The 121,896-nt window shown below is 50.6% G+C and overlaps 3 protein-coding genes across 4 annotated transcripts; 1 reads left to right on the forward strand and 2 right to left on the reverse strand.

Annotated features, from left to right (window-relative positions):
• Window positions 1-52,120: 52,120 nt before the first annotated feature.
• On the reverse strand, window positions 52,121-99,748 carry PRR14 (proline rich 14). 2 transcript variants are annotated; one of them, XM_073546305.1, is made up of 9 exons: window positions 99,610-99,748; window positions 87,894-88,056; window positions 86,765-86,802; window positions 78,541-78,599; window positions 77,763-78,453; window positions 77,464-77,557; window positions 77,271-77,386; window positions 52,671-52,742; window positions 52,121-52,586 (listed from the first exon to the last, which is right to left on the reverse strand). In XM_073546305.1, the coding sequence occupies exons 1-9, from the start codon at window positions 99,666-99,668 to the stop codon at window positions 52,325-52,327; spliced, it is 1,554 nt and encodes a 517-aa protein (XP_073402406.1). In that variant the 5' UTR covers window positions 99,669-99,748; the 3' UTR covers window positions 52,121-52,324. The 2 variants fall into 2 exon arrangements, with proteins under 2 accessions (XP_073402406.1, XP_073402407.1); XM_073546306.1 differs by lacking the exons at window positions 86,765-86,802; window positions 87,894-88,056 and having other exon boundaries at window positions 99,610-99,746.
• Window positions 95,772-98,879, reverse strand: LOC141049650 (uncharacterized; the record flags this gene model as incomplete). The annotated part of the gene is made up of 1 exon (XM_073546278.1): window positions 95,772-98,879. A coding segment is annotated over one exon (858 nt), but the record flags the coding sequence as incomplete, so codon positions are not given.
• A 24-nt stretch (window positions 99,749-99,772) lies between the features above and the next one.
• Window positions 99,773-118,612, forward strand: RUSF1 (RUS family member 1). The gene is made up of 15 exons (XM_073546310.1): window positions 99,773-99,910; window positions 108,940-109,092; window positions 110,710-110,787; window positions 110,915-111,029; window positions 111,104-111,149; window positions 111,218-111,250; window positions 111,387-111,492; window positions 112,024-112,125; window positions 112,211-112,281; window positions 116,735-116,919; window positions 117,009-117,066; window positions 117,143-117,213; window positions 117,305-117,403; window positions 117,499-117,570; window positions 117,912-118,612. Exons 2-15 carry the CDS (start codon window positions 108,946-108,948, stop codon window positions 117,998-118,000), a joined length of 1,272 nt encoding a protein of 423 aa, XP_073402411.1. The 5' UTR covers window positions 99,773-99,910; window positions 108,940-108,945; the 3' UTR covers window positions 118,001-118,612.
• The last annotated feature ends 3,284 nt before the right edge of the window (window positions 118,613-121,896 follow it).

Here is a 121,896-nt window from a genome sequence, read left to right on the forward strand (position 1 = left end):
TCCATCCTCTGTGCGGGGTGACACCGGTCATTCTCCGCCATCCTCTGTACGGGGTGACACCGGTCATTCTCCGCCATCCTCTGTACAGGGTGACACCGGTCATTCTCTGCCGTCCTCTGTACGGGGTGACACTGGTCATTCTCCGTCCTCTGTGCGGGGTGACACCGGTCATTCTCCGCCATCCTCTGTACGGGGTGACACCGGTCATTCTCCTCCATCCTCTGTACGGGGTGACACCGGTCAATCTCCTCCATCCTCTGTGCGGGGTGACACCGGTCATTCTCCGCCATCCTCTGTACGGGGTGACACCGGTCATTCTCCGCCATCCTCTGTACAGGGTGACACCGGTCATTCTCTGCCGTCCTCTGTACGGGGTGACACTGGTCATTCTCCATCCTCTGTGCGGGGTGACACCGGTCATTCTCCTCCATCCTCTGTGCGGGGTGACTGTGATGTCACGGGTGACTGGATACACCGTCTCCAGCAGGGTGAATTTCTATGACACCCGTGACCCTGGATACACCGCCTTGAGCAGGGCGAATTTGCACAATGAAACGTGCAGCCGGATAGACTGCCTCCAGCAGGCGAATTTCAATAGTTACACGTGTAAATTCCAGCAGGGCGAATTTACAGAGATAAGGGAAACACCAGGGTAACCAATACAGTGGAGGGCCCTGCAATAAGATACAGGGACGTGGAGACCTCCTGCACTCCTCTGAGTCAGTGTCTCTACACTCCTGACGGTCCCTAGGCAGGTTCCGCACCTGGCGACGACCAGGATACCTAAAAACCCTAGCTCACCCTGCACCTATCCCTTTCTAATGGATTGGACGGTGCAGAAACTAATCCCACCACTGCACTAAAACACACATAAGGAAAGTTACAAACAGGGAAAAAACACTTAGCGTTGCTCTGTTGCTATTGCTCCCAGCAACAGAGTCCAGCACCTGAGTGCAGCTTTCCTCCTGAATAGCTGCTACTTCACCAAATCTTTGTCAGAGCTGCAAGGAACTCCTTTCTGTGGCTCCTTCCACACCAGGATTCTGACTGAGCTGCAAGGAACTCTTCTCTAGCTCCTTCCTCCATCAAGGATGGTTGGAAATGAGCAATATCACCCACAGCCAGTAAGACCACCTGACTCTCCTTTATAGGCAAGAGCCAGAGCCATCACACCTGCTAGTGATTCCCGTGTAATAATACTAGCCACCACCGGGGGCAAAACTAGAAGTAAAGACACCACTGTGTAATGACCCTAATGGCCCCCGGGGGCAAAACTAACTTTAAGCAAACAGCTTAAAGGAAAAAAAAGGTTACATGTGCTTTTATTTGTCACAATCCAGCACGGATCGTGACAGTACCCTCCCTCAATGAGGGGCCTCTGGACCCTCAAGACCGCTCCTCATCAGGGAACCACCTACAGAGGGGACGCCCAGATCCAGAGTTCACCCCAGCCACTACCTGAACTTCAGGTTCATGACAAACGATCACCGCTGGTATTGGCAATGTATGTTCTGGAGGCACCACACCTCTCCAAAGTGCCGAGCTGGGGGACGAGTTGTGTATGTGCATGTTTGGGGCTAACTCGATCTGGCAAGACTCTGCAACACACTTCCACTGCATGTTTTTTTTGTGGCCACCCATACATGCTCGTTCACACACAGGTCCGGACCTGAACATTTATTGCCACACATTAGTTTGTCACAATACGGTGAACTCTTACTGGAACTGACAACAGAGGCATCCCCCTGTGTCACCACACTCACACCCCTGCAATTCATCAAGGGGCTCACCACCCTCCAACCCCTTCCACCACGAGGTCTGCGCCTCCCAGGGTTGGCTAATGGCGAGGGTTGAGACTTGCCCCTACTATCCTGCAGCACATCTGCTGCTCAAACGGGAGAGGAAGGGGCCAGTTGCAGAGAGATGGCAGAGACAGTAGCCCCTAGGCAGCAGCCCTCACACGACTGCCCCCAGCTGACTACTTCCCTAGTCCGCCAATCTATTACCGGGTTGTGTTTTTTCAGCCAAGGGAGGCCTAAAACTATAGGCACCGGCATTCCTTCCAAAACGTAGCGTGCCAAGGACTCCTCATGATGTTCTGTCCGCAGATGGATACCTTCTACGACTTGAGTCAAGCTCCCTTGGCTCAGTGGAACAGAGTTAATGGCCTGGACGCTTATAGGTTGGACTAGTGTCCTACACCTCAGGCCATGAGTCTGGACAAAGCGAGCATCCACGAGTCTGACTCCTGCTCTGTGCTCCTCTGTCCACAAGCACCGGTATCACCTCCGGTACCCCGCCAGCCAACACCTCCGCTGACATAGTACCTTGGGAGGGTAAAATGGAGGAAATATACACTCCCTGGTCGCCTCCCTCCAAGCGACCAGGGGAATGCGGCTTCTGAGATGGCATAGATAATTTGGTGCCCGTAGGGCAAGCCTTAAGGACATGACCAGTCTGCCTGCAGTAGGAACATGCCGACACCACTCCCCGAACCGTAGGCAGCCCAGTACACAAACTAGCTCCTCCTTGCATGGGTTCATCTGGAGACTTGGCATGCACTGGGCAGGCTCCCATGAAATGGCCCAGCTTCCCACAAGAAAAGCATTCCCCCCCACCATGGCGAGCTGCAGACAACCCCTTTTTTGGTACCAAAGACACCGGGCTGCCTGGGTTCCTCCGTCCGCACTGGTGGGTCCTCCTCCCTAGCGAGGACAACAGGGGGCACATTTTGTGTATGTCTCTCCCTAAGGCGTCTATCCACCCAGATGGCAAGGGACATGGCGGCCTCCAGCGACCTGGGGGCGGCATACTGCACCAGAGTATCCTGCAACTTTGGAGATAGACCCTGCACAAATTGACTCCTAAGTGCAGGGTCATTCCACTGAGTGTCAGTGGCCCACCTCCTAAACTCTGAGCAGTACTCCTCAGCAACCCAGGCTCCCTGTTTACACCTACGGAGTTGGGATTCCGCCAGGGAGACGCCATCAGGATCCCCATACACTAGCGCCAAAGCCACAAAAAACTCGTCCATGGACTCTAATGATGGTGAATCGTCCGGCAGGGAGAAGGCCCAAGATTGGGGATCCCCCTTAAGAAGGGACATAATGATTCCCACACATTGCTCTTCACTCCCTGATGAACGAGGGCACAGCCTGAAGTATAATTTGCAGGCTTGCTGGAATACCAACAATTGATCTCTCCCTCCAGAAAACCTGTCAGTGAGGGATATCTTGGGTTCTGGATGAGCCTGTTCCTGAACCAAGCCCCCAAATCCCACCAACAGCTGCAGTTGCTGCACCAACTCACCGCGCATCCCCCTAATCTCATCAGTAAAGATCTGCAGCATTTGGGCAAAGGTCTGCATTGGGTCCATGGCTCAGCAGAAAAAATGTACGGTTGGTGATAATGTGATGTCACGGGTGACTGGATACACCGCCTCCAGCAGGGCAAATTTCTAAGACACCTGTGACCCTGGATACACCGCCTCCAGCAGGGAGAATTTACACAATGAAACTTGCAGCCGGATACACCACCTCCAGCAGGTGAATTTCAATAGTTACACGTGTATCTGGATACACCGCCTCCAGGGTGAATTTACAGAGATAAGGGAAACACCAGGGAAACCGATACAATGGAGGGCCCTGCAATAGGGAACGGGGACGTGGAGACCTCCTGCACTCCCCTGAGTCTGTGTCTCTACACTCCTGACAGTCCCTAGGCAGGTTCCGCACCTGGCAATGAGCAGGATACCTAAAAACCCTAGCTCGCCCTGCACCTATCCCGTTCTAATGAATTGGACGGTGCAGAAACTAATCCCACCACTGCACTAAAACACACATAAGGAAAGTTACAAACAGGGAAAAAACACTTAGCTTTGCTCTGTTGCTATTGTCCCAGCAACAGAGTCCAGCACCTGAGTGCAGCTTTCCTCCTGAATAGCTGCTACTTCACCAAAGCTTTGTCAGAGCTGCAAGGAACTCCTCTCTGTGGCTCCTTCCACACCAGGACTCTCACTGAGCTGAAAGGAACTCTTCTCTAGCTCCTTCCCTTCCTCCACCAAGGATAGTTGGACATGACCAATATCACCAACAGTGAGTGAGACCACCTGACTCTCCTTCTTTTTTTTTTTTTTGAAACATCATTTTTATTGATTTTGTAATGAAGTTGCATATTACAAGTTATAAACGTTGCATTGAATTGTTACAAAGAACATATTTAAACCTGTTTATCACCTAAGCCTGAATAGAAGCAAAAATAAACTTAACAAATATAAAATTATCAAACCCCCTTACGTCCACATTTTCATAGATTACATTGACTGAAATCGGACACGTTATCTCCAGCTCCACCTTATCCTCCATACAGCTCATATAACACATTTCAGTTTACCCAGATTACCACTCAAATCCTCTAACAGATACCAATCCGAATCCACAAAGGCGCTCATTAAGGCTTGAATTCCTCTGGTGGTCACTGACGTTTCTATAAACACTCTCCATTTTTTTAAAAAAATTTCATCATTTTATCTTTATTTCTTTCTGTTTCTCTTTTTTCCAAAAATAAGACTGATGTTAAACCTTCCTTGATCTCTTTTACCCCTGGGAGTGTTTTAGCTAGCCAGTGTTGCAGAATTAGACGTTTTGTCACCATTGCAATGGTGTGAAACGGTTAGGCGTCAGATTTCTGCGTTTACTCCGCAGGGATCCAGACCCTCACATTCTGCAGTCTCCTGCTGTTTATCTACTGCGGAGATTGCCTGGCAGCAAATCTCTCCTGAGGCTAAGTCCTTCTGTCCTCTTACTGGGCATGCTCATGGGACGATCTCCCATTGGAGATCGGGAGTCATGTGCTCAGGTCCTGCTCCAGATCTCATTGGTCCATCTCGGAGATCTGGAAGCTTCTGGAAGCTTCTTGCGTTTTAGCTTTGTCGTTTAGCAGCAGTGTCCACGCCGCGCTGCAGTAGCAGCCCCTTTTGCGTCCGCAGTTGCGACGCTCCGCACACGGTAGGTCTAGACAGACGTAGTGCTGCCGTCTTGGGCTACCCCTGTGACCTGATACCGTGTGTGTATACTGACCACTGTGACCTCAACAGGCTCAGTCTTTTGTGTTTGTACTTATTTGGCATCTCTGTGAATTAACTGAGATTGCTCTGCGCACCTGGGTGAAATTTAACCCTGTGCGTATTTCCGCCATATTGCTCCTGCCACCACTTTGCAGCGGTTATACCACCTACTGCACGGTGGACCCCGAGCGGCGAACGCACTTTATTATTATTTTTATTTAGTGCGTTCCGCCGTTCCTAACAGAAACAAGTCATGTAGCCGTCCCCCTCTTGTTTTACCCGTCGTACACAATAGATCCACTTCTACCCATATCCCACAGATCTTCAGATACATATCCTGGACTGTTAACCAGAGTTCTTGTGTCCTGGGACATGACCACAATCCATGTTCTGTGTCTGTTTTGGACATTGCACATTTTGGGCAGCTCGTCTGCCTATCAGGATTCTGCGGAGTCTTAGGTATATTGAAGCCACCTATTGTTTTAGGCATTATTCTAAACTGACTATCTCTCCATTGTTCATTGATGACATGCTTTCTTACCAATTCCCAGCCCCGCAGAATCTTATGCTCAAGTTCTTCATCATGTTTATGTTTTTCCCATGTGTGAAATATTTTGCCCTTCCCTGAAGGGCGTAATATGTCCCTCAGCATCCCATATATTGAGGTGACAGATATTTCTCCAACGTCTTTGGTAACCAAGTCCTCCCATATTTCTGAATCGATTTCCTTCCTCACATCTTGAAGGACGTCTAATACATAATGCTTTAATTGACTGTATAACATCAGATGAAATCTCGGCAGCTCAGATTTGTCTATCACTTCCAATCCCGTCAACCAGCGGCCTTCTTGTAGATGTAGTAAGTCCCCTAACATCTGTACAGTTGTGGCCAAAAGTATTGACACCCCTGCAATTCTGTCAGATAATACTCAGTTTCTTCCTGAAAATGATTGCAAACACAAATTCTTTGGTATTATTATCTTCATTTAATTTGTCTTAAATGAAAAAACACAAAAGAGAATGAAGCAAAAAGCAAAACATTGATCATTTCACACAAAACTCCAAAAATGGGCCAGACAAAAGTTTTGGCACCCTCAGCCTAATACTTGGTTGCACAACCTTTAGCCAAAATAACTGCGACCAACCGCTTCCGGTAACCATCAATGAGTTTCTTACAATGCTCTGCTGGAATTTTAGACCATTCTTCTTTGGCAAACTGCTCCAGGTCCCTGATATTAGAAGGGTGCCTTCTCCAAACTGCCATTTTTAGATCTCTCCACAGGTGTTCTATGGGATTCAGGTCTGGACTCATTGCTGGCCACCTTAGAAGTCTCCAGTGCTTTCTCTCAAACCATTTTCTAGTGCTTTTTGAAGTGTGTTTTGGGTTATTGTCCTGCTGGAAGACCCATGACCTCTGAGGGAGACCCAGCTTTCTCACACTGGGCCCTACATTATGCTGCAAAATTTGTTGGTAGTCTTCTGACTTCATAAAGCCATGCACACGGTCAAGCAGTCCAGTGCCAGAGGCAGCAAAGCAACCCCAAAACATCAGGGAACCTCCGCCATGTTTGACTGTAGGGACCGTGTTCTTTTCTTTGATTGCCTCTTTTTTTCTCCTGTAAACTCTATGTTGATACCTTTGCCCAAAAAGCTCTACTTTTGTCTCATCTGACCAGAGAACACTCTTCCAAAACGTTTTAGGCTTTTTCAGGTAAGTTTTGGCAAACTCCAGCCTGGCTTTTTTATGTCTCGGGGTAAGAAGTGGGGTCTTCCTGGGTCTCCTACCATACAGTCTCTTTTCATTCAGATGTCGACGGATAGTACGGGTTGACACTGTTGTACCCTCGGACTGCAGGGCAGCTTGAACTTGTTTGGATGTTAGTCGAGGTTCTTTATCCAACATCCGCACAATCTTGCGTTGAAATCTCTTGTCAATTTTTCTTTTCCGTCCACATCTAGGGAGGTTAGCCACAGTGCCATGGGCTTTACACTTCTTGATGACACTGCGCACGGTAGACACAGGAACATTCAGGTCTTTGGAGATGGACTTGTAGCCTTGAGATTGCTCATGCTTCCTCACAATTTGGTTTCTCAAGTCCTCAGACAGTTCTTTGGTCTTCTTTCTTTTCTCCATGCTCAATGTGGTACACACAAGGACACAGGACAGAGGTTGAGTCAACTTTAATCCATGTCAGCTGGCTGCAAGTGTGATTTAGTTATTGCCAACACCTGTTAGGTGCCACAGGTAAGTTACAGGTGCTGTTAATTACACAAATTAGAGAAGCATCACAGGATTTTTCCAACAGTGCCAATACTTTTGTCCACCCTCTTTTTTATGTTTGGTGTGGAATTATATCCAATTTGGCTTTAGGACAATTCTTTTTGTTTTTTCATTTAAGACAAATTAAATGAAGATAATAATAACAAAGAATTTGTGTTTGCAATCATTTTCAGGAAGAAACTGAGTATTATCTGACAGAATTGCAGGGGTGTCAATACTTTTGGCCACAACTGTATACCTTTCCCCAACCACTCTGTGTAGAATTTATTTTCTCTTCCTAATCTAAAGGCAGGAGACGCCCAAGGATTCAGGTGTTTCGACACTCTCCACGACATGTTTAGTTTTTTCTTACTGCCTTCCATGTGGCAATGGTATCTTTACATATTACCGAATGTTTAATGTTTGGCGGTATGTGTGACAGCGGCATATGTAGCAGCGCCGTCAGGTCCCACAAACCACAAAATTCCGTTTCCAATTTGTAGTCAGTATATCGCCCCGTTTTTTTAATCCAGTCTTTTACATTCCCATTAAACATGATAAATTATATCCCCTAATATTTGGCAATCCCGCGCCCCCTCCCTCCTTTGTGTGCATTAGAGTTCTTATAGCCAGTCTCGCCCTTTTACCCCTCCAGATGAATTTAGAAAAGGCCCTGTTTAATCTGAGAACATCTGCGTGACTAACATTGGGATAGTTTGCATTGGGTACAGTGATCCCGCAGAGCTTGTCCTCTTGATTAGGTGGCAGCGGCCCAGCAGCGAGGGGGGCAGATTTCCCACCTCTCCAACTCCTTCTCTGCTTTGTCTATGATGGGCTTATAATTGAGATCATAAATCTGTTTCGGCGTTCTCCCCAAATACATTCCCAAGTACTTTATAGATGATGTCGCTTTCGGGATACCCCATTATTTTACTCTCCTGGCCACGTTTTACTTCACTCCTCATGAACAGAATCTCACACTTAGACTTAAAGGAAAGCCCGAGAATTTTCCAAACTTTTCAATTTCAAGCAGCAACATAGGGAGATCTTCCTCTGGGTTGTTCATGAACAGAATTATGTCATCTGCAAATAGGGCATTTTTGACTGTCTCATTTCCCACCTTTATCCCTTTGTAGGAACTGCAAGCACTTAAATATCTCGACATAGGTTCTATCGCCAAATTAAACAGTAAGGGGGACAGCGGCCACCCCTGCCTCGTTCCCTTTTTCAGCTCGAAGGCATCTGAGAGAAACCCTGGCGTGTATACCCTTGCTTTGGGATTCTGATATAGTGCCGCCAAAAATTGTCTAGACGGACCTACCAGATTTATTTTATCCAACACTTGACCCAGCCATGGCCACCTCACATTATCGATCGCTTTTTCTGCGTCCAGTGTGACCATCGCTGGATCCTCTCCCGTATCCAGATGCTTCCCTCTAATCTTGTCTAGCAGTAACATGGCGTTCCTTATATTAGTAGCGGCTGATCTTCCCTTCACACAGCCTGCTTGTTGCTTTGATACCAATCTAGGTAGTATCCTAGCCAGCCTGTCTGCCATTATCTTTGAGAGAAGTTTAACATCTTGATTTATTAATGATATCGGTCTATATCCCGAAGGGTCTTCCAAATCCTTCCCTCCCTTCAGGAGGAGCTTTATGTAGGCCGTATTCATCCCTTCTGACATAGCTTCCACTTGCAAAATGTGATTATATAAATCTTTAAGGGTGGGAACTATTTTCTTACTCAGCGCCTTATAAAATGAACCATTAAATTCATTGGGCCCTGGAGCCTTATTGGCCCCCAGTCCTTTTATTGCCATACTAATTTCTTCCTCCGTGATGCAACCATTTAAATCCTGTAATTCCTCCTCCGTCAGTTTAGGGATATCAACTCTACCCAGCCATGTCTCCCCCGCTACATCTTGATGATCCTCCTGACTCTCCTTTATAGGCAAGAGCCAGAGCCATCACACCTGCTAGTGATTCCCGTGTAATAATACTAGCCACTACCGGGGGCAAAACTAGAACTAAAGACACCACTGTGTAATGACCCTAATGGCGACCGGGGGCAAAACTAAGCAAACAGCTTAAAGGAAAAAAAAAGGTTACATGTGCTTTTATCTGTCACAATCCAGCATGGATCGTGACAGTGACACCGGTCATTCTCCTCCATCCTCTGTGCGGGGTGACGCCGGTCATTCTCCGTCCTCTGTACGGGGTGACACCAGTCATTCTCCGCCATCCTCTGTACACGGTGACACCGGTCATTCTCCTCCTGTCGAGGTAGCTATTTAGGGAGGGCTAAATTAACCCTTCACGGTTGATCCAGTGATTTCCAAATTAATCCACAGGGCATTGCTAGCAACTGGGAATGACCACACAGAGATGGGGGTCTCTGTACGGGAGGATCGAGGCAGATCACTAGCCCCCTTTATTTTAGTCACTTCTTTTATAATATTTTGCTTAATTATGCAAAGTTCTCAACTACCAATAGCATAATTTCACTTTATAAGCCAATAATATCGCAAGAAAACCGGAAACTGCATATATGTCCGTATCCAAATAGCATAGAAAGTAGTATAATGGCATATTCTTCAGAGTTCTACACCCCCGGTTCCCTTATCTTGCACCTGATGGGAACAGTCTAGTTTCATGACAGCCTGAACTTTTTCATCCTAATTACAAAAATGTATCTTACAGCAACAAAAATGGAGAAAAGAAACCTTCAGAGAATGGAGAAAAGCTTCAGCTCTGATTTTAGTTTTAACCCTTCACAATCCCCCCTAGATAAAAAATTTTTTAACACATATGCATCATCAGGGGTGCTATCTGAAGCTAACAGCTTGAGGGGTACTGGTCTTAACATGACTGATGCTGTGTTACCAGTCATGGCTGTCGCGGTGCACCCGTCCCCCCTGTATACTGCAATTAACGAATAACAATTTTTGATGACGGTGGTGATCTTTTGAAGGAAGCCTTTTGAGATCGGTGCAGAGAAGAGCAGGGGCAACGACGCCTTTGGTATCATCATTAGCTGTCTTAGTGCAGAATTTCCTAATAGAAACAGAAATACACCAAAGAACAAGTTTTAGTATCACATATACAACAAGGCTACAGGCAGCAATGTGTAACAAGCTCTGTAAGATCCCAGCTATCCAGCCCCCAATTCCCTTAAACCAATTGGCTGGATTGAGAAAGGAGAAGGTGTCTGACCACTAACTGTACTTAGTACGATCATTGTCTTTATCGTATTGATCTCTGAGTCATTGAATATCTTCTAACTTTAACTTTTAACTTCTACCAATAATAATATGGAAAATGCGAAAAACCAAAACATTATGCCCCTTCATTTGCTATTGGCTTGTTGGGTGATGAGGAGGACTTGATAGGGACCGTCATACAAGGGTTCTAGTCCGTGCTTCCTGACATGCCTCTTCACGACTACCAAATCACCAGGCTTCAGGTTATGACAGGTGTCGGTTTCTGCTGAATCTGGAAGAAAAGAAGAAACTAGAACATGGGTGTTAGCAAGATTTTTACTAAGCTGAATAACACATTGAACAGCACGGTCAGTCTCTTCTGATAACTGCTGAGGCTGGAAATTTGCAACTGGGGGCCTAGCACCAAACAATATCTCATATGGGGACAGGCCATGTTTTGCAATAGGGGTAGTACGAATGTGGTATAGTACAATGGGTAGGAGCTCCGGCCATGGAGCCGTAGTCTCCTGCATCATTTTGGTCAATTGTCCCTTCAGTGTGCCGTTCAGCCTCTCAACTTTCCCACTGGATTGTGGATCGTACAGAGTATGGAGGGTTACAGTGGATCCAAGCATTGTCAGAACTTCTTGGTACACATGAGAAGAAAAGGCCGGGCCTTGGTCACTTTCAACAACTTCTGGAACCCCATATCTGCATATAACTTCCATCACCAGTTTCTTCGCTGTGGTCTTTGCAGTCATGATGGTAACAGCGAATGCTTCCGGCCAACTGGAGAACCGGGGCCCAGTAGAATTTTTGCACCAGTGCGAGGGCCTGATTCTTTCCTCGACGTGTAGGTCCATGTGCCCATGTGGCAATAGCAGGGTACATCCGCTTAGGGAGACACACGAGTTGGTCCTTTTTCCAGAGACCATTATCCATTCGTGCCCCATCAGTCTTCCATTGCTTCACCTCTTCCTTTGGAGACATTCTCTGCATCGTCATTAAGCGGTCTCGCGGGGTCCGACAGAAAACTTCAGTCTGTTGTAGATCATCAGGTTCTTGTAGGGTCAATGCTTCTTGTAACTGTTTACGCTGAGAGCGTGTGGTCACCATAGTTGGTATGGTTGGTTCAACGGGTAAGAGAGCGGCGGCTTTTGCTTGCATATCCGCAAATGTGTTGCCAACAGTCTGTGGACTGGTCCTAGGACCGTGCGCCTTAACTTTGATAATAGCCACCTGAGTAGGTAATTTGAGTCCATGAGGGCTTTAACAGCTTCAGCATTTTTCACTGGAGTTCCGGCAGTAGTAATAAACCCTCGATTGGCCCATAGAGCCCCATAATTGTGAGCAATACCAAATGCATACCGTGAGTCCGTGTATATATTAGCCCGTCTGTTCTTAGCCAAAGTACATGCAGTAGACAGAGCCTGGAGTCCTGCTTCTTGTGCTGACTGTGAGGGCGGGAGCGCAGCTGTGTGCACTACAGTGTCCTCTGTGGTAACAGCGTATCCCGTGTGGAATCTACAAAACTCGTCAGCATATCTTGAACCGTCCGTGTATAACACCAGATCAGGATTTGGGAGTGGATTCTCACTGACATTTGGTGGAGTAGCTGTTTCTTCAGTCAGAAGTTGGGAACAATCATGTTGGAGGTAATCCTCATCACTGCCATCTTTCCTTATAGTTCATTATACCGTCTTTCAAGGCGTTGTAAAGGGGATGCATTATGCGGGATGCATCCGGTATCCACTGACAACAATAAGTGCATAGGAAAACGCTGGAGTTCAGCTTCATCTTTTGGGAAAGGAAGGGAGCTGACAGCTATTTTTCTTCTGTGAGGTGTCTAACACCCTGAAGGAGACAGTGACCCAAGAACATCACTTGACCAAGGCAGAACTGAAGTCTCGAGGCCGAAACCCGACAGTTCAGTGCTGCCAGATACTTGAGGAGGCTAACAATGGCAGCAATGGCAAAAGACACCTGCTCATTTTTTTTTTTCTTTTGCAAACTGGTTGGGACTCTTTGGGGCCCCTTGTGGCATCTGTGGGAAAGGCATGAAAAATACAGATTTCCTCACTGTCTTCTTCTGCATAGGGATTATATAACGTAAGAGCCATCTGACCATCAGCATTGTAGACAAGAATTAGCAGGGAGGGGCTGAGGAGCAGGGTTCCCAGTCATAGGATTAGGAGCTGAAGTCTGAGGGGGGGGGCAGAGCTCGCTGTGCGCTCGCAGCCGCGCTGGGCGCGATGGTGGGGGCTGCTGCTGTTAGAGCAGGGGCGGCTGTCACAGCTGCCGCTGTTGATTTCTTTTTCTGTTTCCTTGCTGCTGCAGAGTGGGTTAAATTCTTCTGAAAACTTTTTATCACTTTCAATGCATAATCCGGAGTGGAATTCTCAACGTCAGGTCTAACAGACATTATCACCTCTTGCAATTCGGGTTTAAAGCCGGACATCAAAGCTGCCACAAAAAGATGTGTATGGGCTTTATTATACAGTGAGAATCCCAGATCTCTAAATACTACCATAAGACCCCCATAGAACTTCTCAGCAGTCTCCCCCTTGTCCTGTGTGACATCTGTGAGAGAGGTAGCTTGATCCGCTAGTCTATCTTGTGCCCAAACCTTTAAAGCATTGCAGAAATCAACACCACTCTCATGGGTTCCCCCATCCAGATTCATATTATATATTATGCCACCCTCACTAATTGGAAAATACCCCTCCCCAACTTTTACTCGAAGTATGTGTAATAGATCTCTTCGGGGAGTGGAATAAATCTCTCGATCTGATGCCATTTGCCTGTAGAAGGCCATGGGGGAAGTCTCTGGATCGGGTAATTGATTGCAAAGGGTGTCTATTTGGGATGGGGTGAAGGGAGTATACTCATAACCATTAGCAATATTAGACATAGCGGGGACTGAGGCTGGCGGCGGATGATAATAGGTACCGTCAGCGTCTCCCGGTCTCCTGGTACAATTGTCATCTAGCAGGGAGACCTCTTCTTTTAAATCATTCTTAACTATTTGTCTGCCTGACACATCAGTCTCGATATCAGTTTCTTCTTTAATCACTTCCTCAATTCTCACACCACAGTCACTTTCTTGAACCACAATACATCCAGTCCTTGCCATAATAATAGACAATTTTTCCTTCTTCAACATAGCAGTAACAGAAACAATCAGAATTCACTTCCTTTGTTCTTCCTAACACCTTCGTCACACAATTCATGTGCCAAGCCACAAAATTCTTCTTTTCCTTCCATGGATTCTCTCATTTAGAGCTAAATATCCTTACTTCAGTTGTGCACAGTACTGGCGGCCGTTTCAGTCTCTGTTCCACTGGGTCAATAATCCCCCTCTGGGACACCCAAAATTCAACGCGGTACTCAGTGAAAGGAGGAGGGCGTCTCAGACTATCCCTCCGGACACCTCTGGTTATGTATATATATATCTATATATGGTGGCAGATAGCACACTTAATTTGCCAGGTGTGCCAGCAGCATATCCATTGACTGTGCATTTGCAGCGCCGGTGTGTTTTTTGTCTTTTTTGCAACTTTTATATATCTATATATACCTGAGTTACTTATCCTACCCATCTTCGATCACATCACCACGCCTAACAGTGATCAGGATTTCAGGATATTTTGACTATAAAGAGAGCCACAATCACTGGTCAATCCGGGTTGTCCATCCCTTATGAGGTACGGTTCGAGCACTGGGCCACCAACGGGACTACACCTCTATATGATTCCACCCATGAATCACCCCACCATGGGGACAAACCTCAGATCCTCTTTGCAGCAACAAGCACAGGAAAACCACACCAACGGTCAGTCTGCAGTATAACTGCCAACTTACCGTGGTTGTTGTGGGGGATGATCAGTCCCAATTTTCCAGCACCTGTGTCCGCTCCGAGGGTCCTTTGTCTTGTTGTCCTCCGGGGGCAAAGGCGTCCCTATTCGGGGGCCCCCACGTTGGGCAGCCAGCTGTCGAGGTAGCTATTTAGGGAGGGCTAAATTAACCCTTCACGGTTGATCCAGTGATTTCCAAATTAATCCACAGGGCATTGCTAGCAACTGGGAATGACCAGTTGACCAACTGGGAATGACCACACGGAGACGGGGGGGGGGTCTCTGTACGGGAGGATCGAGACAGATGACTAGTCCCCTTTATTTTAGTCACTTTTATATTTTGCTTAATTATGCAAAGTTCTCAACTACCAATAACATCATTTCACTTTATAAGCTAATAATATTGCAAGAAAACCGAAAACTGTATATATGTCCGTATCCAAATAGCATAGAAAGTAGTATAATGGCATATTCTTCAGAGTTCTACACCCCCCGGTTCCCTTATCTTGCACCTGATGGGAACAGTCTGGTTTCATGACATACTGAACTTTTTCATCCTAGTTACAAAAATTTATCTTACAGCAGCAAAAATGGAGAAACGAAACTTCAGCTGATTTTAGTTTTAACCCTTCACACTCCGTCCTCTGTACGGGGTGACACCGGTAATTCTCCTCCATCCTCTGTGCAGGGTGACACCGGTCATTCTCCGTCCTCTGTATGGGGTGACACCGGTCATTCTCCGCCATCCTCTGTACAGGGTGACACTGGTCATTCTCCGCCATCCTCTGTGTGGGGTGACGCCGGTCATTCTCCGTCCTCTGTGTGGGGTGACGCCGGTCATTCTCCACCGTCCTCTGTACGGGGTGACACCGGTCATTCTCCTCCATCCTCTGACCGGTGTCACCCCGCACATTCTCCTCCATCCTCTGTACGGGGTTACACCGGTCATTCTCCGCCACCCTCTGTGCGGGGTGACACCGGTCATTCTCCTCCGTCCTCTGTACGGAGTGACACCGGTCATTCTCCTCCGTCCTCTGTACGGGGTGACACCGGTCATTCTCCTCCGTCCTCTGTACAGGGTGACACCGGTCATTCTCCTCCGTCCTCTGTACGGGGTTACATCGGTCATTCTCTGCCACCCTCTGTATGGGGTGACACTGGTCATTCTCCGCCATCCTCTGTACGTGGTGACACTGGTCATTCTCCTCCGTCCTCTGTACGGGGTGACACCGGTCATTCTCCGTCCTCTGTACGGGGTGACACCGGTCATTCTCCGTCCTCTGTACGGGGTGACACCGGTCATTCTCCTCCGTACGGGGTGACACCGGTCATTCTCCGTCCTCTGTACGGGGTGACACCGGTCATTCTCCGTCCTCTGTACGGGGTGACACCGGTCATTCTCCTCCGTCCTCTGTACGGGGTGACACCGGTCATTCTCCGTCCTCTGTACGGGGTGACACCGGTCATTCTCCTCCGTCCTCTGTACGGGGTGACACCGGTCATTCTCCGTCCTCTGTACGGGGTGACACCGGTCATTCTCCGTCCTCTGTACGGGGTGCATATTTTGATGCGGGCGTAAGAAATAATAGGGTGTGACGGAAACATCGTGTATGTATGCAAACAAAATCAAGGGGGCACCTGATAGGAGCGGGATCAGAAAAATCATTGCAACCACAATAGAGAAAGTACAAGCTCAGACTAAGGAGGATCACCACAAAATACATGAAAAATACCGTTTTTATTTTCAGACCAGAAAAAACACACACGGTTAAAAAAGTCCACAAGGACATAGATGATTGACCCAAAATCAAGAATATAATATTCAGAAAAGTCTCCACTGGCTGCAGAACCTCTGCCTCTACAGGGTTAATGCATAATATCATATAGAGAAACCCTGCTGGACATATCGCAGGATACCACTCACACCTGAGCAGCCGGAGAGAAAAACTTCATCTGAAAAGGACATAGTTAATAGGGCTTAGCCCAAAATGCCTCTGACCCCGCACAATAACACTGAGCCTAAAGACCTCACCCAACAATGAGTAAACTGACTGAGAGCAGAGTAAGGTGTGAATTGAGTCAAGCGGATCCTTCACCCTAGACAGGAAGGTTGCCCCATGAATAGAGGCAAGCGGATCCTTCACCCTAGACAGTCAGGAAGGTCGCCCCATGAATAGAGGTAAGCGGATCCTTCACCCTAGACAGTAAGGTGGCCCCCATGAATAGAGGTAAGCGGATCCTTTACCCTAGACAGTCAGGGAGGTTGCCCCATGAATAGAGGTAAGCGGATCCTTCACCCTAGACAGTCAGGAAGGTCGCCCCATGAATAGAGGTAAGTGGATCCTTTACCCTAGACAGGGAGGTCGCCCCATGAATAGAGGTAAGCGGATCCTTCACCCTAGACAGTCAGGAAGGTCGCCCCATGAATAGAGGTAAGCGGATCCTTCACCCTAGACAGTCAGGAAGGTCGCCCCATGAATAGAGGAAAGCGGATTCTTCACCCTAGACAGTCAGGAAGGTGGCCCCATGAATAGAGGTAAGCGGATCCTTCATCCTAGACAGTCGGGAAGGTCGCCCCATGAATAGAGGTAAGCGGATCCTTCACCCTAGACAGGAAGGTCGCCCCATGAATAAAGCTAAGCGGATCCTTCACCCTAGAAAGTCAGGAAGGTCGCCCCAAGAATAGAGGTAAGCGGATCCTTCACCCTAGACAATCAGGAAGGTCACCCCATGAATAGAGGTAAGCGGATCCTTCACCCTAGACAGGAAGGTCGCCCCATGAATAAAGCTAAGCGGATCCTTCACCCTAGAAAGTCAGGAAGGTCGCCCCATGAATAGAGGTAAGCGGATCCTTCACCCTAGACAGTCAGGAAGGTCACCCCATGAATAGAGGTAAGCGGATCCTTGACCCTAGACAGTCAGAAAGGTCACCCTATGAATAGAGGCAAGCGGATCCTTCACCCTAGACAGGAAAGACGCCCCATGAATAGAGGCAAGCGGATCCTTCACCCTAGACAGTCAGGAAGGTCGCCCCATGAATAGAGGTAAGCGGATCCTTCACCCTAGACAGGAAGGTCGCCCCATGAATAGAGGCAAGTGGATCCTTCACCCTAGACAGTCAGGAAGGTCGCCCCATGAATAGAGGTAAGCGGATCCTTCACCCTAGAAAGTCAGGAAGGTCGCCCCATGAATAGAGGCAAGCGGATCCTTCACCCTAGACAGTCAGGAAGGTGGCCCCATGAATAGAGGTAAGCTGATCCTTCACCCTAGACAGTCGGGAAGGTCGCCCCATGAATAGAGGCAAGCGGATCCTTCACCCTAGACAGTCGGGAAGGTCGCCCCATGAATAGAGGCAAGCGGATCCTTCACCCTAGACAGTCAGGAAGGTCGCCCCATGAATAGAGGCAAGCGGATCCTTCACCCTAGACAGTCAGGAAGGTCGCCCCATGAATAGAGGCAAGCGGATCCTTCACCCTAGACAATCAGGAAGGTGGCCCCATGAATAGAGGCAAGCGGATCCTTCACCCTAGACAGTCAGGAAGGTGGCCCCATGAATAGAGGCAAGTGGATCCTTCACCCTAGACCATCAGGAAGGTCGCCCCATAACCCCGAGAGCAGTGATATCCCCAAGAGGAGACCATGGACCAAAGCAGACGCACGCGTTACCACACTCAACGGTGTCTTTCTCAAGCCGACACTCACACCTTACTCTGCTCTCACTCATTGTTGGGTGAGGTCTTTAGGCTCAGTGTTAGGCCGGGGTCACACTGGCGAGGAATACGGCCGAGTGAGAGGCGCTAAAAGCACGCATTAGACACGGACCAATGATTCTCTATGGGGTCCCTCGCACCAGCAGTATATTTCTTATCCGTATCCTACGCTCCGTGCCAATCGCAGCATGCTGCGATTGTCAGCGTACTACAGCCGTAGTACGCCAATGCAAGTCTATGGGTGGGCAAAAAGTACGGATTACACACGGAACACACGTGTGACCTGCGAGCAATACACAGGTCTTTTGGCTGGTGACAGGAAATGGGCCAATCCATCATCAGGAAGCCTAGATATGCAAATGAGCTCAAAAACCGCTCCAGACATCCAGGAAGTACGCCTCCACGGAGTACAGCAGCAGCATGGCGTCCACGTACATAAATGTGGAGATGCTCATTGTCCTGGTGCAGGAGCGTCCCGAAATCTGGGACCAACGCGATGCAAATTATGCAAACCGGGCAAGAAAGGAGGCATCATGGAGGCGCATCTGTCGCCAGATGTACCATGACTTTTGTGACCGACCACGTGAGGAGCAGCATAAAATTTGTAAGTACAACGCAAAACATGAGTAACCTTAGTGCACAAGAAAAAAGGAATCTAGAATCAGCCCCCCCTTCCTGTGCTTGTACTTTTAGCCTCATGAGGCCGTTACATTAGGATGTGACACGTGGCTTCACACAGCCATAATTTGGGGTTAGGCCACAAGCTCCTCATCCTCCTAGACAAAACAATTATTAAGTGTAGCTAAAGAGACCCTGTGCATCTGCCCAATTACATATGCCACCATGGGTATAAAGCACACCCCAGAAGGCCCCATGCCTAGACTACTGGTAGAAAGTGTGACCTCTCAAATATGTGAATTTGACAATATTTCCTGTCACATTGCAGTGGAAGATGTGATGAAAAGCTGGCGAAGCATCCGGGACCAGTTCCGCCAGGAACGCCAGCAGCGGTCCAGGAGTGGGGATGCTGGATATGTCAAAAGAAAGTACATATACTATGACCGTCTGTCCTTCCTCGCCCCAATTCTGGATCTGAGACCGTAAGTAGATACCTCACACCACATTACACGATACTTTACAGGGCCAAAAATATTGATGTATTTTTGCCTCTGTTCTATTTCATAACAGAACTCAATCCAACCTTACGGATCCAGGAACGGCCTCAGAGGCAGAGCCCATAATAGATCCTGTAGGGGATGAGGTGGCTGGCCCATCTTCTCCCCCTACAAGAAGGATGGCAGAAAATAAGGCATCACAAGACCACACAATGGCTGCCCTACACACCACACCACCAGGACGGTCTGCTGCTGCCCCATCACCCATCCTGGAAGAGCCGGGCAACTTGAGCAGCAGCCCAACTGCCCAGATCAGGTCCTCCCCACAGGCTGCTGTTACATCACGGCGAACACGAAGAAGGCGCCAGGGCACTATTCAAGAGAGGACCAATATGGCCACAGGGGTGCTAAATTATTTGTCGAGAGTAACTACAGATGATGGGGAGGAGGCCTATGCACGTAGCCTCACCCTTTATCTCCGTGCCCTTACCCGTAAGGTCCGGCTCCGTATTAGGGGATGTATTCAGATCCTCCTTGATGCAAGCACCCCCCCCAATACTCCATATGAGCTATTCTAATATCTGGAGAGGTGGCAGCTCTCCCCCCGAAATCTAATGCGCATGAGACCATCCACACAGATGCTTGCTCAAGCAGGGTCCGAACAGCCCCTAATACGTGGGCCAACACCTCAACCCCTTCCTCCCACTACCCAACCTTCTATTCAGCAGCCACAAATGTCAGCCTCTAGCCAACCCCACCAATATGGCCACTTGTACCCACCCAGTGTTGGAGGCTGGTCCCAACCTGGTTGGGGACGATCTGGCTATCTTGGTGGGTATGAGCCACGTGCCTACCACAGCCAACAAGATGCCCCTCACCATCATCATTACTCTGGCCAGTATCCCCAACAGTCCGAGGAGGCAGGACAATTCCAGCATCATGGGCACCAGTATGGCCCCACACAGGGCGATGTTGGCCACAGTGTCCAGCAGCACCCACAGGCTGTTCTTCCACGTTCCCCTTCCCCAACCTATGAGGATTTATAAGTCTGATGGCCGGAGATGTCCAGTGCGGTTTAACTGGTGCTCCAAATAGAAAGGAAAAAACAGGTGTTCTCCATCACCAAACTTTGTTACCTAATTTAGCATTCTAATTTTTTCACAATGTTTTCCAATCATATGAAAGATTCCATCATGACAGGCAACGCTACCTCACGCCTTTCAGACAGATATTACATGTGTGTCCTAAAGAAAATATTTCAGCGCGCTATACTGTAAAGTCAAAGGATGAAAATACACTACTCCCTTGCTAACGCCTAGGAAAGGCGTGCTGGCCTTAGTGAAGTAGTCACCTTTTTTGCTAGCAATCTCTAGTAAAACAATTCAAGGCGACCAGCCTTCAGAATATCACGCTCTCTCTATGTCTTAACAAGTGAGTTTTGTATTTTCATCCTTTCCAGTATAGCATGGTTAAATATTGTCTGTTCTACAGACAGGTAATATCTGTGTGAAAGCTGTGAGGTAGCCTTGCCTGTCATGGTGGAATCTTTCTATGATTGGAAAACATTATGAGGAAATGTGAGTGTTATCTTGTAGCCTTTATTTTGGTGATGGAGCTCACCTATTTTTTTTCTTTCTAGTTTAATCTTGTCATGCAGCAATGTTGTTATTGCCTAATCTTTGTTGGTGTTTTGTTATGTAATGTTACTTTTCAAAAAAGTTAAAGAAGGCACAAAGGGTCGTTTTGCCCATTGCCAAAATGTTCTTATGGCAATATTATGTTTGCCTTTAAGCAACCAAACAAAAAAAGGCAAAACTAAAAATTTGTCGACTCTAGTTAACGTCTCTGTGATTTTTCACAATCCCTCACAACATACTAACAGACACCAACCAATGCAATGAAACACTCATAGAATCATAAGGGGTGGAGTAATATATATTTAGACACACTTAAAGAAACAAATTATAACATAGACACAGCATTCTCTTGCCAAGAAGTTTCCCCCTCAGGTGAGATAAAGTAATTAGTGAAAATATCACGCACTTTGAGGCCAGAGAGAGGTCTACGTTGAGGGTTGATAGGTGGTCTCACCCTGCGCACATTGTCCGGCCTACACACAACACCATCAGAGGAGGAACAATCATGGATCCTGGTGAAGTTATGAAGAACCACACAGGCTTTCACAACTTCATTCACATTTTGTTCACTCAGCTGAATGGCAGACTGGAGTACCCGCCATTTGGCACAAAGAATCCCAAAGGAACACTCCACCAGTCGCCGAGCACGTGATAGGCGCAAGTTAAAAATTCTGCGCCTGTGGTCAAGGTTGCGCCGGGGATATGGCCTCATGACATTGCGCGATAACTGAAACGCCTCATCTGCCACAAGGACATAAGGGACTGATTGTTCGGGGGAGCCTGGTAGCTGGCGTGGTGGTGGTAGATCCAACTGGTTGGTGCGTAGCCGCCGACCCATTATGGAAGTATTGAAGACTCTAGAGTCTCCCGTCCTTCCATAGGCCCCAATGTCGACAATTATAAACTTGTATTGAGGGTCGGCCAGAGCCAACAATACAACAGAAAAGTATTGTTTATAATTGAAGAATTGGGAGCCTGAGTTCGGCGGCTTACGCACCCGGATATGTTTGCCATCCAGGGCCCCAATACAATTAGGAAACTGGCAGTCCTCCTCAAAGTCCCTTGAAATCCTTAACCAGTCTTCCATCCTGGGCTCGGGTAGGACCACCTGATGGAGTCTTGTGCAGATTTGTGCACATGTAGACCTCACTATGAATGAAATGGTTGACTTTCCAATGAGAAACTCATGGTGGAGGGCGGCATAAGACAGGCCAGTGGACAGGAAGCTGTAGAACAACAGAAATTGATAAATTTAGAATGCAGAAAGTCCAAAAACATCAGTTACATGCCGACCAAACTTGGGAGGAATTGAGAGAGAACACACACATATATGGTGGCACAATGACTAAGTGATATGCAGGACATATTAGATGTAACATTCTGCTGTGTCCGGTGAAACATATTTTGAGGAAGATGAGGGCATAAAACTTAGTCCAAGAAGGCAAAATACATACTTTAGCCCACACATCATGAACATAGAGAATGTGGTTGTGTAGTACATACCGTATTGTGAGTAGAAGTCGCTCCTCTGCAGATATGGCTTTGCGCATCCTTGTGTCCTGAAAGGTGATCCCAGGGCGCACTGTCTCCAAGAGGCGATCAAATGTTGCAAGGCTCATGTGACAGTATTGGTAAAATTTCTCCGGATGCTCCCGCAGAGAAGAATAGAGGCGGTGAAAATGACCTCTTGTGAGTCGTTGCCTCAAAAGTGGATGGACCCACATGCGTCTCCTCCTCCGCGGATCCACTATCACTGGGTATGGTTGCCCAAAGCGGCGTGACAAAAGCCAGGTAAAGAGAACCTGCTCAGTTGTATTGAATCGCAGACCCTCTGCCATGCTGCACATACAACAGCAACACCCCTCGTGAAGGCAAGGTGACAAATGGACAGAATGGAGGCAGCCACCTGTTTCTGAGTGTCTAAATAGGCTGCAGGCTAATGATTTAAATTGTTTGCAGGCCTCAAAACCGTTAAATGTCCATTTTGCAAGGCTGCGAGAAAATCTCAGCATACGGATTACATACGGATTACATACGGATGCTGACATGCGCAAAATACACGACCTCACCTTGCTTACGGATGACCTACGGAGCACTGTTTAGGGGTCATTCATCCGTATTACGCCTGTAATCTACGTGACTCCGGCCTTATTGTGCGGGGTCAGAGGCATTTTGGGCTAAGCCCTATTAACTATGTCCTTGCCAGATGCAGTTTTTCTCTCCGGCTGCTCAGGTGTGAGTGGTATCCTGCGATATGTCCAGCAGGGTTTCTCTATATGATATTATGCATTAACCCTGTAGAGGCAGAGGTTCTGCAGCCAGTGGAGACTTTCCTGAATATTATATTCTTGATTTTGGATCAATCACCTATGTCCTTGTGGACTTTTTTTTAAATGTTTTTAAACGTGTTTTTTCTGGTCTGAAAATAAAAACGTTGGTATAGTTTCCTATATTTTGTGGTGATCTCTGCATGCACTATCTCTATTGTGGAATGGTGTATGTAAGCGGGAGGGTGCAAGAGCGCAGGTGTCACAGAAACCATCGGAGGAGAAGAGAGCAGAATGTGGCAATGTAATATGCACAGGAGAAGGAAAAACCCGATCTCCAGGCACCTGGGGCCAAGAACTCGCGCTCCATGTCAGCACCTACATTCCCATACAACAGTAAGTGCTGCCTGAATCCAATCCTCATAATCTGCACTGACACCGCAAGCGCTCGCACACTGTCAGCAGAGAAGCAATCTCAGCCTCCTTTACTGCATGCAGCGAACACTCACAACTGCCTGATCCCGATAATGGACTTGCTGCACTCACTATTCTGCTGGTGCAGTCACTATGTACATACATTACATTACTGATCCTGAGTTACATCCTGTATTATACCCCAGAGCTGCACTCACTATTCTGCTGGTGCAGTCACTGTGTATATACATTACATTACTGATCCTGAGTTACCTCCTGTATTATACCCCAGAGCTGCACTCACTATTCTGCTGGTGCAGTCACTGTGTACATACATTACATTACTGATCCTGAGTTACCTCCTGTATTATACCCCAGAGCTGCACTCACTATTCTGCTGGTGCAGTCACTGTGTATATACATTACATTACTGATCCTGAGTTACCTCCTGTATTATACCCCAGAGTTGCACTCACTATTCTGCTGGTGCAGTCACTGTGTACATACATTACATTACTGATCCTGAGTTACCTCCTGTATTATACCCCAGAGCTGCACTCACTATTCTGCTGGTGCAGTCACTGTGTACATACATTACTGATCCTGAGTTACCTCCTGTATTATACCCCAGAGCTGCACTCACTATTCTGCTGGTGCAGTCACTGTGTACATACATTACTGATCCTGAGTTACCTCCTGTATTATACCCCAGAGCTGCACTCATTATTCTGCTGGTGCAGTCACTATGTACATACATTACATTACTGATCCTGAGTTACCTCCTGTATTATACCCCAGAGCTGCACTCACTATTCTGCTGGTGCAGTCACTGTGTACATACATTACATTACTGATCCTGAGTTACATCCTGTATTATACCCCAGAGTTGCACTCACTATTCTGCTGGTGCAGTCACTATGTACATACATTACATTACTGATCCTGAGTTACCTCCTGTATTATACCCCAGAGCTGCACTCATTATTCTGCTGGTGCAGTCACTATGTACATACATTACATTACTGATCCTGAGTTACCTCCTGTATTATACCCCAGAGCTGCACTCATTATTCTGCTGGTGCAGTCACTGTGTACATACATTACATTACTGATCCTGAGTTACCTCCTGTATTATACCCCAGAGCTGCACTCACTATTCTGCTGGTGCAGTCACTATGTACATACATTACATTACTGATCCTGAGTTACATCCTGTATTATACCCCAGAGTTGCACTCACTATTCTGCTGGTGCAGTCACTATGTACATACATTACATTACTGATCCTGAGTTACCTCCTGTATTATACCCCAGAGCTGCACTCATTATTCTGCTGGTGCAGTCACTATGTACATACATTACATTACTGATCCTGAGTTACCTCCTGTATTATACCCCAGAGCTGCACTCACTATTCTGCTGGTGCAGTCACTATGTACATACATTACATTACTGATCCTGAGTTACCTCCTGTATTATACCCCAGAGCTGCACTCACTATTCTGCTGGTGCAGTCACTGTGTACATACATTACATTACTGATCCTGAGTTACATCCTGTATTATACCCCAGAGTTGCACTCACTATTCTGCTGGTGCAGTCACTGTGTATATACATTACATTACTGATCCTGAGTTACATCCTGTATTATACCCCAGAGTTGCACTCACTATTCTGCTGGTGCAGTCACTGTGTATATACATTACTGATCCTGAGTTACATCCTGTATTATACCCCAGAGCTGCACTCACTAGTCTGCTGGTGCAGTCACTGTGTGCATACATTACATTACTGATCCTGAGTTACATCCTGTATTATACCCCAGAGCTGCACTCACTATTCTGCTGGTGCAGTCACTATGTACATACATTACATTACTGATCCTGAGTTACATCCTGTATTATACCCCAGAGTTGCACTCACTATTCTGCTGGTGCAGTCACTGTGTACATACATTACATTACTGATCCTGAGTTACCTCCTGTATTATACCCCAGAGCTGCACTCACTATTCTGCTGGTGCAGTCACTGTGTACATACATTACATTACTGATCCTGAGTTACCTCCTGTATTATACCCCAGAGCTGCACTCACTATTCTGCTGGTGCAGTCACTGTGTATATACATTACATTACTGATCCTGAGTTACCTCCTGTATTATACCCCAGAGTTGCACTCACTATTCTGCTGGTGCAGTCACTGTGTACATACATTACATTACTGATCCTGAGTTACCTCCTGTATTATACCCCAGAGCTGCACTCACTATTCTGCTGGTGCAGTCACTGTGTACATACATTACTGATCCTGAGTTACCTCCTGTATTATACCCCAGAGCTGCACTCACTATTCTGCTGGTGCAGTCACTGTGTACATACATTACTGATCCTGAGTTACCTCCTGTATTATACCCCAGAGCTGCACTCATTATTCTGCTGGTGCAGTCACTATGTACATACATTACATTACTGATCCTGAGTTACCTCCTGTATTATACCCCAGAGCTGCACTCACTATTCTGCTGGTGCAGTCACTGTGTACATACATTACATTACTGATCCTGAGTTACATCCTGTATTATACCCCAGAGTTGCACTCACTATTCTGCTGGTGCAGTCACTATGTACATACATTACATTACTGATCCTGAGTTACCTCCTGTATTATACCCCAGAGCTGCACTCATTATTCTGCTGGTGCAGTCACTATGTACATACATTACATTACTGATCCTGAGTTACCTCCTGTATTATACCCCAGAGCTGCACTCATTATTCTGCTGGTGCAGTCACTATGTACATACATTACATTACTGATCCTGAGTTACCTCCTGTATTATACCCCAGAGCTGCACTCACTATTCTGCTGGTGCAGTCACTGTGTACATACATTACATTACTGATCCTGAGTTACATCCTGTATTATACCCCAGAGTTGCACTCACTATTCTGCTGGTGCAGTCACTGTGTATATACATTACATTACTGATCCTGAGTTACATCCTGTATTATACCCCAGAGTTGCACTCACTATTCTGCTGGTGCAGTCACTGTGTATATACATTACATTACTGATCCTGAGTTACATCCTGTATTATACCCCAGAGTTGCACTCACTATTCTGCTGGTGCAGTCACTGTGTACATACATTACATTACTGATCCTGAGTTACATCCTGTATTATACCCCAGAGCTGCACTCACTAGTCTGCTGGTGCAGTCACTGTGTGCATACATTACATTACTGATCCTGAGTTACATCCTGTATTATACCCCAGAGCTGCACTCACTATTCTGCTGGTGCAGTCACTATGTACATACATTACATTACTGATCCTGAGTTACATCCTGTATTATACCCCAGAGCTGCACTCACTATTCTGCTGGTGCAGTCACTGTGTACATACATTACATTACTGATCCTGAGTTACATCCTGTATTATACCCCAGAGTTGCACTCACTATTCTGCTGGTGCAGTCACTATGTACATACATTACATTACTGATCCTGAGTTACATCCTGTATTATACCCCAGAGCTGCACTCACTATTCTGCTGGTGCAGTCACTATGTACATACATTACATTACTGATCCTGAGTTACATCCTGTATTATACCCCAGAGTTGCACTCACTATTCTGCTGGTGCAGTCACTGTGTATATACATTACATTACTGATCCTGAGTTACATCCTGTATTATACTCCAGAGCTGCACTCACTATTCTGCTGGTGCAGTCACTGTGTATATACATTACATTACTGATCCTGAGTTACATCCTGTATTATACCCCAGAGTTGCACTCACTATTCTGCTGGTGCAGTCACTGTGTACATACATTACATTACTGATCCTGAATTACATCCTGTATTATACCCCAGAGCTGCACTCACTATTCTGCTGGTGCAGTCACTGTGTATATACATTACATTACTGATCCTGAGTTACATCCTGTATTATACCCCAGAGTTGCACTCACTATTCTGCTGGTGCAGTCACTATGTACATACATTACATTACTGATCCTGAGTTACATCCTGTATTATACCCCAGAGCTGCACTCACTATTCTGCTGGTGCAGTCACTATGTACATACATTACATTACTGATCCTGAGTTACATCCTGTATTATACCCCAGAGTTGCACTCACTATTCTGCTGGTGCAGTCACTGTGTATATACATTACATTACTGATCCTGAGTTACATCCTGTATTATACTCCAGAGCTGCACTCACTATTCTGCTGGTGCAGTCACTGTGTATATACATTACATTACTGATCCTGAGTTACATCCTGTATTATACCCCAGAGCTGCACTCACTATTCTGCTGGTGCAGTCACTATGTACATACATTACATTACTGATCCTGAGTTACATCCTGTATTATACCCCAGAGCTGCACTCACTATTCTGCTGGTGCAGTCACTGTGTACATACATTACATTACTGATCCTGAGTTACCTCCTGTATTATACCCCAGAGCTGCATTCACTATTCTGCTGGTGCAGTCACTGTGTACATACATTACTGATCCTGAGTTACATCCTGTATTATACCCCAGAGCTGCACTCACTATTCTGCTGGCGCAGTCACTGTGTACATTACATTACTGATCCTGAGTTACATCCTGTATTATACTCCAGAGCTGCACTCACTATTCTGCTGGTGCAGTCACTGTGTATATACATTACATTACTGATCCTGAGTTACCTCCTGTATTATACCCCAGAGCTGCACTCACTATTCTGCTGGTGCAGTCACTGTGTACATACATTACATTACTGATCCTGAGTTACCTCCTGTATTATACCCCAGAGCTGCACTCACTATTCTGCTGGTGCAGTCACTGTGTACATACATTACTGATCCTGAGTTACCTCCTGTATTATACCCCAGAGCTGCACTCATTATTCTGCTGGTGCAGTCACTATGTACATACATTACATTACTGATCCTGAGTTACCTCCTGTATTATACCCCAGAGCTGCACTCACTATTCTGCTGGTGCAGTCACTGTGTACATACATTACATTACTGATCCTGAGTTACATCCTGTATTATACCCCAGAGTTGCACTCACTATTCTGCTGGTGCAGTCACTATGTACATACATTACATTACTGATCCTGAGTTACATCCTGTATTATACCCCAGAGTTGCACTCACTATTCTGCTGGTGCAGTCACTGTGTATATACATTACATTACTGATCCTGAGTTACATCCTGTATTATACCCCAGAGCTGCACTCACTATTCTGCTGGTGCAGTCACTATGTACATACATTACATTACTGATCCTGAGTTACATCCTGTATTATACCCCAGAGTTGCACTCACTATTCTGCTGGTGCAGTCACTATGTACATACATTACATTACTGATCCTGAGTTACATCCTGTATTATACCCCAGAGCTGCACTCACTATTCTGCTGGTGCAGTCACTGTGTACATACATTACATTACTGATCCTGAGTTACCTCCTGTATTATACCCCAGAGCTGCACTCACTATTCTGCTGGTGCAGTCACTGTGTATATACATTACATTACTGATCCTGAGTTACATCCTGTATTATACCCCAGAGTTGCACTCACTATTCTGCTGGTGCAGTCACTATGTACATACATTACATTACTGATCCTGAGTTACATCCTGTATTATACCCCAGAGTTGCACTCACTATTCTGCTGGTGCAGTCACTGTGTATATACATTACATTACTGATCCTGAGTTACATCCTGTATTATACTCCAGAGCTGCACTCACTATTCTGCTGGTGCAGTCACTGTGTATATACATTACATTACTGATCCTGAGTTACATCCTGTATTATACCCCAGAGCTGCACTCACTATTCTGCTGGTGCAGTCACTATGTACATACATTACATTACTGATCCTGAGTTACATCCTGTATTATACCCCAGAGCTGCACTCACTATTCTGCTGGTGCAGTCACTGTGTACATACATTACATTACTGATCCTGAGTTACCTCCTGTATTATACCCCAGAGCTGCATTCACTATTCTGCTGGTGCAGTCACTGTGTACATACATTACTGATCCTGAGTTACATCCTGTATTATACCCCAGAGCTGCACTCACTATTCTGCTGGAGCAGTCACTGTGTACATACATTACATTACTGATCCTGAGTTACCTCCTGTATTATACTCCAGAGCTGCACTCACTATTCTGCTGGTGCAGTCACTGTGTACATACATTACATTACTGATCCTGAGTTACATCCTGTATTATACCCCAGAGCTGCACTCACTATTCTGCTGGTGCAGTCACTATGTACATACATTACATTACTGATCCTGAGTTACATCCTGTATTATACCCCAGAGCTGCACTCACTATTCTGCTGGTGCAGTCACTATGTACATACATTACATTACTGATCCTGAGTTACATCCTGTATTATACCCCAGAGCTGCACTCACTATTCTGCTGGTGCAGTCACTGTGTACATACATTACATTACTGATCCTGAGTTACCTCCTGTATTATACCCCAGAGCTGCATTCACTATTCTGCTGGTGCAGTCACTGTGTACATACATTACATTACTGATCCTGAGTTACATCCTGTATTATACCCCAGAGCTGCACTCACTATTCTGCTGGAGCAGTCACTGTGTACATACATTACATTACTGATCCTGAGTTACCTCCGGTATTATACTCCAGAGCTGCACTCACTATTCTGCTGGTGCAGTCACTGTGTATATACATTACATTACTGATCCTGAGTTACCTCCTGTATTATACCCCAGAGCTGCATTCACTATTCTGCTGGTGCAGTCACTGTGTACATACATTACATTACTGATCCTGAGTTACATCCTGTATTATACCCCAGAGCTGCACTCACTATTCTGCTGGAGCAGTCACTGTGTACATACATTACATTACTGATCCTGAGTTACATCCTGTATTATACCCCAGAGTTGCACTCACTATTCTGCTGGTGCAGTCACTATGTACATACATTACATTACTGATCCTGAGTTACATCCTGTATTATACCCCAGAGCTGCACTCACTATTCTGCTGGTGCAGTCACTATGTACATACATTACATTACTGATCCTGAGTTACATCCTGTATTATACCCCAGAGCTGCACTCACTATTCTGCTGGTGCAGTCACTGTGTACATACATTACATTACTGATCCTGAGTTACCTCCTGTATTATACCCCAGAGCTGCATTCACTATTCTGCTGGTGCAGTCACTGTGTACATACATTACATTACTGATCCTGAGTTACATCCTGTATTATACCCCAGAGCTGCACTCACTATTCTGCTGGAGCAGTCACTGTGTACATACATTACATTACTGATCCTGAGTTACCTCCTGTATTATACTCCAGAGCTGCACTCACTATTCTGCTGGTGCAGTCACTGTGTACATACATTACATTACTGATCCTGAGTTACCTCCTGTATTATACCCCAGAGCTGCATTCACTATTCTGCTGGTGGAGTCACTGTGTACATACATTACATTACTGATCCTGAGTTACATCCTGTATTATACCCCAGAGCTGCACTCACTATTCTGCTGGAGCAGTCACTGTGTACATACATTACATTACTGATCCTGAGTTACATCCTGTATTATACCCCAGAGCTGCACTCACTATTCTGCTGGTGCAGTCACTGTGTACATACATTACATTACTGATCCTGAGTTACCTCCTGTATTATACCCCAGAGCTGCATTCACTATTCTGCTGGTGCAGTCACTGTGTACATACATTACTGATCCTGAGTTACATCCTGTATTATACTCCAGAGCTGTACTCACTATTCTGCTGGTGCAGTCACTGTGTACATACATTACTGATCCTGAGTTACCTCCTGTATTATACCCCAGAGCTGCATTCACTATTCTGCTGGAGCAGTCACTGTGTACATACATTACATTACTGATCCTGAGTTACATCCTGTATTATACCCCAGAGCTGCACTCACTATTCTGCTGGTGCAGTCACTGTGTACATACATTACATTACTGATCCTGAGTTACATCCTGTATTATACCCCAGAGCTGCACTCACTATTCTGCTGGTGCAGTCACTGTGTACATACATTACATTACTGATCCTGAGTTACCTCCTGTATTATACTCCAGAGCTGCACTCACTATTCTGCTGGTGCAGTCACTGTGTACATACATTACATTACTGATCCTGAGTTACCTCCTGTATTATACTCCAGAGCTGCACTCACTATTCTGCTGGTGCAGTCACTGTGTACATACATTACATTACTGATCCTGAGTTACCTCCTGTATTATACCCCAGAGCTGCACTCACTATTCTGCTGGTGCAGTCACTGTGTACATACATTACATTACTGATCCTGAGTTACCTCCTGTATTATACTCCAGAGCTGCACTCACTATTCTGCTGGTGCAGTCACCGTGTACATACATTACATTACTGATCCTGAGTTACATCCTGTATTATACTCCAGAGCTGCACTCACTATTCTGCTGGTGCAGTCACTGTGTATATACATTACATTACTGATCCTGAGTTACCTCCTGTATTATACCCCAGAGCTGCACTCACTATTCTGCTGGTGCAGTCACTGTGTACATACATTACATTACTGATCCTAAGTTACCTCCTGTATTATACCCCAGAGCTGCACTCACTATTCTGCTGGTGCAGTCACTGTGTACATACATTACATTACTGATCCTGAGTTACCTCCTGTATTATACTCCAGAGCTGCACTCACTATTCTGCTGGTGCAGTCACTGTGTACATACATTACATTACTGATCCTGAGTTACCTCCTGTATTATACCCCAGAGCTGCACTCACTATTCTGCTGGTGCAGTCACTGTGTACATACATTACATTACTGATCCTGAGTTACCTCCTGTATTATACTCCAGAGCTGCACTCACTATTCTGCTGGTGCAGTCACCGTGTACATACATTACATTACTGATCCTGAGTTACATCCTGTATTATACTCCAGAGCTGCACTCACTATTCTGCTGGTGCAGTCACTGTGTATATACATTACATTACTGATCCTGAGTTACCTCCTGTATTATACCCCAGAGCTGCACTCACTATTCTGCTGGTGCAGTCACTGTGTACATACATTACATTACTGATCCTAAGTTACCTCCTGTATTATACCCCAGAGCTGCACTCACTATTCTGCTGGTGCAGTCACTGTGTACATACATTACATTACTGATCCTGAGTTACCTCCTGTATTATACTCCAGAGCTGCACTCACTATTCTGCTGGTGCAGTCACTGTGTACATACATTACATTACTGATCCTGAGTTACATCCTGTATTATACTCCAGAGCTGCACTCACTATTCTGCTGGTGCAGTCACTGTGTACATACATTACATTACTGATCCTGAGTTACATCCTGTATTATACCCCAGAGCTGCACTCACTATTCTGCTGGTGCAGTCACTGTGTACATACATTACATTACTGATCCTGAGTTACCTCCTGTATTATACCCCAGAGCTGCATTCACTATTCTGCTGGTGCAGTCACTGTGTACATACATTACTGATCCTGAGTTACATCCTGTATTATACCCCAGAGCTGCACTCACTATTCTGCTGGAGCAGTCACTGTGTACATACATTACATTACTGATCCTGAGTTACCTCCTGTATTATACTCCAGAGCTGCACTCACTATTCTGCTGGTGCAGTCACTGTGTACATACATTACATTACTGATCCTGAGTTACATCCTGTATTATACCCCAGAGCTGCACTCACTATTCTGCTGGTGCAGTCACTATGTACATACATTACATTACTGATCCTGAGTTACATCCTGTATTATACCCCAGAGCTGCACTCACTATTCTGCTGGTGCAGTCACTATGTACATACATTACATTACTGATCCTGAGTTACATCCTGTATTATACCCCAGAGCTGCACTCACTATTCTGCTGGTGCAGTCACTGTGTACATACATTACATTACTGATCCTGAGTTACCTCCTGTATTATACCCCAGAGCTGCATTCACTATTCTGCTGGTGCAGTCACTGTGTACATACATTACATTACTGATCCTGAGTTACATCCTGTATTATACCCCAGAGCTGCACTCACTATTCTGCTGGAGCAGTCACTGTGTACATACATTACATTACTGATCCTGAGTTACCTCCGGTATTATACTCCAGAGCTGCACTCACTATTCTGCTGGTGCAGTCACTGTGTATATACATTACATTACTGATCCTGAGTTACCTCCTGTATTATACCCCAGAGCTGCATTCACTATTCTGCTGGTGCAGTCACTGTGTACATACATTACATTACTGATCCTGAGTTACATCCTGTATTATACCCCAGAGCTGCACTCACTATTCTGCTGGAGCAGTCACTGTGTACATACATTACATTACTGATCCTGAGTTACATCCTGTATTATACCCCAGAGTTGCACTCACTATTCTGCTGGTGCAGTCACTATGTACATACATTACATTACTGATCCTGAGTTACATCCTGTATTATACCCCAGAGCTGCACTCACTATTCTGCTGGTGCAGTCACTATGTACATACATTACATTACTGATCCTGAGTTACATCCTGTATTATACCCCAGAGCTGCACTCACTATTCTGCTGGTGCAGTCACTGTGTACATACATTACATTACTGATCCTGAGTTACCTCCTGTATTATACCCCAGAGCTGCATTCACTATTCTGCTGGTGCAGTCACTGTGTACATACATTACATTACTGATCCTGAGTTACATCCTGTATTATACCCCAGAGCTGCACTCACTATTCTGCTGGAGCAGTCACTGTGTACATACATTACATTACTGATCCTGAGTTACCTCCTGTATTATACTCCAGAGCTGCACTCACTATTCTGCTGGTGCAGTCACTGTGTACATACATTACATTACTGATCCTGAGTTACCTCCTGTATTATACCCCAGAGCTGCATTCACTATTCTGCTGGTGGAGTCACTGTGTACATACATTACATTACTGATCCTGAGTTACATCCTGTATTATACCCCAGAGCTGCACTCACTATTCTGCTGGAGCAGTCACTGTGTACATACATTACATTACTGATCCTGAGTTACATCCTGTATTATACCCCAGAGCTGCACTCACTATTCTGCTGGTGCAGTCACTGTGTACATACATTACATTAGTGATCCTGAGTTACCTCCTGTATTATACCCCAGAGCTGCATTCACTATTCTGCTGGTGCAGTCACTGTGTACATACATTACTGATCCTGAGTTACATCCTGTATTATACTCCAGAGCTGTACTCACTATTCTGCTGGTGCAGTCACTGTGTACATACATTACTGATCCTGAGTTACCTCCTGTATTATACCCCAGAGCTGCATTCACTATTCTGCTGGAGCAGTCACTGTGTACATACATTACATTACTGATCCTGAGTTACATCCTGTATTATACCCCAGAGCTGCACTCACTATTCTGCTGGTGCAGTCACTGTGTACATACATTACATTACTGATCCTGAGTTACATCCTGTATTATACCCCAGAGCTGCACTCACTATTCTGCTGGTGCAGTCACTGTGTACATACATTACATTACTGATCCTGAGTTACCTCCTGTATTATACTCCAGAGCTGCACTCACTATTCTGCTGGTGCAGTCACTGTGTACATACATTACATTACTGATCCTGAGTTACCTCCTGTATTATACTCCAGAGCTGCACTCACTATTCTGCTGGTGCAGTCACTGTGTACATACATTACATTACTGATCCTGAGTTACCTCCTGTATTATACCCCAGAGCTGCACTCACTATTCTGCTGGTGCAGTCACTGTGTACATACATTACATTACTGATCCTGAGTTACCTCCTGTATTATACTCCAGAGCTGCACTCACTATTCTGCTGGTGCAGTCACCGTGTACATACATTACATTACTGATCCTGAGTTACATCCTGTATTATACTCCAGAGCTGCACTCACTATTCTGCTGGTGCAGTCACTGTGTATATACATTACATTACTGATCCTGAGTTACCTCCTGTATTATACCCCAGAGCTGCACTCACTATTCTGCTGGTGCAGTCACTGTGTACATACATTACATTACTGATCCTAAGTTACCTCCTGTATTATACCCCAGAGCTGCACTCACTATTCTGCTGGTGCAGTCACTGTGTACATACATTACATTACTGATCCTGAGTTACCTCCTGTATTATACTCCAGAGCTGCACTCACTATTCTGCTGGTGCAGTCACTGTGTACATACATTACATTACTGATCCTGAGTTACCTCCTGTATTATACCCCAGAGCTGCACTCACTATTCTGCTGGTGCAGTCACTGTGTACATACATTACATTACTGATCCTGAGTTACCTCCTGTATTATACTCCAGAGCTGCACTCACTATTCTGCTGGTGCAGTCACCGTGTACATACATTACATTACTGATCCTGAGTTACATCCTGTATTATACTCCAGAGCTGCACTCACTATTCTGCTGGTGCAGTCACTGTGTATATACATTACATTACTGATCCTGAGTTACCTCCTGTATTATACCCCAGAGCTGCACTCACTATTCTGCTGGTGCAGTCACTGTGTACATACATTACATTACTGATCCTAAGTTACCTCCTGTATTATACCCCAGAGCTGCACTCACTATTCTGCTGGTGCAGTCACTGTGTACATACATTACATTACTGATCCTGAGTTACCTCCTGTATTATACTCCAGAGCTGCACTCACTATTCTGCTGGTGCAGTCACTGTGTACATACATTACATTACTGATCCTGAGTTACATCCTGTATTATACTCCAGAGCTGCACTCACTATTCTGCTGGTGCAGTCACTGTGTACATACATTACATTACTGATCCTGAGTTACCTCCTGTATTATACTCCAGAGCTGCACTCACTATTCTGCTGGTGCAGTCACTGTGTACATACATTACATTACTGATCCTGAGTTACATCCGGTATTATACTCCAGAGCTGCACTCACTATTCTGCTGGTGCAGTCACTGTGTATATACATTACATTTCTGATCCTGAGTTACCTCCTGTATTATACTCCAGAGCTGCACTCACTATTCTGCTGGTGCAGTCACTGTGTATATACATTACATTACTGATCCTGAGTTACCTCCAGTATTATACCCCAGAGCTGCACTCACTATTCTGCTGGTGCAGTCACTGTGTATATACATTACATTACTGATCCTGAGTTACCTCCTGTATTATACTCCAGAGCTGCACTCACTATTCTGCTGGTGCAGTCACTGTGTATATACATTACATTACTGATCCTGAGTTACATCCTGTATTATACTCCAGAGCTGCACTCACTATTCTGCTGGTGCAGTCACTGTGTATATACATTACATTTCTGATCCTGAGTTACCTCCTGTATTATACTCCAGAGCTGCACTCACTATTCTGCTGGTGCAGTCACTGTGTATATACATTACATTACTGATCCTGAGTTACCTCCTGTATTATACACCAGAGCTGCACTCACTATTCTGCTGGTGCAGTCACTGTGTACATACATTACATTACTGATCCTGAGTTACCTCCTGTATTATACACCAGAGCTGCACTCACTATTCTGCTGGTGCAGTCACTGTGTATATACATTACATTACTGATCCTGAGTTACCTCCTGTATTATACCCCAGAGCTGCACTCACTATTCTGCTGGTGCAGTCACTGTGTATATACATTACATTACTGATCCTGAGTTACATCCTGTATTATACTCCAGAGCTGCACTCACTATTCTGCTGGTGCAGTCACTGTGTACATACATTACATTACTGATCCTGAGTTACATCCCGTATTATACTCCAGAGCTGCACTCACTATTCTGCTGGTGCAGTCACTGTGTACATACATTACATTACTGATCCTGAGTTACATCCTGTATTATACTCCAGAGCTGCACTCACTATTCTGCTGGTGCAGTCACTGTATACATACATTACATTACTGATCCTGAGTTACCTCCTGTATTATACTCCAGAGCTGCACTCACTATTCTGCTGGTGCAGTCACTGTGTACATACATTACATTACTAATTCTGAGTTACATCCTGTATTATACTCCAGAGCTGCACTCACTATTCTGCTGGTGCAGTCACTGTGTACATACATTACTGATCCTGAGTTACATCCTGTATTATACTCCAGAGCTGCACTCACTATTCTGCTGGTGCAGTCACTGTACATACATTACATTACTGATCCTGAGTTACATCCTGTATTATACTCCAGAGCTGCACTCACTATTCTGCTGGTGCAGTCACTGTGTATATACATTACATTACTGATCCTGAGTTACATCCTGTATTATACTCCAGAGCTGCACTCACTATTCTGCTGGTGCAGTCACTGTACATACATTACATTACTGATCCTGAGTTACATCCTGTATTATACTCCAGAGCTGCACTCACTATTCTGCTGGTGCAGTCACTGTGTATATACATTACATTACTGATCCTGAGTTACCTCCTGTATTATACCCCAGAGCTGCACTCACTATTCTGCTGGTGCAGTCACTGTGTATATACATTACATTACTGATCCTGAGTTACCTCCTGTATTATACACCACAGCTACACTCACTATTCTGCTGGTGCAGTCACTGTGTACATACATTACATTACTGATCCTGAGTTACCTCCTGTATTATACCCCAGAGCTGCATTCACTATTCTGCTGGTGCAGTCACTGTGTACATACATTACTGATCCTGAGTTACATCCTGTATTATACCCCAGAGCTGCACTCACTATTCTGCTGGTGCAGTCACTATGTACATACATTACATTACTGATCCTGAGTTACCTCCTGTATTATACTCCAGAGCTGTACTCACTATTCTGCTGGTGCAGTCACTGTGCACATACATTACTGATCCTGAGTTACATCCTGTATTATACCCCAGAGCTGCACTCACTATTCTGCTGCTGCAGTCACTGTGTACATACATTACATTACTGATCCTGAGTTACATCCTGTATTATACTCCAGAGCTGCACTCACTATTCTGCTGGTGCAGTCACTATGTACATACATTACATTACTGATCCTGAGTTACCTCCTGTATTATACTCCAGAGCTGTACTCACTATTCTGCTGGTGCAGTCACTGTGCACATACATTACTGATCCTGAGTTACATCCTGTATTATACCCCAGAGCTGCACTCACTATTCTGCTGCTGCAGTCACTGTGCACATACATTACTGATCCTGAGTTACATCCTGTATTATACTCCAGAGCTGCACTCACTATTCTGCTGGTGCAGTCACTGTGTACATACATTACTGATCCTGAGTTACATCCTGTATTATACTCCAGAGCTGCACTCACTATTCTGCTGGTGCAGTCACTGTACATACATTACATTACTGATCCTGAGTTACATCCTGTATTATACTCCAGAGCTGCACTCACTATTCTGCTGGTGCAGTCACTGTGTATATACATTACATTACTGATCCTGAGTTACCTCCTGTATTATACCCCAGAGCTGCACTCACTATTCTGCTGGTGCAGTCACTGTGTACATACATTACTGATCCTGAGTTACCTCCTGTATTATACACCACAGCTACACTCACTATTCTGCTGGTGCAGTCACTGTGTACATACATTACATTACTGATCCTGAGTTACATTCTGTATAATACTCCAGATCTGCACTCACTATTCTGCTGGTGCAGTCACTGTGTATATACATTACATTACTGATCCTGAGTTACCTCCTGTATTATACCCCAGAGCTGCACTCACTATTCTGCTGGTGCAGTCACTGTGTATATACATTACATTACTGATCCTGAGTTACATCCTGTATTATACTCCAGAGCTGCACTCACTATTCTGCTGGTGCAGTCACTGTGTACATACATTACATTACTGATCCTGAGTTACATCCCGTATTATACTCCAGAGCTGCACTCACTATTCTGCTGGTGCAGTCACTGTGTACATACATTACATTACTGATCCTGAGTTACATCCTGTATTATACTCCAGAGCTGCACTCACTATTCTGCTGGTGCAGTCACTGTATACATACATTACATTACTGATCCTGAGTTACCTCCTGTATTATACTCCAGAGCTGCACTCACTATTCTGCTGGTGCAGTCACTGTGTACATACATTACATTACTAATTCTGAGTTACATCCTGTATTATACTCCAGAGCTGCACTCACTATTCTGCTGGTGCAGTCACTGTGTACATACATTACTGATCCTGAGTTACATCCTGTATTATACTCCAGAGCTGCACTCACTATTCTGCTGGTGCAGTCACTGTACATACATTACATTACTGATCCTGAGTTACATCCTGTATTATACTCCAGAGCTGCACTCACTATTCTGCTGGTGCAGTCACTGTGTATATACATTACATTACTGATCCTGAGTTACATCCTGTATTATACTCCAGAGCTGCACTCACTATTCTGCTGGTGCAGTCACTGTACATACATTACATTACTGATCCTGAGTTACATCCTGTATTATACTCCAGAGCTGCACTCACTATTCTGCTGGTGCAGTCACTGTGTATATACATTACATTACTGATCCTGAGTTACCTCCTGTATTATACCCCAGAGCTGCACTCACTATTCTGCTGGTGCAGTCACTGTGTATATACATTACATTACTGATCCTGAGTTACCTCCTGTATTATACACCACAGCTACACTCACTATTCTGCTGGTGCAGTCACTGTGTACATACATTACATTACTGATCCTGAGTTACCTCCTGTATTATACCCCAGAGCTGCATTCACTATTCTGCTGGTGCAGTCACTGTGTACATACATTACTGATCCTGAGTTACATCCTGTATTATACCCCAGAGCTGCACTCACTATTCTGCTGGTGCAGTCACTATGTACATACATTACATTACTGATCCTGAGTTACCTCCTGTATTATACTCCAGAGCTGTACTCACTATTCTGCTGGTGCAGTCACTGTGCACATACATTACTGATCCTGAGTTACATCCTGTATTATACCCCAGAGCTGCACTCACTATTCTGCTGCTGCAGTCACTGTGTACATACATTACATTACTGATCCTGAGTTACATCCTGTATTATACTCCAGAGCTGCACTCACTATTCTGCTGGTGCAGTCACTATGTACATACATTACATTACTGATCCTGAGTTACCTCCTGTATTATACTCCAGAGCTGTACTCACTATTCTGCTGGTGCAGTCACTGTGCACATACATTACTGATCCTGAGTTACATCCTGTATTATACCCCAGAGCTGCACTCACTATTCTGCTGCTGCAGTCACTGTGCACATACATTACTGATCCTGAGTTACATCCTGTATTATACTCCAGAGCTGCACTCACTATTCTGCTGGTGCAGTCACTGTGTACATACATTACTGATCCTGAGTTACATCCTGTATTATACTCCAGAGCTGCACTCACTATTCTGCTGGTGCAGTCACTGTACATACATTACATTACTGATCCTGAGTTACATCCTGTATTATACTCCAGAGCTGCACTCACTATTCTGCTGGTGCAGTCACTGTGTATATACATTACATTACTGATCCTGAGTTACCTCCTGTATTATACCCCAGAGCTGCACTCACTATTCTGCTGGTGCAGTCACTGTGTACATACATTACTGATCCTGAGTTACCTCCTGTATTATACACCACAGCTACACTCACTATTCTGCTGGTGCAGTCACTGTGTACATACATTACATTACTGATCCTGAGTTACATTCTGTATAATACTCCAGATCTGCACTCACTATTCTGCTGGTGCAGTCACTGTGTACATACATTACATTACTGATCCTGAGTTACCTCCTGTATTATACCCCAGAGCTGCATTCACTATTCTGCTGGTGCAGTCACTGTGTACATACATTACTGATCCTGAGTTACATCCTGTATTATACCCCAGAGCTGCACTCACTATTCTGCTGGTGCAGTCACTATGTACATACATTACATTACTGATCCTGAGTTACCTCCTGTATTATACTCCAGAGCTGTACTCACTATTCTGCTGGTGCAGTCACTGTGCACATACATTACTGATCCTGAGTTACATCCTGTATTATACCCCAGAGCTGCACTCACTATTCTGCTGCTGCAGTCACTGTGTACATACATTACATTACTGATCCTGAGTTACATCCTGTATTATACTCCAGAGCTGCACTCACTATTCTGCTGGTGCAGTCACTATGTACATACATTACATTACTGATCCTGAGTTACCTCCTGTATTATACTCCAGAGCTGTACTCACTATTCTGCTGGTGCAGTCACTGTGCACATACATTACTGATCCTGAGTTACATCCTGTATTATACCCCAGAGCTGCACTCACTATTCTGCTGCTGCAGTCACTGTGCACATACATTACTGATCCTGAGTTACATCCTGTATTATACTCCAGAGCTGCACTCACTATTCTGCTGGTGCAGTCACTGTGTACATACATTACTGATCCTGAGTTACATCCTGTATTATACTCCAGAGCTGCACTCACTATTCTGCTGGTGCAGTCACTGTGTACATACATTACATTACTGATCCTGAGTTACCTCCTGTATTATACTCCAGAGCTGCACTCACTATTCTGCTGGTGCAGTCACTGTGTATATACATTACATTACTGATCCTGAGTTACATCCTGTATTATACTCCAGAGCTGCACTCACTATTCTGCTGGTGCAGTCACTGTACATACATTACATTACTGATCCTGAGTTACCTCCTGTATTATACCCCAGAGCTGCACTCACTATTCTGCTGGTGCAGTCACTGTGTACATACATTACTGATCCTGAGTTACCTCCTGTATTATACACCACAGCTACACTCACTATTCTGCTGGTGCAGTCACTGTGTACATACATTACATTACTGATCCTGAGTTACATCCTGTATTATACACCACAGCTGCACTCACTATTCTGCTGGTGCAGTCACTGTGTACATACATTACATTACTGATCCTGAGTTACCTCCTGTATTATACCCCAGAGCTGCATTCACTATTCTGCTGGTGCAGTCACTGTGTACATACATTACTGATCCTGAGTTACATCCTGTATTATACCCCAGAGCTGCTCTCACTATTCTGCTGGTGCAGTCACTATGTACATACATTACATTACTGATCCTGAGTTACATCCTGTATTATACCCCAGAGCTGCACTCACTATTCTGCTGGTGCAGTCACTGTGTACATACATTACATTACTGATCCTGAGTTACCTCCTGTATTATACTCCAGAGCTGTACTCACTATTCTGCTGGTGCAGTCACTGTGCACATACATTACTGATCCTGAGTTACATCCTGTATTATACCCCAGAGCTGCACTCACTATTCTGCTGGTGCAGTCACTATGTACATACATTACATTACTGATCCTGAGTTACATCCTGTATTATACCCCAGAGCTGCACTCACTATTCTGCTGGTACAGTCACTGTGTACATACATTACATTACTGATCCTGAGTTACATCCTGTATTATACTCCAGATCTGCACTCACTATTCTGCTGGTGCAGTCACTGTGTACATACATTACATTACTGATCCTGAGTTACCTCCTGTATTATACCCCAGAGCTGCATTCACTATTCTGCTGGTGCAGTCACTGTGTACATACATTACTGATCCTGAGTTACATCCTGTATTATACCCCAGAGCTGCACTCACTATTCTGATGGTGCAGTCACTATGTACATACATTACATTACTGATCCTGAGTTACATCCTGTATTATACCCCAGAGCTGCACTCACTATTCTGCTGGTGCAGTCACTGTGTACATACATTACATTACTGATCCTGAGTTACCTCCTGTATTATACTCCAGAGCTGTACTCACTATTCTGCTGGTGCAGTCACTGTGCACATACATTACTGATCCTGAGTTACATCCTGTATTATACCCCAGAGCTGCACTCACTATTCTGCTGCTGCAGTCACTGTGTACATACATTACATTACTGATCCTGAGTTACATCCTGTATTATACTCCAGAGCTGCACTCACTATTCTGCTGGTGCAGTCACTATGTACATACATTACATTACTGATCCTGAGTTACCTCCTGTATTATACTCCAGAGCTGTACTCACTATTCTGCTGGTGCAGTCACTGTGCACATACATTACTGATCCTGAGTTACATCCTGTATTATACCCCAGAGCTGCACTCACTATTCTGCTGCTGCAGTCACTGTGCACATACATTACTGATCCTGAGTTACATCCTGTATTATACCCCAGAGCTGCACTCACTATTCTGCTGCTGCAGTCACTGTGCACATACATTACTGATCCTGAGTTACATCCTGTATTATACCCCAGAGCTGCACTCACTATTCTGCTGGTGCAGTCACTATGTTCATACATTACATTACTGATCCTGAGTTACCTCCTGTATTATACTCCAGAGCTGCACTCACTATTCTGATGGTGCAGTCAATGTGTGCATACATTACATTACTGATCCTGAGTTACCTCCTGTATTATACCCCAGAGCTGCACTCACTATTCTGCTGGTACAGTCACTGTGTACATACATTACATTACTGATCCTGAGTTACCTCCTGTATTATACCCCAGAGCTGCACTCACTATTCTGCTGGTGCAGTCACTGTGCACATACATTACTGATCCTGAGTTACATCCTGTATTATACCCCAGAGCTGCACTCACTATTCTGCTGCTGCAGTCACTGTGCACATACATTACTGATCCTGAGTTACATCCTGTATTATACCCCAGAGCTGCACTCACTATTCTGCTGCTGCAGTCACTGTGCACATACATTACTGATCCTGAGTTACATCCTGTATTATACCCCAGAGCTGCACTCATTATTCTGCTGGTGCAGTCACTATGTACATACATTACATTACTGATCCTGAGTTACCTCCTGTATTATACTCCAGAGCTGCACTCACTATTCTGATGGTGCAGTCACTGTGTGCATACATTACATTACTGATCCTGAGTTACCTCCTGTATTATACCCCAGAGCTGCACTCACTATTCTGCTGGTGCAGTCACTGTGTACATACATTACTGATCCTGAGTTACATCCTGTATTATAGCCCAGAGCTGCACTCACTATTCTGCTGGTGCAGTCACTGTTTACATACATTACATTACTGATCCTGAGTTACATCCTGTATTATACCCCAGAGCTGCACTCACTATTCTGATGGTGCAGTCACTGTGTGCATACATTACATTACTGATCCTGAGTTACCTCCTGTATTATACTCCAGAGCTGTACTCACTATTCTGCTGGTGCAGTCACTGTGCACATACATTACTGATCCTGAGTTACATCCTGTATTATACTCCAGAGCTGCACTCACTATTCTGCTGGTTCAGTCGCTGTGTGCATACATTACTGATCCTGAGTTACATCCTGTATTATACCCCAGAGCTGCACTCACTATTCTGCTGGTGCAGTCACTGTGTACATACATTACTGATCCTGAGTTACATCCTGTATTATACCCCAGAGCTGCACTCACTATTCTGCTGGTGCAGTCACTGTTTACATACATTACTGATCCTGAGTTACATCCTGTATTATACCCCAGAGCTGCACTCACTATTCTGCTGATGCAGTCGCTGTGTGCATACATTACTGATCCTGAGTTACATCCTGTATTATACCCCAGAGCTGCACTCACTATTCTGCTGGTGCAGTCACTGTGTACATACATTACATTACTGATCCTGAGTTACATCCTGTATTATACCCCAGAGCTGCACTCACTATTCTGCTGGTGCAGTCGCTGAGTGCATACATTACTGATCCTGAGTTACATCCTGTATTATACCCCAGAGCTGCACTCACTATTCTGCTGGTGCAGTCGCTGAGTGCATACATTACTGATCCTGAGTTACATCCTGTATTATACCCCAGAGCTGCACTCACTATTCTGCTGCTGCAGTCACTGTGTACATACATTACAATACTGATCCTGAGTTACATCCTGTATTATACTCCAGAGCTGCACTCACTATTCTGCTGGTGTAGTCACTGTGTACATACATTACTGATCCTGAGTTACCTCCTGTATTATACCCCAGAGCTGCACTCACTATTCTGCTGGTGCAGTCACTATGTACATACATTACATTACTGATCCTGAGTTACCTCCTGTATTATACTCCAGAGCTGTACTCACTATTCTGCTGGTGCAGTCACTGTGCACATACATTACTGATCCTGAGTTACATCCTGTATTATACCCCAGAGCTGCACTCACTATTCTGCTGGTGCAGTCACTGTGTACATACATTACTGATCCTGAGTTACATCCTGTATTATACCCCAGAGCTGCACTCACTATTCTGCTGCTGCAGTCACTGTGCACATACATTACTGATTCTGAGTTACATCCTGTATTATACCCCAGAGCTGCACTCACTATTCTGCTGGTGCAGTCACTATGTACATACATTACATTACTGATCCTGAGTTACCTCCTGTATTATACTCCAGAGCTGTACTCACTTTTCTGCTGGTGCAGTCACTGTGTGCATACATTACTGATCCTGAGTTACATCCTGTATTATACCCCAGAGCTGCATTCACTATTCTGCTGCTGCAGTCACTGTGCACATACATTACTGATCCTGAGTTACATCCTGTATTATACCCCAGAGCATACCCCAGAGCTGCACTCACTATTCTGCTGCTGCAGTCACTGTGCACATACATTACTGATCCTGAGTTACATCCTGTATTATACCCCAGAGCTGCACTCACTATTCTGCTGGTGCAGTCAGTATGTACATACATTACATTACTGATCCTGAGTTACCTCCTGTATTATACTCCAGAGCTGTACTCACTATTCTGCTGGTGCAGTCACTGTGTGCATACATTACTGATCCTGAGTTACCTCCTGTATTATACTCCAGAGCTGCACTCTCTATTCTGCTGGCGCACTCACTGTGTATATACATTACTGATCCTGAGTTACATCCTGTATTATACCCCAGAGCTGCACTCACTATTCTGCTGGTGCAGTCACTGTGTACATACATTACTGATCCTGAGTTACATCCTGTATTATACCCCAGAGCTGCACTCACTATTCTGCTGGTGCAGTCACTGTGTACATACATTACATTACTGATCCTGAGTTACATCCTGTATTATACCCCAGAGCTGCACTCACTATTCTGCTGCTGCAGTCACTGTGCACATACATTACTGATTCTGAGTTACATCCTGTATTATACCCCAGAGCTGCACTCACTATTCTGCTGGTGCAGTCACTATGTACATACATTACATTACTGATCCTGAGTTACATCCTGTATTATACCCCAGAGCTGTACTCACTATTCTGCTGGTGCAGTCACTGTGTGCATACATTGCATTACTGATCCTGAGTTACCTCCTGTGTTATACTCCAGAACTGTACTCACTATTCTGCTGGTGCAGTCACTGTGCACATACATTACTGATCCTGAGTTACATCCTGTATTATACCCCAGAGCTGCACTCACTAATCTGCTGCTGCAGTCACTGTGCACATACATTACTGATCCTGAGTTACATCCTGTATTATACCCCAGAGCTGCACTCACTATTCTGCTGCTGCAGTCACTATGCACATACATTACTGATCCTGAGTTACATCCTGTATTATACCCCAGAGCTGCACTCACTATTCTGCTGGTGCAGTCACTATGTACATACATTACATTACTGATCCTGAGTTACCTCCTGTATTATACTCCAGAGCTGTACTCACTATTCTGCTGGTGCAGTCACTGTGTGCATACATTGCATTACTGATCCTGAGTTACCTCCTGTATTATACTCCAGAGCTGCACTCTCTATTCTGCTGGTGCAGTCACTGTGTACATACATTACTGATCCTGAGTTACATCCTGTATTATACCCCAGAGCTGCACTCACTATTCTGCTGGTGCAGTCACTGTTTACATACTTTACGTTACTGATCCTGAGTTACATCCTGTATTTTACCCCAGAGCTGCACTCACTATTCTGCTGCTGCAGTCACTGTGCACATACATTACTGATCCTGAGTTACATCCTGTATTATACCCCAGAGCTGCACTCACTATTCTGCTGCTGCAGTCACTATGCACATACATTACTGATCCTGAGTTACATCCTGTATTATACCCCAGAGCTGCACTCACTATTCTGCAGGTGCAGTCACTATGTACATACATTACATTACTGATCCTGAGTTACCTCCTGTATTATACTCCAGAGCTGTACTCACTATTCTGCTGGTGCAGTCACTGTGTGCATACATTACATTACTGATCCTGAGTTACCTCCTGTATTATACTCCAGAGCTGCACTCTCTATTCTGCTGGCGCACTCACTGTGTACATACATTACATTACTGATCCTGAGTTACATCCTGTATTATACCCCAGAGCTGCACTCACTATTCTGCTGGTGCAGTCATTGTGTACATACATTACTGATCCTGAGTTACCTCCTGTATTATACTCCAGAGCTACACTCACTATTCTGCTGGTGCAGTCACTGTGTACATACATTACTGATCCTGAGTTACATCCTGTATTATACTCCAGAGCTACACTCACTATTCTGCTGGTGCAGTCACTGTGTACATACATTACTGATCCTGAGTTACATCCTGTATTATACCCCAGAGCTGCACTCACTATTCTGCTGGTGCAGTCATTGTGTACATACATTACTGATCCTGAGTTACATCCTGTATTATACCCCAGAGCTGCACTCACTATTCTGCTGGTGCAGTCACTGTGTACATACATTAATGATCCTGAGTTACCTCCTGTATTATACCCCAGAGCTGCACTCACTATTCTGCTGGTGCAGTCACTGTGTGCATACATTACATTACTGATCCTGAGTTACATCCTGTATTATACCCCAGAGCTGCACTCACTATTCTGCTGGTGCAGTCACTGTGTACATACATTACATCACTGATCCTGAGTTACATCCTGTATTATACCCCAGAGCTGCACTCACTATTCTGCTGGTGCAGTCACTGTGTACATACATTACTGATCCTGAGTTACCTCCTGTATTATACTCCAGAGCTGCACTCACTATTCTCCTGGTGCAGTCACTGTGTACATACATTACTGATCCTGAGTTACATCCTGTATTATACCCCAGAGCTGCACTCACTATTCTGCTGGTGCAGTCACTGTGTGCATACATTACATTACTGATCCTGAGTTACATCCTGTATTATACCCCAGAGCTGCACTCACTATTCTGCTGGTGCAGTCACTGTGTACATACATTACATTACTGATCCTGAGTTACATCCTGTATTATACCCCAGAGCTGCACTCACTATTCTGCTGGTGCAGTCACTGTGTACATACATTACATTACTGATCCTGAGTTACATCCTGTATTATACCCCAGAGCTGCACTCACTATTCTGCTGGTGCAGTCACTGTGTACAAACATTACATTACTGATCCTGAGTTACATCCTGTATTATACCCCAGAGCTGCACTCACTATTCTGCTGGTGCAGTCACTGTGTACATACATTACATTACTGATCCTGAGTTACATCCTGTATTATACCCCAGAGCTGCACTCACTATTCTGCTGGTGCAGTCAATGTGTACATACATTACTGATCCTGAGTTACATCCTGTATTATACCCCAGAGCTGCACTCACTATTCTGCTGGTGCAGTCACTGTGTACATACATTACATTACTGATCCTGAGTTACATCCTATATTATACTCCAGAGCTGCACTCACTATTCTGCTGGTGCAGTCACTGTGTACATACATTACTGATCCTGAGCTACATCCTGTATTATACCCCAGAGCTGCACTCACTATTCTGCTGGTGCAGTCACTGTGTACATACATTACTGATCCTGAGCTACATCCTGTATTATACCCCAGAGCTGCACTCACTATTCTGCTGGTGCAGTCACTGTGTACATTACATTACTGATCCTGAGTTACATCCTGTATTATACCCCAGAGCTGCGCTCACTATTCTGCTGGTGCAGTCACTGTGTACATACATTACTGATCCTGAGTTACATCCTGTATTATACCCCAGAGCTGCACTCACTATTCTGCTGGTGCAGTCACTGTGTACATACATTACATTACTGATCCTGAGTTACATCCTGTATTATACTCCAGAGCTGCACTCACTATTCTGCTGGTGCAGTCACTGTGTACATACATCACATTACTGATCCTGAGTTACATCCTGTATTATACCCCAGAGCTGCACTCACTATTCTGCTGGTGCAGTCACTGTGTACATACATTACATTACTGATCCTGAGTTACCTCCTGTATTATACCCCAGAGCTGCACTCACTATTCTGCTGGTGCAGTCACTGTGTACATACATTACATTACTGATCCTGAGTTACATCCTGTATTATACCCCAGAGCTGCACTCACTATTCTGCTGGTGCAGTCACTGTGTACATACATTACTGATCCTGAGCTACATCCTGTATTATACCCCAGAGCTGCACTCACTATTCTGCTGGTGCAGTCACTGTGTACATACATTACTGATCCTGAGTTACCTCCTGTATTATACCCTAGAGCTGCACTCACTATTCTGCTGGTGCAGTCACTGTATACATACATTACTGATCCTGAGTTACATCCTGTATTATACCCCAGAGCTGCACTCACTATTCTGCTGGTGCAGTCACTGTGTACATACATTCCATTACTGATCCTGAGCTACATCCTGTATTATACCCCAGAGCTGCACTCACTATTCTGCTGGTGTAGTCACTGTGTACATACATTACATTACTGATCCTGAGTTACATCCTGTATTATACCCCAGAGCTGCACTCACTATTCTGCTGGTGCAGTCACTGTGTACATACATTACATTACTGATCCTGAGTTACATCCTGTATTATACCCCAGAGCTGCACTCACTATTCTGCTGGTGTAGTCACTGTGTACATACATTACATTACTGATCCTGAGTTACATCCTGTATTATACCCCAGAGCTGCACTCACTATTCTGCTGGTGCAGTCACTGTGTACATACATTACTGATACTGAGTTACCTCCTCTATTATACCCCAGAGCTGCACTCACTATTCTGCTGGTGCAGTCACTGTGTATATACATTACATTACTGATCCTGAGTTACATCCTGTATTATACCCCAGAGCTGCACTCACTATTCTGCTGGTGCAGTCACTGTGTACATACATTACTGATCCTGAGTTACCTCCTGTATTATACCCCAGAGCTGCACTCTCTATTCTGCTGGTGCAGTCACTGTGTACATACATTACTGATCCTGAGTTACATCCTGTATTATACCCCAGAGCTGCACTCACTATTCTGCTGGTGCAGTCACTGTGTACATACAGTACATTACTGATCCTGAGTTACATCCTGTATTATACCCCAGAGCTGCACTCACTATTCTGCTGGTGCAGTCACTGTGTACATACATTACTGATCCTGAGTTACCTCCTGTATTATACCCCAGAGCTGCACTCACTATTCTGCTGGTGCAGTCACTGTGTATATACATTACATTACTGATCCTGAGTTACATCCTGTATTATACCCCAGAGCAGCACTCACTATTCTGCTGGTGCAGTCACTGTGTACATACATTACTGATCCTGAGTTACATCCTGTATTATACTCCAGAGCTGCACTCACTATTCTGCTGGTGCAGTCACTGTGTACATACATTACATTACTGATCCTGAGTTACCTCCTGTATTATACCCCAGAGCTGCACTCACTATTCTGCTGGTGCAGTCACTGTGTACATACATTACTGATCCTGAGTTACATCCTGTATTATACCCCAGAGCTGCACTCACTATTCTGCTGGTGCAGTCACTGTGTACAAACATTACATTACTGATCCTGAGTTACCTCCTGTATTATACCCCAGAGCTGCACTCACTTCTGCTGGTGCAGTCACTGTGTACATACATTACATTACTGATCCTGAGTTACCTCCTGTATTATACCCCAGAGCTGCACTCACTATTCTGCTGGTGCAGTCACTGTGTACAAACATTACATTACTGATCCTGAGTTACCTCCTGTATTATACCCCAGAGCTGCACTCACTTCTGCTGGTGCAGTCACTGTGTACATACATTACATTACTGATCCTGAGTTACCTCCTGTATTATACCCCAGAGCTGCACTCACTATTCTGCTGGTGCAGTCACTGTGTACAAACATTACATTACTGATCCTGAGTTACCTCCTGTATTATACCCCAGAGCTGCACTCACTTCTGCTGGTGCAGTCACTGTGTACATACATTACATTACTGATCCTGAGTTACCTCCTGTATTATACCCCAGAGCTGCGCTCACTCTTCTTCAGTAGTGATGTGATGTGATCAGACGTTTCACGGCTCTCAGTACTGGTTATAGAGGTGCCAGGCTCGGGCAGCAGTGACTCGCGGCGTTGGCACAGGACACCACACATGAGCTTACAGTATTTATTGGGGTTACATGTGAGGCCGGAGCTCAGGGATCGGATGGAGCTCAGGGATCGGATGGAGCCCAGGGATCGGATGGAGCTCAGGGATCGGCCGGAGCTCAGGGATCGGATGGAGCTCAGGGATCGGCCGGAGCTCAGGGATCGGCCGGAGCTCAGGGATCGGCCGGAGCTCAGGGATCGGATGGAGCTCAGGGATCGGCCGAGTCCTCTTGCAGAGCGGCCTCCAGTTGCTGGAGCTTGTGCTGCAGTAACAGTTCGTAGTTGACGCTGTCGGCGGTGCTGGCGGCTGGATGTCTCCGGGTGCGGCCCACCACTTTACCCTTCCTCTTCCGCTTGCGAGGAGCAGAGGTGCGATCTTTAAATACCATGATCCGCCGTAGCGGTCGCTGACTGGTGAGGATCAGGGCGCCGTCCCTCGTCATGGGCTCCTCAAATATGGTCTCAAATTTTCTGTAAATGAAAAAAATAAGTGAGTTTCACCCGTCCGCGATCTGCTGGCAGCAGGGCCCCGAGCAGCCGCCGCGCAGCGCCCACCTCTTCTCCGTGGGCGTGTGGTAGTTCTTATTGGTGTAGATCTCCTCCAGACTGAAGTCCTCCTTCTGCAACCTAGAGACACAAGGCGGGAGCGGTCACACGAGAGAGAGCGAGCACGCGCGCACCCAGAGAGAGAGCACGCGCGCACCCAGAGAGAGAGCACGCGCGCACCCAGAGAGAGAGCACGCGCGCACCCAGAGAGAGAGCACGCGCGCACCCAGAGAGAGAGCACGCGCGCACCCAGAGAGAGAGCACGCGCGCACCAGAGAGAGAGCACGCGCGCACCAGAGAGAGAGCACGCGCGCACCAGAGAGAGAGCACGCACGCACCAGAGAGAGAGCACGCGCGCACCAGGGAGAGAGCACGCGCGCACCAGAGAGAGCACGCGCGCACCAGAGAGAGCACGCGCGCACCAGGGAGAGAGCACGCGCGCACCAGAGAGAGCACGCGCGCACCAGAGAGAGCACGCGCGCACCAGAGAGAGCACGCGCGCACCAGAGAGAGAGCACGCGCGCACCAGAGAGAGAGCACGCGCGCACAACAGAGAGAGAGAACGCGCACAACAGAGAGTACATCAGAGGGTACACATGAGAGAGAGCGCGCACACATCAGAGAGTACACACGAGAGAATACAAACACGAGAGAGAGCGCACACACGAGAGAACACGAGTTCGTACATAAAGACACACATGAGAGTACACATGAGTACGTATATAAACGCACATGAGAGAGTACATATATAAACGCACACATGAGAAGTACATACACAAGAGCGTATGTACATAGACGCACACGTGTACACACACGAGAGAGTACGTACATACACGCATACATGAGAGTACACACACACAAGAGAACGTACATACATGCACACGCCAGAGTACACACACCACGAGAGTGTGCACACACAGGGGTTGTATCTAACGAGGATCTGGTGGCAGCACACCGTCCTGGTGTTATTGGGGGATCCTGGTATTGGAAACGACGCCCTTAGTTTGTGTACTGGGGTATGTGGAAGATCTACAGACAAGCGAGACGAGAGTGTCCGTAAACACACACAAGAGAGTACTTACACACACACACACACACACGAGAGTGTCTGTAAACACCTGCAGCCAGAAAAAATGTAAAACCTGTCCATTTATAATGACCACGGACAAGATAAAGATCCCCAACTCACATCAGGACTACAAGATCCCAGGTACTCTCAGCTGCATCACATCTAATGGGGTGTACTTAATTATTTGTACTAAATGTCCAACTGGGGGTCTGTATGTGGGGGAGACAGGGCAAAAGCTTAGAACAAGGATGAATGCTCATCGTCACACTATAAGAGAAAAAAGAATGGATCTACCTGTGGCCAAACATTTTTGTATCCCCGGTCATAGCATGATGGACATTAAATTACTGGTATTAAAGGGTAACTTCACATCTCAGAGAGACAGGAGGGTCTGGGAGTATAAATTTATGACGACGTTTGACACTCTCAGTGCTGGAATGAATGTGTCGCATGGATTTATGTCGTTTTACATCAATTAAGGAATTTGCTCCTAAGACCTTGTGGGGGCGTCACACAACACTGAAACAGACCCCAATCAGAGGGCAATAAAACATCCAGACTCCTTATCTATGAACTAGTCCAATATTTATGTTTCTCCCTCTCCCATGATGACAATTCTGCTTCTCGTCATTGTCTCATCTATTGGGTTATTTCTGTGCTGTGTTGTGCATATATGTGATTCTTCAGATGTTGTATTAGTCAATGCCTGATGAAGAGCCTGGAGCAGGAAAGCTGCAACGTGTCACCATCTTATCAGTTATCAGCCGCTGAGGACTCTCACTTCTGAATATTCTTCTGGATTAAATATATACATTTAGACTGTGTGCCCACGTTGCATTTTTTAAGCGTTTTTGATGCGTTTTTCAGGGTCAAACCGCATCAAAAACGCTTAAAAGAAGCATCCCATTCATTTTAATGCATTCTGGCCTTTTTGTGCCAATGGATGTGTTTTTTACCGCTAAGGAAACGCTTAGCGGTAAAAAACGCAGCATGTTCATTAATTTCCGCTTAGGTCTGCGATTTTGGCTATTTCCTATAGTCCAAAAGACGCACGGAAAAAAACGCATCAAAAACGCGCGGAAAAAAACGCATCAAATATGCGCGGAAAAAAATGCGTGTTTTCTGGGAAGGAGACCCGTTTCCTGAGCGTTTATAAAAACGCTACTGTGGGCCCATAGCCTTGGCGTTCTGTTCCTCTTGCTCTGTAAATCGCGTCCTATCGGCGGCAGCGAGTCAGTCTGGTATTAGGGCCATTGTACTTGGATACTCCAGCGTGCGGGCGTCCCCCTTTCCAGGGCGGTGGAGAAGCTTCTCCTGTGGATCTAACAGGGGCAATCCAGCACACAGCACAATTTCCAACCCTAAGAATACGGGCATCGTATTGAAGAGTGTGCAGCAAGAAGGCGCTCATATGTCAGGCCCGTCCACACGGTGTTGGTGGTGGGGTAACACTCAAAGCTGCTTCCTCTGTTCAACCATGGAAAACAGAGAGCAGACCATTACCCTGCGGTTCGTCTCCTGACTAGTGCGCAGCCATCACTCAACCATGGAAAACAGAGCGCAGACCATTACCCTGCGGTTCATCTCCTGACTAGTGCGCAGCCATCACTCAACCATGGAAAACAGGGGCAGACCATTACCCTGCGGTTCATCTCCTGACTAGTGCGCAGCCATCACTCAACCATGGGAAACAGAGAGCAGACCATTACCCTGCGGTTCATCTCCTGACTAGTGCGCAGCCATCACTCAACCATGGAAAACAGAGAGCAGACCATTACCCTGCGGTTCATCTCCTGACTAGTGCGCAGCCATGACTCAACCATGGAAAACAGAGAGCAGACCATTACCCTGCGGTTCATCTCCTGACTAGTGCGCAGCCATGACTCAACCATGGAAAACAGAGAGCAGACCATTACCATGCGGTTCATCTCCTGACTAGTGCGCAGCCATCACTCAACCATGGAAAACAGAGAGCAGACCATTACCCTGCGGTTCATCTCCTGACTAGTGCGCAGCCATCACTCAACCATGGAAAACAGAGAGCAGACCATTACCCTGCGGTTCATCTCCTGACTAGTGCGCAGCCATGACTCAACCATGGAAAACAGAGAGCAGACCATTACCATGCGGTTCATCTCCTGACTAGTGCGCAGCCATCACTCAACCATGGAAAACAGAGCGCAGACCATTACCCTGCGGTTCATCTCATGACTAGTGCGCAGCCATCACTCAACCATGGAAAACAGAGCGCATACCATTACCCTGCGGTTCATCTCCTGACTAGTGCGCAGCCATCACTCAACCATGGAAAACAGAGAGCAGACCATTACCCTGCGGTTCATCTCCTGACTAGTGCGCAGCCATCACTCAACCATGGAAAACAGAGCGCAGACCATTACCATGCGGTTCATCTCCTGACTAGTGCGCAGCCATCACTCAACCATGGAAAACAGAGCGCAGACCATTACCATGCGGTTCATCTCCTGACTAGTGCGCAGCCATCACTCAACCATGGAAAACAGAGCGCAGACCATTACCCTGCGGTTCATCTCCTGACTAGTGCCCAGCCATCACTCAACCATGGAAAACAGAGCGCAGACCATTACCCTGCGGTTCATCTCCTGACTAGTGCGCAGCCATCACTCAACCATGGAAAACAGAGCGCAGACCATTACCCTGCGGTTCATCTCCTGACTAGTGCGCAGCCATCACTCAACCATGGAAAACAGAGCGCAGACCATTACCCTGCGGTTCATCTCCTGACTAGTGCACAGCCATCACTCAACCATGGAAAACAGAGCGCAGACCATTACCCTGCGGTTCATCTCCTGACTAGTGCGCAGCCATCACTCAACCATGGAAAACAGAGCGCAGACCATTACCCTGCGGTTCATCTCCTGACTAGTGCGCAGCCATCACTCAACCATGGAAAACAGAGCGCAGACCATTACCCTGCGGTTCATCTCCTGACTAGTGCACAGCCATCACTCAACCATGGAAAACAGAGAGCAGACCATTACCATGCGGTTCATCTCCTGACTAGTGCGCAGCCATCACGCCGTCCTCCTTCATTTGTTCCTCGGATCCTCTCTACCATGAGCCCCCCTGATCGCTGTAAGCCACCCGCCCATGGCACCCGCCTGTGCAATGAGTGCCTAGAAATGTAAGACACTGCTATCCCTTCCGCATCCTCCTCCGGGACCTCCTCACGCAGACGACAGTGGGGAAATAAGCCAGCCACGAATGCTGAAAGTTCTCCCACTTCTAAAGATGAGAGCGGCCTGTAATAGCTACACCACAACTATGAGAATCAAAAAGAGAAAACAAATCCAGAACGTCACCTTGTCTGATTTCTCAAGATTTATTTTGAAAATTATGGTGGAAGATAAGTATTTGGTCATTAACCCCTTAAGCCCCAAGGTTGGTTTGCACGTTCATGATCGGGCCAATTTTTACAATTCTGACCGCTGTCCCTTTATGAGGTCATAACTCTGGAACGCTTCCATGGATCCCGGTGATTCTGACATTGTTTTCTCGTGACATATTGTACTTCATGTTAGTGGTAAAATTTCATTCAAATAACTTGCGTTTATTTGTGAAAAAAACGGAAATTTGGCGAAAATATTGAACATTTCGCAATTTTCCAACTTTGAATTTTTATGCCTTTAAATCACAGAGATACGGCACACAAATAACTTGATAACTAACATTTCCCACATGTTTACTTTACATCAGCACAATTTTGGAACCAAATTTTTTTTTTGTTAGGAAGTTATAAGGGTTAAAAGTTGACCAGCGATTTCTCATTTTTACACCATTTTATTTACGGACAACATCACATTTGAAGCCACTTTGAGGGGTCTATATGATAGAAAATACCCAAAAGTGACACCATTCTAAAAACTGCACCCCTCAAGGTGCTCAAAACCACATTCAAGAAGTTTATTAACCCTTTAGGTGCGTCACAGGAATTTTTTTAATATTTAAAAAAAAAATGAACATTTAACTTTTTTTTCACAAAAAAAATTACTTCAGGTTCAATTTTTTTTATTTTACCAAGGGTAACAGGAGAAATTGGACTGTAAGAGTTATTGTGCAATTTGTCCTGAGTACGCTGATACCTGATATGTGGGGGGAACCACTGTTTCGGCGCATGGCAGCGCTCAGAAGGGAAGGAGCGGTGTTTGACTTTTTCACTGCAAAATTTGCTGCAATTCAGATTGGGTGACATGTCACGTTTGGAGAGCCCCTGATGTACCTAAACAGTGGGAACCCCCCAATTATAACTCCAACCCGAACCCCAACACACCCCTAACCCTAATCTCAGCCCTAACCCTAATCTCAGCCCTAACCCTAATCTCAGCCCTAACCCTAATGGGAAAATGGAAATAAATACATTTTCTTTTAGTTTTATTATTTTTCCCTAACTAAGGGGGTGATATCGGGGGGTTTGATTTACTATTTATGGCGGTTTTTATGTTTGGCGGCTGTCACACGCTAAAAGACGCTTTTTATTGTAAAATAGTTTTTGCATCACCACATTTTGAGAGCTATAATTTTTCCATATTTTGACCCACCGAGTCACGTGAGGTCTTATTTTTTGCGGGACGAGTTGACGTTTTTATTGGTACCATTTTCGGGCACGTGACATTTTTTGATCGCTTTTTAGTCCGATTTTTGGGACGCAGAATGAACAAAAACCAGCATTTCATGAATATCTTTTGGGGGGTGCGTTTACACCGTTCCGTGTGCGATAAAATTGATAAAGCGGTTTTATTCTTCGGGTCAGTACGGTTACAGCGATACCTCATTATTTTTTTTAATGTTTTGTCTGTTTTTTGCAATGAAAACTATTTTATATAAAAAATAATTATTTTTGCATCGCTTTATTCTGCGAGCTATAACTTTTATATTTTTTCGCTGATGATGCTGTATCATGGCTTGTTTTTTGCGGGACAAGATGACGTTTTCAGCGGTACCATGGATATTTATATGCGTCTTTTTGATCGCGCGTTATTACACTTTGTTTGACGGTATGATAATAAATCATTATTTTTTGCTTCATTTTTTATTTTTATTTAAGGGGTTCGCTAAAGGGGTTAACTAATGGGACAGTTTTATAGGGCGGGTCGTTACGGACGCGGCGATACCAAATATGTGTACTTTTATTGTTTTTTTCTTTATTTCCAAAAAATGAATTTATTGGAGAATATTTTTTTTTTTTTCTAATTTATTTAGCGATTTTTTCAAAATTATTTTTACACTTTTTTTTTAATTTTTTTTTAATTTTATTAGGTTTCCCCAAGAGGGACATCACTGTCCTGTGACAGATCAGCGATCTGTCACATCACAGGCATAGACGCAGACTTCCTCATGCCTGCGTTTTGCAGGCACTGAGGAAGTGAGCTCCCTGCAGGCCCCCGTTGCCATCTTGGATTCGGGGGCCTGGAGGAAAGGAGCCCCCCGCAGCAGCGCTGCACATTGCGCTGCGGTGGGGGGCTCAGGGAAGCACAGAGGGAGCCCCCTCCCTGCCGATGCTTCCCTTTAACCCCCCCGTACACTGCGATCGTGTTTGATCGCGGTGTGCAAGGGGTTAACGTGTCGGGGGAGGTCCGTGACCACCCCTGACACATAGTGCCGGGTGTCAGCTGTGATAATTAGCTGACACCCAGCCGCGATCAGCGGCGCTCACCACGTGGGCGCCGCTGATCGCTGTGACGTACTATCCTGTCCCTGGGAACTAAGTCCCAGGGCACATGGACGGGATAGTACGTCACATGGGATTAAGGGGTTAACAAAAGTTCCTCTCCATATTTTGCTATACAGCTATGGCAAAAATTAAGAGCCCACTGCACAGTTGTATAACAATCCGCTTCTCTCCATGTCTGACAGCCATTCCATTCCAGTGTCATGTGAATTCCAACCAGAGTCCACCTCATTCTACTTACTGTGCTAAATCTTATTTAACGAAGGAAAGTATAAAATCCCTGCTGTGGTGTTCACAATCCTCCTGCCATAGGACAAGCTGGACGGCAAAACAAGTGCTAGTAATATCCCAAAAGTAATAGGAATGAAAAAATAACTTTTAACCATGCCAAAGGAGATGAAAAGAAAAGTCTTGGAAAAGAAGGGCTCAATTCTGGCTTTACTAGCAGAGGGATACAGTGAGCGTCATGTTGCCTCCATCCTTAAAATTTCTAAGACAGCAATCCATTACAACAAGGTCAAGCAGCAGACATTGGGGACAACAAAGCTACAGATCGGCAGAGGGCGAAAACGACTCTCCACTGACCGGGAGGACTGTCATCTTATTCGAATGTCACTCAGCAACCGCAGGATGACATCAAGTGACCTGCAAAAGGAATGGCAAATGGCAGCTGGGGTGAAGTGCACGGCAAGAACAGTTCGTATCCGGCTCCTAGAGGCAGTGCTCAAGTCATGTAAAGCTAGAAAAAAGCCTTTCATCAATGAGAAGCAAAGGAGAGCCAGGCTGAAGTTTGCCAAAGACCATAAGGACTGGACCATAGAGGACTGGAGTAAGGTAATCTTCTCTGAGAAGTCTAATTTTCAGCTTGGCCCAACACCTGGTCGTCTAATGGTTAGACAGAGACCTGGAGAGGCGTAAAAGCCTCAGTGTCTTGCAGCCACTGTGAAATTTGGTGGAGGATCGGTGATGATCTGGGGAGGCTTCAGCAAGGCTGGAATTGGGCAGGTTAATCTTTGTGAAGGACGTATGAATCAAGCCTCATACAAGGTTATCCTGGAACAACAGCTGGTTCCTTCTGCTCAGGCAATGTTCCCCAACTCTGAGGACAATGCGCCATGCCACACAGCTAGGTCAATCAATGTGTGGATGAAGGACCACCACATCCACCCCCTGTCATGGCCGCCCAATCTCCAGACCTGAACCCCACTGAGAACCTCTGGAATGTAATCAGGAGGAAGATGGAGAGTCACAAGCCATCAGACAAAGAAGAACTGCTGACACGTGTGTACCAGGAGCGGCATAAGGTCACCCAAAAGCCGTGTGAGAGACTGGAGGAAAGCAGCCAAGACGCAGGAAAGCCGGGGTTAACAATCATGTGGATTCCACAGAATACTGATCTCTGAACTCTTCCTGAGGTAAAACATTAGGATTGTTGTTTCTAAATGATTATGGACTTGTTTTCTTGGCATTATTTGAGATCTACAAGCACTCTGCATTTTTGTTCTTTTGACCATTTCTCATTTTCTGAAATTAGATACAAAATTTATTGTTTGGACATTCGGAGACCTGTGGTCAGAAGTTTATAGAGTAAAAGAGCAATTTACATTTTACTCAGAAATATAAAGAGGAAAATCAGAGAAACTGAACATTGTGCAGTGGGCTCAATTTTTGCCAGAGCTGTATATCCTTTGTTGGCAAAAACAGAGGTCAAACGTTTTCTGTAAGGGCCCCGTTACACGCTTCCATGTCCCAGCGGTCCCACCAACGATCCGACGTGGATGGGATCGCTGGGACATAGTTAGCTGATCGCTGGTGAGCTGTCACATAGACAGACTCACCAGCGATCAGGACCAGCGAGCACGCTAGTATCCAGGGTAAACAGCGGGTAACTAAGCACCAGCTCCCAGAGTCACTGATCGTTGGTCTCTCGCAGCGATGTGTGCTGCCCAACGGGAGACCAACGATAGAATTATGGCCAAGACGATTAACAATCAGCCAACTGATCGTTGCTACATGTCGTTTCGACATCGCTGCAACGTCACCAAACTGGCACACACTGTTGGTGGTATGTGGGCCAATTCCTCCATGCAGATCTCCTCTAGAGCAGGGGTGTTTGGACCTGTCACTGGGCAACACAGACTTTCAACTCCCTCCAAAGGTTTTCTATGGGGTTGAGATCTGGAGACTGGCTAGGCCACTCCAGGACCTTCATATGCTTCTTATGAAGCCACTCCTTCGTTGCCCTGGTGGTCTGGTTGGGATCATTATTGTCAGGAACACCGCACTGTACTTGCTCATTGAGCCAGTGCGTGTGTCCTGAGTGTCAGGATCCTGTCAGCGCCGGCGTGCAGCCTCCGCTGAGCAGGGACTCACCTGCACTGTAGGGGTACCGGGGTCAGGTACAGCCAGAAAGTACCGATACACAGGACCTGTGGATGCTGAAGTTTAGCAAGCAGACACCGGACCTACGGTCATGTGACTGCAAGGGGGCGGGGCTTAGCATCCTGCTTAGTGAGATGGAAAGACACTATACAGAATTACTCAGAGTCAGGCAAAACGGAGGTCATACACAGAGATAGCAGTAACGTACCAAGGATGAGACAGAGCGGATAGTCAGGGCCAAGCAGCAGTCAAAACCAAACAGACATAGAAGGTACCAGGCAGAATCCAAAGCGATATCCAGAGAACAGACCGAGTCGTACACAGAGAATCAGATAAACCAGAATACAGCACAAACACACTCAGGGGTCACCACACAATGCCCAGGGCGAAAGTATAACTGACAGGGATGGGAGCGTCCTGAGGCTATAAGAAGCCTCCCCCAGAACCAGGGAGAGGCCACAATCATAGCGCCAGGTGTGCAGGTAAGCCTGCACCGGGATCACCTTTAACCCCAGAAATGCCAGTCATCAGCATTGGTTCCAGACATTAACCCCACGTGTGCGAGTCAAACCCGCACTGAGATCATGACAGTACCCCCCTCTCAACGGGGGGCCTCTGGACCCCCAGGCTTGCCTGGGTACTTAGCATGGAAAGCCGGCACCAGGCGATCAGGATGCATCAACCGGGCCGGCACCCAGGACCTGTCTTCCGGTCCATACCCCTTCCAATGAACCAGGTACTGTACCGACCGCCGTACCAACCTGAAATCTACGATATGACCAACCTCGTACTCCACCTGCCCCTCGACCAAAACAGGAGAAGCAGCAGACTCGGAGTCTCCCCAGACTGCTTCAAAAGGTTTCAGTAGAGATTTGTGGAAGACGTTAGGGATCTTGAAAGAGGGTGGAAGGCACAGCCTATACGCCACTGGATTGATTTTTTCCACAATCTTGTATGGGCCAACGAATTTGGGCCCCAACTTGGCTGACGGAATCTTTAACTTAATGTTTCGCATGGAGAGCCAAACCTTGTCTCCAACCTGAAACGTGGGCCCTAGTGTTCGTTTCCTGTCCGCGAAAAACTTATACCTGCCCTGAGACCTAGATATACTCCGCTGAACTTCTGCCCATGTATTCTGTAATTGCTTAACAGAGCCCTCATCCCCGGGACACCCCGAGTCCAGACGAGAAAACTCCCCAAAATGAGGACTGAAACCATAGTTGATCAAGAAAGGGGACCTACCAGTGGATTGACTCACCCGACTATTGAAGGTAAATTCAGCTAACGGCAGTGCATCACACCAGTCACTCTGTCTAGCAGAGGTTAGACACCTGAGGATCTGTTCCAGGGACTGGTTAGTGCTCTCCGTCTGCCCATTGCTCTCAGGATGGTATGCAGACGAAAAGGACAGAGACATACCTAATTTTTTGCAGAAAGCACGCCAAAACTTAGCCACAAACTGCACACCACGATTAGACACCACATTCAGGGGTACCCCATGCAACCGGACCACATGCTGCACAAACAAATCTGGAAAACGTCTCAGCTGACTCCTGACGGTAATGCGGACAGGGGTACAAAATGAGCCTGCTTAGAAAACCTGTCCACCACTACCCATACCACCGTATTACCCTTAGATGGAGGAAGATTGGTAATAAAATCCATGGATAAGTGAGTCCATGGCCTTTCGGGCACTGCCAAGGGTATCAGCTCCCCTGCTGGCCGGCTATGAGAGTTTTTAGAACGAGCGCAGACCCCACAACCAGCAATGAATTTTTTTATGTCCGAACCAAGGGTAGGCCACCAAAAGATCCTAGCCACCACCAGACGTGTGGCTGAAATACCAGGGTGGGCACTCAGCTTGGATTCATGGAACTCCTGTAAGAGTTTCAGGCGAAGTTGCTCTGGGACAAACAACTTCCCCTCCGGCTTGGCCGCCGAGGCCCGCGACTGGGCCCCCTGAATCTCCCGTTCCAATTCAGATGAGACCTCTGCTATCACAACCCCAGGGTGAAGAATGGAGGAAGGTGGCTCAGGGGGCGACACCGGCTGAAAACTGCGTGATAAGGCGTCAGCCTTGACATTCTTAGACCCTGGACGAAATGTAATCGTAAACTGAAAACGGGAAAAAAAAGTGACCAGCGGGCCTGTCTGGGCGTTAGTCTTTTAGCAGACTCAATGTATTACAAATTTTTGTGATCTGTGATCACCGTAACCGGGTGACTGGCCCCCTCCAAAAAGTGCCTCCATTCTTCAAACGCCAACTTGACCGCAAAAAGCTCTCTATTGCCTACGTCGTAATTTCTTTCCGCAGCAGAGAACTTCTTGGAAAAGAAAGCACATGGCCTGAGGTTGGTTAGAGTGGCAGGCCCTTGGGACTACACCGCCCCCACCCCCACCTCAGAGGCGTCCACTTCCACGACTAATGGTTTGGACGGATCTGGCTGCACTAACACAGGAGCAGACATAAAGCTTCTTTTCAGGGTCGCAAAGGCTTCATTTGCGAGCGAGGACCAGTTTCTCACATCCGCACCTTTGCATGTTAGATCCGTGAGAGGTTTGACCACCTGTGAAAACCCCCGAATAAATTTGCGATAATAATTGGCGAACCCCAAGAAGCGCTGAAGACCCTTAAGGTGTCGGGGTTGCACCCAATCCGCAATGGCTTGCACCTTCTTGGGGTCCATGCGAAAACTCTCACCGGATACAATTAATCCCAAAAAGACAATTCTTGAACAAAAATCACAGATTTCTCCAATTTGGCATACAAATGATTTTCCCTCAGTCTTTGGAGAACGGTTCCTACATGATTCAGATGAGATTGACTGTCGTGTGAGTATATCATCAGAATATCGTCTAAGTAAATGACAACAAAACGACCAATGAGATCCGAGAATACCACGTTGATGAAATTCTGAAATATGGCGGGGGCGTTGGTAAGACCAAACGGCATGACTAAATTTTCAAACAGTCCCTCGGTCGTGAGGAACGCGGTTTTCCATTCATCCCCCTCCCGGACCCATATCAAATTATATGCCCCCCGAAGATCCAGTTTAGAAAACCACATTGCCCCTGAAAGTTGGTTACACAAAATCGGGAATCAACGGAAGGGGGTACGTATTTCGTACAGTAATCTTGGTCAGCTCACGAAAATCGAGGCAGGGACGTAAACCACCATCTTTTTTCTTAACAAAAAAAAACCCTGCCGCCACAGGTGAGACTGCGGGACGTATGTGTCCTTTGCGAAGACTCTCAGCAATGTAATCTTTCATGGCCCAGCGATCAGGGCCAGATAAATTAAACAGACGGGCTTTAGGTAATTTAGCCCCCGGGACTAACCCTGTAGCGCAGTCAAAGGGTCTATGTGGCGGTAACGTCTCGGCCTCGCTTTCAGAGAACACATCTTCGAATTCTTTCAGGTACTCCAGAATACCTTCCAGCTCGACAGATGACACAGATACAGATTTAACAGGTTCAACCAATAGTGCAGACTTATCACATAACATTGAATCATTAAACCCCCACTGAACAATCTCCCCCGTTTTCCAGTTAATAACTGGGTTATGGCGTTGTAACCAGGGCATACCCAACACCAATCCTGCTGGTAGATTGTCCATAACCAAACAACTTAATTTTTCCACATGGGTAGCGCCCACTTTGAGTGAAAACAAGTCAGACATAAAGAGAATTCCCTATTTAGTGAGGAGGGAGGAGTCAATGGCCACCACCTTGATCGGAACCTTAAGTCTAACTGTCCCTATCTTACAGCTTGTGACCAATTGGGAATCAATGAGGTTAATCGATGATCCGCAGTCCACGAAAGCTGTAGAGGGAAAACAACAATCGTCCACTAACCGTTCCACATGAAGCAACACCTTAGAAAACGAGGAAAAGGGTACCTGAGGGTCTGAGTAGTCTCCCCGCTGACTACCCAGACCTAGTCGTTTCCCGTCAACCGGGTTGAGGATGGACAATCAGGACACTCCCTTTTCCAATGTCCCGTTTTACCACAGTAGAAGCATAACTGCTTTTCTCTCCGGCGTGTCTCTCCTTTTCCTTCAGGGAGAGAGCCCCTACGTCCATGGGTAGAGAAACAGTCTCTTTTCCACTAAGGAACAATGGAGTCTCCATCTGCATCACCCCCCTGGCCCGCAGCTTGCGGTCCATCCGGACGGCCTGGGTCATGGCGTTATCGTGAGAGTTAGGTGGGGGATGTAACGCCAAGGCATCCTGTAACCGCTCGGACAAGCCTCTGCGAAAGAATCCTCGGAGTGCGGCGTCGTTCCAAGAGACCTCTGCGACCCAGCGGTGGAACTCAGTACAAAACCACTCAGCCGAGTGTTTCCCCTGACAGACACTCATCACCATGTCCTCTGCCACTTGCACTCGGTCAGGCTCATCATATATGTGCCCGAGGGCCTCAAAGAATGCATTCACAGACACTCTCTCAGGGGCAGTGGGAGGAAGGGAGAAAGCCCAAGCTTGTGGGGACCCTCTTAACAGAGACATAATGACCCCAACCTTCTGACTTTCGTCCCCAGAGGAACGTGGCCTCAAACTAAAGAAGAGTTTGCACCCCTCCATGAAAACCCTGAACTCCTTTTTGTTCCCAGAAAATAAATCAGGCAGTTTAACAGGTGGTTCTGGGGACGGACACCAAAACAACATCCCTCGCCCCAGCCTCCAGAGACCCAGCAGCTAGAGGCCCCCGCACTGTCTCAGAAACCTGCTGCTGAGAACGAGCAAGAGCTTGCTGCTCCAGAGATAAACCCTGAAACATCTGACTCAGATTTTTAATTTGCTCAGCAAGAGATTGTATGGGATCCATATTTCTCAACAGAGAAAAAAACCCAAAAACTTCATGGTCAGTTATAATGTCAGGAACACCGCACTGTACTTGCTCACTGAGCCAGTGCGAGTGTCCTGAGTGTCAGGATCCTGTCAGCGCCGGCGTCCAGCCTCCGCTGAGCAGGGACTCACCTGCACTGTAGGGGTACCGGGGTCAGGTACAGCCAGAAAGTCCCGATGCACAGGACCTGTGGATGCTGAAGTTTAGCAAGCAGACACGGGACCTACGGTCATGTGACTGCAAGGAGGCGGGGCTTAGCGTCCTGCTTAGTGAGATGGAAAGACACTATACAGAATTACTCAGAGTCAGGCAAAACGGAGGTCATACACAGAGATAGCAGTAACGTACCAAGGATGAGACAGAGCAGATAGTCGGGGCCAAGCAGCAGTCAAAACCAAACAGACATAGAAGGTACCAGGCAGAATCCAAAGCGATATCCAGAGAACAGACCGAGTCATACACAGAGAATCAGATAAACCAGAATACAGCACAAACACACTCAGGGGTCACCACACAATGCCAAGGGCGAAAGTATAACTGACAGGGATGGGAGCGTCCTGAGGCTATAAGAAGCCTCCCCCAGAACCAGGGAGAGGCCACAATCATAGCCCCAGGTGTGCAGGTAAGCCTGCACCGGGATCACAATCTTTAACCCCAGAAATGCCAGTCATCAGCACTGGTTCCAGACATTAACCCCACGTGTGCGAGTCAAACCCGCACTGAGATCATGACAATTATGCTGAAAGACTCATCCATGTTTCATCTTCAATGCCCTTGCTGATGGAAGGAGGTTTGAACTCAAAATTTCACGATGCATGGCCCTTTCATTCTTTCATGTACATAGATCAGTCGTTCTGGTCCCTTTGCAGAGAAACAGTCCCAAAGCATGATGTTGCCACCCCCATGCTTCATAGTAGGTATGATGTTCTTTGGATACAACTCAGAATTCTGTCTCCTCCAAACATGATGAGTTTTGTTTCTACCAAACAGTTCTACTTTGGTTTCATCAGACCATAAGACATTCTCCCAATACTCTTCTGGATAATCCAAATGTTCTCTAGCAAACTTCAGACGGGTCCGGACATGTACTGGCTTAAGCAGGGGGACAAGTCTGGCAGTGCAGGATCTGAGTCCCTGGCGGTGTAGTGTGTTACTGATGGTAGCCTTTGTTACGGTGGTCCCAACTCTATGCAGGTCATTCACTAGGTCCCCCGTGTGGTTCTAGGATTTTTGCTCACTGTTCTTGTGATCAGTTTGACCCCACAGGGTGAGATCTTGTGTGGAGCCCCAGATCGAGGGAGATTATCAGTGGTCTTGTATGTCTTCCATTTTCTTACTATTGCTCCCACAGTTGATTTCATCACACCAAGCTGCTTGCCTATTGCAGATTCAGTCTTCCCAGCCTGGTGCAGGGCTACAATTTTGTTTCTGGTGTTCTTCGACAGCTCTTTGGTCTTCACCATAGTGGAGTTTGGAGTCAGACTGTTTGAGGTTGTGGACAAGTGTCTTTTATACGGATAACATGTCAAACAGGAGCCATTACTACAGGTAATGAGTGGAGGACAGAGGAGCCTCTTAAAGAAGTTACAGGTCTGTGAGAGCAGGAAATCTTGCATGTTTTTAGGTGACCAAAAAGTGTTTATTCAGCCACAAATTGTGCAAGTTCTCCCCCTTATAAAGATGAGAGAGGCCTGTAATTGACATCATAGGTAGACCACAACTATGAGTCACAATGAGGAAACAAATCCAGAAAATCACCTTGTCTGATTTGGCAAGATTTATCAAATTGTGGTGGAAAATAAGCATTTTTCCCCACTGTATATAAAGTACAGTTGTGGCCAAATGTATTGACACCCCTGCAATTCTGTCAGATAATACTCAGTTTCTTCCTGAAAATGATTGCAAACACAAATTCTTTGGTATTATCTTCATTTAATTTGTCTTAAATGAAAAAACACAAAAGAGAATGAAGCAAAAAGCAAAACATTGATCATTTCACACAAAACACCAAAAATGGGCCAGACAAAAGTATTGGCACCCTCAGCCTAATACTTGGTTGCACAACCTTTAGCCAAAATAACTGCGACCAACCGCTTCCGGTAACCATCAATGAGTTTCTTACAATGCTCTGCTGGAATTTTAGACCATTCTTCTTTGGCAAACTGCTCCAGGTCCCTGATATTTGAAGGGTGCCTTCTCCAAACTGCCATTTTTAGATCTCTCCACAGGTGTTCTATGGGATTCAGGTCTGGACTCATTGCTGGCCACCTTAGAAGTCTCCAGTGCTTTCTCTCAAACCATTTTCTAGTGCTTTTTGAAGCGTGTTTGGGTCATTGTCCTGCTGGAAGACCCATGAGGGAGACCCAGCTTTCTCACACTGGGCCCTACATTATGCTGCAAAATTTGTTGGTAGTCTTCAGACTTCATAATGCCATGCACACGGTCAAGCAATCCAGTGTCCTCACTATATCTGAAACTGAACCTGTCAAAGACTGAACTCCTGGTGTTTCCTCCCGCTACTAATGTACCTATACCCGACATTGCCATTTCCGTGTGTGGCTCCACTATTACTCCCCAGCAACAGGCCCGCTGTCTTGGGGTCATACTTGACTCCGAACTTTCCTTTGCTCCCCACATTCGATCACTGGCTCGCTCTTGTCATCTGCACCTCAAAAACATTTCTAGAATTCGACCTTTTCTTACTTTTGACTCCGCAAAAACTCTTACTGTTTCTCTTATTCATTCTCGTCTGGACTATTGTAACTCTCTTCTAATCGGTCTCCCTCTTACCAAACTCTCCCCCCTCCAATCTGACTTGAATGCTGCAGCCAGGATCATATTCCTCACCAATCGTTACACTGATGCCTCTACCTTGTGCCAGTCATTACACTGGCTACCCATCCACTCCAGAATTCAGTATAAACTTATTACCCTCACCCACAAAGCTCTCCATGGCTCAGCACCACCCTACATCTCCTCCCTTGTTTCAGTATACCACCCTACCCGCGTCCTCCGTTCTGCTGATGACCTGAGGTTAGCATCCTCAATAATCAGAACCTCCCACTCCCGTCTCCAAGACTTTACACGTGCCGCGCCTATTCTTTGGAATGCACTTCCCAGGTCAATACGATTAGTCCCCAATCCCCACAATTTTAAGCGTGTCCTGAAAACTCATTTATTCAGACTGGCCTATCGCCTCAACACATTAACCTAATCTATCCCTGTGTGGCACAGCCAAAAGTTTTACCATAACCAGGTTCCCCGCATCATGTTCCCACATGCTTTATGCATCCATTAGCCATCTGCGTCTGTACTGTTACACACTTAACATTATGGCTGGTCCATACAATCAGGGCAACTGTTACCACCCACCTTTCGTGTCTCCCTCTTTCCTCATAGACTGTAAGCTTGTGAGCAGGGCCCTCATTCCTCTTGTTATCTGTTATGATCTATGTGATTATTGTTATGCTGTAATGTCTATCGTCTGTACAAGTCCCCTCTGAAATGTAAAGTGCTGCGGAATATGTCGGCGCTATAGAAATACAATTTATTATTATAACCGGAATGGTGATGCTGATGATGGCATCGTCAGCGCTAACCATCTTGGTAGACATTTCAAAACTGTGCAGAAGGGTGCAGAGGTCCTTAATCTGTGCCCACTCAATGTGATATGTACCACGTCGGGACCAAGATGTCCCAGGCAATGCAAAAAGATATACTGCACCAGGGCTCGTCGCTGCTGCCACAGCACCATGTGTAGAGTGGAATTCCACAGTGTCTCGGCACATCAAACATTTAACCGGTAGGCCGAAAGACCTCTGTAGCGATACAAGTCGATGACCTGCGGGGTGCGATTGCCGAAAGTGAGAACACAGTGACCGTGCTTTCTGCAGCAGCGCACCCAGGCTGGGATAGTGGCGTAGAAATTGCTGTACCACCAGGTTGAGGACGTGAGCCATGCAAGGCACATGTGTGAGCTTGCCTCGCTATAGGCCCGCCACCAGGTTTGCACCATTATTGCACACAGCCTTCTCTGGCTCCATATTTAGTTTAGACAGTCATTGCTCTAACTCGACCTGGACAGCTGTCCACAACTCTTCAGCTGTATGACTGTGATATACAAGGCATATTAATTTGACAACTGATTGCGGTGAGCACTGGCTGCACAGTACGGAGGTGGTGGGGATTCGCATACTGTTGGAACGCGTGTCTGAATAAGGGAGAGGTTGAGGGCGCAGGTGGAGGCCCTAGAGGAGAAAGAGAAGACAGAAGCAGTGGAGGAAGTATAAATGTAGAAGTCTGTCCTGCAAGCCTTGGGGATTCTAAAGGGCCCGTTACACATTGCGATATCGCTACATGTGATACTTACCTCCGACCGGCTCCCCCGCTGTCTGTCGCTAATCGCGCGAGAACGTCCTGGACCATTTCTCGTCGGGCGCTTCCTGTGGCGCCGACGAGTGACGCATGGACGCGGGCGGAGGACGTCAGGATCGCCGCGTCTGACAGGTAAGTAGCGATCCCCGACCCCTGCGATGTCGCTGGTGAGATCTGCCTGTGTGGCAGCTCACTAGCGACCACTCAGCGATGCACCAGCGATCCATATCGTTGTCGGGATCGCTGGTGCATCGCTTAGTGTAACAACTTACTTACTCGACAAAGTGTCTGTGGTGAAATGCACCCTGGAAGAAATCTTTTCAGGGAACGGGTGATGTTATCTGCGACATTCTGGTGTAGCGCAGGCACAGCTTTCTTACAGAAGTAATGGTGACTGGACAACTGGTACTGGGGGGACTGCAATGGCTGTCAACTTTCGGAACCCATCTGTAGGCGGAAAGGCAGCATTTCCATGGCCAACAGATTGGAGATGGTGGAGTTCAAACTCTTAGCTTTGCCATGTGTAGGAGGAAACATTCTTTTACATGACCACAACTGTGGGACTGAGGGCTGGCTGCTGTGCTGAGAGAGGATGGAGTATGGAGAACAGGACAAACTGCTGGACTGTGAGTGAGGTGCAGGCGGAGATGTTACGGTGAATTGAGAAGGTGATGCTAGGTGACATAAAAAGCAGCAGTCATGTCCACTTCCACAACAGCTGCCCGACTCTCACTCACCCTGACTGTGGTGAAAAAACAATTGTAGTTACTGTGGCTGGAGATCTGTGTGTGAAGACTTGGAATGGTGACTGAGGGGAAATGGAGGGTCGGCGGGAGCCCAAGTCCGCTAGCCGGAACCACATGGACCAGGGATCGTCCCGCCTAACGCCCGCTCTCCCATTAATGTGGGCATAACGCTACTCATACAACACAGGGTGACGGTAAACCAGTGCGGCAATGGACCACATAACAGGCAAATAACACAGCAAAATAACCAAGATGGGGCACATTACAGAGTCTCACCCTTCCACTGATCAGCCTGGATAATGGCAGATGTTACGTCAGAGCTCCCACGGTCGGCTACCCCATCTGTGGTACACAGAGAGGAGGTAACGACAAGCGTAGGCAGATGACAGTACATAGAGTCAATACAAGGTAAAAAGCCAGGTGACACGAGAATCACCACCTGGCTTATCCAAACATCTCCATGGAGCCAGGCCACCAGCGGGTCCCAATCCTGACTTTCGCCAAACGTATCCATGGTTCAGCGATAGTCAATGGAGCAGATCTGTATCCTTCCAGCCAGAGCCGAAAACCTCTAGATTGTTTCCGATAAAATTATAGATCCATGTCCCTCATGATGGTGGCCATGATGAATTGGCTGCAGTCCTATCTCACGTCTGTTGGGTGTTTTGCAGAATCTCTGGCTTTGTCGCGCTCTCTTAAGGCCCCTTTACATTTAGCGATGTACCAGCGATCCCGACCACGATATGACCCGGTCAGGATCGCTGGTACATCGCTAAATGGTCGCTAGTGATCTCACTAGCGATGTAGCAACGCAGGAGTGGTCGTTATTTACCTTTCAGACGTGGCAATGATGACGGCCTCCACCCACGTCCACACGTCGCTCGTCGGCGCCAGCAGGAAGCGCCCGACGAAAAAATGGAGCTGCGCGATCAGCGACAGACAGTGGGGAGCCGGTCGGAGGCAAGTATCACACATAGCGATATCGCTAGCAATATCGCTGCTGCGTCACAAGATCAGTGCGATATCGGTATGTGTAAAGCCCCCTTTAGTCTCTCTGACTCTATATTTTTAGATTTACCCAGTGTCCTTCAGTCCACCCTCACAGATAAGGAGAAGAATGGTGATGACCAAGTTGCCTTGTTTGATTATGTAATCTATTTGCACAGATTTTCTTCCTTTGTTTCAAAAATCAACAAACTATCTGGGCTAGACAATGTACAGTTGTGGCCAAAAGTATTGACACCCCTGCAATTCTGTCAGATAATACTCAGTTTCTTCCTGAAAATGATTGCAATCACAAATTCTTTGTTATTATTATCTTCATTTAATTTGTCTTAAATGAAAAAACACAAAAAGAATTGTCCTAAAGCCAAATTGGATATAATTCCACACCAAACATAAAAAAGAGGGTGGACAAAAGTATTGGCACTGTTCGAAAAATCCTGTGATGCTTCTCTAATTTGTGTAATTAGCAGCCCCTGTAACTTACCTGTGGCACCTAACAGGTGTTGGCAATAACTAAATCACACTTGCAGCCAGGTGACATGGATTAAAGTTGACTCAACCGCTGTCCTGTGTCCTTGTGTGTACCACATTGAGCATGGAGAAAAGAAAGAAGACCAAAGAACTGTCTGAGGACTTGAGAAACCAAATTGTGAGGAAGCATGAGCAATCTCAAGGCTACAAGTCCATCTCCAAAGACCTGAATGTTCCTGTGTCTACCGTGTGCAGTGTCATCAAGAAGTGTAAAGCCCATGGCACTGTGGCTAACCTCCCTAGATGTGGACGGAAAAGAAAAATTGACAAGAGATTTCAACGCAAGATTGTGCGGATGTTGGATAAAGAACCTCGACTAACATCCAAACAAGTTCAAGCTGCCCTGCAGTCCGAGGGTACAACAGTGTCAACCCGTACTATCCGTCGACATCTGAATGAAAAGGGACTGTATGGTAGGAGACCCAGGAAGACCCCACTTCTTACCCCGAGACATAAAAAAGCCAGGCTGGAGTTTGCCAAAACTTACCTGAAAAAGCCTAAACATTTTGGAAGAATGTTCTCTGCTCAGATGAGACAAAAGTAGAGCTTTTAGGGCAAAAGCATCAACATAGAGTTTACAGGAGAAAAAAGAGGCATTCAAAAGAAAAGTACGCGGTCCCTACAGTCAAACATGGCGGAGGTTCCCTGATGTTTTGGGGTTGCTTTGCTGCCTCTGGCACTGGACTGCTTGACCGTGTGCATGGCATTATGAAGTCTGAAGACTACCAACAAATTTTGCAGAATAATGTAGGGCCCAGTGTGAGAAAGCTGGGTCTACCTCAGAGGTCATGGGTCTTCCAGCAGGACAATAACCCAAAACACACTTCAAAAAGCACTAGAAAATGGTTTGAGAGAAAGCACTGGAGACTTCTAAGGTGGCCAGCAATGAGTCCAGACCTGATTCCCATAGAACACCTGTGGAGAGATCTAAAAATGGCAGTTTGGAGAAGGCACCCTTCACATATCAGGGACCTGGAGCAGTTTGCCAAAGAAGAATGGTCTAAAATTCCAGCAGAGCATTGTAAGAAACTCACTGATGGTTACCGGAAGCGGTTGGTCGCAGTTATTTTGGCTAAAGGTTGCGCAACCAAGTATTAGGCTGAGGGTGCCAATACTTTTGTCCGGCCCATTTTTGGAGTTTTGTGTGAAATGATCAATGTTTTGCTTTTTGCTTCTTTCTCTTTTGTGTTTTTTCATTTAAGACAAATTAAATGAAGATAATAATAACAAAGAATTTGTGTTTGCAATCATTTCCAGGAAGAAACTGAGTATTATCTGACAGAATTGCAGGGGTGTCAATACTTTTGGCCACAACTGTATAATTAGCATATCAGTAGACCTCACTATTCATCAAGGATAAGAGCACACTATGTTATATCAAATATCAGCTTACAAGTCAATATTCCAGGCTTACACAAACAAAAGTCTGTTTTCTTGACCCACCAGAAATCAACACTTAAATCCTAAAGCCAACATACACATAGAAAGTCAATTCTTCTTGGTTTGCTATATATAGTCGTCTGGGCAATTAAGATACAATCTGGCTTCTACACAGTGACGAATGAGGAAGAAGCAACAGATGGTGTTGATGGGACAGCCAATAGTTGGCAAGGCCTGATAGTTCGCAATTTAGCGCAGTGAGATTCCCACAATAAGGCATGTTACTCACATGTGACCTCTGGGTTCACACCAAGTGAGATCTACAACTTCATCGTCATCCTCTGCTCTCACACTCCCCACCTTGAGTCTCCCTCCTCCTCTTCCTGCCCTGACAGCATGGTACAGTCCACGTGAGCCTCAGATATCTGAGTCTAATCAGGATCACCTCCACCCTTGGCGGTTAAGGTCTGGTGATGAGGGTCTGGCCCCGGATCCAACATGAAAACATTTTGGGCATCGTTATAGATGCTTTCCTCCTCCTTCGGAGCAGACCTCTGATGCCCATGGAATACAATGTGTGAATAGCGCTTCAGAATGGCCCATCTGAGGCTCCCCACAGTCGGTTGGGCTTTTGAAAATTTGTGAGCAGGGGGGTTGAGGTTGATTGAGGTGCCACCTCTGAGAATTGTACTGTGTGTGATGTTAAGGTGGAGGAAGAGGAGGAGAGGCCACTTGCCATCCACTGGAGCACATGCTCTTTCTGAGCCTCATCTACAAGGCGTCCGGCTGTGTGGCTGCCAAAGAAAGGGAGTGGAGTATCCCGGCCTCTAACAGATGTTGTTAGTGGCCTTTGGATAGGACGAGACGGGGTTTCTTCAGTAGAGCTTTCATTAACACTAACACCTAACCCACGTACACGTCAAGCACCAAGCCTATTCCCCCTTCCACCATGACCGCGCTTTTTCCCACTCATGTTGGATGTACCCTTCCCCTCTTGTACCTGCTGTTTCATAACCTTAGGCCCACAGCTGTCAGTCACCTGTCACTAAATGAACAATCACTATTTTCTTAGTGTGCCTGAACAACACCGTTATGCCTACTTATTTTTACATGGAAATCTGGCCTTCGGACTTGCCACTGAAACACAGTTTTAGCCCAAACCATTTGGATTAGCAGACAGGGCCGTAGAGACGGCCGCACAGTATTAGCACAATCTGGTTCGATGCTGGGAGACTGATGTCACACAGGACGGGATCCTATCTAGATGACTGACAAGCTCACTTGCAGCACTATCAGGAGCGACCTCTCTGCACTGTGACCCTGAGCAAATGGCGCCAGCAAAACAAGATGTCTCCTTTTTATATGGCCAGGGACATGTGACTACAGAAGCGAATCACAGAAGACCTTGTGTCATTGTGGATGATTTCTACGCCCTGATTGGTTACCAGAATCATCACATCAAGTTAAGGGAATATAAAAAAAAAAGCGCGCGCAGCTCCAGTAATGTCTTCAGACGCTACTGTAACCTCTCCACACCTGCTCCCCTCACCAAACACGTCCCCCCGCCCATCACACAGCACCAATATCCTAGCCAGAGCGACACCAAAGCATCGGCGGAAACACGATTTACCCAACTGTGACCGACTCTTGCCGACTGAGTAAAAATGCTCGTGAAAGCGAGCACGAACCCAAGTGTGCTACGTTAGTGACGAATTTGAGATTGGCGAACGTTTTCCGAACAAGTTCACTCATCTTTGTGAACAGTAAGGCAGGATGAAGAAGAAATGATCTAAAGAGCACACATTTCCTTGTATTTTACCCCACATGAGCCCAGCACATGGGCGTATCCTCGAGCTAATACAAATGAAAGTTTGGAAGGAAACGCACACGCGCCCTCGAGCGACAGCACCCGCGCCCTCGAGCGAGAGCACGCACACCCGCGCCCTCGAGCGAGAGCACGCACACCCGCGCCCTCGAGCGAGAGCACGCACACCCGCGCCCTCGAGCGAGAGCACGCACACCCGCGCCCTCGAGCGAGAGCACACACACCCTCGAGCGAGAGCACACACACCCTCGAGCGAGAGCACACACACACACCCTCGAGCGAGAGCACACACACGCACCCTCGAGCGAGAGCACACACACGCACCCTCGAGCGAGAGCACACACACGCACCCTCGAGCGAGAGCACACACACGCACCCTCGAGCGAGAGCACACACACGCACCCTCGAGCGAGAGCACACACACGCACCCTCGAGCGAGAGCACACACACGCACCCTCGAGCGAGAGCACACACACCCTCGAGCGAGAGCACACACACCCTCGAGCGAGAGCACACACACCCTCGAGCGAGAGCACACACACCCTCGAGCGAGAGCACACACACCCTCGAGCGAGAGCACACACACCCTCGAGCGAGAGCACACACACCCTCGAGCGAGAGCACACACACCCTCGAGCGAGAGCACACACACCCTCGAGCGAGAGCACACACACCCTCGAGCAAGCATTGAGGGGGTGCTAGTGCACTCAAAGGACATTAGACTGAACTGTCAGCCCCTACCGGACTCGTTTTGGGAGACCCAGCGGCGTCAGCTTCTCCTCCGGTCGCTGCGTCCGCTTCCTTATCTGGATGTTAGACACTTTGTTTTCTTTGGAAGGAGATCGACTTTCTGGACTCTGGAAAAGATGAAATGAGGTTTGTGCAGCCTCGCCTGACACATGTCCTCTCCTCCATGATTCGACCCAATTCTCACCTTGAAGGCAGAATCTGCTGTTACCTGGTGCTCAGCCCCACTGAGGCCCTGCACTCTATCCTTGTCCAGGTAACGACTCGCAGGAGACCCCTCACTGTGGATGGAACCAAGACACAACATAGGGAATGAAACAAGAGGGAGACAAGGAGTGAACTGGCTGTGGGAGAGTGATGAACGCAGCAGCTGGACAGGGGAAAACGAGCCACGGCCTCCGCACTGGATGGCTACCACTAGTCTTCCATGTCCTACATGCAGACAATGGGCTGAAGACTCTGAGCACCCATCCCTCAGCCTCTTACCTATGTACAGAGCTCCGCACATCACCCGGCAGGCACAGCGCCAGCCTCAGGACAGAGGGATGATTCTCCTTACGAAGGCAGGACAAGGGGAAAGGAATCAATGAGTGGCACTCATCGAGTGATCCCAGGCTGTGTCTTCTCCTCCTGCAGGCACATGGCTCCACGGTACAGTCCATCGTATCTAGGCTCTGTCTTCGCTTCTGCTTTGCAGGAGAAGGTAATGGGCAGGACAAGTAGCGCTGTAGAGGAGGGCGGCACAATGTGGATGGCGGCATGGGATCAGGAGGGGTTCTCTGTGGTTGGGATGGTGACGGACGGTTGTGTGTCATGTTGTCTCCATGTGACGATGCAGAATAGACGTCATTAAGGCCACACTCGGTCTCTACCCTGGAGTGCGCAGGTGACAGGGCAGAAGGCAGGGCAGGGCCTCTGGGCACCTCCCCAGATATGGAACACGCCGGCTGGTTTGCGGCACCAGTATGGGTGCCATTCTCCAAGCTTTGAGCATCCTTTCGACTCTTTACTGGAGTGAGAAAGATTTCAGCAAAGCTCTCTAACTTGGAGCGCACGCTGTGGAAAAGTGGAACCAGGCCCCAGCCCACCTCCTCCTTTGGCGCTGGCTTTAGCGTGGGGCAGGCGTGAGACGGGCCGTCCGGGGAGATGGGCAGAACGGTCGACGACTCTGTGAGATCTGCAGAAAGAAGCATGGCTTACATGTTAATACCACAAGTGGTGCTTCACTAACCCCCCACCTCAAAATCTGCGCCACCATTCTTACCCAGAGTTTTACAGAAGGCTGCGGGGCTCAGTCTGCTGGGAACGGACCAGACACCTGTGCTGGAAAGGAAGAGCACAAGTCACACCCCACACCACACCCGTGCCCAAATCCTGCCAGGTCATACGACACCCCTGCCCGTCCCCCCTGGGTCTCACATATACACCCTATACACACACACCCCTGCCCGTCCCTCCTGGGTCTCATATATACACCTTATACACACACACCCCTGCCCGTCCCTCCTGGGTCTCATATATACACCCTATACACACACACCCCTGCCTGTTCCTACTGGGTCTCATATATACACCCTATACACACACACCCCTGCCCGTCCCTCCTGGGTCTCATATATACACCCTATACACACACCCCTGCCCGTCCCTCCTGGGTCTCATATATACACCTTATACACACACACCCCTGCCCATCCCTCCTGGGTCTCACATATACACCCTATACACTCACACCCCTGCCCGTCCCTCCTGGGTCTCACATATACACCCTATACACACACACCCCTGCCCGTCCCTCCTGGGTCTCATATATACACCCTATACACACACACCCCTGCCTGTCCCTCCTGGGTCTCACATATACACCCTATACACACACACCCCTGCCCGTCCCTCCTGGGTCTCATATATACACCTTATACACACACACCCCTGCCCGTCCCTCCTGGGTCTCATACATACACCCTATACACACACACCCCTGCCTGTTCCTACTGGGTCTCATATATACACCCTATACACACACACCCCTGCCCGTCCCTCCTGGGTCTCATATATACACCCTATACACACACACCCCTGCCCGTCCCTCCTGGGTCTCATATATACACCTTATACACACACCCCCCTGCCCATCCCTCCTGGGTCTCACATATACACCCTATACACACACACCCCTGCCTGTCCCTCCTGGGTCTCACATATACACCCTAAACACACACGCCCCTGCCCGTCCCTCCTGGGTCTCATATATACACCTTATACACACACACCCCTGCCCGTCCCTCCTGGGTCTCACATATACACCCTAAACACACACGCCCCTGCCCGTCACTCCTGGGTCTCATATATACACCCTATACACACACACCCCTGCCCGTCCCTCCTGGGTCTCACATATACACCCTATACACATACACCCCTGCCTGTCCCTCCTGGGTCTCACATATACACCCTAAACACACACGCCCCTGCCCGTCCCTCCTGGGTCTCATATATACACCTTATACACACACACCCCTGCCCGTCCCTCCTGGGTCTCATATATACACCCTATACACACACACCCCTGCCCGTCCCTCCTGGGTCTCATATATACACCTTATACACACACCCCCCTGCCCATCCCTCCTGGGTCTCACATATACACCCTATACATACACACCCCTGCCCGTCCCTCCTGGGTCTCACATATACACCCTATACACACACACACACCCCTGCCCGTCCCTCCTGGGTCTCATATATACACCCTATACACACACCCCCCTGCCCATCCATCCTGGGTCTCATATATGCATCTTATACACACACCCCTGCCCGTCCCTCCTGGGTCTCATATATACACACCCCTGCCCGTCCCTCCTGGCTCTCATACATACACCTTATACACACACCCCTGCCCGTCCCTCCTGGGTCTCATATATACACCCTATACACACACCCCTGCCTGTTCCTCCTGGGTCTCACATATACACCCTATACACACACACCCCTGCCCGTCCCTCCTGGGTCTCATATATACACCTTATACACACACCCCTGCCTGTTCCTCCTGGGTCTCACATATACACCCTATACACATACACCCCTGCCCGTCCCTCCTGGGTCTCACATATACACCCTATACACACACACCCCTGCCCGTTCCTCCTGGGTCTCATATATACACCTTATACACACACCCCTGCCCGTCCCTCCTGGGTCTCATATATACACCTTATACACACACCCCTGCCTGTTCCTCCTGGGTCTCACATATACACCCTATACACACACACCCCTGCCCGTCCCTCCTGGGTCTCACATATACACCTTATACACACACCCCTGCCCGTCCCTCCTGGGTCTCATATATACACCTTATACACACACCCCTGCCCGTTCCTCCTGGGTCTCATATATACACACACCCCTGCCTGTTCCTCCTGGGTCTCATATATACACCCTATACACTCACACCCCTGCCCGTCCCTCCTGGGTCTCATATATACACCCTATACACACACACCCCTGCCCGTCCCTCCTGGGTCTCACATATACACCATATACACACACACCCCTGCCTGTTCCTACTGGGTCTCATATATACACCTTATACACACACACCCCAGCCCGTCCCTCCTGGGTCTCATATATACACCCACACCCCTGCCTGTTCCTCCTGGGTCTCATATATACACCCTATACACACACACCCCTACCCGTCCCTCCTGGGTCTCATATATACACCCTATACACACACACCCCTGCCCGTCCCTCCTGGGTCTCACATATACACCCTATACAAACACACCCCTGCCTGTTCCTCCTGGGTCTCATATATACACCTTATACACACACACCCCTGCCTGTTCCTCCTGGGTCTCATATATACACCCTATACACACACACCCCTGCCTGTCCCTCCTGGGTCTCATATATACACCCTATACACACACACCCCTGCCTGTCCCTCCTGGGTCTCATATATACACCCTATACACATACACCCCTGCCCGTCCCTCCTGGGTCTCATATATACACCCTATACACTCACACCCCTGCCCGTCCCTCCTGGGTCTCATATATACACCCTATACACATACACCCCTGCCCGTCCCTCCTGGGTCTCATATATACACCCTATACACATACACCCCTGCCCGTCCCTCCTGGGTCTCATATATACACCCTATACACACACACCCCTGCCTGTCCCTCCTGGGTCTCATATATACACCCTATACACATACACCCCTGCCCGTCCCTCCTGGGTCTCATATATACACCCTATACACTCACACCCCTGCCCGTCCCTCCTGGGTCTCATATATACACCCTATACACATACACCCCTGCCCGTCCCTCCTGGGTCTCACATATACACCCTATACAAACACACCCCTGCCTGTTCCTCCTGGGTCTCATATATATACCCTATACACACACACCCCTGCCTGTTCCTACTGGGTCTCATATATACACCTTATACACACACACCCCAGCCCGTCCCTCCTGGGTCTCATATATACACCCACACCCCTGCCTGTTCCTCCTGGGTCTCATATATACACCCTATACACACACACCCCTACCCGTCCCTCCTGGGTCTCATATATACACCCTATACACACACCCCTGCCCGTCCCTCCTGGGTCTCACATATACACCCTATACAAACACACCCCTGCCTGTTCCTCCTGGGTCTCATATATACACCTTATACACACACACCCCTGCCTGTTCCTCCTGGGTCTCATATATACACCCTATACACACACACCCCTGCCTGTCCCTCCTGGGTCTCATATATACACCCTATACACACACACCCCTGCCTGTCCCTCCTGGGTCTCATATATACACCTTATACACACACACCCCAGCCCGTCCCTCCTGGGTCTCATATATACACCCACACCCCTGCCTGTTCCTCCTGGGTCTCATATATACACCCTATACACACACCCCTGCCTGTTCCTCCTGGGTCTCATATATACACCCTATACACACCCCTGCCTGTTCCTCCTGGGTCTCATATATACACCCTATACACACACACCCCTGCCTGTTCCTACTGGGTCTCATATATACACCCTATACACACACACCCCTGCCTGTTCCTCCTGGGTCTCATATATACACCCTATACACACACCCCTGCCTGTTCCTCCTGGGTCTCATATATACACCTTATACACACACCCCTGCCTGTTCCTCCTGGGTCTCACATATACACCCTATACACATACACCCCTGCCCGTCCCTCCTGGGTCTCATATATACACCCTATACACACACACCCCTGCCCGTCCCTCCTGGGTCTCATATATACACCCTATACACACACACCCCTGCCCGTTCCTCCTGGGTCTCATATATACACCTTATACACACACCCCTGCCCGTCCCTCCTGGGTCTCATATATACACCTTATACACACCCCCCTGCCTGTTCCTCCTGGGTCTCACATATACACCCTATACACACACACCCCTGCCCGTCCCTCCTGGGTCTCATATATACACCTTATACACACACCCCTGCCCGTCCCTCCTGGGTCTCATATATACACCTTATACACACACCCCTGCCCGTTCCTCCTGGTTCTCATATATACACACACCCCTGCCTGTTCCTCCTGGGTCTCATATATACACCCTATACACACACACCCCTGCCCGTCCCTCCTGGGTCTCATATATACACCCTATACACACACACCCCTGCCCGTCCCTCCTGGGTCTCATATATACACCCTATACACACACACCCCTGCCCGTCCCTCCTGGGTCTCACATATACACCCTATACAAACACACCCCTGCCTGTTTCTCCTGGGTCTCATATATACACCTTATACACACACACACCCCTGCCTGTTCCTCCTGGGTCTCATATATACACCTTATACACACACACCCCAGCCCGTCCCTCCTGGGTCTCATATATACACCCACACCCCTGCCTGTTCCTCCTGGGTCTCATATATACACCCTATACACACACACCCCTGCCCGTCCCTCCTGGGTCTCATATATACACCCTATACACACACACCCCTGCCCGTCCCTCCTGGGTCTCACATATACACCCTATACAAACACACCCCTGCCTGTTCCTCCTGGGTCTCATATATACACCTTATACACACACACCCCTGCCTGTTCCTCCTGGGTCTCATATATACACCCTATACACACACCCCCTGCCTGTCCCTCCTGGGTCTCATATATACACCCTATACACACACACCCCTGCCCGTCCCTCCTGGGTCTCATATATACACCCTATACACACACACCCCTGCCTGTTCCTCCTGGGTCTCATATATACACCCTATACACACACCCCCTGCCTGTCCCTCCTGGGTCTCATATATACACCCTATACACACACACCCCTGCCCGTCCCTCCTGGGTCTCATATATACACCCTATACACACACACCCCTGCCTGTTCCTCCTGGGTCTCATATATACACCCTATACACACACCCCCTGCCTGTCCCTCCTGGGTCTCATATATACACCCTATACACACACACCCCTGCCCGTCCCTCCTGGGTCTCATATATACACCCTATACACACACACCCCTGCCTGTTCCTCCTGGGTCTCATATATACACCCTATACACACACCCCCTGCCTGTCCCTCCTGGGTCTCATATATACACCCTATACAAACACACCCCTGCCTGTTCCTCCTGGGTCTCATATATACACCTTATACACACACCCCCCTGCCTGTTCCTCCTGGGTCTCATATATACACCCTATACACACACCCCCTGCCTGTCCCTCCTGGGTCTCATATATACACCCTATACAAACACACCCCTGCCTGTTCCTCCTGGGTCTCATATATACACCCTATACACACACCCCCTGCCTGTCCCTCCTGGGTCTCATATATACACCCTATACAAACACACCCCTGCCTGTTCCTCCTGGGTCTCATATATACACCTTATACACACACACCCCTGCCTGTTCCTCCTGGGTCTCATATATACACCCTATACACACACCCCCTGCCTGTCCCTCCTGGGTCTCATATATACACCCTATACAAACACACCCCTGCCTGTTCCTCCTGGGTCTCATATATACACCCTATACACACACCCCCTGCCTGTCCCTCCTGGGTCTCATATATACACCCTATACACACACACCCCTGCCTGTTCCTCCTGGGTCTCATATATACACCCTATACACACACCCCCTGCCTGTCCCTCCTGGGTCTCATATATACACCCTATACACACACACCCCTGCCCGTCCCTCCTGGGTCTCATATATACACCCTATACACACACACCCCTGCCTGTTCCTCCTGGGTCTCATATATACACCCTATACACACACCCCCTGCCTGTCCCTCCTGGGTCTCATATATACACCCTATACAAACACACCCCTGCCTGTTCCTCCTGGGTCTCATATATACACCTTATACACACACCCCCCTGCCTGTTCCTCCTGGGTCTCATATATACACCCTATACACACACACCCCTGCCTGTCCCTCCTGGGTCTCATATATACACCCTATACACACACCCCTGCCTGTCCCTTCTGGGTCTCATATATACACCCTATACACACACCCCTGCCTGTTCCTCCTGGGTCTCATATATACACCCTATACACACACACCCCTGCCTGTTCCTCCTGGGTCTCATATATACACCCTATACACACACCCCTGCCTGTTCCTCCTGGGTCTCATATATACACCCTATACACACACACCCCTGCCTGTTCCTCCTGGGTCTCATATATACACCCTATACACACACACCCCTGCCCGTCCCTCCTGGGTCTCACATATACACCCTATACACACACACCCCTTCCCGTCCCTCCTGGGTCTCATATATACACCTTATACACACACACCCCTGCCTGTTCCTCCTGGGTCTCATATATACACCTTATACACACACCCCTGCCCGTCCCTCCTGGGTCTCATATATACACCTTATACACACACACCCCTGCCTGTTCCTCCTGGGTCTCATATATACACCTTATACACACCCCTGCCCGTTCCTCCTGGGTCTCATATATACACCTTATACACACACCCCTGCCTGTTCCTCCTGGGTCTCATATATACACCTTATACACACACCCCTGCCTGTTCCTCCTGGGTCTCATATATACACCCTATACACACACACCCCTGCCTGTTCCTCCTGAGTCTCATATATACACATCTTAGTCTGTGGAGCCATTTATGTCACTGACTGAGCACACGGACACCGACGGAAACGCCTATTTAAGTCTATGGGAGAGCAAATAAAAGAATCAGCCGCCGTGCGGAGCCGCAGTGCGGATCTGACGTCACGGGCACATCGCAATTCTGTAACATCACAGACTAAGTGGTTAATAGCTGCAGCCGTCAGAAGCGACTGCAAGAGATGACGAGGGGAGAAATCCTCCAGCTGTTCTGGATGAGGCTGATGGCTGTTGTTATGAATGGGTCACCGAGGAGGAAAAAATAAACAACAAGCTAAGTCTCAGAAAACCAGAGAGGTTGGTAACTATGCAGATCCCTGATCTTAACCGCACAACTAGCAGCAGTCGTGGAGCGTTCCTACGTTGGTCCTAGACGCCTCGTCACAACCGGAGAGCTACATAAGCCTAAAGCAGGAAAAGAGGAAAACTAACTGCCCCAGAGCAGACCCCAAAGGAAAGACAGCCCCCACATGTATTGATGGTGAAACAAGATGAAAACACAAACAAAGGCAGGAAAATAGGCTGAGCAAACGATGGGGCCCGGCTAACTAAAAAGGACAGAAAAGGAAAGACACTGTCTGCAATCTGCCAAAAACAACCTACAAAAATATTGTCCAACACTTCTGATAGCAAAATTAACCCTGAAGTCACTAGACTTCTACACCTATATCAGCACTCTGAAATATTCTGAGACAGAGCAAAAAAGAGGCCAATCTAATAAGGGACCAAAAGCAGATTGGCAAATACTGATTAATAGGAGTGGAATTTCAGCATAGCCCCAGCAGGGGCAAGCTGACCACACAAGAAACTGAACTGACCAACAAGCGCAAGTGTGAACAATAGCAAAAAACAAACTTAACTTGAGAAGACTGGAAGAGAGCTGAAGTCCAGGACCTGAGAAGCAGACTGAATCACCAGCACCCAGATAGGGCGTCGGCTGTCTTATATCCAGTCTGATACTCCAGAGATCCAATCGTTATCTTCTTCATCAGGTGGCAGATCACTACCACTTAAACCAACAGCACTACCTCCTGTCACCACCAGAGGGAGAACGGGAGGGGAACTCTCAACTGGTGGAGCCGAAAATGAGTTCATAACAGGCTGCGCTCTTCACCAGATCCTCACCGCGAGCCCAGACCGCGGCACTTCTGACATGTCACTAATCCCGCTCATCTCCACACTCTCATCACAGTCTAAAGAGACACTGACAACACAAGACACTATAGTATTCACACCCATGACAGAAAGTATTCATACCGCTCACATGGAGGAGTCTTCACCTGAAGCTGCTCAACCTGCAAAATGATAAAGCCATCAGCGAGAAGAGCGACAACCAAAGACAGGCAGCACCCGAACCATCCACACCGACACCCAGGGCCAGGTGCGGAGAATGTCCTAACCGGGAACCACTGGTGCATGTATTGTGCCAGGGGACGCCAAACCCTGCGGACCCAACATACAAAGTCTGACATCGTATGTGTATCTGTGAGCTCCCGGACTGCCAACTGGAAGTGACTGGCGCCACCTCTGCCTACGCCTAGGGTCCACGACACCTGCTCGCGCCAAGGGTCCACCACCCCTGCCCGTGCCACCACTGCCTGGCCTAAGGTCCACCACCCCTGCCTGCACCACCGCCTGTCCTAGGGTCCAGCACTTCTGCCTGTGTCACCTCTTCCTGCACCTAGGGGCCACCACCCCTGCAAAACTGCCCGGCCTAAGGTCCACCACCCCTGCCTGTCCTAGGGTCCAGCACTTCTGCCCGTGTCACCTCTGCCTGCGCCTAGGGTTCAGCACCCCTGCCAATGCTACTACTGCCCGACCAAGGGTCCACCTGCCCGCGCCACCACTGCTCGGCCTAGGGTCCAGCACTCCTGCGTGTCACCACTGCTCGGCCTAGTGTCCAGCACTCCTGCGTGTGCCACCACTGCCTGGCCTAGGGTCCAGCACTCCTGCGTGCGCCACCACTGCCTGGCCTAGGGTTCAGCACTCCTGCATGCGCCACCATTGCCTGGTCTAGAATCCAGCACCCATGCCTGCACCGCCACTGCCCGGTCTAGGGTCCAGCACCCATGCCTGCACCGCCACTGCCCGAACTAGGGTCCACCACCCCTGCCAGGCCTACGGTCCAATACCCCTGCCGGCGCCACCACTGCCCGGACTAGAGTCCACCACCCCTGCCTGGCCTAAGGTCCAAAACCCCTGCCCGCGCCACCACTGCCCGGCCTAGGGTCCATTACTCTTGCCAGTGTCATCACTGCCTGCGTCTAGGGTGCACCACCCCAGCCTGTGACACTACTGAGCATGCCTAGGGTTCAGCATCCCAGCCTATGCCACTACCGCCCGCGCCTAAGGTCCAACACTGCCCATATGTAACCCGGCTTCTCACCTCCTGGGCAATATCTCGCAGCTCCACGGACAGAATCCTCCGACTCTCTCTCTCCATAGGAGACGCCAGGTTATGGGTGCGCAGTTCACCTCTGGAGATGCTGACACCGGGCCGGGGGTTGTGTTGGTACAGAGGTGACATTAAGGAATCACTAGAGGATGGGCTGCAGAAAAGAAAAAAAAAAGAAAAATCACAAGAATCACAGGAGAAAAGTGAGATCTGAAGAAGTGAAGCCAAGAACAGCAGTGATCACCAGAGGAAGGACAAAATGGTAGAACCCCTGATCTGTGATCATACTGTCCTCTCGCCTTGTCCCCCCTTCACCCTCACCGTACACTAATGCTGAGAGCGGCCACAGTGATTGACAGCTCGTCAGCCACAGTCTCCATCTCTCCGGAGTTGCACAGCGGGAGCGCCACCATCACCGGAGTCAAAAACCTGCACACCGGGACGATGCTGGTCTCTTATTTGGCTTTTTTTTAATCTTTAATGTAGAAAAAAAATCCCAAAAATAAAAAATACAGTGCGACAAGGGGTCCGGCTGACGGCGCACAGAAGGGCCCGGCTGACGGCGCACAGAAGGGCCCGGCTGACGGCGCACAGAAGGGCCCGGCTGACGGCGCACAGAAGGGCCCGGCTGACGGCGCACAGAAGGGCCCGGCTGACGGCGCACAGAAGGGCCCGGCTGACGGCGCACAGAAGGGCCCGGCTGACGGCGCACAGAAGGGCCCGGCTGACGGCTCACAGAAGGGCCCGGCTGACGGCTCACAGAAGGGCCCGGCTGACGGCTCACAGAGGGGCCCGGCTGACGGCTCACAGAGGGGCCCGGCTGACGGCTCACAGTGCACAGAAGGGCCCGGCTCACGGCGCACAGAAGGGCCCGGCTCACGGCGCACAGAAGGGCCCGGCTCACGGCGCACAGAAGGGCCCGGCGCACAGAAGGGCCCGGCGCACAGAAGGGCCCGGCGCACAGAAGGGCCCGGCTCACGGCGCACAGAAGGGCCCGGCTCACGGCACACAGAAGGGCCCGGCTCACGGCGCACAGAAGGGCCCGGCTCACGGCGCACAGAAGGGCCCAGCTCACGGCGCACAGAAGGGCCCGGCTCACGGCGCACAGAAGGGCCCGGCTCACGGCGCACAGAAGGGCCCGGCTCACGGCGCACAGAAGGGCCCGGCTCACGGCGCACAGAAGGGCCCGGCTCACGGCGCACAGAAGGGCCCGGCTCACGGCGCACAGAAGGGCCCGGCTCACGGCGCACAGAAGGGCCCGGCTCACGGCGCACAGAAGGGCCCGGCTGACGGCGCACAGAAGGGCCCGGCTGACGGCGCACAGAAGGGCCCGGCTGACGGCGCACAGAAGGGCCCGGCTGACGGCGCACAGAAGGGCCCGGCTGACGGCGCACAGAAGGGCCCGGCTGACGGCGCACAGAAGGGCCCGGCTGACGGCGCACAGAAGGGCCCGGCTGACGGCGCACAGAAGGGCCCGGCTGACGGCGCACAGAAGGGCCCGGCTGACGGCGCACAGAAGGGCCCGGCTGACGGCGCACAGAAGGGCCCGGCTGACGGCTCACAGAAGGGCCCGGCTGACGGCTCACAGAAGGGCCCGGCTGACGGCTCACAGAAGGGCCCGGCTGACGGCTCACAGAGGGGCCCGGCTGACGGCTCACAGAGGGGCCCGGCTGACGGCTCACAGAGGGGCCCGGCTGACGGCTCACAGTGCACAGAAGGGCCCGGCTCACGGCGCACAGAAGGGCCCGGCTCACGGCGCACAGAAGGGCCCGGCTCACGGCGCACAGAAGGGCCCGGCTCACGGCGCACAGAAGGGCCCGGCTCACGGCGCACAGAAGGGCCCGGCTCACGGCGCACAGAAGGGCCCGGCTCACGGCGCACAGAAGGGCCCGGCTCACGGCGCACAGAAGGGCCCGGCGCACAGAAGGGCCCGGCTCACAGAAGGGCCCGGCTCACGGCGCACAGAAGGGCCCGGCTCACGGCACACAGAAGGGCCCGGCTCACGGCACACAGAAGGGCCCGGCTCACGGCACACAGAAGGGCCCGGCTCACGGCACACAGAAGGGCCCGGCTCACGGCACACAGAAGGGCCCGGCTCACGGCACACAGAAGGGCCCGGCTCACGGCACACAGAAGGGCCCGGCTCACGGCACACAGAAGGGCCCGGCTCACGGCACACAGAAGGGCCCGGCTCACGGCACACAGAAGGGCCCGGCTCACGGCACACAGAAGGGCTGTCATGCTCGCGCCTAGGCTGATTGGCGCGAGCCGGGGGGTTGTGGCCCCACTGTGTCACAAACCAGACTACCCTGGAAGGGGCGTGACTACAACAGCTACCTCGGTCTTCACTGGAGCCTCTGATAGTGAGGTCAGGCTTGTGTGGCAGGTAGCTGCCGGGTGCCACTCCAGGGTGGTGTCTGACTGTGACTGCTGATCCCACTCGGGGACAAGGCACTTGGACAGGTGCTACAGGCAGGCGGGCACGGTTGGTACCCAGGCAGGCACGGCTGAGACACAGGGCAGGCAGGTGAGGTGTACGAAGAGACAGGTAGGGACCTGTTCACACAGCAGGAGCGGGTACTGGCTGGAAGGAATGGAATATGGAGGAACAGGTAGGGTCCTGTTCACACAGGAGGTGCAGGGTATGGGTACTGATAGGAGGGAGTGGAATATGATGGGACAGGTTTGGACCTGTTTACACAGGAGGAGCAGGTACGGATACAGCCAGGAGTGCGGAGTAGGCGGAGCCGCAGGAGTGCGGAGTAGGCGGAGCCGCAGGAGTGCGGAGTAGGCGGAGCCGCAGGAGTGCGGAGTAGGCGGAGCCGCAGGAGTGCGGAGTAGGCGGAGCCGCAGGAGTGCGGAGTAGGCGGAGCCGCAGGAGTGCGGAGTAGGCGGAGCCGCAGGAGTGCGGAGTAGGCAGAGCCGCAGGAGTGCGGAGTAGGCAGAGCCGCAGGAGTGCGGAGTAGGCAGAGCCGCAGGAGTGCGGAGTAGGCAGAGCCGCAGGAGTGCGGAGTAGGCAGAGCCACAGGAGTGCGGAGTAGGCAGAGCCACAGGAGTGCGGAGTAGGCAGAGCCGCAGGAGTGCGGAGCTGCAACAAGAGGTTCTGCAGCAGGAGCGGAGCAAAGCTGAACCACAAGGTCTGTGAAGAGAAGCTGCAGCAAGAGGTTCTGCAGCAGCAGGAGCGGAGCAAAGCTGAACAACAAGGTCAGTGAAGAGAAGCTGCAGCAAGAGGTTCTGCAGCAGTAGAAGCGGAGCACAGGCAGAAGAGAGCGGAACCACTAGAGTACGGAGCACAAGCAGATAGGGAGGACACCTGGAAAGACACAGCAGGGAAAGGAACCACAGACAAGGAGGCAGGGGTAGGACAGAGTTCAGACAAGGCAAAGGAGTGAGACAAGGTAGAGGACTAAGGAGACAGATACAAAGCAAGGCTGGACCAGACAAGACAAGGAGTAATGGCACTGGGACCAGGATATTCTGACTCCTGGAGGGCGGACAGAGAAGTACTAGGCTAAGTACAGAGACAGGGCTAGGACAAAGCACAGAGACCAGGATATTCAGCCTCCTGGAGGGAATACAGAGTACCAAGCAAGGCAAGGGGAAAAACCTCCAGAGAAGGAGATACACAGGAGAGGACCTGGCAGGCTCAGTAGCAAGATACTGAGTTTAGACATTGCTCAGGCTCCAAGGTTCAGCAGGTGGGGCAGCCTTAAATAGTAGAGGGCTCTAGGTAATTGGTCAGGGACACATTAGCCAGGTGCACCCTGACTCAGGAAAAATGAACATAGCAGACAGAGGAGACAAGGAGCTGGCAGTAAACAGAAATCACAGCATGGCCTGGAGCAGTGAGCAAGATGGTGAGTGGGGAATGGGAGGCCATGCAGTGATGCCAGCAGAGTTGTTACAGGGGCTTGGCCTACTACGCACAGAGGGGCCCGGCTCACGGCGCACAGAGGGGCCCGGCTCACGATGCACAGAGGGGCCTGGCGCACAGAGGGGCCCAACTCACGGCACACAGAGTGCAGAGAAAAGCAGTCACAGAAAAATACAAGGGGCACAAGTACTGGGCATCAGAGTGGGCACCAAGAGTCATTATGAAAAAGATAACAAGTGCAGCTCTGACTTCACCCTGCAGACACAGATGCCTCACGTCACAAGCAGCTGACTGCCCCGCACGGTGCGCCCATTGTGAGTGTGGAGGAGCCGGCGTGAGCAGCGGAGGAGAGTACAATGAAGGATAAAGGGAACGTTCCAGCTCCTTAAAAATCTTTAAACTTTATTGATCCATGTTAGTAAACAGTAGAGCGGTGCAGGCTCCAACACCAGGGTGAATCCGAGGGGTGATCTGAAGCCAGAACTTGATGACAGCTTGATCCCTGCTGGCACTGCGGGTGATGTATGGTGCCGGAGCCGATCACAGCGATTGCTGAGAGTCAGCGGACGTCGTTCCAGGTCCTCAATAATGAAATCCCTGCGGTCACACCAGCACTCCGGTCTGTGATGACGGGCCCGGCGGATTCCCAGTGTGGTTCTGAGCCGCGTCTTACAGAACATGTAGGGGACGTACTGACCCTAAGAACCACACTGGGAATCTGCCGGGCCCGTCATCACAGACCGGGGTGCTGGTGTGACCGCGGGGCAGACGGCCGCTCCTCACCGCCAAGCTTCTGGATTTACCACCGGAACACCAGGGCACCTAATGGACTCAACAAGCAGAACGTAATCTCCTGTCACTACTGAAGCCACAGCAATGTTTGGGAGTTATTGATTTTATTCTGTTTTTTTTTCCCATGAATTTTCTGCGGATTTTTCCGGAGCATCCTCCACAGCGTCTCTAGACCCTGTCACATGTGCTGTGTGTGAACCTGCCGCCTGCAGCATCCTTCAGCATGACCGGTTTGGCAGTGGGTGAGTAATAGTGTGGGGTGGCATTTCTTTGGAGGGCCGCACAGCCCTCCATGTGCTCGCCAGAGGTAGCCTGACTGCCATTAGGTACGGGGATGAGATCCTCAGACCCCTTGTGAGACCATATGCTGGTGCAGTTGGCCCTGGGTTCCACCTAATGCAGGACAACACCAGACCTTATGTGGCTGCAGTGTGTCAGCAGTTCCTGCAAGATGAAGGCATTGAAGCTATGGACTGGCCCGTCCGTTCCCCAGACCTGAAGCCGATTGAGCACATCTGGGACATCATGTCTCGCTCCATCCACCAACATCACATTGCACCACAGACTGTCCAGGAGTTGGCGGATGCTTTAGTCCACGTCTGGGAGGCCACACACACTACCGAGAGGCACGTGGGGGCCACACACACACACACACTACTGAGAGGCACGTGGGGGCCACACACACTACCGAGGGGCACGTGGAGGCCACACACACACTACCGAGAGGCACGTGGGGGCCACACACACACACACTACCGAGGGGCACGTGGAGGCCACACACACACTACCGAGAGGCACGTGGAGGCCACACACACACTACCGAGAGGCACGTGGGGGCCACACACACACTACCGAGAGGCACGTGGGGGCCACACACACACTACCGAGAGGCACGTGGGGGCCACACACACACTACCGAGAGGCACGTGGGGGCCACACACACACTACCGAGAGGCACGTGGGGGCCACACACACAACACCGAGAGGCACGTGGGGGCCACACACACAACACCGAGAGGCACGTGGGGGCCACACACACAACACCGAGAGGCACGTGGGGGCCACACACACAACACCGAGAGGCACGTGGGGGCCACACACACAACACCGAGAGGCACGTGGGGGCCACACACACAACACCGAGAGGCACGTGGGGGCCACACACACAACACCGAGAGGCACGTGGGGGCCACACACACAACACCGAGAGGCACGTGGGGGCCACACACACACACAATACTGAGAGGCACGTGGGGGCCACACACACACACAATACTGAGAGGCACGTGGGGGCCACACACACACACACAATACTGAAAGGCACGTGGGGGCCACACACACACACACAATACTGAGAGGCACGTGGGGGCCACACACACACACAATACTGAGAGGCACGTGGGGGCCACACACACAATACTGAGAGGCACGTGGGGGCCACACACACAATACTGAGAGGCACGTGGGGGCCACACACACAATACTGAGAGGCACGTGGGGGCCACACACACAATACTGAGAGGCACGTGGGGGCCACACACACAATACTGAGAGGCACGTGGGGGCCACACACACAATACTGAGAGGCACGTGGGGGCCACACACACAATACTGAGAGGCACGTGGGGGCCACACACACAATACTGAGAGGCACGTGGGGGCCACACACACACACAATACTGAGAGGCACGTGGGGGCCACACACACAACACCGAGAGGCACGTGGGGGCCACACACACAACACCGAGAGGCACGTGGGGGCCACACACACAACACCGAGAGGCACGTGGGGGCCACACACACAACACCGAGAGGCACGTGGGGGCCACACACACAACACCGAGAGGCACGTGGGGGCCACACACACAACACCGAGAGGCACGTGGGGGCCACACACACAACACCGAGAGGCACGTGGGGGCCACACACACAACACCGAGAGGCACGTGGGGGCCACACACACACACAATACTGAGAGGCACGTGGGGGCCACACACACACACAATACTGAGAGGCACGTGGGGGCCACACACACACACACAATACTGAAAGGCACGTGGGGGCCACACACACACACACAATACTGAGAGGCACGTGGGGGCCACACACACACACAATACTGAGAGGCACGTGGGGGCCACACACACAATACTGAGAGGCACGTGGGGGCCACACACACAATACTGAGAGGCACGTGGGGGCCACACACACAATACTGAGAGGCACGTGGGGGCCACACACACAATACTGAGAGGCACGTGGGGGCCACACACACAATACTGAGAGGCACGTGGGGGCCACACACACAATACTGAGAGGCACGTGGGGGCCACACACACAATACTGAGAGGCACGTGGGGGCCACACACACACACAATACTGAGAGGCACGTGGGGGCCACACACACACACACAATACTGAAAGGCACGTGGGGGCCACACACACACACACAATACTGAGAGGCACGTGGGGGCCACACACACACACAATACTGAGAGGCACGTGGGGGCCACACACACAATACTGAGAGGCACGTGGGGGCCACACACACAATACTGAGAGGCACGTGGGGGCCACACACACAATACTGAGAGGCACGTGGGGGCCACACACACAATACTGAGAGGCACGTGGGGGCCACACACACAATACTGAGAGGCACGTGGGGGCCACACACACAATACTGAGAGGCACGTGGGGGCCACACACACAATACTGAGAGGCACGTGGGGGCCACACACACAATACTGAGAGGCACGTGGGGGCCACACACACAATACTGAGAGGCACGTGGGGGCCACACACACAATACTGAGAGGCACGTGGGGGCCACACACACAATACTGAGAGGCACGTGGGGGCCACACACACAATACTGAGAGGCACGTGGGGGCCACACACACAATACTGAGAGGCACGTGGGGGCCACACACACAATACTGAGAGGCACGTGGGGGCCACACACACACAATACTGAGAGGCACGTGGGGGCCACACACACAATACTGAGAGGCACGTGGGGGCCACACACACAATACTGAGAGGCACGTGGGGGCCACACACACAATACTGAGAGGCACGTGGGGGCCACACACACAATACTGAGAGGCACGTGGGGGCCACACACACAATACTGAGAGGCACGTGGGGGCCACACACACAATACTGAGAGGCACGTGGGGGCCACACACACAATACTGAGAGGCACGTGGAGGCCACACACAATACTGAGAGGCACGTGGAGGCCACACACAATACTGAGAGGCACGTGGAGGCCACACACAATACTGAGAGGCACGTGGAGGCCACACACAATACTGAGAGGCACGTGGAGGCCACACACAATACTGAGAGGCACGTGGAGGCCACACACAATACTGAGAGGCACGTGGAGGCCACACACAATACTGAGAGGCACGTGGAGGCCACACACAATACTGAGAGGCACGTGGAGGCCACACACAATACTGAGAGGCACGTGGAGGCCACACACAATACTGAGAGGCACGTGGAGGCCACACACAATACTGAGAGGCACGTGGAGGCCACACACAATACTGAGAGGCACGTGGAGGCCACACACAATACTGAGAGGCACGTGGAGGCCACACACAATACTGAGAGGCACGTGGAGGCCACACACACTACTGAGAGGCACGTGGCGGCCACACACACTACTGAGAGGCACGTGGCGGCCACACACACTACTGAGAGGCACGTGGCGGCCACACACAATACTGAGCATCATTTTGACTTGTTTCCACTTTCATTTTGGGGGTCTCTCCAAAACCGGGCTTCCATTGGTTCAAAAATTTGTTTTCCATTGATTATTTTTGTGTGATTTTGTTGTCAGCACATTCAACTTTGTACTGAACAAAGTAATCAATGAGAATATTTCATTCATTCAGATCTAGGATGTGTTATTGGAGTGTTCCCTTTATTTTTTTGAGCTGTATATATACAGTATACATATATATATATATATAAATACACACATATCTATGTGTCATCCAGATACCCTCACTAATAAAATGGTACATAAAGAGTTAAATAAAAGGTGCTCGCACACACAAAATCTGCATCAAACACAATATCTGTTTATGTTACGAAAAAAAACGTAAAAAAAATTGTGTGGGCTCCCACATAATTCTCATAACCAGCAGAGGGAAAGTCGACGGCTGAGGTTTATATTCTGGGAAGGAGCCAATAGCCATAATATCAGCGCACAGATATTTGCTTAGCCTTTACTGGCTAGTTTACAGGGGTCCCCGTATAAAATCAAACCAGCAAAGGCTAGGCAGACAGCTGCGGGCTGATATTAATAGCCTGGGAAGGGGCCATGGATATTCACACCCCCAAGGCTAAAAACATCAGCTCTCAGTCACCCCAGAAACGGCGCATTATAGATACACCTATTCTGGCACTTAGCCTCACTCTTGCCCTGCAGTGATGGCAAGTGGGGTAATATTTGTGGGGTTGATGTCACCTTTGTATTGTCTGGTGATATCAAGCCCACGGCTTAGTAATGGTATGGTGTCTATAAGCAGCTATCCATTACTAATCCTATAGTTATATGGTAAATAAAGACACAGAATAAGGTCCTTTATTAATCTTAAATAAACCATACTTACTGAACACCTAGTCCCCGCCGCCCTCATCTCCTGCAAAAAAAAAACAAACAAAAAAAACCAACATATAATACTCCCTGGTCCGCCGTAGTCCTAGATAACGAGTGTCCCACGACGATCTCACTTGTGTAACAGTCACATCGGGAGATGTGACCACTCTACCTGGCCTCCGGTGATACACTGACAGGAGGTGAGGTTCATCACTCCGGTGCTCTCACTTTACAGCACCGCTGCGGAGCCGCAAGTGACAGCACGAACTCCAGTGACCTCTGACGGCAGCACAGTGATACACTGCGGGAGGATCACCTACTGTCACTGTATCACCGGAGGCAGGGTAGAGCGGTCTCATCTCCCGATGTGACTGTTTTACACGTGAGATCGTCGTGGGACACTCGTTATTAAATGGACTATGGTGGAAAGGTGAGTATATGTTGGTTTATTACTTTATTTTTGTTACAGTAGATCGAGGGTGTCGGGGACTAGGTGTTTGGTGAGTATAAATGTGTTTTTTTTGTTTTACAGTTGAACACTGTCGCCGGATGATGGGACTACTACTGTCCCATCATCAGCTCACGCTGTCACTGTTATATGTGACAGCAGACATAGCCGGATGGGAGTAGTAGTCCCATCAGACAATGCCTGGCTACACACAGACACCTGTAGACAGACATCTGCGCACACACCAGTAGACAGACACAGACACCCGCAGACAGACATCCGCACATTCTCCGCTCACACACTCTTCCTCCTCCCGATCTGCAGTGTTCCTGGCAGCACATCTGCAGACCTTTTTACATTTGTGGTTTTGCTGCGGATGTGCCTGACTCAATGGAAGTCAATGGGAGGAGAAACGCTGCGGATCCGCACAAAGAATTGACATGCTGCGGGAAAGAAACGCTGCAAAGAAAGGCGAAAATTTCCGCAGCGTGTGCACACCAATTCAGGAATGTCATTGATTAACATTACTTGAGCTCCCCTTTGTGGGTTTGGTCCAAATCCGCGCAGGAAAAACGCTGCAGATCCGCAACAAATCCGCAACGTGTGCACAAAGCCCAAGGGGGCTGGGACGTTCACCTCATCCTTCACTGCACCTCGTCCCATCACGACGGCGATCCGTGCACCTGCGGATTCAGCTGGCGAGAGGCCAGAGGTTTCTAACCACGCTACTCTTATATCCTCCTCACTCACACTGGGCTCTTCCTCCTCCGCACTCACACCGGGCTCTTCCTCCTCCTCCGCACTCTCACCGGGCTCCTCCTCCTCCGCACTCACACCGGGCTCTTCCTCCTCCTCCGCACTCACACCGGGCTCCTCCTCCGCACTCACACCGGGCTCTTCCTCCTCCTTCTCAGCACTCACACCGGGCTCTTCCTCCTCCTCCGCACTCTCACCGGGCTCCTCCTCCTCCTCCGCACTCTCACCGGGCTCTTCCTCCTCCTCCGCACTCTCACCGGACTCCTCCGCACTCACACCGGGCTCCTCCTCCGCACTCTCACCGGGCTCTTCCTCCTCCTCCGCACTCTCACCGGGCTTTTCCTCCTCCTCCGCACTCTCTCCGGACTCCTCCTCCTCCACACTCTCACCGGGCTCTTCCTCCTCCTCCGCACTCTCACCGGGCTCTTCCTCCTCCTCCGCACTCTCACCGGGCTCTTCCTCCTCCTCCGCACTCTCTCCTCCTCCGCACTCTCACCGGGCTCTTCCTCCTCCTCCGCACTCTCACCGGGCTCTTCCTCCTCCTCCGCACTCTCACCGGGCTCTTCCTCCTCCTCCGCACTCTCTCCTCCTCCGCATTCTCTCCTCCTCCGCACTCTCTCCGGACTCCTCCTCCTCCACACTCTCACCGGGCTCTTCCTCCTCCTCCGCACTCTCACCGGGCTCTTCCTCCTCCTCCGCACTCTCTCCTCCTCCGCACTCTCACCGGGCTCTTCCTCCTCCTCCGCACTCTCACCGGGCTCTTCCTCCTCCTCCGCACTCTCACCGGGCTCTTCCTCCTCCTCCGCACTCTCTCCTCCTCCGCATTCTCTCCTCCTCCGCACTCTCTCCGGACTCCTCCTCCTCCACACTCTCACCGGGCTCTTCCTCCTCCTCCGCACTCTCACCGGGCTCTTCCTCCTCCTCCGCACTCTGCTCCGCACTCTCCTCCTCCTCCACACTCTCCTCCTCCTCCGCACTCTCCTCCTCCTCCTCCGCACTCTCCTCCTCCTCCGCACTCTCCTCCACCGCACTCTCCTCCTCCTCCTCCGCACTCTCCTCCTCCTCCACCGCACTCTCCTCCTCCTCCTCCGCACTCTCCTCCTCCTCCTCCTCCTCCGCACTCGATTTTGTTACAAACTTGGATAAAAAACCTCAACGTCCTTCTCGTCGCAGTGAGAACCCGTGGTTCACCGGAGCTCCACACCCCGCTGGCACTGACCGGTACACGAGGAGCCGCCTTCTCCGGTAACGACGGGAACTCTCGTCTCGTGACGTCATTGTACAGCCCGGCCGTTCGGTGCCGCGATCGCGGAGGTCTCAGCATCCCACTCAGGCACTTCCGGTACTAACTCCGCCCATCCGGCTAACACCACGTGACACGTTGCGCGATTTCCCTAGAAACACCCACTTGCCTAGAAGACGTCACATCCGGGTCTCAGTACACGCTCCACCAATCATCGCACAGGTGATATCAGAAAACAACAGAAAACAATCGCCGATTCACAGACAGAGAGCGAGAGGTAAGAGAGCGTCACGTGACCGCGAGTCTCACAGCACCGACCCCCCCGTGTGCTAATACCGGGGGCTCCGTTACTGCAGTGTGTGCGGCGTGGGCCCCGGGGTCTCCGTTACTGCAGTGTGTGCGGCGTGGGCCCCGGGGTCTCCGTTACTGCAGTGTGTGCGGCGTGGACTCCGGGGGCTCCGTTACTGCAGTGTGTGCGGCGTGGGCCCCGGGGTCTCCGTTACTGCAGTGTGTGCGGCGTGTGCTAATACCGGGGGCTCCGTTACTGCAGTGTGTGCGGCGTGGGCCCCGGGGTCTCCGTTACTGCAGTGTGTGGGGCGTGGGCTCCGGGGGCTCCGTTACTGCAGTGTGTGCGGCGGGGGCTCCGGGGTCTCCGTTACTGCAGTGTGTGCGGCGGGGGCTCCGGGGTCTCCGTTACTGCAGTGTGTGCGGCGTGGGCCCCGGGTTCTCCGTTACTGCAGTGTGTGCGGCGGGGGCTCCGGGGGCTCCGTTACTGCAGTGTGAGCTGCGTGGGCCCCGGGGGCTCCGTTACTGCAGTGTGTGCGGCGTGGGCTCCGGGGTCTCCGTTACTGCAGTGTGTGCGGCGTGGGCCCCGGGTTCTCCGTTACTGCAGTGTGTGCGGCGGGGGCTCCGGGGGCTCCGTTACTGCAGTGTGTGCGGCGTGGGCCCCGGGGGCTCCGTTACTGCAGTGTGAGCTGCGTGGGCTCCGGGGTCTCCGTTACTGCAGTGTGTGCGGCGTGGGCCCCGGGTTCTCCGTTACTGCAGTGTGTGCGGCGGGGGCTCCGGGGGCTCCGTTACTGCAGTGTGTGCGGCGTGGGCCCCGGGGGCTCCGTTACTGCAGTGTGTGCGGCGGGGGCTCCGGGGTCTCCGTTACTGCAGTGTGTGCGGCGGGGGCTCCGGGGTCTCCGTTACTGCAGTGTGTGCGGCGGGGGCTCCGGGGTCTCCGTTACTGCAGTGTGTGCGGCGTGGGCCCCGGGTTCTCCGTTACTGCAGTGTGTGGGGCGTGGGCCCCGGGGTCTCCGTTACTGCAGTGTGTGCGGCGTGGACTCCGGGGGCTCCGTTACTGCAGTGTGTGCGGCGTGGGCCCCGGGGTCTCCGTTACTGCAGTGTGTGCGGCGTGTGCTAATACCGGGGGCTCCGTTACTGCAGTGTGTGCGGCGTGGGCCCCGGGGTCTCCGTTACTGCAGTGTGTGGGGCGTGGGCTCCGGGGTCTCCGTTACTGCAGTGTGTGCGGCGGGGGCTCCGGGGTCTCCGTTACTGCAGTGTGTGCGGCGGGGGCTCCGGGGTCTCCGTTACTGCAGTGTGTGCGGCGTGGGCCCCGGGTTCTCCGTTACTGCAGTGTGTGCGGCGGGGGCTCCGGGGTCTCCGTTACTGCAGTGTGTGCGGCGTGGGCCCCGGGGGCTCCGTTACTGCAGTGTGTGCGGCGGGGGCTCCGGGGGCTCCGTTACTGCAGTGTGTGCGGCGGGGGCTCCGGGGTCTCCGTTACTGCAGTGTGTGCGGCGGGGGCTCCGGGGTCTCCGTTACTGCAGTGTGTGCGGCGTGGGCCCCGGGTTCTCCGTTACTGCAGTGTGTGCGGCGGGGGCTCCGGGGTCTCCGTTACTGCAGTGTGTGCGGCGTGGGCCCCGGGGTCTCCGTTACTGCAGTGTGTGCGGCGGGGGCTCCGGGGGCTCCGTTACTGCAGTGTGTGCGGCGTGGGCCCCGGGGTCTCCGTTACTGCAGTGTGTGCGGCGTGGGCCCCGGGGTCTCCGTTACTGCAGTGTGTGCGGCGTGGGCCCCGGGGTCTCCGTTACTGCAGTGTGTGCGGCGTGGGCCCCGGGGTCTCCGTTACTGCAGTGTGTGCGGCGGGGGCCCCGGGTTCTCCGTTACTGCAGTGTGTGCGGCGTGGGCTCCGTTACTGCAGTGTGTGGGGCGTGGGCCCCGGGGTCTCCGTTACTGCAGTGTGTGCGGCGTGGGCCCCGGGGGCTCCGTTACTGCAGTGTGTGCGGCGTGGGCCCCGGGGGCTCCGTTACTGCAGTGTGTGGGGCGTGGGCTCCGGGGTCTCCATTACTGCAGTGTGTGCGGCGGGGGCCCCGGGTTCTCCGTTACTGCAGTGTGTGCGGCGTGGGCTCCGGGGTCTCCGTTACTGCAGTGTGTGCGGCGTGGGCCCCGGGGGCTCCGTTACTGCAGTGTGTGCGGCGTGGGCTCCGGGGTCTCCGTTACTGCAGTGTGTGCGGCGTGGGCTCCGGGGGCTCCGTTACTGCAGTGTGTGCGGCGTGGGCTCCGGGGGCTCCGTTACTGCAGTGTGTGCGGCGTGGGCTCCGGGGGCTCCGTTACTGTAGTGTGTGCGGCGGGGGCCCCGGGTTCTCCGTTACTGCAGTGTGTGCGGCGTGGGCCCCGGGTTCTCCGTTACTGCAGTGTGTGCGGCGTGGGCTCCGGGGTCTCCGTTACTGCAGTGTGTGCGGCGTGGGCTCCGGGGGCTCCGTTACTGCAGTGTGTGCGGCGTGGGCCCCGGGGGCTCCGTTACTGCAGTGTGTGCGGCGTGGGCCCCGGGGTCTCCGTTACTGCAGTGTGTGCGGCGTGGGCCCCGGGGTCTCCGTTACTGCAGTGTGTGCGGCGTGGGCCCCGGGGTCTCCGTTACTGTAGTGTGTGCGGCGTGGGCTCCGGGGGCTCCGTTACTGCAGTGTGTGCGGCGTGGGCTCCGGGGGCTCCGTTACTGCAGTGTGTGCGGCGTGGGCTCCGGGGGCTCCGTTACTGCAGTGTGTGCGGCGTGGGCCCCGGGGTCTCCGTTACTGCAGTGTGTGCGGCGTGTGCTCCGGGGGCTCCGTTACTGTAGTGTGTGCGGCGTGGGCTCCGGGGGCTCCGTTACTGCAGTGTGTGCGGCGTGGGCTCCGGGGGCTCCGTTACTGCAGTGTGTGCGGCGGGGGCCCCGGGTTCTCCGTTACTGCAGTGTGTGCGGCGTGGGCCCCGGGGTCTCCGTTACTGTAGTGTGTGCGGCGTGGGCCCCGGGGGCTCCGTTACTGCAGTGTGTGCGGCGTGGGCTCCGGGGGCTCCGTTACTGCAGTGTGTGCGGCGTGGGCTCCGGGGGCTCCGTTACTGCAGTGTGTGCGGCGTGTGCTCCGGGGGCTCCGTTACTGCAGTGTGTGCGGCGTGGGCTCCGGGGGCTCCGTTACTGCAGTGTGTGCGGCGTGGGCTCCGGGGGCTCCGTTACTGCAGTGTGTGCGGCGTGGGCTCCGGGGGCTCCGTTACTGCAGTGTGTGCGGCGGGGGCCCCGGGTTCTCCGTTACTGCAGTGTGTGCGGCGTGGGCCCCGGGGTCTCCGTTACTGTAGTGTGTGCGGCGTGGGCCCCGGGGGCTCCGTTACTGCAGTGTGTGCGGCGTGGGCTCCGGGGGCTCCGTTACTGCAGTGTGTGCGGCGTGGGCCCCGGGGGCTCCGTTACTGCAGTGTGTGCGGCGTGTGCTCCGGGGGCTCCGTTACTGCAGTGTGTGCGGCGTGGGCCCCGGGGGCTCCGTTACTGCAGTGTGTGCGGCGTGTGCTCCGGGGGCTCCGTTACTGCAGTGTGTGCGGCGTGGGCTCCGGGGGCTCCGTTACTGCAGTGTGTGCGGCGTGGGCCCCGGGGTCTCCGTTACTGCAGTGTGAGCGGCGTGGGCTCCGGGGGCTCCGTTACTGCAGTGTGTGCGGCGGGGGCCCCGGGGTCTCCGTTACTGCAGTGTGTGCGGCGTGGGCTCCGGGGTCTCCGTTACTGCAGTGTGTGGGGCGTGGGCTCCGGGGGCTCCGTTACTGCAGTGTGTGGGGCGTGGGCCCCGGGGTCCCCGTTACTGCAGTGTGTGGGGCGTGGGCCCCGGGGTCCCCGTTACTGCAGTGTGTGGGGCGTGGGCCCCGGGGTCTCCGTTACTGCAGTGTGTGGGGCGTGGGCTCCGGGGTCTCCGTTACTGCAGTGTGTACGGCGTGGGCTCCGGGGTCTCCGTTACTGCAGTGTGTGCGGCGTGGGCTCCGGGGTCTCCGTTACTGCAGTGTGTGCGGCGTGGGCTCCGGGGTCTCCGTTACTGCAGTGTGTGCGGCGTGGGCCCCGGGGTCTCCGTTACTGCAGTGTGTGCGGCGTGGGCCCCGGGGGCTCCGTTACTGTAGTGTGCGCGGCGTGGGCTCCGGGGTCTCCGTTACTGCAGTGTGTGGGGCGTGGGCCCCGGGGGGCTCCGTTACTGCAGTGTGTGCGGCGGGGTCTCCGTTACTGCAGTGTGTGCGGCGTGGGCTCCGGGGGCTCCGTTACTGCAGTGTGTGCGGCGTGGGCCCCGGGGTCTCCGTTACTGCAGTGTGTGCGGCGTGGGCCCCGTGGGCTCCGTTACTGCAGTGTGTGCGGCGTGGGCCCCGGGGGCTCCGTTACTGCAGTGTGTGCGGCGTGGGCCCCGGGGGCTCCGTTACTGCAGTGTGTGCGGCGTGGGCCCCGGGGGCTCCGTTACTGCAGTGTGTGCGGCGGGGGCTCCGGGGGCTCCGTTACTGCAGTGTGTGCGGCGGGGGCTCCGGGGGCTCCGTTACTGCAGTGTGTGCGGCGTGGGCCCCGGGGGCTCCGTTACTGCAGTGTGTGCGGCGTGGGCCCCGGGGGCTCCGTTACTGCAGTGTGTGCGGCGTGGGCCCCGGGGTCTCCGTTACTGCAGTGTGTGCGGCGGGGGCTCCGGGGTCTCCGTTACTGCAGTGTGTGCGGCGTGGGCCCCGGGGTCTCCGTTACTGCAGTGTGTGCGGCGTGGGCCCCGGGGTCTCCGTTACTGCAGTGTGTGCGGCGTGGGCCCCGGGGTCTCCGTTACTGCAGTGTGTGCGGCGGGGGCTCCGGGGTCTCCGTTACTGCAGTGTGTGCGGCGGGGGCTCCGGGGTCTCCGTTACTGCAGTGTGTGCGGCGTGGGCCCCGGGGGCTCCGTTACTGCAGTGTGTGCGGCGTGGGCCCCGGGGGCTCCGTTACTGCAGTGTGTGCGGCGTGGGCCCCGGGGGCTCCGTTACTGCAGTGTGTGCGGCGGGGGCTCCGGGGGCTCCGTTACTGCAGTGTGTGCGGCGGGGGCTCCGGGGGCTCCGTTACTGCAGTGTGTGCGGCGTGGGCCCCGGGGGCTCCGTTACTGCAGTGTGTGCGGCGTGGGCCCCGGGGGCTCCGTTATTGCAGTGTGTGCGGCGTGGGCCCCGGGGGCTCCGTTACTGCAGTGTGTGCGGCGTGGGCTCCGGGGTCTCCGTTACTGCAGTGTGTGCGGCGGGGGCTCCGGGGTCTCCGTTACTGCAGTGTGTGCGGCGTGGGCTCCGGGGTCTCCGTTACTGCAGTGTGTGCGGCGGGGGCCCCGGGGTCTCCGTTACTGCTGTGTGTGGGGCGGGGTCTCCGTTACTGCAGTGTGTGGGGCGGGGTCTCCGTTACTGCAGTGTGTGCTGCGGGGGCCCCGGGGTCTCCGTTACTGCAGTGTGTGCGGCGTGGGCCCCGGGGGCTCCGTTACTGCAGTGTGTGCGGCGGGGGATCCGGGGTCTCCGTTACTGTAGTGTGTACGGCGTGGGCTCCGGGGGCTCCGTTACTGCAGTGTGTGCGGTGGGGGATCCGGGGTCTCCGTTACTGCAGTGTGTGCGGCGGGGTCTCCGTTACTGCTGTGTGTGCGGCGGGGGCCCTCGGGGCTCCGTTACTGCAGTGTGTGCGGCGGGGGCCCCGGGGGCTCCGTTACTGCAGTGTGTGCGGCGGGGTCTCCGTTACTGCAGTGTGTGCGGCGTGGGCTCCGGGGTCTCTGTTACTGCAGTGTGTGCGGCGTGGGCCCCGGGGTCTCCGTTACTGCAGTGTGTACGGCGTGGGCCCCGGGGTCTCCGTTACTGCAGTGTGTGCGGCGTGGGCCCCGGGGTCTCCGTTACTGCAGTGTGTGCGGCGTGGGCCCCGGGGTCTCCGTTACTGCAGTGTGTGCGGAGTGGGCCCAGGGGTCTCCGTTACTGCAGTGTGTGCGGAGTGGGCTCCGGGGTCTCCGTTACTGCAGTGTGTGCGGCGGGGGCCCTCGGGGCTCCGTTACTGCAGTGTGTGCGGCGTGGGCCCCGGGGTCTCCGTTACTGCGGCGGGGGCCCTCGGGGCTCCGTTACTGCAGTGTGTACGGCGTGGGCTCCGGGGGCTCCGTTACTGCAGTGTGTGTACGGCGTGGGCCCCGGGGTCTCCGTTACTGCAGTGTGTGCGGCGGGGGCTCCGGGGTCTCCGTTACTGCAGTGTGTGCGGCGGGGGCTCCGGGGTCTCCGTTACTGCAGTGTGTGCGGCGGGGTCTCCGTTACTGCAGTGTGTGCGGCGGGGTCTCCGTTACTGCAGTGTGTGCGGTGGGGGATCCGGGGGCTCCGTTACTGCAGTGTGTGCGGCGGGGTCTCCGTTACTGCAGTGTGCGCGGCGGGGGCCCCGGGGTCTCCGTTACTGCAGTGTGTGCGGCGTGGGCCCCGGGGTCTCCGTTACTGCAGTGTGTGCGGCGTGGGCCCCGGGGTCTCCGTTACTGCAGTGTGTACGGCGTGGGCCCCGGGGTCTCCGTTACTGCAGTGTGTGCGGCGTGGGCCCCGGGGTCTCCGTTACTGCAGTGTGTACGGCGTGGGCCCCGGGGTCTCCGTTACTGCAGTGTGTACGGCGTGGGCCCCGGGGGCTCCGTTACTGCAGTGTGTGCGGCGTGGGCTTCGGGGGCTCCGTTACTGCAGTGTGTGCGGCGGGGGCCCCGGGGTCTCCGTTACTGCAGTGTGGGCGGCGGGGGCTCCGTTACTGCAGTGTGTGTGGCGGGGTCTCCGTTACTGCAGTGTGTGCGGCGTGGGCCCCGGGGTCTCCGTTACTGCAGTGTGTGCGGCGTGGGCTCCGGGGTCTCCGTTACTGCAGTGTGTGCGGCGTGGGCCCCGGGGTCTCCGTTACTGCAGTGTGTGTGGCGTGGGCCCCGGGGTCTCCGTTACTGCAGTGTGTGCGGCGTGGGCCCCGGGGTCTCCGTTACTGCAGTGTGTGCGGCGTGGTCTCCGTTACTGCAGTGTGTGCGGCGGGGGCTCCGGGGTCTCCGTTACTGCAGTGTGTGCGGCGGGGGCTCCGTTACTGCAGTGTGTGCGGCGGGGCCCCGGGGTCTCCGTTACTGCAGTGTGTGCGGCGTGGGCCCCGGGGGCTCCGTTGCTGCAGTGTGTGGCGTGGGCCCCGGGGGCTCCGTTACTGCAGTGTGTGCGGCGTGGGCTCCGGGGTCTCCGTTACTGCAGTGTGTGCGGCGGGGGCTCCGTTACTGCAGTGTGTGCGGCGGGGGCTCCGTTACTGCAGTGTGTGCGGCGGGGGCTCCGTTACTGCAGTGTGTGCGGCGTGGTCCCCGGGGTCTCCGTTACTGCAGTGTGTGCGGCGGGGTCTCCGTTACTGCAGTGTGTGCGGCGTGGGCCCCGGGGGCTCCGTTACTGCAGTGTGTGCGGCGTGGGCCCCGGGGGCTCCGTTACTGCAGTGTGTGCGGCGTGGGCCCCGGGGGCTCCGTTACTGCAGTGTGTGCGGCGTGGGCCCCGGGGGCTCCGTTACTGCAGTGTGTGCGGCGTGGGCCCCGGGGTCTCCGTTACTGCAGTGTGTGCGGCGTGGGCTCCGTGGTCTCCGTTACTGCAGTTTGTGCGGCGTGGGCTCCGGGGGCTCTGTTACTGCAGTGTGTACGGCGTGGGCTCCGGGGTCTCCGTTACTGCAGTGTGTGCGGCGTGGGCTCCGGGGGCTCCGTTACTGCAGTGTGTGCGGCGTGGGCTCCGGGGGCTCCGTTACTGCAGTGTGTGTGCGGCGGGGGCCCTCGGGGCTCCGTTACTGCAGTGTGTGCGGCGTGGGCTCCGGGGTCTCCGTTACTGCAGTGTGTGCGGCGTGGGCTCCGGGGTCTCCGTTACTGCAGTGTGTGCGGCGGGGGCTCCGTTACTGCAGTGTGTGCGGCGGGGGCTCCGGGGGCTCCGTTACTGCAGTGTGTGCGGCGGGGGCTCCGGGGGCTCCGTTACTGCAGTGTGTGCGGCGGGGGCTCCGTTACTGCAGTGTGTGCGGCGTGAGCCCTGGGGGCTCCGTTACTGCAGTGTGGGCTACAGGGGCTCCGTTACTGCAGTGTGTGCGGCGTGGGCTCCGGGGTCTCCGTTACTGCAGTGTGTGCGGCGGGGGCTCCGGGGGCTCCGTTACTGCAGTGTGTGCGGCGTGGGCTCCGGGGTCTCCGTTACTGCAGTGTGTGCGGCGGGGGCTCCGGGGTCTCCGTTACTGCAGTGTGTGCGGCGGGGGCTCCGGGGTCTCCGTTACTGCAGTGTGTGCGGCGGGGGCCCCGGCGTCTCCGATACTGCAGTGTGTGCGGCGGGGGCTCCGTTACTGCAGTGTGTGCGGCGTGAGCCCTGGGGGCTCCGTTACTGCAGTGTGGGCTCCAGGGGCTCCGTTACTGCAGTGTGTGCGGCGTGGGCTCCGGGGTCTCCGTTACTGCAGTGTGTGCGGCGTGGGCCCCGGGGTCTCCGTTACTGCAGTGCGTGCGGCGTGGGCTCCGGGGTCTCCGTTACTGCAGTGTGTGCGGCGGGGGCCCCGGGGTCTCCGTTACTGCAGTGTGTGCGGCGGGGTCTCCGTTACTGCAGTGTGTGCGGCGGGGTCTCCGTTACTGCAGTGTGTGCGGCGGGGTCTCCGTTACTGCAGTGTGTGCGGCGGGGTCTCCGTTACTGCAGTGTGTGCGGCGGGGTCTCCGTTACTGCAGTGTGTGCGGCGGGGGCCCTCGGGGCTCCGTTACTGTAGTGTGTGCGGCGTGGGCTCCGGGGTCTCAGTTACTGCATTGTGTGCGGCGGGGGCTCCGGGGTCTCCGTTACTGCAGTGTGTGCGGCGGGGGCCCCTGGGTCTCCGTTACTGCAGTGTGTGCGGCGGGGGCCCCGGGGTCTCCGTTACTGCAGTGTGTGCGGCGGGGGCCCCGGGGTCTCCGTTACTGCAGTGTGTGCGGCGGGGTCTCCGTTACTGCAGTGTGTGCGGCGGGGGCCCCGGGGGCTCCGTTACTGCCGTGTGTGCGGCGTGGGCAACGGTGACGCCTGCAGCCCTGGCCGCAATGTGGTACCAGCTGCTCTTCCTCTTCTTTATGGCAGGCTGTGATGTTATCCAATGGGGCGACCATTGTGTGCACGGAGCGCTATGGATCAGGTGAAGTTGTCAAGTACAGGGGATATGATGGCGGAATCATGAAGAGCGAACGACCACCTCCGAGCAGCCGCTGTGGCCTCCTGAGGGACTGCTTCACTGTAAGTCTCCATACTGGGCTGTGTCTCCTGTTACTGAGCTCTGGTGCCACCACGTGCTCTCTAGGTTCTGCCTTCATCATGTGGGATGGATCTGTGGGGGGATTACAGAGGGACAGGGCTGGTTGGGGATTACAGAGGAAGGGGGATTAAAGAATGATAGATGGGACTAAGAGTTTCAGAGAGAAATAATGTATTCATTGGTAGAGTCGACATGGTCCAGTCACAAACCAGCAATTAGAATATTAACGTGTGAGGCCGGTCTAGAAATCTGATCTCCAGGTTAAGTCTATAAATTAGGCCTATATACAAAGAAAGATTTTCACATGTGAGGGCAGCCTGGACTGCTGGTGTGAGCCCTTCCATAGTCCTCCCTCTCAGTGAGCAAAACACCAGACTGCAAAGTTCGATGTTTCTGTAAGTCTCGCCCTTTTATTTTATAACTGTTTTGCATATTTGTGTGTCACTTTATATTTCCATATTTTATATCCTTTTATTGTAAGCACTGTACCTTCTCTAGTAAAGCTTAAAACTTTAATGAGTTTGAACCTTGTAGGCTCTAAAGGATCCATAGCCTTAGATCGTGTGCTCCTGGCGATTGGCATATATAGTAGTAGTACTTCCCGGACTCATCGCCCGTGTGTTCGGTGAGTGGTGGCAGCGTGTGTGAGTGGGGTGTGTGGTCTGTGTCGGGGTGTGATTTATGCCCCCACTGCAGCATAGAACAGAGGTCGTATGCTGGACTGAGTGAGAGGAGATAGATTAACCCTTGAAGGCGCAACGCCAAATCACGTGCTGAGAAGCGGGTACATGACAAATTGGTGGCAGCGGTGGGATAACTAAGATGAGCCCCCTGCGATTGTGATATCCGTGTGCTGCTTTTCCTGACACATACCTATACATAGTTCGCTACAGTGACCATAGGCGAGGGTGGAGGATGATAGCGGTAAAGGGTTGTGGGTGAGTCTTTTAGAGGATGGGTCCATAGGGGGATATAATAGAGGGATTGGGCCCATAGGGGAGAGCTGTCCATATCATCCCCAAGCTCCTCCGTGTGTCAGATGCAGCAGAGCCGCCCATAGCATCCCCGAGATCCACCGTGTGAGACTTAGGCGGAGCTGCATGGAAGAGGTGCTGCAGTGGGCAAGGCTTAACGGTGCAAGTACGCAGCCCTCCACAGCTCTGCCCAACGTGTGAAACCAGCGTAAGTTGGCATACCAGTCCCTGCTGCACTCTGATGCAGGTCATGCCTGCTGCACTCTGATGCAGGTCATGCCTGCCGCTCCCTCCAGTCTGTCCTCTGGGTCCAGCTGCTGAGCGTCCGTTGGTCTGTCCTGGAGTGGCACCTGGCGTGCATCAGGAGCCAAGTCTATCCTCACCATGAACAGTCCGGTGCTCGCTTAGTCACGCCGCTCCAGGCTCTCCGCGGGCCGTGGCACAGTGGTTCCACAAACCACGTCCGTGACAATCATACAGTGGGGAAAATGAGTCCTTGCTTCGCTGCCGATCCCACCTACACTTCTGGCTCTCGCTGACCTCCTCTGCACTCATTACTAATTGCACCTGTTTGTGTTACACTGTATATGAGGGGTCACGTGACTGCCGCCTCTTCTCTTCCAGAGTCTGTTCCTCCCTCATGGCTTTCCAGACAGTGTCAGTGAAGACTACTTGGAGTATCAGCTCTGGGACACATTGCAGGTGATTGACAACATCCAGGGGTGGCCGGTGTGAGTCCCAGGCGTCTTGGGGTCGAGATGCAGGCTGAGGGCTCCAGCGTGTCCGTACGACGCTTCCACTTCCTGACTTCCCACACTTTGACTTCCAGGCCTTCTCCAGCAGTGTCACCGGCTCTTTGGCCACTCATGCTCTTCTCCGTGGATCGGGCGTTGGTGACAGCACTGCCACAGTGACAGCCGCCACCATTACCTGGATTCTCCGAGGTGCAGCTCGTCTTCCTTCCTCTGGCGTGTTCTTGTAATCCTGACTTCTGATTGGTTGTCTTCTCGTTGTGTAGATGGCACCGGGATGATCGGCCGCATCCTGTTCGCCTGGATGAAGGGGTAGGAGACATAAGCAGAGCGCGAGTTGTAGCACCGAAGGGAGATCTGTAAGTGCTTGTCTATTACAGGAGCCGCCTGGACTGTGACGCCAAGCGATGGCGGTAAGAGCGCCTGTGTCTGGTCCGTCTCCGTGCGGAGCCTCCTGACATCCCTCTACACCTAATGACGTGGTGGCTGCTCCGTGCGGAGCCTCGTGGGCCCCGGGCCCTGCTCAATTCTCTTTGCTGAATTTTTCAGACTTTTTGCCGACCTGTTAAATGACCTGGCGATCTTTATGGAGATCTTGGCTCCGGTCTTCCCAGCATTATTCACTCTTACTGTGTGCACGGCCGGAGTATGTAAGGTACGCCCCCTATAGGTGCTGTCTTTTCCTGTCTTCCCAGCATTATTCACTCTTACTGTGTGCACGGCCGGAGTATGTAAGGTACGCCCCCTATAGGTGCTGTCCTGTCCTCCCAGCATGCTTCACTCTCCTGTATGCATGGCTGGAGTAGGTAAGGTAAGCCCCCTATAGGTGCTGTCCTGTCCTCCCAGCATGCTTCACTCTCCTGTATGCACGGCCGGAGTAGGTAAGGTACGCCCCCTATAGGTGCTGTCTTTTCCTGTCCTCCCAGCATGCTTCACTCTCCTATGTGCACGGCCAGAGTAGGTAAGGTATGCCCCCTATAGGTGCTGTCCTATCCTGTCCTCCCAGCATGCTTCACTCTCCTGTATGCATGGCCGGAGTAGGTAAGGTATGCTCCCTATAGGTGCTGTCCTATCCTGTCCTCCAAGAATGCTTCACTCTCCTGTATGCACGGCCCGAGTAGGTAAGGTATGCCCCCTATAGGTGCTGTTCTATCCTGTCTGGGTAAATTACTTTTGCTCCCTGCAGTGCATTGTGGGAGTGGCCGGAGGGGCGACACGTGCTGCACTCACCGTGCACCAGGCTAGGAGAGACAATATGGCAGATGTATGTGCAAAGGACGGGAGCCAGGTGAGCAAAGGACCTCCATGCTCCCCACATCCTGCCGTCTTGCTGACTGTTAATCTACCTGTCTCTTGGCTGTGGTCTCTCACAGGAGACACTTGTGAACTTGGCCGGACTTCTCATCAGTCTTTTGATCGTTCCATTGGTGTCTGACAGTTTCTGGTGAGTTAATACTGGGTGGAAAAGCTGGAAGATGAAAGCGACTGATGGGAGACACGTTACTTCATGTCACCAGCCTGTCGAGTGTGAGGGGGCTCTCCCGGCGCCAGCCCGTCGAGTGTGAGGGCCCTCCTAGGCATATCTATCGTCACCCTGTCTGCCCTAAGAGACCCTAAATAGGTTCCTCACCTATCGCTGAGCAGGATACCTAGTCTCTGTCAGACCCTAGCAGTAAGCCCTGCTTAGGGAAGGAAGGGGTGAACACAGGTCGAACCCCATTAGCACTAAAGACAGCTAGGATTCACAAAACAAGGGGAAATTTATGTCGAGTAGATGCAGAGAAACACCAACGTCCTTCAAACTCCAAAGAAGACTCTAACTGACTGCTACAGCTCCAATCCTCAACAGGTAAGTGTAAGTAGAGAATAACACTCTCAACTCCCAACTGGAAGTTGGGAGTTATAAACACCCAGATCCAGGTGTGACCGTTGGAGCCGGGGGAGGTGGCCTCTGGGTCCAAGCATCAGAAGAACCAGACAGAAGTCTGCAATGCAAACTGCTGAGACCTTCTGTATACAGATGCAGTGCAACGGTCTACAACCTCTGACACATCCATGACTGGACCCCTCCTTCTACGAGTGGCCTCCGGATACTCAGGACCAGGTTTCTCAGGATAAGAAGTGTGGAACGAACGAAACCAGCCTGGGAGCATTCACGTCTAATGCAGAAACCCATATCCTTTCCTCTGGACCATAACCCCTCCAAAGCGCCAAGTATTGTAAGAAACTACGCTGAAGACGAGAATCGACAATCCTCGAAATATGAAACACGAGGTTACCATCAACCACTATTGGGGGAGGCGGTAAGGGTGAGGGCTCAAAGGGTTCCACATATTTCTTCAGCAAAGACCTGTGAAAAATGTTGTAGATCTTAAGTGCCTGAGGACGAAACACTGCTGGACCAATGACGGTGGTTATCTGATGGGCATCAATGAATCTAGGTCCCAACTTCTACCTGAAATTCCTGGTAGACAACCAAACAGTCCTTCACACCTTGTTCCGGAGCTGGCACGTGTTTACTGACAGTCATACGTTTATACCTGTCTCCCCTGACCCTGTTAGGAACAGGTAGTGGCAAAACAGGACCAGATGGGACGGGTATGCGGTACCCTAGAATGCACTGCAGGAAGCCACTTGTTCAACCACATCCCGATGCAACCCCTGCTACCAAAAACGGCCGGGAAGGAGGTCCGTGGCTTCCTTACCACCCTGGTGGTCAGCAAGTACAGAGTTATGAAATTCTCTACTTACTTTGCGGCACAAATTAGATGGCACAAGCAGTCTCCCCACAGGGCAGGAGGCAGGGGCGTTCGCCTGAGCCTCCAACTCCTTACCCTCCAGGTCATTGAACAAAGCCGAGATGCCTACTCCCTTCTGCAAAATTGGGGCAGGGTCCTCAAAGCCAGACAAAAATGCCAGTAAGGTCCCTGTAGATACAGCAGAAGGGGAAACGTTTAGGCAGCTACCATGTCAGTAATCCCCCACTCCACAATCTCTCAGGATTGCCAATCCACAGATGGATTATGCTTCATCATCCAGGGCAAACCCAGAACCATTGGAGTGTGGAGACCCTCCAGGACATAAGGGATTACTTCATAATGAGGAGACCCCACCGTCAGTCTTATGTTATGTACAAGCTGCGTCAGTGATCTCTGTGCAAGTGGTGCTGATCAATGGCGTAGATAGGAATAGGCTAAGCTACGGTAGACAAAGCCATGTGTTCTAGCAAAATCAGCATCCACCATACTGACTCAGCTCCACTGTCCACAAATACAGACTTTCTCTCAGACCTGCTCTCTAGCACCACCCCTGCTGTCAGGACAAAACAAGAATTGCAGGTTGAAGACGAACACACCCCTTGATTATCAAGCTCCAGGCTCCCAAGGGTTAATCGAGGCTCTTTTTGCTTTGGGATTGCAGGATAGACCCCATTAAAATGTCCCTTCCTCCCATAAAAAAAACCCTTTTCTTGCAAATGTCGGGGGAAATGTGAGAGTAAATGCACCCCCCAACTGCATGGGTTCCTCTAACACCGCAAGTATAGCTTCACCCCCGAAACTTTCCTCCAACACCGGGATCTTGTCCCGGAAAGAGGGCTCAGAAGCAGGTGGTCTTACCCATCTGTCGTGCAGGCGTCTATCCACCCGAATAGCCAAGGACATGGCAGCCTCCAGTGATACCGGAGTCTCATACACTGATGCCTCCTCTAACCTGAGGCCCTGGAGGAATTGTCTTCTGAGAGCCGGCTCATTCCACTTGGTATCGGTCGCCCACCTGCAGAATTCAGAGCTATAAGTCTCCCCTGACCGATTCCCCTGCTGAGGGCGACGCAGCCTGGATTCAGCCCAGGAAATACGGTCAGGACCATCATAGGTAAGGGCTAAAGCCCTGAAAAACTCCTACAGACACGTAGAATCCTGTGGAAAAGAAAAAGCCCAGGACCGAGGTTCCCCTGCAACAGTAGCATAACCATCCCTACTCGCTGCTCCTCATCTCCAGTGTATAGTAATTTGTAGGCCTCTTTAAACACACAAAACTTGTCCTGACCCCCCAGAAAACTGTCCAGGAGGGCAATGTTGTGTTCCAGCCGGACCGGCCTACCTGCACGTCCCCCCACACTAGGAGCCTCCAGCCGCTGGCTCAGAACGAAGGTCCGTCACCTCCAGTGACAACCTCTACAGCTGCTCGGCTAACACAGCAGGGGGATCCATGAACCGAGCAAAAGGAAAAAACACATCACAGGAAAAAACACTAAAAACAAAAAAACACGTGTCAGGTTTTTTTTTCTTTTGCAAACATGTATGGCAAGTGATAACGTCACACAACGTGTAGGAAAGGCTAAGTGCAACACGATGGGATAACAGCAAGGGAACCAAGCACTAGGGAAGGGGGAGTGGAGACCCCTAGGGCAGACAGGGTAACGTTAGATCTGCCTATCGCAGAGCAGGATACCTAATCCCTGTCTGACCCTGGTGATAAGCCATGTACCGAGAAGGACAGGATTTGCGATAGTCAATACCCACTACCACTAAAGACTTGGCTCAAGTAAACTCAGAGCGAAACACCGTCGTCGTTCACACTCCAAAGAGGACACTAGCCAACTGCTGCATGTCCAAGCCTCAACAGGGAGCTGGAAATAGAAATTATCACCCTCAACTCCCAACAGGAAGTTGAGTTATAAACGCCCAGATCCAGGTGTGACTATTACTGCCGGGGATGGTGGCCACTGGGTCCAACTGGCAGAAGGACCAGGCAGAAGTCTGCAAAGAAAACTGAGACCTTCTGCAGACAGATGCAGTCCAGCTGTCTGCAGCTTCTGACACATCAGTGACGCTGGGCTCTGCTGTTGACCTCTGCTGGTGACCTCTGCTCTGTTCCTGGGCTGGGCTCTGCTGGTGACCTCTGCTCTGTGCCTGGGCTGGGCTCTGCTGTTGACCTCCGCTCTGTGCCTGGGCTGGGCTCTGCTGTTGACCTCCGCTCTGTGCCTGGGCTGGGCTCTGCTGTTGACCTCCGCTCTGTGCCTGGGCTGGGCTCTGCTGTTGACCTCCGCTCTGTGTCTGGGCTGGGCTCTGCTGTTGACCTCCGCTCTGTGCCTGGGCTGGGCTCTGCTGTTGACCTCCGCTCTGTGCCTGGGCTGGGCTCTGCTGTTGACCTCCGCTCTGTGCCTGGGCTGGGCTCTGCTGTTGACCTCCGCTCTGTGCCTGGGCTGGGCTCTGCTGTTGACCTCCGCTCTGTGCCTGGGCTGGGCTCTGCTGTTGACCTCCGCTCTGTGCCTGGGCTGGGCTCTGCTGTTGACCTCCGCTCTGTGCCTGGGCTGGGCTCTGCTGTTGACCTCCGCTCTGTGCCTGGGCTGGGCTCTGCTGTTGACCTCCGCTCTGTGCCTGGGCTGGGCTCTGCTGTTGACCTCCGCTCTGTGCCTGGGCTGGGCTCTGCTGTTGACCTCTGCTCTGTGCCTGGGCTGGGCTCTGCTGTTGACCTCTGCTCTGTGCCTGGGCTGGGCTCTGCTGTTGACCTCTGCTATGTGCCTGGGCTGGGCTCTGCTGTTGACCTCTGCTCTGTTCCTGGGCTGGGCTCTGCTGTTGACCTCTGCTGTGTGCCTGGGCTGGGCTCTGCTGTTGACCTCTGCTATGTGCCTGGGCTGGGCTCTGCTGTTGACCTCTGCTATGTGCCTGGGCTGGGCTCTGCTGTTGACCTCTGCTCTGTTCCTGGGCTGGGCTCTGCTGTTGACCTCTGCTATGTGCCTGGGCTGGGCTCTGCTGTTGACCTCTGCTATGTGCCTGGGCTGGTCCAGGCTCTGCTCGCCTCCTGGGCCGGACTCTGCTTGGCTCTGACCAACCATTCTGTACTTGGAGTCTGTTCTTTTCTGCTCTCTTATGGGCGTGCGTATCTCTTCCCAGGACAACATACCTCCTGTTCCTCCTCCTGACCTGTCTGCACCTTTATGCCAATTATCGTGCTGTTCGCTCTGTTATCATGGAGACTCTCAACCAGTCACGGCTTGCGATAGTACTAGAGCATTTTCTTAGAGAGGGCCGTATCCTGAGTCCAGCTGAAGCCAACCCCAAGGAGCCGCTGTTACCAGGTGGGTAACCCCCCAGTGGGATGGACCACCCACGGTGAGCCATGGGCTGCAGCCGCTCATGGTGATGCCAATGTTGTTTTTTGCTGCAGGTCTCGGTACACAAGTATCAGTCGATGTCGGCGTCTCCTTGAGTGTGGTCATCTCCAGGTAGAGGCATGGCGGTCTCTGCAGGTCAGTGGCAGGATATCTCTGCAGCGGCTGAAGGTTCTCTCTTATTTTCCAGTGTCTCACAGCTGGAACTCCTAAAGAAAGGGAATGAATCTCTGTACCTGCTGGGGTGGCGGAGAGACACAGGTGAGCTCGGGATGGCGCCATGTTCCTCATTGTGCTCCATCACACTGTCTCAGTCTGGGTGTGATGGAGGAAACGCTGTGATGTCTTGCAGGTCGCATGGCGGTTGTTTTACATGAGAGGTCAAGCAGCGCTGACATCATCAGATCTGTGGTCCATGCCGAGATTCTTCACAGGAAAAGCTCATGTTCAGGTGTGTGCCCGAGGTCCGGCTCTGCCAGTATGGAGTCAGCCATGCTGAGTGCAGAAAATGTGGTATTAATGGTGTCCATTCCTCATGTCCTTCAGATCCTGCCCGCTACACTATCTTGGCCGAGACACACGAATACGTCAGCCGCATTTTCCCGGACTTCTGTCACGGTACCTATTCTAAGTGCTTGTCAATCACTGTAATGCCAGGATCACACGTGCGAGAAGCTTGGACGAGTCTCGCATGTTAATACCTGGCACCGGCACGCAGAGCAATACATGCAGCCGCACGCTCCGCTCCTGAGTGCCGGCGGCAGTGCCAGATATTAACATGCGAGACTCGTCCAAGTTTCTCACATGTGTGATCCCAGCCTAATACCCAGGACAGGGTTCAGCTCTGCAGCACCCAGCGGCTTCGGGCCCTGGTCTGTGCTGACCACACATGGTGGCTCTCTGTACTAGGGCCCCTAGCATGTTTATCTCTCATGCAGTCATGACTGTCTCTTTTGCAGGTCTCTGTGCATCAGGCTGGCTGACCGATCGCAATCTTCTAGACTCCGATGACTGGAGGGCAAATTGGGATACAAATAAAGGACTGTGACCACACATATGAGATCATCGGTCGTGAAAGCATTATGGTGGCGCTGTAAAAAAAAATCAATGGCGCAGGACATTTACATAAGGAAAAGGAGACAACTATTGCGTGGATCACGGGCAGCAGATGGTGTGGGGGCTCAAGGCTAGCGGATGGTGTGCCACCAGGGCTGTTTGGGGGATGGTGGTGGACTTAGGAATTTAGATAATGGTGGTGGGCAGCAGAGCGTGTGTGGCGGGGGAGGACTCAGGACCGTAGGTGACGGCTGTGCCACCAGGTGTATAAGAGGATGCCACGTACCCGCTTCTCAGCCTGTGACTTGGGGTTGCGCCTGCAAGGGTTAATCTATCTCCTCTCAGGCCAGCATTCAGCCTCTGTCCTATGCTGCAGTGGGGGCATAAATCACACCCCGACACAGACCACACACCCCACTTCATACACACGGCCGATGAGTCCCAGAAATACTACTACTGTCCGCCAATCACCAGGATCACACACTTTAAGGCTATGGATTCGTTTTAAGCTTTAATAGAAAAGGTTCAGTGCTTACAATAAAAGGATATAAAAATGCAAATCTTTTATAAAAATAAAAGGGAGAAACTTACTGAGATATCTAAACCTTGCAGTCTGGTATTCTGCCTCCGGAGGTGGGGGGGAATACGAAATGGATCACATCAGCTTGGCTGCCCTCAAGCTGTGAACAACTTTCTTTGTGTGTGGCTTAGTTTATAGGTTTAGCCTGGAGATCAGATTTCTAGACCAGCCTCTCAAGTTTATCTTAATTCCTGGTTTGTGACTTGACCATGGCTACTTTACCAGTGAATACATTATTTTCTAAAGGCGCTGGTCTTTGCTTTTCTTTCCCATAGTAAATAGAAATTGTCAGACTGCAAATAGGTCACATTTGGCTTCTGCCTTCGAGGCATCAGGGATCTGAAATGTTTCCAATTCTGTGTGTTCTCAGGAAATCACCCTGGGGTCTGAGACCAGGAAACTGCCTTTTCTCAGGGTCACATAGGTTATCACCTTTGTGCTTCCTTGATCAGATGCTGATTTACTGCCGGTTATACATCCATACATATTTTCACTACACCTCCCTCCTTATGAACGTGCATGGGGGTTGACTCACAGATCAGCTCCTGAGTGTGTATCTGGTTCCGCCCCGCGCTGGTGAGATAAACCATCGGCATTGCCGTGATCTACTCCTTTCTTATGTTGAATTGTGAAATCATATTGCTGCAATATCAGGCTCCATCTAAGCAATTTCCCGTTGTCCCCAACTACTCTGAGCCGACTCAGTGGGTTACGATCTGTTATGGTGAAGTTACGCCCATAGAGGTATGGTTGCAGTTTCTGCAGGGCCCACACAATTGACAAACATTCCTTTTCATTGGTGGCATAAGCCAATTCTCTGGGCAGAAGTTTCCTGCTTAGGTAGAGAATTGGAAGCTCCTCACCTTGCTGGTTCACCTGGCTGAGACCCGCACCTAGCCCATAGGTGCTGGCGTCTGTCTGCACTACAAACCAGCTAGTGCAATCTGGGGCCTGACGGACGGGTGAGCTAACCAATGCCGACTTTAGGGCAGAAAATGATTCCTCACACTGAGGAGTCCAGGAAACAATCTGGGGAAGCTTCCTCCTGGTCAGATCAGTTAATGGCTTGGCCAGAGCACTGGATAGCACTCCTATAGTAGCCAGCCATGGCCAGGAAGGACAGTACTTGCTTCTTGGTTCGTGGGGTGGGCCAGGCTGTAATGGCTTCTACCTTCTCTGGCTCAGGTTTTAGCCGGCCTCCCCCCACCCGGTGTCCGAGGTAATGTACTTCCTGCATGGTTACCTGACACTCCCCTGGCTTAGGGTCCCATTTCACTTAGCGACGCACCAGCGATCCCGACAACGATGCGACCTGGTAAGGATCGCTGGTGCGTCGCTGGTGAGCTGCCAAACAGGCAGATCTCTTCAGCGACGCAGCAGCGATCCAGTGATCAAATACAGCGATGCATGCTGGCCAGCAGGACGCCGATGAGGAAAAAATGGCCCAGGACCTTCCTGCACGATCAGCGCTATCCAGCGGGGGGCCGGTCGCTGCTGCGTGTCACATGTATTCGGTGATGCATTAGCGATCTCGCTATGTGAGACGGGGCCTTAGTATTAAGCCTTTGTAACACCTGGGAAAGATGTACAAGGTGTTCCAAGAATTACTGAAAATGGCTATATCATCGAGACAAGCCACGGCAAAACCATCAGACCCTTCCAATAAGTGATTACCCAACCTCTGGAAGGCGGCAGGGGCATTTTTCATATCAAATGGCCTCACTAGAAACAGCCTGAGTGGCGTTATAAAGGCAGACCTCTCCTGGGCGTCTGTGGTCAGGGGTGTCTGCCAGTATCCTCTACTGAATCCATGATAGTGAGGTGCGAGGCATTAACAGCTCGTCTATCCTCGGCATGGGGTAGACCCCACTCGGAGTCAGTAGATGTAATTTCACTGGTCAACACAAAAAAATCATCAGCAAAGGTAAGATGTCTGTGTTATGGAGTCTGATGTGCTAATGAGTTTTATGGGAAGGAGTACTGACAGTGCAGGCAACCAATGACGGCTTCTCGGGAAGTCACATGTTATGGGAGGAGCTATCTGTTATTAGGCGGTAAGATGTGAGTCAGAAAAGGACGGTGATGGCAGCGAGGACTGGTATGTGAGACTTACAGGAGACTGGCCTCTACAGGGATCTGAGCCCTGCCACAGGGAGATAGAAGGGGAGGCAGCGGACAGCCGCCATTGTGAGAGGCGTTTAACTGCATTTCTGTGAGGGTCGCCACTGAGTGAGGGTCGCCACTGAGGTGTCACTGAGTGAGGGTCTCCACTGAGGTGTCACTGAGTGAGGGTCTCCACTGAGGTGTCACTGAGTGAGGGTCTCCACTGAGGAGTCACTGAGTGAGGGTCTCCACTGAGGAGTCACTGAGTGAGGGTCTCCACTGAGGAGTCACTGAGTGAGGGTCTCCACTGAGGAGTCACTGAGTGAGGGTCTCCACTGAGGAGGCACTGAGTGAGGGTCTCCACTGAGGAGTCACTGAGTGAGGGTCTCCACTGAGGAGTCACTGAGTGAGGGTCTCCACTGAGGAGTCACTGAGTGAGGGTCGCCACTGAGGTGTCACTGAGTGAGGGTCGCCACTGAGGTGTCACTGTGTGAGGGTCGCCACTGAGGTGTCACTGAGTGAGGGTCGCCACTGAGGTGTCACTGAGTGAGGGTCTCCACTGAGGTGTCACTGAGTGAGGGTCTCCAGAGAGAGAGAACCTGAGAGCAGCCGATGTCACCCTGAGAAGCTGCCTGTCTGCAGATGTTCATCTGTAAGGAACAGGCCGACCCGTTCACCTCACAACTGTATATAGTGATCGACCAGATCACCTCCAGTAACATCAGCTCTACATACAAGCTGCCTCTGTCATCTCCGGGGAAACCTCTACATGTAGTGGCTCATCACATTTTTTTTAGTTTGTCACCACCATTGAACTGAGCTTACTCTACTGTTTGATCTGACTTAAAGGGAATCTGTCACCCTTTTTTTTGGACTATGAGCTGCAGGCACCGCCATCAGGAGCTTATCTGTCTCATTCTGTAATGTATTCTGTTATGCTGTAAATAAGCCCCCGATGTAACCTGAAAGATAAGAAAAAAGAGTTATACTCACCCAGGGGCGGTCCGATGGTTGTCGCCGTCCGGCGCCTCCCATCTTCATACAATGCCGTCCTCTTCTTCCCTTCCTGCCGTGGCGCAGGCGTATGGCTCGGCCCTTTTGAGGGCAGAGCAGAGTCCTGCAGTGTGCAGGCGCCGGGAGCCAACAGCCCTCAACAGGGCAGAGCAGTGCGCCGTAGCCACGACAGGAAGGGAAGAAGAGGACGG

This window comes from Dendrobates tinctorius, unplaced genomic scaffold, assembly GCF_039654945.1.
Source record: "Dendrobates tinctorius isolate UK_male_01 unplaced genomic scaffold, ASM3965494v1 ptg000146l, whole genome shotgun sequence".
Lineage (NCBI taxonomy): Eukaryota > Metazoa > Chordata > Amphibia > Anura > Dendrobatidae > Dendrobates > Dendrobates tinctorius.

What these genes read in the sequence shown, in the direction of transcription:
- PRR14 (XM_073546305.1), bottom strand. Translation starts at nt 99,668, where the DNA reads ATGACGTCACGAGACGAGAGTTCCCGTCGTTACCGGAGAAGGCGGCTC. An exon ending in CAGCAGATTCTGCCTTCAAG is followed by an intron (nt 77,387 to 77,463) that starts GTGAGAATTGGG and finishes CATCTTTTCCAG; the next exon opens with AGTCCAGAAAGTCGATCTCC. An exon ending in CACACGCCCACGGAGAAGAG is followed by an intron (nt 52,587 to 52,670) that starts GTGGGCGCTGCG and finishes TTTCATTTACAG; the next exon opens with AAAATTTGAGACCATATTTG.
- RUSF1 (XM_073546310.1), top strand. Translation starts at nt 108,946, where the DNA reads ATGTTATCCAATGGGGCGACCATTGTGTGCACGGAGCGCTATGGATCA. An exon ending in TCCTGAGGGACTGCTTCACT is followed by an intron (nt 109,093 to 110,709) that starts GTAAGTCTCCAT and finishes CTTCTCTTCCAG; the next exon opens with AGTCTGTTCCTCCCTCATGG. An exon ending in TTGAGTGTGGTCATCTCCAG is followed by an intron (nt 117,067 to 117,142) that starts GTAGAGGCATGG and finishes CTTATTTTCCAG; the next exon opens with TGTCTCACAGCTGGAACTCC.